The sequence below is a fragment of the Arvicola amphibius genome, chromosome 2 (genome assembly GCF_903992535.2).
Source record: "Arvicola amphibius chromosome 2, mArvAmp1.2, whole genome shotgun sequence".
Taxonomy (NCBI): Eukaryota; Metazoa; Chordata; class Mammalia; order Rodentia; family Cricetidae; genus Arvicola; species Arvicola amphibius.
In genome coordinates this window covers 34356116-34478011 of record NC_052048.2, presented here as the reverse complement: position 1 = coordinate 34478011, position 121896 = coordinate 34356116, and the positions used below count along the sequence as shown (strand labels likewise).

Sequence of the window (121896 nt, the reverse complement as noted above, 5' to 3'; positions counted from 1 at the left end):
TTTTGAGTTCGAGACCACCTGGGTCTACATAGTGAGTTCCAGGGCTACCTTTAAGTAAAAGAAACAAACCCGAAGGAACAAATCCCAGAAGCAGGAGAGCCCGGCCTCCCCCCCAGCCCCGCCCCTCCTTCTGGCCCCGCCCACCATTCCGCCCCCCCCCCTCGCGTCTGTGGCCCCGCCCCTAACTCGGGAGCGCTAGGCCGCCATTTCCGCGTTTCAGGCCGGAGGGAGTGCGTCTACAGCCCGCAGGCCTGCCCCGGAGCGCGTACACCCACACGCACGCGCCGCCCACATCCAGCTTGCTAATCCGGAGGCGACCAGTTCCGATAATGCCCCGGAAGGCAGCCAGTGAAGAGGAGGAGTTGGCGGCCGGGGAGCCTGGCCCTGGGGAGATGGAGGCCGGGCGGCCGCGGCCGGTGTTGCGCTCGGTGAACTCGCGCGAGCCCTCTCAGGTCATCTTCTGCAACCGCAGCCCGCGCGTCGTGCTGCCCTTGTGGCTCAACTTCGACGGCGAGCCTCAGCCCTACCCGACGCTGCCACCGGGCACCGGCCGCCGAATCCACAGCTACCGAGGTACGAACGCGCGCTAGGCCTCAGGTGCCGTCCCAGGCCCGGCGCGTTCCTTCCAGCCCCGAGCACTTTGTTCCTACCCACTGCATCTACCCCGAGAAATGCCCGGTCCCAACTGTCCTTTCGGCCGAGATGTCCCCAGTTCCCGGTCTGGTTCTGTATCCGAAGCCTTGACTTCGTGGTGACAGCCCGGAGGGGCACAGACAAATGCACGAACAGACACGAGCCAGCCGGTGTCATAATCGCTGCGATAGGAACCGGGCTCAGAGGGTTGTGAAAGCGTGGGCAGAGTGCAGGTGCGTCCAGGTAAGGAGCTCGCCTCCCAGAAGAGTCAGCCAAGGGAGGGAGTCGGCGCTTGTAGTCGGAGGGTCGCCTGTGGCATCCGCTGGCGTCTTGGCCCAACACTAGTGAGTATAGAATATTGGGTTGAATTCCTGATCCTGCTGCCTCCGCCGCTAAGTACCGGGATTTCAGGTTTGTACCTAGTCTGACAGTGTGCGCTTATTAACCGTACCACCAGGGCTGAAGCGATGGCTCAGAGGTTAAGAGCACTGGCTGCTCTTCCAGAGGTCCTGAGTTCAAGTCCCAGCAGCCCCATGGTGGCTTACAACTATTTATAATGAGATCCGGTTCCCTCTTAACCAGTGTGCAGGCAAAACACTGTATACATAATAACTAATAATAATTTTTAAAAAACTACCAATAGTGGAGATAAGCTCTTTCAAGGCCCTGACTAAATGGTTATGAAGAACAAGCGAAGCTGCTCGTGTGTAAAATCCCAAGACTCAGGCAGCTGAGTCAGCTGCCTCAGGCCTTTCTGCTTGCTTGCTAAATAGGAGAAGAAAAAATTACAAAGGTTATATTAGCCCTAGAGAAATAGGGCTGTGTGACATTGCCATATTTATATATTGAAAAACATACCCAGGTCTGGGTGTGGTAGTCCAGGACTCTGGAGGCCTGGACAGGAGGGTTTCAGTGAGTTTGAGGCCTATGCAGCAAGATTGCATCTGAAACAAACCAAAGGACAACCATGTGATGTGGAATTTCTAGACCAGCTTGGCCTTTCACTCAGAGAGATCCTACTTCCTCTGCCACCTGAGTACCAGGAGTAAAGTAAGAACCTTTGTCACTAAGCCCCGCTCATACTGCTCTTGCGGAGCTTGGCTTCCAACCCCTGTGTCAGGCAACCTCCAGAGTCCTAGGATTGCACATGTGAACAGAATCATTTACTTTTCGTAGCCATCAGGGAGGCTCTGGAGAGAGCTTTTCTCCTGATGGTGGTATATCTGATGAGCTTGTGCAGTTAGGCACCGTGCTACAAACTTGAAGTAGCTTAGAGAACAGGGTGGAGGCAGGATGATCAGGAGTTGATGCCAATCTGCGCTACATGATATCCTGACTTAACAAAACAATAAGAAGAAATAAACTGCGGCAAGAGAGATAGCTCAGCCGTTAAGAGAACTGACTGTTCTTTTAGAGGACCTGAGTTCAGTTCCCAGCACCCACATGGCAGCTTACAACTGTCTGTAACTCCAAGATCTGACAGCCTCACACAGACATACATTCACACTAATGCACATAAAATAAAAATAAATTAAAAAATAATGAAGTAAACTAATGCTTCTCAATTTTATTTTTTGACATATAGAGGAGAAAAGAAAATTCTCTCTCTCTCTCTCTCTCTCTCTCTCTCTCTTCCTTCCTTCTTCCAAGATGGTTTCTCTGTAGCTTTGGATCCTGTTCTAGCTCTGTAGACCAGGCTGACCTTGAATTTACAGAGATCCATCTGTCTCTGCCTCCCAAGGGCTGATATTAAAGGCATGTGCCACCACCCAGCCAAAAAGAAATTTCTTACATGTTTGGAGACATATAGCACAATATTTTTTTAGTGCTAGTGATGGAACCCAGGGCTTGGACATGATAGGCAAGCATTCTGTCAAGTTCTGTCTGGGTGTTCCCTTGAGGGTGTGTCTGTACCATGTGTATGATATGCCTATAGAGGCCAGGCGAGGGACTCTGGTCCCCAGAAACTCCAGTTACAAAGGATGGATACTGTGGATTCTGGAAACCAAATCTGGGTCCTCTACAAGAACAAGTGCTCTTAACCACTGAGCCTTCATCTCTCCAACCCCCTACTTGTCTATTTGTTTGTTTGAACAGGGCCTCAGCATGTAGCAGTTTGTCTTTTATCCCAAACTTCTAATGTTTGATGAGGAAGAACACAACAGGAATCAAAATTTCTTTAGTCTCCTATTTTACATAGAAACTCGGGTTAATTTTGTATTCTCCAAGATTTCTCTGTGCCAGTTTTTAAAATCTTTGTAGTTTGGTTTGGTGACTGTTAGGAATTGAACCTAGGACCTCACTCATGCTGTGCAAGTACTGTACTATTGTGCAGTCCTGTGCCTAATTTTATATAAAAATAATTAAGAGTCATAATGCATGTCTGTAATGCCAATGTTAATGATACTAGGCAGTAGGATTACCATGAGTTTGGAACTAGTCTCAGCTACACAGTGAGACCCTGTCTCAAAAAAAAGCTTTTATAGGTTTGAACTGTGTTTCTAGTTAGTACTAAGGCACTTCCTGTTAGGTAGGAGGCCTGGAGTTCAATCTCCAGCAAAACAAAATGTCCACTAAGTCTTCAAGGATGTTTGTATCCCATGAAAGATCATTCTGATTTAGTCTTCCTCTGAAACATTCTACTTGGGTTTTTTTTTCTTTTAAAGATTTATTTATTGATTATGTATACAGCTGTACCTGCACACCAGAAGAGGGCGTCAGATCTCATTACAGACGGTTGTGAGCCACCATGTGGTTGCTGGGAATTGAACTCAGGACCTCTGGAAGAGCAGCCAGTGCTCTTAACCTCTGAGCCATCTTTCCAGCCCCACTCCTGCTCCAAACAGTCTTATCTCTGAGGTTTGCCTCTTGTATCCTCTTTCTAAAAATGAAGGTATAATTTACGCTGGGCTTTGAGAGTTTCTGGCAGTAGCAGCAACACCTAGGTAAATTTAGAGATGAGAACTTTTCTGTCACCACACGAGGGTCCTTCCTGCCTCTTGTCACTCAGCCCCTTCCCTCTCAGAGTCAAGCGCTTGTCCCCTTTTCACACTATACATTAGTTTGCCTGTTCTTAGTCATGAGTCCTATGGCCTTTTTTTTGTTGTTGCTGTTTTTTTTCGAGACAAGGTTTCCCTGTATAGCCTTGGCTGTCCTGGAATTCCCTCTATAGACCAGGCTGGGCTCAAACTCACAGAGATCTGCCTGCCTCTGCCTGCTCCTGAGTGCTAGAATTAAAGGTGTGTGCCACCCCCACCTGGCCCCTTCTATGTTCTCCTAATGTCAACATTCTGCTTTTACACCTCCCGGGCTGGAGACCCAGTGGCCTTTCACATCTTGCAGTGTGTGGTGAGATTGCCAGTGCTTCCTTGCCCTGCATGTACCTTCCCTCCATGTTTGCAGAGCCCAGGCCCTTCCTTTCTGCTTTCTGTCTTTTGCTTCCAGCATGTTTGCTCCCTTCAGCCCTGCTTTCTCATGCATAAGGGACGGTCCTGAGGAGCTCTGTTTTCAAGCTCCTCTTTCGAAAAGCTTTGTTGTAACCTTAAGCAGAGTGAAAGGCAAATGTTTTGTGTGGTTTGGGGCAATTAATAAACAGGTGTCTTACTCAGACCAGTGTGACTTCTTAACACCCTCTGCTTGTGTTGACAGGTCATCTTTGGCTCTTCAGGGATGCGGGGACGCATGATGGACTTCTGGTTAACCAAACAGAACTGTTTGTGCCATCTCTCAATGTGGATGGACAGCCTATTTTTGCCAACATCACACTGCCAGGTTGATAATCTTACGTCTTTTTTATAGCTTTCTACCCAGGTTGTCCTGGAACTATATAGCTCATACTGACTTAGAATTTAGAGAAATGTTCCTGCTTCAGCTTCTCAAGTGCTGGTATTATAGGCCTGAGTCACCACATGGGCTCAGTCTTTGAAAAAGATACGAGTGAGCATTGTAACAAGTAGATGATAGGTCACTGTAGGGTGCTGGAGATAGGCAGGGGGTCTAGTCTTTTTATGGGGACAGGGTTTCTCTGTGTAACAGTCCTGGCTGTCCTGGAACTCGCTTTGTAGACCAGGCTGGCCTCAAACTCAAGAGATTTGCCTGCCTTTGCCTCCCGACTGCTGGAATTAAAGGTGCATACTACCCCACCTGGCTGGGATCTAGCCTTTTTATGTTATCTTCTACCATAGATGAAATGGAAGTATTTCATTTCTCTGTCCTGTGTTGAGCAAAGATGTTGTGTCTCAGAAGCACTTTGGGCTCCTAAGAAGTTGGCTACACCAGGGTATCTCTTTGTAGGACTATGATACCCTTGGTTCCTTGGTCTTATAACAGACTTGTGCTCTGGAATCCCAGAACAAAGGGAGAGTAAGATAGAACCCTGTGATCCCAGGTACACAGGAGGTTAGGGCAAGAGGATCACAAGTTCAAGGCCAACCTACAGAACAAATTTAAGGCTAGTCTGAGCCACTTTCTGAGACCCTGTCTCTAAGTGGGAAGTAAAAAGAATGCTGGGACTGGGTCTGATAGTCATGCCCTTAATCCCAGCACTTGGGAGGCAGAGGCAGGTGAATCTCGGTTCCAGCAGCCTGGTCTACATAAGGTTCCAGGACAGCCAGAGCTACACGGTAAGAGCCATATTTGGGGCAGAAACCAAAACAAAAAAAAAAAAAAAAGAGTATAATCAGAAAAGAGACTTGAGCTGGGTGGTGGTTCGCACATGTCTTTAATCCCAGCTCTCAGGAGGCAGAGGCAGGTGGATCTCTGTGAGTTTGAGGCCAGCCTGGTCTACAAGAGCTAGTTCCAGGACAGGCTCCAAAGCTACAGCAAAACCCTGTCTTGAAAAGCCAGAAAGAAAGAAAGAAAGAAAGAGACTTGAGGAGTGTTAAATTTTGCTTTATATGGAAGTGAGTTCCCTGGTGACTTTTATTACTTTTACTATTACTATTGTGACCTTTTTTGAGAGGGGGGGGGAATCTCATGTTTCCCAGGCTGACCTCAAACTCATTATGTAGCTGAGGTTGACCTTGAACCCCTAATCTTCCTGCTGGAATTACAAGCATATACAACCATGCCTGGTTTTATGTGGCACTGGGGATCAGTTTGTTTACTCTTCGGCTGAGCTAGATCTCTTGGTCCATTGTGAATGTGCTTGCTTGTGCAGGTGTATCATACATTATGGGTGTAGAGGGCAGAAGCTAACCTCAGATGTTATTCCTCTAATTGTCTACCTTAAATTTTGAGGCAGGGACTTTCTTTGGCCTGGGACTCACTGATAAGACTAGAGCTGCTGGCCAGTGGGCCCCTGGGTGACTTCTTTCTGTTGCCCCAGCACTGGGATTATAAGCATGTGCCACCATTTCTGGCTTTTAACACGGGTTTTAGGAATCCGACTCAGGCCCTTGAGTTTGCACAGTGAGCACTTTACTGTGTCCCTAGCCTCCCCTCCCCCTTTCCTTCCACTTGAGGCAGTGTCTCACTGTAGCCACAGCTGTCCTGACACTTGCTTACAGAGATTTGCCTGTGTCTGCCTCCTGAGTGCTTGGGTTACAGGTGTATACTTGGTCTATTTCAACTTATTGAAAAAGGTTTTGTTCTGTAGCCCTGGCAGAACAGGAACTCTATATGTCAACCAAGCTTCCGTCATATTTTCTGTTTCCTGAGTACTAGGGTTATAGGCGTGTACCATCATGCCTGATTTATTATATTTTAATTTTTGTTTATTTAATTTATTTGAGACAAGGTCTTACTTACTGCCCTGGCTCCCCTGGAACTTACTTGAATTTAGAGAGGCCCCAAGCCTCCTGAGTGCTGTGGTTCCATGTATGAGTCACTCTGCCCAGCTCCCAGTGAGTTCAAACAGCAGGGGTTACCTTACATCCAGGTACACACTGTTTTGGTTATCTGTTGCCATGTGACACTCACTCCCAAACTAACAAGACCCATTATTTTTGTTAAATTTTCCAGTCTGACTGAGCTTGGCCAGGTTGTTATTTTGCTTCCTGTTAGGACCTGATGCAGCTGTCTTGTGTTGGTAGTTGCCTAAAGCTGGGTCTCTTAAATGACTTCTTAAGGCCTTGTCCCTCTTGGTGCAGTTTCTCCAGCAGGGTAGCCCAGACATTGCTGGACCTGGTTAAAGTTTAGGCCCTGAGTTACCAGGGTCACTTCACATTTGGTTAGTTGAAAAAAAAAGTTGGGCCACTCTGATGAGCCAGTGAGTGTGGTGAGACCTGCTGACGTGACACTATCACGTGTGCTCTGCTTTTTGTTTTACCCTACAGTGAGGTTCACAAGGTCAGTGTAGTTGGTGGTGGTGGTGGTGGTGGTGGTGGTGGTGGTGGTGGTGGTGTCTGGCTCACGTGTCTTCAGTCTGCCTCTGAGGACTTGGTTTCCTGTCCTTGCAGTGTATACCCTGAAAGAGCGGTGCCTTCAGGTTGTGCGAAGCCTGGTCAAGCCCGAGAACTACAGGAGACTGGACATCGTCAGGTCGCTCTATGAAGATTTGGAAGACCACCCAAATGTGCAGAAAGATATAGAGCGGCTGACACAAGAGCACTTTGAAAATCAGACCCTGGGAGAAAAGCCTGAGGGAGTCCATTGAGATTAGTGGTCCTGAATTCCAGCTTTGATGGTTCTGAGTCACAGCCCACACATAGGACAGGTCACTTGCTTTCCATTGTAAAATGTTTCATTCTCGGAGTAAAATACACTCCGTTACATAAAAAGAAAGTTAACTAACGTCACTGGGCTTTGTGGTGTTTAAGGATAAACATCACAAAATGCCACTGAATCAGCCCTTTCTAGAAGCACTCATCAGAAGGGTTCTCATTTTGCTTCCTGGTAAGTTGGGAAGTTCTGTGTAAGGATGTTTGCGGTTGCAGTGTGTCCTTGATTTGGAAAATGCAGTGGCATTTGAACAGAGGGCACCCGCCTTCTGCTTTGGGAAGGCTGAGAAGGCCCCAGGGCAGGGATGGAGTTCTTGGAGGCCCAGTCCCTGATGTGTCAGGAGCCTTCAGTCTGGAATGTTGGATGAACAACCCATTGTGTGCTTGGTGGAAGAGTCTGGAGGGTCGGTCTGTCTGAGGAAAGCCTTAAGTGTACAAGGAGAGGAACAACTTAGTGTCCTGTGTTTAGACAGAACTTTTTCTAATATTCCATGTCACAGCACTTTTTTGTTGTTATTTTTTTTACTTTCTTGAAACAGTGTTTCGTGTAATCCAGGGCAGTCTCAGTCACTCAGTAGGGAGTGCTAGCCCTGAACTTGTGTTCCTCCTGTGTCCCTTGCCGCAGTGTTGGGAGCACATGTGTACACTGTGGCCTGCTCTGCCCTTTTCTCATTTGGAAACGGGGTCTCACACTGCAGTCCAGCCTCCTGATCCACTCTGGCAGCACTCTTGTTTGTGAGCCAGGTAGGCGTCCCATGGTCACTGTCACGGGTGTTTTGTGACTTGACATCAACACAGTAGAAAAGAGCAGTCCTTGTGTTTAATTCTGGTTGTGAAGATCCTCTTTCTGTGAGGAAGCTGCTGCCAGGAATGGGAATTGACATTGCTGTCTGTCAACCTCTGGCATTCCAGCTCGGCTCTGCATTTTCTACTGGCAGGACCTGGGCACTCTTGGATTTGGGGGTGGGTGGTGGGCGGGGAGGAGAGAAGAGGGAGGCTATTTTTGAAGCTGCATTGAGCCACACCCTCCCAATAATGGGTCACAAAGTACAGTTTTATGGATGGTTACATCCTTTCTTATGTATTAAAATATTCATATTCATTAAGTCTGTGAGACATTTTTGAAAGACGTAATTTTTGTTTTTAATTTCTCTAGTAGAGAAAAATTAGAGAAGGCTGGGTATGGCTGCACACACCAGAAAAGACAGCTGAAAGGAAAAAGGCCCTGTGCACTCTCAGCTTCCTGTAACCACTTAACGGGGCTCTCTTTGAAGGGCATGGTTTGATTGCTTCAAGCAGTTTGTCATAGCTGAAATCATAGGGGATGTACAGTTTTATATCCTGAGTTTTCATTTAGCTTCATTTTTCCCTTTCTTGTTTTGTTTTTTGTTTGTTTTGCTTTTTTGAGACGGATTTCTCTTTGTAGTCCTAGCTGTCCTGGAACTCAATTTGTAGACCACGCTGCCCTCGAATTCAGAGACCACCTGCCTCTACCACCCAGTGCTGGGATTACAGGCGTGCACTAGCATGCCTGGCCTTCATTTAACTCCTAAGTTAACTTCCCCATGTTACTCTGAGCACTCTGTGAACCCCACTGTGCTGTGCTCCTCCTTTGTGGGTGACTGGAAGTATTGGTTGGCATCCTGGTCTCCTTGAGTACAGTCTGGTGCCCTTAAGATCAGCAAAGTGAGCGTTTGCCACCACCCTGTCACTCCTTAGTCCACAGCATTCCATGAGTGCCAAGTGTAGAGGGTGCCCATTCGGAAAGTCTGCAGGTATCGAAGCGTGACAACATTAGTTTTACGTTTTTAAACCTATCTTTGTCTCAAAAAGATCTTCTGTTTGTCTTATTAAACTGGAAATTTGAATACTGTTCTCTGTGCAGTCCAAAGCATGAGTCACGTGTGCTCTTCCTTTGGCGTCCTGTAAATGTTTTCTACCTTGAGTTTTCTGAAAAAGCTGACATTTAGTACAATAAACAGTGCTCAGTGAAGGAAGCGGGTGTGTTGTGTCATTTTTAATAGTGCCCTTCCTTGTGGGGCTGAGATGTCTGCTGCATTGGGGGGGGGGGCAAGAAGCAAGGCCTCTCTTTCGTTTGGTCTCCTTTTCCAGCCTTAGGTTCCTTTTTAATTTAGCATTGTTTCTTCTAGCCTCCCAGTATCTCTGTAAAGACATTTAAAGTCTGAGGAAGATGCTGGTGAGATGCTCAGGTAGGTGTGCTGGCCGACTCCGTGATCCTAGAACTCTGCAAATGGAGGCATTTGGATCAGGAGGCAGAGAGAGTTCCAGGCTGAGCTGAGCTTTTAGAACCTCAAAGGAACAGCTGGGCTGGAGAGAGCGCTCAGCAGTTATGAGCACTTGCTGTTCTTTCAGGGGACAGCACCTAAGTCGGGGGGCTCACAGCTTTAGTTTAAACAGCCAGCTTTAGTTCCGGGGATCTAATGTTTCTGGCCCCAAGGTCACCTGCAGGCTTGTGCACATACCCACATGCAGACACACACAACTAATCTTTAAAAATAATTCGTATTGAGAACAGAATTTTAACCTACGAAACAAGAAGTGAGTGAGTGATTTCACATTTTCACAGGTAGTCAACGCTGATAACTGAGCAGAGGGCACTGGACTTGTGAGTAGTGCACTAGAAAGACATGAAATACGAGTGTGTCTCAGTGGGTGAGCACTTGTCTATCATGTCTGACACACACACACCTTAGCACCTCAGTCCAGTTTTATGCTGGTCACTGCCCTGCCTGAAACTCCAGTATAGCCCCTGAGCTCCTGGCTTCAGCCACTTGCCTGCTTCAGCTGTCACTATACACAATCTTGATAGTTCAATGGCCGAGATGCTGGCTAGTTTTATTTATTGTTTTTATTTTTGAGACAGGGTTTCTCTGTGTAACAGTTCTGTCTGTCTTGTGACTTGCCTTGTAGACCAGGCTAGCCTTGATCTATTTAAAGATCCACCTGCCTCTGCCTCTCAAGTGCTGAGATTAAAAGTGTGCTATGACTGCCAGGCTGCAGCTAGTTTTTAACTTACACAAACATGGGAAGAAAGAACCTTCATCGAGAAAATGCCTCCGTAGGATTGGTCTTCAGGGCTTTTTTTTTTTTAATTGATTGATGTAAGGGGGCTAGACCCACTGTAGACAGTGTCAGCCCAGGGCTGCTGGTCCAGGGTACTGTGACAATGCAGGCTGAGCACACTGGTAAGCAGCACTCCTCCACAGCTTCTAGGTTCCTGACTGGACTTCCCTCAGAGGAGGATTGTGTTGTGGAACTGTAAGCTGAAATAAACCCTTCCTTTCCTAGGTTGCATTTGGTCATGGTGTTTATTATCAATAGAATTCTAAAACAGCAGAACAGAAAAAATTAGATGAGGTTTAAGATGGTCATCAAAAAAGGTGAGCAATAGCACTGAATTATAAGAAAAAGCCTAAAACTAGTTTCTAAATTAGAAACCAATCCTTAGTAGGATATAGATGCCTGACCTTAAGTGGAAGGCAGGAAACTTGCAAGTAGGGAAAATTAAGATGGGCCTGGAAACTGACCTCATAGATACTACTAATCAGATCCCAGCACTCAGGAGGTAGAGGCAGGCAGATCTCTGGTCTACAGAGCAAGTTCCAGGACAACCAAGGCTACACAGAGAAACCCTGTCTCTCAAAAAACAAACAAGAGCTTAGATTCCTAAGGCCCAGGGAAGCCACGGTGGGGGGGGGGAGGGGACGGGGACAACTTTATGGTGTGGGAGAATTTTTTTTCTTTTTTTTTTTTTTTTTGATTTTCGAGACAGGGTTTCTCTGTGGCTTTGGAGCCTGTCCTGGAACTAGCTCTTGTAGACCAGGCTGGCCTCGAACTCAGAGATCCGCCTGCCTCTGCCTCCCGAGTGCTGGGATTAAAGGCGTGTGCCACCACCACCTGGCTGGTGTGGGAGAATTTTATCTGGGCAAGGAATACCCCTCAGCAACTCACCTGCAGGGAAGGGAAGTGGCATTCTTTAGTTGTAGCAGGGTCCTGGCTTTTAATATACTTCTGTTTTAAATTGTGTGTGTGTGTGTGTGTGTGTGTGCACATGAGTGCAGTGCCTGTGGATGCCAGCAGAGGGCATTAGACCCTCTGGAACTGGAGTTACAGCCACTTGTGATCTGCCTGCAGTCCTCTGTAAGAGTAGCTTATACTCTTAACTGAGCCTGTCCCCAGGCCCAAGAGTGTGCTCTGTAATTTCTAAACCCCAACTTCAGAACACTGAGAACTTAATGAAGTTACCCAGGGCTTAGAAGAGGTGAGGGTTGCAGCAGATCTGGATCACACAGCAGCAGCCCCAGCAAGCACATCTTTAATCCCAGCACTTGGGAGGTAGAGGCAGGCAAATCTCTGAAGTCAAGGCCAGCCTGGTCTACAGAACAAGATCCGGGATGATCAGGGCTATACAGAGAAACACTGTATCGAAAAGCCAAAAATAAAGTTTTTGTTACATTTACTTATTTGTGTCTGTGTGTGCATGTGAGAGAACATGTAGAGTCATACATGTGTGCGTGTGAGAGAACATGAGTCATACAACTTTCGGGAGTTAGCACTCTCCTGCCATGTGGGTCCCAAGGACTGAAGAGAAGTCAAACAATATTTTCATCTGTGTGTGTGTGTGTATGTTCCTGGGGTTTGAGCCCAAGGTCTTGGTCATGCTAGTTAAGTACTGACTTGGCAGATGAGCTACAGTTCTAGCCTTACTTCATTTTGAGACAGAATCTTGCTGAATTTCCCCGATGGTTTCAGACTTTTCCATTCTCCTACCTCCGCCTCCCAAGTACCTAGGACTTCAGGTGAGTTCCATCACGCCAGGCCTGGGGTGCATATTTTCAATCTCAATTCTTATTTTTCAGCTTTAAACAGACATTGTCCAGGTTTTTTTGTTTATTTTCAATTTTAGGTTAACATTCAAATATCAGTTTTGTTTGTTTGAATTTATATTTTTATTTTACATGAATTGGTGTTTTGCCTGCATGTACGTCTGTGTAAGGATGTTGGGTCCTCTGGAGCTGAGGTTACAGACAGTTGTGAGCTGCCTTGTGGGTGCTGGGAATTGACCTCTGAGCCTTCTCTCTATCTTCTTGTTTTATTTTTCTAAACTCTGGTGAACTATTAACCCTATGATCAAAAGCTACATGTATACTGGCCCATACATTTTTCCCTGAATTGGGGAGTTGAACAAGTTTTGTGCCTGAGCAAGCTGTCGACCCACGGCATCATGCCTCAAAGACTGGAGAGCACACAGTGAGATGGTCTCCCTGGAGGGCAGAGGGTAGGGTCCATCACAATGTGAGATGGGCTCTTTATTCCACAAAATCTAGTTAATTTAGGAAGATAAATTGAGCAATAAAATACTTGCCTAGTATGCCCAGGGTCTGGCTTTGATCCCCAGCAGGGCAGAGAAATAAGGTTCAAAACAATGAACTAAAGATTGCCATGGTGGCACATGCCTTTCATCCCGTCACTGGGAAGGCAGAGCCAGGTGGGTCTCTGAATTCTGGGACATCCTGATCTACAGAGTGAGTACAGGGCAAGGGCTTCACAGAGAAATAAATAAATAAAAGTAAATTTTGAAATGAACTTTAAGGTTTTTTTTTTTTTTTTTTTTTTTTTTTTTTTTTTTTTTTTTTTTTTTTGGTTTTTCGAGACAGGGTTTCCCTGTAGTTTCTAGAGCCTGTCCTGGAACTAGCTCTTGTAGACCAGGCTGGCCTCGAACTCAGAGATACGCCTGCCTCTGCCTCCCAAGTGCTGGGATTAAAGGTGTGCGCCACCACCGCCCGGCTTAAGTTTTTATATTTTATTTTGTGTGTACAAGTGGTTTTTGTTTGTTTGTTTTTGTGAGACAGGGTTTCTCTGTGTAACAGTTCTGGATGTCCTGGAATCCACCTTGTGGACCAAGTTGACCTCAGACACACTGAGATCCACCCGCCTCCTGAGTGCTGGGATTAAAGGTGTGCATCACCACTGCCCAGCTATGCACAAATGTTTTGACTGCATACACGTGTGAGCACCATGTGCATGCTTACAGAGGAGGGCATCAGATCCCTTGGAAATGGAGCTAGGCATGCGTGTGAGCTGCCATGTGGGTGCTAAGAACTGCTGCTGCAGTCGGGCCACTTCCTCAGCCCCACCTCCCCGTTATGAACTGTTTCTATTGACATGAAAACTATTCGTTATTGCTTTTTATCATTTTTGGGCTATTTTGTTTGTTTTTATTTTTGGTCCTTTTGAGACAGGTTTCTCTGTATAACCTCCCTGGCTCTGGAAGTTGCTTTGTAAACCAGGTTGGCCTCGGACTTGTGAATACTGGAATTAAAGGCGTGCACCACCTCTGCCCAGCTTTCTTTTCAATTACAGAAATATATTTTTGAGACATGGTCTCACTTTGGAGACCAGATTGGCCTGCCCTTGAACTCAGTGTGTGTCACCAGACTGGCTTTGAACTAGCCTCAGCCACCCAAGAATGGGACCAGTGTGTGACACCATGTCCTGTGCACTTTTAAATTGTTTAGCAGGTTGAGTACTTCATCCCTTCTCCCAACACTGAAGCCAAAATCTCTGGATTTTCTTCGCTTAAACCTTACTAACACCAGCTAAATTGAATGCATTCCAGGTGGCCATGGAGATAAAGTTGGCCAGCCTTAGGGACTGCCTTGTAACTTGGGACTCCGCTTAACGGCCTAGGGATGGGATAGGATGTATTTCAGAATGAAACCACTGAGGGGCGCCAGCTCGCCCGCTCTCGGCTATGGGCGGGATGGCGCGTACTGCCGCACTTGGTCACTTGGGAGCGCTCGCTCGCCTGCCCAGAGCGCCCGCGGACAGCGCCGCCCCTCACTAGGGAAGCCGTGACCCATCGCTGCCGGCTCAGTCGCCGCCGGCTGGGTCTCCTCGCAGTCACGCCATGACTTGTTACATCTACCAGCTGCCGTCCCGGGTGCTGGACGACCTGTGCCGCAATATCGACACGCTGAGCGAATGGGACTGGATGCAGTTCGGTGAGTGAGAAACCGCCTGCTTTCAACCCGCGATCAGATCCGCGCCCGAGGCCGGGGAATACCTGTTTAGAACGCTGCTGCCTTGTTTTAGTTTCCAGACCGACCTAAAACTGCCTATGAACTTGCCCAAAGCGTAGGCTGGCTAAGTGAAAGGGTGTATGGGATTCGAATCCAGGCTTCTGGGTGACTCCCACCGTAGCTGCGTGGCGTGTTTTTTGCCTGTTTGTTTATTGATCGTGGAGCTGTAGTCTCTAGGAATAGGTTACCCGCGTATATGCGTTGCTGCTCAGGCTGCGTTCAGTCTCATCAATTTGCAGCTTGTATCTGGGGCCACTCTCTTAACTTCCCTGAAACTTGTCTTAATCTGTAAATTGCAGGTGACAATTAGAGCTTCGTTGTGCAGTTGTGGGAATAAAACTAGTGTCAGGAAGGTTCCTTCCTACCTTAACGTTGCCATTCTATGGCTTATTTTCCATTCTTTATTAACTGTTTTGAGACGGTCACACTGTGTAGGTTTGGCTGCCCTAGAACTTGCTGTGTAGACTAGGCTGGTCTGGAACTCACAGAGATCCACCTGCCTCTGCCTTCCCAATGCTGAGATTAAAGGTGTGCGCTCCCGTGTCTGTCTTTTTGTCTGTCTGTGTGTCTATCTATCTAATGAGGGAACTGATCCTAGGGACTTGTCCCTGTTAGGCAAGCAAGATACCAATGAACCATATCCAAGGCAATTGTTTTTGTCTTTTTTGAGACAGGATGGTTTCCTTATGTAGCCCAGGGTGTCTCAGAGCTTGTCACCCTCCCTCTTTTCTCAGCCTCCTGAGTGTAGGATTACAGATTTTAACATTTGTGCCTTGGTGGTTTTTTTTTTTCTCTTCTGTCTTTCTTATTTTGGATAGGGACTCATGTAGCCCACAATGGCCTGGGGCTTGCTATGAGCCCAGGCTGCCTTTGAACTTCTGATCCTCCCACTTCCATTTTGGAATGCTGGGATTACAGGTTTGGTTTATGTGACACTGGACCAACTAAGCAACAGCCCCGTCCCCATTCTTATATGTCGGTCAAAAGGAAATAGTCAACAGTTGGCATTCTTAGTTTTACGGTTTAAGTCAGTGTAACTTGCCACTTAATTTCTTAAATGAAGTGTATGTGTGTGTGTGTCTCTCTGTGTGTGTGTATTCCATTGATATTATTTGCTTTTTAAATTTTTTTATTTATTTTTATTTTAGATATGGTCTCATGTAAACCAGGCTAGCCTAAACTCATTACATAGCTAAGAATGACCTTGAACGTCTGGTCTTCCCACTGACTCCTCTCAAGTGCTGGGATATGCACGCCTGACTTCAGTAATATACATGTTTTACATTACCGGAGTCTGGCAAGCTTGTTCAGTGAGTAAAGGCTCTCAATATCGAGCCTCTGGACCGGAGTTCAATCCCCGGAACCCATGCAAAGGTGGAAGGAGAGAACCAACTCCACAAGGTTGTCCTGTGACCTCCACATATGAGTCATGGCTTGTGTACCCACACAAATCATGCATCAATACACAATAAATTATTTTATACTTTCGAAGGGTGGTTTTCGTGCCCATTGGTGACACCCAGGAGTGATAGTTAGCATGCTTCCTTCAATACTTATTGTTGAATCAAAATTTTGTGAACCCTAAAATTTTTTAAAAATTGTTTTACATTTTGTCAGGTGTGGTATGGTACACACCTCTAATGCCACAGTAGAGATGCAGAGGCAAGAGGATCAGGAGTTCAAGGTGCAGGGAATTAGAAAGTAGCTGGGCGAAGTGAGACCTTATCTCAAAACAAAAGACAAGCAACAACAGAACAAAACTCTCACTCCCCAGCTTTTTACATTATAAAGGACTGCACTAATTAAAAATTGTTTATAATATATAGGTGTGCTTGACACAATAAAGTGAATCTGTGTGTTGTCCCTCGAGTTTGAACATGTAATATGTACATTAGGGTTAAGGTGTACCTCAGTTTAGAACTCTCAACTAGAATGTGGGAGGCCTTAGGATCTGCCCCTAGCCTGGCAAATGAAAAAGAAAATAAGAAAAAAATCGTAAGTATTTTAAGGTAAAGGTCCTTAACTTTGGGATTTTTTTTCCCCCATAAGAAACAGTTTCCAGTGTCTAGAGACATGTCTAGTTGTCACACCATGCAGTGGGTGAACGTCAAGGCTACTGTAAAACACCAGCAGAACACCAGCAGGGGTAGACTCTCAGCCCAAAGCACAGCTACCCCCAAGAGTCAGCAATTATGGGTTTCAGGGACCCTTTCACCCAGGAAGAAACGAAGTTGATATGCAAAGAAAAGAGAGTGAGGAAAGGGGGAAAGGGGGAGGGAGGGAGGGAAGAAAGGGAGAGAGAGAGAGAGAGAGAGAGAGAGAGAGAGAGAGAGAGAGAGAGAGAATACTGTAGGAATTGAGAGCAGAAAGATGAGTCCAGAGGCTGGAGAGATGGCTCAGTGGTTAAGAGCACTGCCTGCTCTTCTAAAGGTCCTGAGTTCAATTCCCAGCAACCACATGGTGGCTCACAATCATCTGTAATGAGATCTGGTGTCCTCTTCTGGCCTGCAGGCATGCATATAGGCAGAATACTGTATACACGGTTTTAAAAAAGAGAGAGATGAGCCCAGTTCTCCTCAGGGACGAGCATTCTTAGCCTCAGAGAGCCCTTTGTAAGACCCGGTGCTGCTCATGTTTGCTAGCTTCTTGACCTTGCAGCCCTGCAGTGCTCAGGATTGTGCCTTCTGCTCTTTTCTCAAGGGCATTTAAGTGTAGATATGCATTTAAGCATCCTGCCATTTCTGTCCACCGGTTATACATGATAGACAGCCTAGCCTACCTTTTTAAAGAATTATTTTTATTTCATGTGCATTGTGTGTGAACTGAACCTGGATCCTCTGAAAGAGGAACCAGTGCTCTTAACTGCTGGGCCATCTCCCTAGTGCCCCCCCGCCCCAAGCCTGCCTTTTTTTTTTTTTTATTAAAATACATCATAGGACCTTCACTTGGTTGGGCACCGCCTCCCAATGGTCTCTTGTGTAGCTGACACTGGCCTCAAACTGGTGATCCTCCCGCCCCAGCTTCTTTGAAGCTGGGATTTTACCACACCTGGCAAGGTAGTCTTTGGATTTTCTCTTGAGTGTGCATTTTCATGCTGTACCACTGCCGGAGAACTAGGAGGCTGGTGTTGGTAACACCTGGGATGAAGGACTCTTCTCGTGTGACCTCAGCCTTAGTCTCAGGGTCCTGTGAGGATGTCTGTTGCCACCTGATTGTCCAGGGGACTCTGTCCCAACACTTGGATGCCCTATGCTGACTTGGAATATTTCCTGGACAGTGACCAACTCTGTGTGTGTGTGTGTGTGTGTGTGTGTGTGTGTGTGTTGGGGGGAGAGGGATGGCCTTTAATTTTTTTTTCATTTCAGCCCAGTCTTGAACTGCTCAGAGCAGGATACCTTCTGTTCTTAGAACATTAGTGTAAGAGGCACACTTATTTATTTTATTTTTTTTTTTTGTTTTTGTTTTTCGAGACAGGGTTTCTCTGCAGCTTTAGAGCCTATCCTGGAGCTAACTCTTGTAGACCAGGCTGGTCTCGAACTCACAGAGATCCGCCTGCCTCTGCCTCCCGAGTGCTGGGATTAAAGGCGTGCGCCACCACCGCCTGGCTAAGAGGCACACTTATGACTTTTTGAAAAAAGCTTTATCAAGATATAATTTATGGGCTGGCTGGGGTGGCACACAATTTTAATCCCAACACTTGGGAAGCAGAGGCAGGTAGATCTCAGTGAGTTCAAGGCCAGCCTGGTCAACAGATTGAGTTCCAGGCTACACAGAGAAACCCTGTCTCAAAAACAACAAAAAGGGGCTGGAGAGATGGCTCAGAGGTTAAGAGCATTACCTGCTCTTCCAAAGGTCCTGAGTTCAATTCCCAGCAACCACATGGTGGCTCACAACCATCTGTAATGAGGTCTGGTGCCCTCTTCTGGCCTGCAGGCATACACACAGACAGAATACTGTATACATAATAAATAAATTTAAAAAGAAAAAAAAAACAACAAAAAATAAAATAAAAAATATAATCCATGATGCTGGTGTAGCTCGGTAGTAAAGTGTGTGCTTTCCTTGCCTACTACTGGAATAGTAAAGTGTGTGCTTACCATTCAACTACTGGAATGAAATAACAGAGGAGGAGGGGAAGGAAGAGGAAAAGGAGGAGGAAGGAGAAGGGGGGTATTGTGGTGGCACAGACCTGTGTGCTGAGTGTTTAAGAAGTCATTGTAGGAGGATTAGGAGTTCAAGGTCAGTCTCCACCATGCAGTGAATTCCAGACCAACCTGGGTTACCTGAGGGCCTGTCTCAAGCCAAAAAACAAGCAGACTAGCAGCAAGCAAGTGATCAAACAAAGAAAAATACAAGCAAAAAACCCATAATCAATGATCATATGATGTGCATATTTAAATCAATGATCTTATAATGAACGTATTTCAATGAGCAATCATATAATGCACATACTTGAAGAGCATCTCAGTAGCACTTAGCACATTCACAGAGCTGTGATTTTATTCTTATTATTCCAAAGTGGAACCCTGTTCTCCTTAAATGCGGCTCCTCACTCAACCGCCCTTGCTCCCTCAGCTCTAGGTATTTCCCCTTGGTTCCCCTGAACGCGCCCGCTCACCCTTGTTCCTGCTTTGGCCAGTCCATCTCTCTCTGTAGTGCATGACCGTGTGAGTGGGGCTGATCCTGCCTCTTTCACTGTGTCTCTGGAGTCAAGGACAGTGCTGGGCAAGCAGGCAGGTAGGTATTCAGCATCCATCCCAGAGAATGATGTTCTGAGCCCCATCAGGGTCGCTGGCCCTGGAGCTGGCTATGCAGCTGCCAGCTGGCCTCAGGACTCTGGTTTTCCATGACACAAAGGAGGAAGAACTTGGATGATAGTCCCTCTACTCTTAAGTTTTGGCAGCTGAGTTATTCTAGAAAAAGATGAACTTGAGCTGTGGTCCTAGGAGGGAGGGTGTGGGATGTGGGATGCGGGAAGATTTAGAGTGATCTAGAAAACCCATGGCTACAAATACGCACACTCGAAAGTTGTAGTAGCTGTCTGAACTTGTGTAGATCGGGTTCTTTTTTTTTTGGTTTTTCGAGACAGGGTTTCCCTGTAGTTTCTAGAGCCTGTCCTGGAACTAGCTCTTGTAGACCAGGCTGGCCTCGAACTCAGAGATCCGCTTGCCTCTGCCTCCCGAGTGCTGGAATTTAAGGCGTGCGCCATGTAGATCGGGTTCTTACGGTGTCATCTACGCGGGAGTGTGTAGAGGAGCCCCTGCAGGAGCCGCCTTGCTGGACCACTTTCTTCCTTGCTCCAGTGCATAGCAGCATTTGTGCATCACATAGCTGTGTGCCTGCAGGCAAGTGACTATACATCTCTGAGCCTTTCATCTGTAAGACGCTGAGGGAACACAGTGGAGTTTGGCTAGTCAAGAGAGGGGCGTTTGATCTTGAGGCTGGGTCATTTTAGGAGGCTGGGCTGCCCTTGCTCTGGAAGATTGCCAGAATGCAGCCAATGGTTTCCTTGGGTCTCGCAGGTAGTAGGAAGATGAGGAGGACTTCGATTTTTCCTCTCTTCCATAGTGATCAAATTAATAAGAGCCATAGCCTAGCGGGGCTGTTGGCAGTGACTGAGTCCCCCTGCCTGCCTCTTGGCCTGTCCTGCTCCTGGGTGCAGTACTGATGGATCACTACCATAAGAGACATCAGTTTCACAGAACTAACCTCTCCCTTTCAGGAGGCACCCTGGGGTTCACTTCCTGTCTCTCCTGGGAGGAAATTGAAATTCACGGAGAGTCAAAGAACCTCCTTTCACAAGCATCCTTACTGGGCTTTGACAGGAGGTCACTCCTTCCTCTTTGTCCCTTAAGAACAGTGGGAAGGGGACTCTGGGCTGTTACATCACTTCCCGTTGGCTGGGAATCTGGTTTGGAGTTTCCAGTGACTAAAACTGCAACTCTGGAACTTTCCGTTCCTGCAGGGCGCTTCTCCTGGAGGCTTCTCTGTGGGAAAGTGGCATGGCCCTTCTTCATTTCTCTAGAGAGGGGGACTGACAGTGTAAGGGCCCCTGTGCTTTTCCTGGTTCTAATGTCTTTCTTCTGCGGTCCTAGGAAGTTCTGAGCTTTATCTCCCGCCTCCCTGTGCCCTGCTCAGCACCCTTCCGAGCTCATATTCTAAACAGAAAAGCTCTATGGAGTTTTGGTTTCGCCTGCCCTCTCTAGAGCTCATCTAGGTCTCCAGAACAGTGTTTAATAACATTTTTCTTTGGGGGTGCTAGGGCTGAACCTAGAGCCTCATGCATGGGAGGCAAGCACTGTATCAACCAAGTACACCACACTCACCCCAAAACTTGACTTTGTGTTCACATTAATCCCCGCTGTGATTTTTGAACTCTTTGAACCAAGGCTTGATTTTGTTGTTGGTTTGTTTGTTTGTTTATTTTTCCAAGACAGGGTTTCTCTGTGTAGCCCTGACTGTCCTGAAACTTGCTTGTAATCTAGGCTGGCCTCGAACTAAAAAGATCCACCTGCCTCTGCCTCCCGATTAAAGGCTTGCACCACCACTACCTGACTAAGATTTGATTTTTTTTTTTTAATTCCTCATTTTTGTTCTGTTTTGTTTTGTAGTACCGGGGATTGGGGCTGGGGTCACTGCACATGCTAACAAGTGTTCTTCCATCATGCTATATCATGGTACCACCCCAGGCTAGACTGTTCCCAAATTTTGTTTTTCTTTGTTTTAAATGCTTCCCTTATGTCAATAAACTCAGTGGCAGGACTGATGTAGTGGCTCATGCCTTTAATCCTAACACTTGGGAGGTAGAGGAAGGCAGATCTGTAAGTTCAAGGTCAGCCTGTTCTGCACAGTGAGATCCTCTCTTTAAAAATATCAGTGGGATACTTTGTCACAAATAAAAATGCCTTTTAAGGACTGGGAGTATGGCTTGGTGGTTTGGCATGCATGCTGCCCTGGTTTTGAACCCCAGTTCTGCAAAATATAAAAAAAAAAAACCCATCCAACCAAACTAACAAACTCTTTATGAGCTGGAGAAAAAAACTCGGAGTGGAGTCCCGTGAGATGAGGCTCTGGGCTCAGTATCCAGCACCATGACAATTAAAACAATAATAGCAAAAATAAAATTAATATTTTTGAAAAAAATGAAGACAGGTTCTCACTATGTCATCCTAGCTGGCCTGGAACTCACTCTGTAGACCAGGCTGGCCGCAAACTCACAGAAGTCCTCCTGCATCTGCCTCCAGAGTGCTAGGATTAAAGGCATGCACCATCAAGGTTAGTAAACAGTAATAAAGCTGAAAAGTAGCCATTTATGATGAGCCAAGGTCCACTGGGAGGAGGCTTGAACTACGGCATTAACAAATAAGGTCAGGGTCTAACCTGTCTGTCCAAATCCATCTGAAGCCAGCTCCCTGTGAAGGACGAGAGAGAGCAGCCTAGTGGACTTGGCCAGGGAGGTTGGGATTTTCCATGGGAACCCCCATCTATTTTATACCAAACAAATCCAAAGGGAAGCCAGGTGTGCTGGCTCATGCCATTAATGCCAGCATATGGGAGACAGGGGCAGGAGGATTGCTGCACTGTAGGCTAGGCTACTCCACACAGCCAGATCTTGTTTCAAAAAATAAAAGAGGGAATGCATAATTTTGTATTATTGCCAACACAGCTCCTTACAGTTCAGCCCAGTGCATCACGGTTAGCTGAGTGCCGACCCCACGGGCTGCATTGGTCCCTGTGACAGTTGCATAAGGACGGTGACCATGGGTTCATTCGTTCATTCATTAATCACAGACCTATTATTTTTTTTTGTTTGTTTGTTTTTTCGAGACAGGGTTTCCCTGTAGTTTCTAGAGCCTGTCCCGGAACTAGCTCTTGTAGACCAGGCTGGCCTCGAACTCAGAGATCCGCCTGCCTCTGCCTCCCGAGTGCTGGGATTAAAGGCGTGCACCACCACCGCCCGGCCAGACCTATTATTTTTTTCCCACCGGGGTGAGACTTACTGTGCCAGGTGCTCAGGGAATGGCATTGGAGGACATTTTTGGGGGTCCTCCAAGAATGGGGTACCCTGAGTCTGAGGGCCTCCCTACCTTGTGGCCGTCCACTCATCTGCATCAGAGCCTGCTGCCCCGAGCCGGGCAGTCTCTCTGTTTGTGGATGTGGCAGTCGTGGAGAGAGATGAAACTCCCTGCCTGCAGGGGCTACTGTTTTAGATGGAGCGGGCACAGTTCTGCTCCCCGTTGAGGCTCTTGGTGAGGAAGAGATCATCCCGAGCCAAGAAACTGCTGGTACCCAAGGTTCCCCGGGCTCCTGTCCTGTGATCTTCCTCCTGTTGGGTGCAGCAGCCATGTTGAGACCTGGGAGGAGCAGTGGGGCAGGAAGGGCCTCTCCCTCGGAGGCGGCATCTCCAGCGCTAAGCAGAATCCTCTCTTGCCTTCCAGCCTCCTATGTGATCACGGACCTGACACAGCTGCGGAAGATCAAATCCATGGAGAGGGTACAGGGTGTGAGCATCACTCGGGAGCTGCTGTGGTGGTGGGCCATGCGACAGGCCACGGTCCAGCAGCTGGTGGACCTCCTGTGTCACCTGGAACTCTACCGAGCTGCCCAGATTGTCCTGAGCTGTGAGTAGCCGTCTGTCCCTGAGAGGGTCTCAGCAAGGGCTGTGTGTCTGTCTGAAGACCCTGTCTATCTTTTGTCAGTGCAGGGGCTGGAACCAACTTGGACGAGATGAACTCTCTAATCCTGAGATGCAGCCTAGCCCTAGGACCCTTCTTTATCCCATATTGAAATTCAACACCAAATCATTTATTGATCAGATATTATCTGCAGGGCCTGCTATGTACTCTTCTTGGCATTGGGTTTATCAGGAGAAATGCTGACTAGCCAGAGACCTAAAACCTTTTGTATTTGTAATTAAAAAATATTGGACTGGGTGGTGGTGGCACATGCCTTTAATCCCACCCAGCACTCAAGAGGCAGAGGCCGGTGGATCTCTGAGTTCGAAGCCAGCCTGGTCTACAGAGTTTCAAGACAGCCAGGGCAACAAGAAAAACCCTGTCTTGAAAAAAACAAAACTAACCGAGCAACCAACCACAGCCAATGGAGGCCAGGGAGATGACTCAGTGGGTAAGGGCATATGTTGCCAAGCTTTATGACCTGAGTTCTCTCTCTGGGACCCACATGGTAAACGGAGAGACTCCCAAAAGTTGGCATCTGACCTTCCCACACGTGGCGCCTCTCCCCACAAAAGTACACAAATAAACACATTTTAAACATTTAAATCCTGGGGAGCCAGGTAGACGGCAGTAGCAGGAAAGGAGAATAAAGAGATCAAGGGGAAAGTGATGGGGTGGGGACGCTTCCTAGGACTGTGGTCAGGGATGGCCAGTCCAAAGAGAGAGCACCGCGAGAGCAGAAAGAAATAACAGGGGTCGGAGAGCCCAGGGAGGAGCCTGCAAGGAGAGATAGGGCTGGGGGAGTAGCTGAAGGGTAGGGCGCTTGCCTGAGGTGCAAGGCCCTGAACTCCAACCCCAGCACTACATAAGAGAAAAGAGATGGAGCCTCTGAGGCCTGGGAAGTCCCAACAGGCCTCAGAGTTGACCTGTGTTGGCACCGGAATGGCTGCTTGCTGTGCCAGAGACCCTGATGCAGAGCTTGCCTGGATGACTGGAAGTCTTCTTTAGAGAAGGATTGGGGTTAGAGCTCCCCAGTCTCAGAGCTGCAGCCCACATGGGCTTCCAGGGTCACCCTGGGACTGTGCCCACTCTTCAGCTGCTAGGAAACTCCCTGGGATTTAATGTATGTGGGTTTTCACACATGATGACTTTCCCTTTGGGGCTTAAATAGAAGGTGCCTGTTCCAGCAGGAGAGACTCCAGCCAGGCTTGCTTTTGCAGTCCCAGAAATTGTCCCATACACCAAGGCCCTGCCTGCCATGGCTTCCCCAAGGCTCTCTCTCTGTCCTATTTGTAATTATCTACCCTGTCTCCTTCCATGTCCACCTTCCTTCAGATTGGACAGGGTAGTCTGCTTGCCTCACAGCCCTTTAGAACCTTCTAGAACCCACCCTGTCCTGTCCTGAGCTGTGCCAGACCACTGGTCTCCATTCTCTGAGTACCAGCCAGAGAGGCCCGGCGCAAGATACAGCTGGCTGAGTCCATGTCTGGCCCGGACCTTCCTCCTTTCAGGGTCTCAGACCCCACCATTGGCCTGTGAAGGCACCAGCCTGGATGCCAAGCCGAACCCTCTCTGGGATTCTTGAAGTCTTAGTCCTCATGATGGCTGGAACCAAGAGGCATTTCATTTGATCATGTGATCAGATTCCTGATGATTGTGACCTCACTTTTGGTTTCTCTGTATTCTTAGAAAACTGCACTGTGACAGATGCTGAGAAATGATAAGGTGTAAACTGGTACGGTGGCAAACATTTGTAATCCATCACTTGGGAGGGAGAGGTAGGAGACTCAAGAATTCAAAGCCAGGGTGCCAGAGAGATGTCTCAGCTGCTTTTTCAGAGGGTCTGGGTTCAATTCCTAGCACCCACATGGCAGCTCTCAACTGTCTGTGACTCCAGGTCCTCGGAATCTGACACCTTCACACCAATGCACATAAAGTTAAAAAAAATTAATTAATTAAAAATAGAATTCAAAGCCGGCTTTGGTGACATAATGAGTTCAGGGCTAGCTTGGTGCTACATGAGACCTTGTTTCAAAAAAAAAATTCTTTTTGTATTTTGAAAGAATTAATTATAATCTCTCAATGACTCCAAAGGAGGTGAGGAAGGGTCCCCAGAGGTAGGGAGAGCTGCCAGCTCGTATGTGGTCACAGTGGACTTACTGCTGGTCCACTCTGGGGAGGCAGTTGGCCAGCCAGGACAAACCCTGAGATTGACAGTGGCGTCCCCTCGGGATGTCTGATAGCAGAGGAGGCGCCCCAGAGGTTGAGAAATGGCTCCTCCCACCACATCCCCTGGCCATTGACCAATCTAGGAAAAATCTTTACCAAGTGAGGTCAACAAAGACTGTGGCACCAGATTTAAAGAGATACCCTCGTGCGGGGCACAGTGGTGCACACTCTTAATTCCAGCACTTGGGAAGCTGAGACAGGCTGATCTCTATGAGTCTTGGGTAAGCCAGGGCTGCATAGAGAGACCCTTTCTCAAAATCAAACAAACAAACAGCAAAAGAATGGCTGTTTGGCCTGAGGTCCCAAGTTCCAAGGTCCACCGGGTCTCATCTGAATCCAGGGCCCACTGCTCCACTCTTCCATAGAAGCTGAGCTAACAGGGAGGGGTTGGGGGATGGAGGGATGGTGGGGGCCCAACTGTGGGCTCTCTGGTCTTGCTGGAAGCACCACCTCCCAGCCTTTGTGATTAGAGCCCTTCTCTGACCAGACCCTCCTGTTCTGCCTTTTACTCCCCCATCCCCCGCAACACAACTTTTCCTCAGTCCTGATGGCTGAAGCCACCTGAGGTGTGTCCCCACTCCCCTGTCCCCTAGCTGTCTTTGTGAGGTTTTGGCTCTGTGCTCACCACTGATCAAGTCCCCAGGCAACAACTTCCCCTTTCTGACTCTGGCTGGTTTCCATTAGAGAAAAAAAGTTGCCTGCCCCTTCTGAAGGTGAACACCCAGGGAGTGTGTGTGTGTGTGTGTGTGTGTGTGGGTACTCAAGTTCCTGTGTTAAGAAGGCGCAGAGTCCCTTTTTCTAGCCGCAATATTTAATCTTATTTTTGCACTTACCTGCTTAATTATTAACTTGCCCAACTGTAGTTAACTTGAAAAATTGACTTCTACCCAAATGAATTTATACATACATGCTAGACAACTGTTCTTCCAGTAAACTATAGCCCTAGGTATCCAAATGTGTGTGTGTGTGTGTGTGTGTGTGTGTGTGTGTAGTGTGACACAGGTTCTTTCAGTGTCACCTGGATGGCTTGGAACTCACTGTGTAGACAAAGCTGACCTTGAATTCAAGAGATCTGCCTGCCTCTGTGTGTAAATACTTCTTAAAGATAGATTTGAAGGTAGCTAAACTGGGCAGTGGTGGCGCATGCCTTTAATCCAGCACTCACTAGGCAGAGGCAGGTGGATCTCTGTGAGTTTGAGGCTAGCCTGGTCTACACAACGAGTTCCAGGACAAGCTCCAAGAGCTATAGCAAAACCATGTCTCGAAAAACAAAAAAAACAAAACAAAACAAAGATTTGAAGGTAGCTGTATTCAGTGGGACACTTGTCCAGGCAAAGACCTGGGCTCCCAGCACCACAAACAAAAAGCCCCAGCCAGCAGCTTCCATAGAGCTGAGGAGTGTCTCAGCAAACACACTCTGCAGTCAACAGTGTCTTTGTGACCATTATGTGAGCCAAAGGCTCACAGGTGCCGGACTTGCCTGTCTTGAAACCAAAGTCTTTGAGGGGATTGGTTTGTGGGTTTCTGTACCTTCACTTTTTCTCAGCTTTGATTGCCAAGGTCATTATTTAACCTGATAGCCATGAAATATGACAAGAATTGGAATAAATAATTACAGAGGGCACATAATAGGAAGCAGGTCCCAGAAGTACCACCTTCTCCTCCCCCTGCATCCATTCTTGGTCGTCTCCAAGGCAGACTCCAGGCTCTGGTTCACATGGTGTGGGCTACACAGACATAAAGAGCCGAGCTGGGCCTGGCATGGTGGCACGTGTCTGTTTACCCTAGCCCTGGACAAAGGGAAGCAGGAGGGTAGTGAGCTCCAGGCTAGCCTGGGTTACATAGTGAGATCTTGTCTGAATAACAGTCAGTCAGACTAAACTGGGAGGCGGCTCAGTGGGTGAGCTCTCTGTGAAGACCTAAACCACAGGTGCCTCTAAGCTCAGACCTGGCTGGGTGGAGATAAGATGATCCCGGGGCTTGTTGACCTAGCCCCCAAAACCGGAGCTTCAGGTTCTGAGAGAGTTTAAGGCAGTGGTTCTCACCCTGTAGGTCGTGTCTAATGACCCAATCACAGGAGTTGCTCAAGACTACGGGAAAACACAGATATTTACATTACAATTCATAACAGTAACAAAATTAGTTATGCGGTAGTAACAAAAATAATTTATGGTTGAGGGTCAGCACAGCATGAGGAACTGAATTGAAGGGTCGCAGTGGCAGGGAGGTTGAGAGCCACTGGCTTAAGAGAGTAAGCTAGAAAGTGGCATCTGAGGGAAGGCTGTCCTTGTGTCCTGGTGTCAGGAGACCCCTGGGACGTATAGCTTTGGTTTTTATGTAAGGTGACAAGAAGGGAAGGGGGGTGTTTGTGTCCTTTCTTATAAGGGCATGACCAGGAAGCTGCCTGTCCAACAGCCCCTCAAACACATTGGCCAGAACTGCGACCTGGGATCCACTTGGTTGCAAAGGAGACTGGGAAATGCGGGAGGAGGTTACACATAGCAAAAGCATCTTGTTCCTTTGGAGGAGAAGCACCTATTCCAAGGACAGTTAAATCTTTGCCACACACACACCTTCCCATTTGGCCACCTTGAAGCCTTTATACAACTGTCTGCCCACATGTGCCCTGTCCCCAAGGGAGACAGGCCTGGTATCTACCAGTCTCTAGATCGGTCCACCATCTGATGCAATCTGTGGCTCTCCCCTATCAGCTTCTAATGACCCAGTGGGCCTCAAACAGAAAGACGTTATCTACACACACACACACCCCTTCCTGCCAGTACACCCACAATTCACTGCTGGGATGGAGCCGGAAGCCACAGGCCATGTATCTGCTTGCCTATTGCAGTCAGTGATTCCAGTAGGCCCTCTCCTAGCCGGCTGGTGTGGCTCTCCTGGCCAGCCTATCTGGCAGCCCCTGGTTCTTAGTATGTCTCTGGTCGTCATGCGTCCCGACGTCTGTTTCGCTGGAGCCTTGGTTGAGCGGCTTGGATGTGGTTTACTGGTAGAGGGTTTGATTGCATTGCATAAGCCTGGGTCTCAGGATGCTTCTGTGTAATGGGGTGGATGGATAGTAACGATCTCAACACAGGTACACACATCCAGGAGTAGCACATGCACCCGGAGAAGATGCTGTGGGTGGGGAGGACGGTCAGGAGGAGAAGATGGGAGGAATCAGTCTCATCCAGGCAGCTTCCCTGGAGGAATGAACTTGACTTTCCAACTGAAGGCCTGCTCAGTCATTTCTAGACAGAGGGTATAGCGTGTTCACAGATCCTGTGCTGGGCAGGAGGCATGTTTGAGGACCTCTCGAGAGGCCTTTGAATTCCTGATCCTACTGCTTCAGCCTCTTAGATTACAGGTGTGCATCACCATGCCCAGATGGTGAAACTCTGGGGATTAACCTCAGGGCCTCATGCATGCTGGGCAACCATGGTCCTTCTTTCTGACTTGAAAAGAGAAACCTGACATTTGGTGTTACATGTGCTCCTGGTTTCTACAAGACTTTCTCTGTTGATAGAACAAACCAATGTTGTTCAGGCCTCGGAATACATCCTGTTTGTTTTTTTTTTTTTTTTTGAATAAATCTCCAATGAGATTTTATTTTAAGGATTGATTTTGTTTTTAATACAGTGTGAGTACGTGCACACGCACATGGGTGTCTGTGTGTTATGTGGGTAGTTGCCCACGAAGGCCAGAGGCATCCAATCTTTTGGAGCTGGAGTTACAGGGGGTTGTGAGCTGCCTAACAGCGGTGCTGGCAATAGAAGTTGGACAGGTCCTCTGGGAGACTGATACACACTCTTAACTGTTTTGACCTTCCAACCATAGTCTGTAACATGCAATGGAATATTGCTTGATTCTAATGGAAAATAAAGACAATTAAGGTTTGTGGTTTTTTTTTTTTTTTTTTTTTTTTTTTTTTTTTTTTTTTTTTTTTTTTTTGGCCAGATATGGTGGCATGTGCCTGTAATTCCAGCTCCTGAGAGGATGGAGACAGGTTTGCTTGAGAGGTCAAGGCCAGCCAGGGTCCCTTTGGAAGACTATCTTTTTTTTTTTTTTTTTTTTTTTTTTTTTTTTCGAGACAGGGTTTCCCTGTAGTTTCTAGAGCCTGTCCTGGAACTAGCTCTTGTAGACCAGGCTGGCCTCGAACTCAGAGATCTGCCTGCCTCTGCCTCCCGAGTGCTGGGATTAAAGGCGTGCGCCACCACCGCCCGGCAAACAAACAACAATAAAATGAGTTTGAGGCCAACCTGGTCTACAGAGTGAGTTCTGGGACAGCCAAGGCTATACAGAGAAACTCTATCTCAAAAAACAAAACAAAAAGTTTTTTTTCTTTTATAAACAATTTGCCTTTTTGTTTTTTTCTAGGAAGCAATGGAGAACTTTTATTTTGGGGAACACTCCAGTGTTCTGTGGAATGGGGACATTGAGGTTTTACCATTGTACTAGCTGTTTTTCTCAGTGCTGTCACAAGATCCTCAAACAAGCAGCTGGAGGAAGGAAGGAAGGAAGGACTTATTTGGCCCTGAGTTTGAGGGCACAGTTCATCATGGAGGGAAGGTGTGGCACCAGGACCTGGTACTGCACGGACAGCCAGGAAGTATGAGAGAGAGCTGGCGCTCAGCTCCTCTGTGCGCTGTCCAGGACCCCCATGCATGGGACAGTGCTGCCGGAATTCTCAATGGGTCTTTGCATCTCTGTCAATCTAAGCCAGAAAACCCCTCACAGATGCACCCAGGGGAGGGTTTGCCTCCATGGTGACTCTAAATCCCACCAAGTTGATGAGAGCAGGTAGCTTATAAAAAAAAAAAAAAAAAGTATTGATCCCACATAGTCATGAGGTTCTGGGTGTCAACTGAAGGGGTGTGGGAGGTGACTAAATCTTCCTCTCCTTTGGGCCACTGCCGTCTTGTGCCTTTTTGTGGGCGCTGGGGACGAGCCCCTCACGCACTAGGGAAGAGCAGGATAGCCAACTTCTAACCCCAGCTAGAATTTTCTTGCTATGTTTTACAGGGTTTGGGGAGCTGTGTTTGTGCAACTCCAACCACACAGGCTTTGGCTTTGGTTGGTGGGTCAGAGTCACTTCCTTTCTGGATGGGGCTCTTTGAACAGGGGACTTTGGGCAGTTGTTGAGCAAAACAGAAGCGTGTTCCCTTCCTCTTCACGGAGGCCAGGCTGAGCACACACTGGCGACAGGGCTCCCAATTAACTCTAAGGTTTTCACAGCTTTAGGGAGCAACAGAATGTGGGTCAGGTTCATTCTCTGGACCATTGGGGGTCTGACCCTGGAGCTGGCCCTGTGTCGGGTTGAGACATCAGCCCCAGAGTCATGGCCTGTGGACCCAGAATCAACTTATCTGTCATCTGCTATGTCCCACGAGACCCTGACACAAACCATCAGACAAGTGTGTAAACTCACCCCTGTTTACTTTGCTTTCAAAGCAGGAAGCTTCAAGACGTGGTCACATTTTTTTTTAAGGTGCTGATGCCTACCTAGTGTGGGGCAGGTCACCTGATCTCCTTCCCCGAACTGATTCTCCGGTCACTGTGGGGTTTGAGAGTGCTGGAAGGATGAGCACAGGCCACATGCAGTGCCATTGAACTGGGGCACAGTGAGCTTCACTCGTCACACTCTGACTGTGAACTGCGCCGTGGTCTTCAGGCTCCTCCAAGTGTGAGGTTAAACCATCCTCAGAGGCTGCGTGAGTCAGTGTCAGCTGCGTCACACTGCACAACAAACCCTGAGCTGAGCTGTAACCGTTGGCAAGACAGCTCCCGTGTTGCTGAAGCTTCCACTGGAATCTAGGGGTGGAGCAGTTAGGAAGTGAGTCGGGTGTGGTGCGGCACAAACCTCTAATACCAGCAGTTGGGAGTCAGAGGGAGGCAGATCTCTAAGTTCAAGGCCAGCCTGGTCTACAGAGTTAGTTCCAAGACAGCCAGGGCTATATAGATAAACTCTGTCTCAAAAAGTTTCAAGAAAAATATTTATTTTTATATGTATGAGTGTTTGGTTTGCACATATATATGTAACATGTATGTACAGAGTGCCCACAGAGGCCAGAAGAGGGTGTCAGACTCATTGGAGCTGGAGTCACAGAGAGCTGTGAGCCTCCATGTGGGTGCTGGGTGTTAAACTCAGGTCCTCTGGAAGAGCAGCCAGTGTTCTTAACAGCTCACCCATCTCTCCAACCCCTGTGCACACACACACACGTGCACACCTGCGCATACTCATGCATGAGCACACACACATGCACGCACACGTGTACTGTTAAACCACAGATCACAGAGGCAGAGACCAGGTCTGGGGGTTAGTAGGAAAAATCAAAGCAAGGGCCTAGTGAGCTGTTTGTTTTTGAGGTGGCTGCCTGCTCCAGGGTCCTTTAGTTTGTGCCCAATCACTTAGATTGTTTAGCAGGGATCCATCCCAGCTACAGGTCAACTTAGAATTAAAGCAAATACTTAAGTGTGGTATTATTGTTTGCCTTGATACGGTAAAGGGAAGGACTTCCGGAATGTGCTCATAGAATGAGGGCCCTCTGCCCAGTGAGCCGTGCTGAGATTCACCTCCAGGCGGCCAGTAGGGGAAGCCTAGGCCTCCCAGGGTCAGCCAAGGCTTCAGCACAGAAAACTGCCTTTTTTATTTCCACTTAGGGAAGTGGAGCTGAAATAAAGATTCTAGAGGAAACAAGAGTTTCAGGTTTCGTTTTCTTCAGGATGACAGAGAACACAGTTGGGCCTGTATGTGAATGTGTGTGTGTGGGTGTGGGTGTTCAGGGATGCTCATGTGTGTGAGCATCCTTAGAGGATGGAGACTTTGTCCTGGGTACCAGCTAACTGGGAGGCTGTGCCTGCTCCATCTCAGCTCTACCCTCAAACCAAACCGCACTCTGACTCAGTGCGAGTACCTGATACCCTTGAGAATTTAATCCCCAAGGGGAAAAAGATCACTATCCTGAGCACTGGGAGGCCGTCCAGGGGAATTCTGCCCCCAGCCTGCTCTGGGGTGAGGTCATACACTCGCCCCTTCCTTACTCTTGACCTCTGAGCCTGCGGTGGTTGGTGTTCTATTTTCATCTCCCCAGCATCTCTGTCTTTTGGGTGGCTGAAAGAGTGGGTGGGGCTGGGTGGTGGCGGTTTGCCGGCTGAACCAGCTTCCTGGCCACATTCTCTCCCGTTTGGTTTTCACAGTGGGAGAAAGCAAGCAACAATGAAAGACAAATTAGGATGGTTAAAGTCTGTCTGTCTTTCTTTTTTCCTTCTTTCTGTCTGTCTACTTCTTTTTTAAAAAAATATTTTATTCATTTACTTCTTTTGGTATTGGGGATGTGGGACCCAGGGACTCATGCTTGCTTGGCAAGCACTGATCCTCTGAGATGTATCCCTAATCCAGACATTTGAACCTTACACATCTTAGTTATCATTTGCATGTGGAAAGCTTGAGCTAACCCAACGCTCACCCTGCCCGGGGATTTTTCAGGAAGCTGATGGGGCCTGACGTAGTAGAGCCTGACCTGGACTGTCAGCTGACATCTGTGGCTGGGCAAGGCCCTCCAAGTGTCACTAGGTACCCTTGTGTAGTGTTAACCCCAAATGTGCTGACAGGTTCTCCCCAGGCCTTCTCATGATGCCCTGCCAGTGTGTATCCTCCTCCTCCCCCAATCCTGAATGCTGCCATTCAGTGACACATTGCCAGGTGCAGGTTATGGCGAGAAAAGAGGGGTTCTCCCTGTAATGAAAACAGTAAATGAAGCTTTTGTGTGCTTCTGGGTGGAGCTTGCAAAAGTCAGCCATGAACTCCAGGGCCCTTGATGTCCACACCAGATGTGCTTGCACAGAAAGACACAGGTTTGTGCTAAACAAAAAAGTTACAGGGGCTGGGCTATAACTCAGTGGCTTAGTGCCAGGCCCTGGTTTCATTCCCAGCAACAGAGGAAAGAACAAAGTCACCAGGAATAGGAGCCAGAGGTTAAGTATGGATAGAATGACCTTTGATTTCCGTGCTATTTTTGTTGTTTTTTTGAGACAGGGTTTCCCTGTGGTTTGTTTGTTTGTTGTTTTGTTTTTTGAGACAGAGCTTCTCTGTAGCTTTGGAGCCTGTCCCTGGAACTAGCTCTTGCAGACCAGGCTGGCCTCGAAGGAACTCACAGAGATCCGTGTGCCTCTGACTCCCAAGTGCTGGGATTAAAGGCATGTGCCACCACCACCTGGTGACCTCCATGCTATTGATGAAGCTCAGCCAGGTTGCTGTCACAAAAATACCTCTAGCTGGGGAGATGGTTCAGTGTATGAAAGCATTTCTTTGCAAGCCTGAGGACCTGAGTTTAAACCCCCAGAACCTATGTAAAAGCCAGACACCGGCACCAGTGTCTATATTTCCAGTGACCCTAAGGGAGATGGGAGATGGAGAAGGAGAATTCTTAGAGGCCCTCAGGTTAGCTAGTCTGGTGTACATGGCACTCTATACAAGTTCTGGAGTACATGTTTGTCCATATTCACACACACATACCTCACACACACATACACACACACACTCACCTGCTGGTATATGCACATTGTGTATATACACGTTGATAAATACATTGATAAATACAAAATGGAAAAGAAAAGATGCATTATATACTGGTCCCAAGTGCAACGTGAGCACGGATGGTCCTTTGGGTATCATTTCCCACTATTGTGGGCATGGCTTCAGCCCAGAGGCATGGTTGAGGGTTCTTTACCATGGAGACACCAGGCACCTCTGTCCCTTCTGCTTCACATACCCATCGTGAGGTGCTGCCTGTATGCCCTCTAAGACCATGGTGCTCTAGGCTGTCTGGGGGAGGAAGGAACAACACAAGAAAGACAGTAGCAAAGAGTAAAGGCTGGGTAAGCCGTGTGTGGACCAGCCTGCCTCCTGGGGACATCTGCTTTTGGTCACCCCCTGGTTGGGCAGCTTTGTGACAGGTGTGCTCATGAATTGGCAGTCACCTCAGCAAATGGCTTTTGTTGACATTTTGTTACAAAGACTGTGTGCTCCCCTCCTGGGCTTCAAAGCTAGCCTGGGCTACAAGGCACAGACTTTATGGATAGGCAACTGTAGGGAGGTGGCTCATTTAGAGCCCACATATCGGGTGGCACAACCCAACAAAAGTCGTTCTTCAATCCCAGCACTTAGGAGCAGAGGCATAACGATTGGGAGTTCACTCTTAATTGTTGGTTTGAAGCCAACCTGGGCTACAAGAGACCCTTTCTCAACAATCAAACAAACAAAAGGAAACACAAAAAACTTTAGCCCAAATAACAATATAGTAACCAAACCAAAACACATTTCCTAATGACCAGGAAGGAACAATGCCAGGTTCTGGACAGTGTGTCAAAAGAAACCAGTCAGACTGGACTGTGGCAATGGGCAAAGTTTTTAGTATAATGGGACCGTTCTCCTCTGTGCTGTGCTTAACCCAGGGTCCCAAGGTACCACTTATCAAAGGTCAGCCTGAGACGGTGGCTTGAGATTAACATGAAAGACAATGATGTTCTTGTTTTAAGCTGCCCACCCTGCTGGAGGCGGTCGAAACTTCACTCCTGTCCATCTCTGACTCTTGACTTTGTTAGTGTGTGTGTGTGTGTGTGTGTGTGTGTGTGTGTGTGTGTGTGTGTGTTTGAGACAGGTTTTTCTATGCCATCTTATCTGTCCTGGAACTAGCTCTTGTAGACCAGGCTGACCTTGAACTCACAGAGATCCGCCTGCCTCTGCCTCCGCCTCCCAAGTGCTAGGATTAAAGGCGTGCGCCACCACTGCGTGGCTTGAGACAGGTTCTTTCTTGCTATGCCATCTTATCTGTCCTGGAACTGGCTATGGAGACCAGGCTGGCCTGTCTCAAACTCATAGAGATCTACTTGCCTCTGCTCCCAGAATGCTGGGATTAAAGATGTGTGCCAGGCAGTTATTTGAGTGAAGTAATTTACACTTTTCTCCTCTTATTCATATTTCTCTCTGTCTCTCTGTCTCTCTCTCTGTCTGTCTCTCTCTCTCTCTCTCTTTCTCTCTCTCTCTCTTGCTCTCTCTCTCTCGCGCTCTCTGGTCAGTCTCACTACCACCCTGTGCATGGGACTGAACCAGGGCATCACACATGATGGGCAGATACTGTTGCACTGTATCTCCAGCCTCCCCACGCTTTCTTCTTTTTTTTTTTTTTTTTTGTTGTTGTTGTTTTTATTTTTAGGCAGGATCTAACTGTATAGAACAGACTCCTGGTTATCTTACACGTCTTGATTCTAGGATTGCAGGCCTGCTGCATCACTATACCCAACTTCCTCCATCCTCTGGGAAGTGGCCCAGTGTGATCTCAACTGGGGCAGGATGGAGCTGGTGCTTGCTTCTGCTTTCATAAGATGGGCTTTGTATTTGTATTTATATTATTTTATTTTTTGCTTTTTGAGGCAGGGTTTCTCTGTTTAGTCCTGGAAATTGCTATTTAGGTCAGGCTGGCCTCACAGAGATCCTCCTGCCTTGGGGTCCTGAGTGCTGGAATTAAAGGTTTGTGCCATCATGCCGGGCCTAAGACAAGCTTATTTAAAGGAGAATGTGAGCCAGTGAACTGAGGGTAATGTGGGTAAGGGTGCTGGCTGCCACTTTATGACTTAAGTTTGGCCTCTGGAACTCATATAGTGTAAGAAAAGAAACAATTCCCAAAAGTTGTCCTCTGACCTCTGTACATGTACACACATGGCTAAAGAAGTAAATATAATTAAAAATATTAATAGAGGGATGTGTCATGTATGATACAGGAAACTCAGGGAAAAGTCACTCTGATTCCCATTTTGCCTTTGTTGGCCCAAATTCCTGGAACTTCCCAGTGACCTCATTGTGCTTTTGCTCCTAATTGTTCAGGGCCCTAGCCTTCTCTGTTGGAACTCAGACTGGAGTGGGGTCACAGACAGTGGTGGTTTTGCTATTGGGGATCCAGTCCAGGGCCTCTCACTTTCCAAACGAGCACTCGCCCGAGGAGTTAGCCTCCTAGATTACTCCCCCTCTTTTATTATGAAACAAGCTCACTAAATTGCTCTGGTTGGATTTGAACTCTGAATCTCCAAATTCAGCCTCCCAAGTGCTGGGAGTACAAAGAGGATGCAACATGCTTGGCTTATAGAGATGATTAAAGTTTGTGGGGTCGTGCTGGGGTACAGCTCAGTGACAGAGGGCTTGCCTAGCATATTTGAGGCCTTGGCTTCCATCCTCAGCTTCACCAATAGATATTTTTTAAAAATGCTGCATGCACGCAGGTAATTCTATTGACTGCCAGAGATGACTGTGGAGGTTAAGTATGTTTGTCAGCGTCCAGGAAAGCACAGTGCCAGGTGAATTTAGATGTTATCCGTGGTGATCCCAAAGCTTGGGTTTGCAAAACGACTTCCACAGAAATGCTTTGTTTTGAGAGACTCCATTTATTACTTGGAACAAATGATGCTGGGGTCCTTTGACTCTAGCTTGGCCTGATGCTGTTGAGAGACCAAGTAAGTAGGCAGCTGTCACTGGGCCTTCGTGTGTGTGTGTGTGTGTGTGTGTGTGTGTATGCACGCGCACATGTGCTTGTGAGCACACACACGCATATGAGTGCAGGTGCCTTCAGAGGCCAGAGATATCAGATCTCTGTAGCTCGAGTTAGTGTGCTGGTAACCTAATTCTGGTCCTCACACTCTCTTACACTAAGCCATCTTTCCAGTTCCCAAGATTTGTTGCTTGTTTTGCAACAAGGTATTGCTGTGTAGCCCTGGCTGGCCTAGAACTCATAGAGATCCTCTGCTTCCCCAGTGCTGGCGTTAAAAGCAAATGTAGCCATGCCAGGCTTGTTTTAGTGTTTTGCCTATGGCTGTGTATGTGCACCCCCTGCATGCAGTGCCAGAGGAAGATAGAAGGGGGTGTCATTTTCATTGTTTCACACACATATTACCACAAACCAATGGCGAGCCAAGGACCCTGGGCACAGGACTGTGGCCTTGTTTCTTTGCCCTCACACACACTACTCAAGTGCTTTACCACCTCTGAGTTAAGTCCACATCTCTTATAATTTGGATTTTCTCTGAAGCGGTAATATTGGAGAATTCAGACTAAGGAATTTAAACGTTAATCCCAGTGCTGAGGAGCCATAGTGCTCCCCTTTAAGTAACGGGATGTGATGGGGCCAGAGTGGATCCATATTTCGGTCTCTTGCTACCTGGTGATAAAGGAAGGGCAGCTGAGCTGGCAGCAGTGTGGGCAGGAAGGGTAAGCCTGGTCACTAGTGGAAGAGGGGAGAACGCTGTTTGACAGACCTGCGTTGAGAATCTGAACGTGAGCTGGCACGTGCGTGAGCTCCTAACATCTTCTGAGTTTCCCAAACTCATGCTAAGTAGAAGTGAGACTCATAGGAGAGCAGGTGACTTCTGCAGCCAGCCCTATAAGCCGGGGCTGTGTGAACCTCAGCAAATCCCCAAGCTGTTTAGAGATGAACTGTTTAGAGATGAACTGTTCAGTTGTGTGAGTGTGTGTGTGTGTGGGGGGGGTGAGGGGCTGGCCCAGTGGCTGTCTCTAAATATAGCTGTTCTGTAGGATTCACACGTAGGAAGTGGGGAAGTGAAACGGCTGGGCTGTCAGGACTTTGGTACCTGTGGCTCCTGGGACTCAGGGTCTCCTGCATACTAGGCAAGTACTCTCCCGCTGAGCCACACCAAGCTCCCAGGCTGCCTTCGACTTGTTTACATGTTCAGTAAACTGTGCAGCCCTCTCCAAAGCCCAACACCTGGACTCTCACCCTGCTCACAGCGGCCCCGGGAAGGAGGCAAGCAGGCGTTATATTCATGGTCTCCGTTTGGTTTTAATTTATTTATTTGCATTTAGTGTATGTGAGGGTTTTGCCTGCATATATGTATGTGTACAACCCACATACATGGTGACTGCCAAGGCCAGAAGAGGGTGCTGTATCCCCTGGAACTACAGTTACAGATGTTTCTGAATTATCATGTGGGTGCTGGGAATCAAACTTGAGTCTTCTGAAGATTGCCCGTGCTCTTAACCACTGAGCCATCTCGCCAATCCCGATTTATTTTATGAGTGTTTACTTGCATGAATGTGTGCCATGTGCCTGTCTGGTGCTCATAGGAATCAGAAGATGCTGGATGCCCTGGAACTGGAGTTACAGAGAGTTGTGAGCTGCCATGGGGGCTGCTGGGAACAGAATCCAAGTCCTCTGTAAGAGCAGTGAGTGTTCTTACTGCCGAGCCATCTCTTAGCCCCAGTGGTATCCAGGTCTCCTTCTACCTAACTAATCGTGTCAGAAGCTGTGTGTGTGTGTGTGTGTGTGTGTGTGTGTGTGAGAGAGAGAGAGAGAGAGAGAGAGAGAGAGAGAGAGAGAGAGAGAGAGAGAGAGGGAGGGAGGGAGGGAGGGAGGGAGAGAGAGAGAGAGAGATTCAGAATATCAGAGCCAAAGCCCCTGACTTCCAGACCCGCCTCTCCAAGCTCCCCTGGTTGTGGAACTTAACAGTGTCTACCTTGTTCCAGGGAAGCCGGTTCCTGAGAGCACGACTCCTCCAGCCTTCCCAGAGGCTGTGAAGCCAGGCCCTGTGGCTACTCCGCAAAGAAACCTCAAGGACGAACAGGAAAAGGACCAGCCTGTGAAGCCGGGCTCCGCTCTGGGCACAGGTACTCTCCTTTCTCTTCCTCCTCCTCTTCTGGGTTTTAGGTTTATTTTTATTTTATGTGTATGGGTGTTTCACTTGCGTGTATGTATATGGACTGCTTGCGTATAGTGCCCATGGAGGGGAGAAGAGGGTGTCAGATCCCCTGGAACTGGTGTTAGGGATCGTGTGCGCTACTGTGTGGGTTCTGGGAATCAAACCCGGGTGCTATGCAAGAACAGCCCGTGCTCTTAATTGTTGAGTCATTCTTTGCAGCCCCACAGGTATTCATAGGTTATTTTTTTTCTTTTGGTGTGCGTGCGTGTGTGTGTGTGTGTGTGTGTGTGTGTGTGTGCATGCATGCATCAAAACACACTGTGCAAATGAATTAGAAAAGGAGAAACATCCAGGCGTGCCTGTTACCGAGCTATTTGAGAGTCTGAGGCAGGAGGATCATGTGAGTTCAACCCTATTCTGAGCTAGATAACTGGATGGGAAGTGCATACCCGTGATCCAGCTTTCCTCAGTAAGTGAGGGTAGGAGCCCTGTGGCCCAAGGCCTGCTTGGCATGCACAAGGCCTGCCTTCAATCCACAGCACCAAAACCCCCCATCTCTAAATGTGTTAAGTAAATAAATAAGCACATTTCTGGGAGGGGAGGGGAGCTGAGGATGGAACCCTGGGCGTTAGGCATGCAAGCTTTACCACTGAGCTGCACCCCAGCCCCTGACCCTTACCATTTTCATCAGAAGAAAATAATAAGGATTTGTTCAAGGTGGCTTAAGTCCTGGGATTTGAGAACTCCTGTCTCTCGTACTGTATACACGCACTGCAGTCCCAGAGCCTTGCAGAGCACGTTACACGTGTGTCCAGCCTCTTGTACCCAGGCTAGAGCTGAGGAACAATCTGTCAGATGCCAGGAGGATAGCAAGTGGTGACTTCTCTAGGCTCGCTTCTCCACTCCTATAGCCCGTGACCTATAGCTTAAGATCCCAGACCTATGAAACGCAGCTCACTGAGGGACCTGAAGACAGCCAACCATTCTGGGAGAAGTCACTCTTAGGGGCCTTGGGCCTGAGGCCAACCCCCCTGTGCTTGAATTCCCACTCAGCCGCTTCATTCCTCAGTTCCTCCATCTGTAAAATGGGTACAAACAGAGCCTATTATATTCTATTGCAGAGAATCAGCTGGATGTGGCTGTGTCTGCCTGTCATCCCAGCCTGGGATGAACTGGGGAAGCAGAGGCTGGAGGATGAATGCAAATTCCAGACCCACCGGGTTTCTTGTGTGTGGTGTGTGTGTGTGTGTGTGTGTGTGTGTGTGTGTGTGTGTGTGTGTGTGTGTTGGTGGGCAGGGTCTACAAACACCAGAGCTGGCCAAGTAACATCTGCGTCTGCACTAGGCATGAATGAGTAGCCAGTGTTGGTTCAAGCTTCCAGAGTCTGACCTTGGACAGTTTATTTTAGGCATATTTAAATACAGTACAACTTTGGTAGAAAGTTTCCTGGTGATAATTACCACAATAAAGCCTAAAGCATGACTCTATTGAAACTCTTTTGCAAAGTACTGTGACCTCTTCCTTAAGAGTGGATTTGTTTTGTTCAAATCCACTGGGAGAAACCAGAGACTTAAGACTCAATTCAAATTCAGGTTAAGTGCGTTTATTCTTACCGCTAGCAGTTCATTTCTTTCCCTGTATATAGTAATAAAAGGACCGTTTCCTCCCTTTCCCATAGCCAGAGGGAATTTTACAGAGGCGAAGCTGCTGTTAATTCCTCACAGCCCATTATCCTATTCTTCTTTTTAAAAAACAATTTACTTAATTTTACGTGCACTGTTATGAGAGTGTTAGATTCCCCAGAACTCAGTTACGGACAGGTGTGAGCTGGGATGTAGATGCTGGGAACTGAACCCAGGTTGTCTGGCAGAGCAGTCGGTACTCCTAACCACTGAGCTATCTCTCCAGTCCCACCCTTCCCCCTCCCATTATTCTATTCTTATCTCACCTACAGACTACTGGGATGTCCCAGGCATCTCAGAGAAAAGGCCAATGGTCCTCAAGGGATGCCTGACTCAGAACTAAATTTCTTTAGTCATCACAGGGGCCTGTGTCAGTTATTACTCGGTCTGTGCATTCTAATGACTGGGATAGAACAGTTCATCTCTGGGCAGGCAAAAAGACACAGATCACAGTGCCATGCACAGATTCTAGCTGGGTGGGGTTGGCATATGCCTTTAATCCCAGCCCTTGGGAGGCAGAGGCAGGCGGATCTCCTAGTTCAAGGCCAGCCTGGTCTACAGAGTGAGCTCCGGGGCAGCCAGGACTATACAGAGAAACCCTGTTTCAAACACCAAAACAAAGAAAGAAAGAAACAAAAAAAGAATGGATTCTATAGTTTAGGGGCTTAGGGGAAGATCTAGTGTGATCCAGGTCACGGGGCGGTAGGTGAGAGGCAGAGTGAGCACAAGGATCTAGTGCCCTCTACAGTCTTTTTTTTTCTAGTGGGAGTCCTTTTTATTTATTTAATGAATTATTTCTTTAAAATTTTATACATTTTAATAAAATATAATCACATCATTTCTCTCTTCCCTGTCCTTCCCCAAGTCCCTAAGTCCCCTCCCTCCAAATCCTGTCTCACCCAACTCTCACATTGATAGCCTCTTCTACCATTATTGTCACACACAGACAGACACACACACACACACACACACACACACATACATATAAATATATAAATGCAACCTGCTGTCCACTTTTGCTGTTTGTGTGTATGTGGTTATCAGGGCTGACCAATTTTCATAATGCAATCAATCTGGGGGCTTAGAGGCTAATTCTCCCTCTCTTAGTCAGAAGCCTGTAGTTAGTCATCCCAGGGTGTGACTCTGTGTCTTCCTTTCTGCATTAGAATATCTATTCATGTTGCCATTATTCAAATCTTATTTATACAGTCATTTATACGAGAGGCCATTTCACAGCGGACTCTCTGGCATTTTAGTTCATACTGTCTTTCTGTTCCCTCTTCACAAAGATCCTGGGCCGTAGATGGAGCTGTGATGTGGATGCATCTGTTGAGGCTGGGCACCTCACAGTCTGTTGATCTGTGTGCTGTGTCCAGTGCCCTCTACAGTTTTTATATCTAGTTCCAGACCAGGGCTGCGTAGTGAGACCCTGTCTCAAAAAGGAGGAGAGAGAGAACAGACATGGGGGATGGAGGTACAAATGGGGACATGGACCACCCGGGACGGGACAGGACAGTTTACCTTAGGTCGTGGAGTCTGGACTTTACCCTGTGACTGAAGATACTAAAGGAAGGGAAGAAGACATGCGGCCTGTGAATTCCAATTAATGGGATTCAGGCCCGTGCCAGCCTGCTGTTCCTTTGCCAAAGTGAGAAAGACCATGAGCGGGGAGGTGGGGAAGAATGGAGAGGTCACAGGTGCCCCTCTGTCCCTTTACCTTTGTATGGCTCACTTTCCTGAGTGCCCTGGGGAGCAGGTTTATCCCTGCAGTCCCTCCCACGGAGAAGGAAGTTACTCTTGTGTATTTGTAGTTGGAAACACGAGTCATTCTTTCCACGTATCACAGATGCCTGTCAGCCCTGGGAAAGCCCCGGATTCCAGGACTGTGTGCTACCGAGGGAAGCCAGTGTTGGAGGAAGTTTTTATTGTAAAGGAAATGTTCAGGCACTCAGGGCTGTGTTTCGGAGGCTTTTCTGTAGAGATGAATGGGCCCTCAGTGTGTCCCTGTCCTTCCATGAACCTGTGCAGCGTTCAGCAGACTGAAGTCACACACTTAGGCTCTCTGTGAGTCAGCTGTGGCGGCTATGTGTGGTGCTTGTGGTGCAGTGTGTGTGTGTGTGGGGGGGGTGGGGTATGGTTTGTGTGTGTGGTAACAATGTGTGTGTGTCGTGTGTGTGTTGTATGTGTCGTGTGCGTGTTGTATGTGTTGTGGGGTGTGTCCATGGCTGCTTCATCTGCTTTGTTGCTGTGCCTTGCCCCTCCATCTTTGAAAACTTTGAAGACTGGGAAATCCCTGCGGGTAGTGGTGACACACAACTTTGATTTTGGCACTGGGGTGTAGATGGACGCTGTAAAGTAGGCCACAGTAGTTTAGAATTGAGGATAATAAAGGTTCTTTCTTTAGGGGTAGACTCACAAATCACAGCCCTCTGCACGAGTGGGGAACAGGAACTGAATCCAGCAGCAGAAAGAGAGAAAGAGAGAGAGAGAGGCCATGCCCAAGTGGGATAGTATCTTAAAGGCTATTGACTGAAGCACCTTCCCCTTTTGTCTAATTCTAAGCCTAATACAAAGCTATTCACAATAAGAACCAATATCAAGTATAAAAATTAGAATTACAACCAGCATAAGCAATATCAAGCAAGAAATATATGCTAAATGTTTCAATAATTATTCTATCCTAAGGAGTTTAAGTCTTGTATTAGAAATGGGTTGGCTAAGTCATGAGAGGAAAGTAACTACGACTATCTAGTCTTCAACCCCATTGTAGATCTGAGAAAGGAAATAATATTACTTGAGTAGATAGGAAGTGCAATCAAGAAACTTCCAAAATGTGCAATAAATGACTGAGATAACTGGCTATCTGGGTAATCACCCAAAGTCTCATTTGCAACGTTAGAGCAACCAACTTTGACTAAGGCCTAGGGTAACTGATAGACCATTTTCAGAGGCAGGAAAATCTTCAAAACTGTCTTACCCTGTCTTGGCAATGTTTGGCAGTCTTTTTTCTTATATCCTGCTTGTTCAGTCCAGACACTGTGCATTTTGTCAGTGGTTTAGGCAGGGGCAGTTCTTTGCCCAAAGGCCAGTTTTGCCAAGAAGAAAACGAGCTCCAAGTGGAGTGTCCTCGGTGTTCACATCTGCTCCTGGCAGCACCAATCAACTTCTAGAGGAAGATGGGCACTGAAGAGCCTCCTTATGGAGTTTGTTAGTCATTTGGGCAAGAAACTGCTCTTTCCTGGACTGTTTGACGTTATGCTGTATAAACTGAACATGCAGAACCCACAGAAAAATGACTGTTGAAGTTGCCTAAAGAAGGCATTTCTTTCAAGATTTCTGCTTCATGAAAGAGTCTGCCAGACATTCTGCAGGACACAGAAAAAAGGTGACTGCCAGGCAGTGGTAGCTCACGCCTTTAATCCCAGCACTCAGGAGGCAGAGGCAGGCAGATCTCTGTGAGTTTGAGGCCAGCCTGGTCTACAAGAGCTAGTTTTAGGACAGGATCCAAAGCTACAGAGAAATCCTGTCTTGAAAGAAAAAAAAAAAAAAGAAGCTGCTTTGGGCCTGTGGCAGGGCAGAATAGAGCTAGGTGGGAAAACTAAACTCAATGCTGGGAGAAAGAAGGCAGAGTCAGAGAGAAGCCATGTAGCCACCGAAGGATACAGACACCAGCCGAACCTTACCAAACCACGAGCCTCATGGTAAAATACAAAATAATAGGAATGGGATAATTTAAGATGTAAGAGTTAGTTAATAAGAAACCTAAGCTATTGGCCAAGCAGTGTTGTAATTAATATAGTTCCTATGTAATTCTTTCAGATCTGGGTGGCCAGGAATGAACAAATAGTCTCCATCTACACTGGGGGACAAAGCCAGCCTGATCCACAGAGCAAGTTCCAGGCCAGCCAGGGCTACACAGAGAAGCCTTGTCTTGAAAAAAAAAAAAAAGAGTGGGGGTGAGGGGGGGTAGGGTGAGATGGGAAATACCAAATGCTGCCACCAGCCAGCTTCAGTGATGATCAGACTTCTGATTACCCAGTGGCCCCTGAGGGGCTGGTTCAGAACCCCTGTGGGGCACTAGAGTCTATGGGCACTCATTCCATCCTGTAAAGTAGCATGACATTTTCACGAGTCGCCCTTGGTTACTAGTGCCCACGGGATGGAGGTATTTGCTGAGTGAGTGCTGGGCCTCCCCCTTGCCACCCCAATACCCTAAGCTCCCCAGTCTTTCAGGCCATCCCAGGTGGAACCACCCTTGTCACCCAGCCTGTGTAGCCCCTTCTGCTCCGGACCTCCCTGGGGACGCTTGGAGAATAGCATCTGCTGTGAATCACAGTGGAGGTTTCTCTGTGTCCTCGGCTGTTCTTTGCCAGGCAGTGGGACAGCACAGGCGCGTCCCGCATCCTATGACCTGGGTCTCTTCCTGTCATTAGAGATGACAAATTGCTCATGTTGTAAGATGTCACCAGGCTTCAAAGCATTGACAGCCAAGGAGCTTGTCGGTTGGCACATGGTGTCGGGGGGTGACAGCACTGATTGAGAGAGGTTGCTTCCGGGTGAATCCCAGGCAGAGTGCTGACCCTGTCATCCTTTCCAGGGACCACCTTGGCTGGAGTCCAGCAGCAGGCCTCACACCAGCTTCCATCCAAGGAGGATGCCCCTTGTTCCTTGAAAACTGACCAAGCTGACTCTTCCCAGTCTAAGGTAAACCCACCCTTGACTTCTATCCCAGTTGTGTCCTGGCTTGTGCTTCTCTCAGAAACGTAGTTTCATTATTCCCGGAGGCAAGTGTGGGGGCAGGGAGGACAAGGGAGACCCATTCTCTGTAAGCTTCTGAGACTAAGTATAGTCATCGGTGAGATGAGGGGCCTCTGCTGCTCTGAGCATGGGGGGCTTGGTGGGGTTTGTTTCTTTGGGGTGTAATTAGGGCTTAATGAAGTGCCCTAACACTGAGTCCCAGCATAGGCCAGGATTCATGTTTGCCACAGAGGGGATTTGAACCCAGGGCCCTTCGCATTCAACCACTGAACTATAAGCACCATCCGTTTTTGTTTATGTTTTGAGACAGGCTCTTACTAAGGTTCACAGACAGGCCTTGAACTTGTGATCTCCCTGTCTCAGCCTCTGGAGGGGCAGCCTGGAGGACAGGCCTGCACTACCAAGTCTAACAGGACCTCTCTTTGCAGTGGCTCCTTGTAAGCAGGAGCTGGCGTGTGCAGTTACAGGAACTGGTTTACAACCACCAGCCTTTCCCACTTTGTTGTTGAGCAACAGTCAGAGTGGTCCTGCACTTTGACTTGGTTCCAGAATGTGCTATGGCTTTATTCCCGTGGGCCCTTTCACCCTCATCTGCTAATACTCCCAAGTAGTCTTGTGACTATATTGGTAGTAAGATGACTGTCATTCACACTGGGTTAGAAATGAAAGCCTTGGCTTGGGGTGCTGCTCGGTGTTATAGCCCTGGGTTCCACCTCAGCCAAGGGAAAAAAAGAAAAAGGAAACAGGTTGTTACTCTTTGGGGCAGGGTTCCATGTAGCTCAGGCTGACTTCAGACTCACTGTGTAGCTGAGGATACCCTTGAACTTTGGATCCTACTGCTGTCCCCTCCCAAGTTATTGGACAGCCGTCTTGTGCCCCCACACCCAGTTTCTGTGTGCCAAGGATGGAAGTCAGGGCCTGTGCATGTCCGGCAAGCACTCTGCCAATGAGCTGTATCCCCAGCCCGTATTTATTTTTGAGACAAGGTCTCACCATGAACCTCAGTCTGGATTTGAATTTGTGATCCCCCCACCTTAGAGTTCCAAACGCCATGATCATAGGCAGGAACTACCATGCCCACATTTTCCTTCTGATCTGAAAATATCATTAAAGCCAGGAGTGGTGACTCTTGCCTTTAAGCCCAGCACTCGGGAGGCAGAAGCAGGCAGACCTCTGTGAGTTCAAGGCCAGCCTGGTCTGTATAGTGAGTTCCATGCCAACTAGAGTTACATAGTGAAACCCTGTTAAAAAGAAAAAAGTATTTTAAAAATCCATATTCTTGAGAAATTATGGGTTTGGTACCTGGGCAAGAAAGTGGCAGTTCCTGGGACTGGTTAATGAACATCTCCTGTGATTTAGTTAATCATTTTCAGAGATGGTTGGATCATTGAGGACCTTTAATCCCAGCACTTGGAGGAAAGGCATGCAGGTCTCTGAATATTTGAGGCCAGCCTGGTCTACATAGTGTGTTCCAGGCCAGTCAGGGCTACATAGTGAAACTTTGTCTCAGAAAAAAAGAAAAGTTTCTATTTGGTTTTTTTTTCTTCTTTTTATTTTTGCACATCATCTTTAAAATTTTATTCTTTATTTATGTATGTTGTATGTAGGTATGTGTATGCATGTGTGAGGACATATACATGTCATGGCACACATATGGAGTTAGAGGACAACTTTCAGGAGTTAATCATTTATGTCCTGGGGATTGAACTTAGCTCACCAGGCTTTTCCAGACCCTTTCCCTAATGAGCTCTCTTTCCAGCCCCATTCTCATTTTTTGAAATCCTCCTGTATCTAACCAGCAGGAGACCCATTCATCTTTAATAGCCTCCATTTCCCAAGAACTACTGATAAAGGCAAATGTAACTTCAAAAATATAAGTTTCTGTGCATCTGTGTGTGAAAAGGGGAGCCACAGAAGCCTGACTTCTGTTTCTGGTCTTCCATATGTGCCAGGCTTAGAATCTCTAGCTCCGCTTAGAGAATTGTGTGGTTATTTGAACATTAGCACTGGCAGGTGTAAGGGCAGGCCTATGGAGTCTTTGTTACCACTGGTAACAAGATGAAAGCCTCTAGGTAGTCCAGAGTCCCCCTGCCCTGGGGAGCATGGAAAGCCAGTTCCCAGGGTCATCATTGCAGCTTTTTTTTTTTTTTACTCTTTGGGGGTCCACCACCCAGCTCCCAAATAAATACATGGAGACTTATTCTACTTATGAATGCCTGGCCTTAGCTTGACTTGTTTCTAGCCAGCTTTTCTAACCTAACTTGAAGTATCATGTTTCTCTTCTTCTACATTTTGCCTCTGAACTTTTTACCTTTCTTTAGTTTCTATATCCTTTTTTTCCTTCTTACTCCATGGCTGGCTGTGTGGATGGGTGGCTGGCTCCCAGCATCCTCCTTTCCTTGTTCCTCCTTCTCTTTATGAGCTTGGATTTCTCCTATTTATTCTCTACCTGGCATCCCCGCTGTTTCTCTCTTCTGCCTAGCTATTGGCCGCTCAGCTCTTTATTAGACCAATCAGGTGTTTTAGGCAGGCACAGTAACACAGCTTCACAGAGTTAAACAAATGCAACATAAAAGAATGCAACACTGGGGCTGGAGAGATGGCTCAGAGGTTAAGAGCATTGCCTGCTCTTCCCAAGGTCCTGAGTTCAATTTCCAGCAACCACATGGTGGCTCACAACCATCTGTAATGAGGTCTGGTGCCCTCTTCTGGCCTGCAGGCAGACACACAGACAGAATATTGTATACATAATAAATAAATAAATTAAAAAAAGAAAAAAAAGAATGCAACACATCTTTGCGTCATTAAACAAATATTTCACAACACGTCACCCACTCTTCTCTCTCAATCCCCAGGACTACAGCACTTCCACGTCTGTCCCCAAGCAGGAAAAACTTTTGAGTTTGCCTGGAGACAGGTTTTTCTGGAGTGAGGCAGATGTCATCCAAGCAACGGAGGACTTTGACCAAAGCCACCAAATCAGTGAGGGGACCTTTGCTGATATCTACCAGGGGCAAAGGCATGGTGTGGCCTTTGCTTTCAAGAAGCTCAGGGAGGTGAGCTGAGTGTGACTGTAGGGAGGGTGGAGCCCTGGGACTAAAGCTGGATGGATCTTCAGGGGTTGTGTCTTTTCCCATAGGTGGAGGGCTCGAGTCCAGGGTCCATGGACAGGTTCCTGCAGGCAGAGATGCAGCTTTGCCTCAGGTAGGTTTTCCGTGCAGAACCCCTGGCCTGATGATAATAGAGGGAAAACAGTGCCTCCTATGTGCCAGGCAAGTGGTTAGCACTGCCATTATTGTTTTGGGTCATTTTCTGTTGCTGTCACCTATTGTCAAAGACAGGGTGGTGTCTAAAGTACAAGTTTGTTTATTCATGGTTCTAGGAACTGGGAAGTTGGAGGACATTCAGTGAGGTTTCACGCGGTGTGTGGCAATAGTGGGCATCACACTGTGCGACTGAGGGTCACTCCTCTTCTTGTGTAGCCCTAACCCATGACCTCACCTAACCCTAGTTACTCCTAAGTATCCTGCCTCCAGATACCTTTGACCATAAATCTGGGGATAAGTTCCCAACATACAAACTCTGGGGCCCATGCTCAGGGCACAGCATAGACAAGCTCGTTCCATCTCCATCAGAACTCTACAACACAGATACCAGGGCCACATCTGATAGGTGCAGAAGCTGGGGCCCAGTGAGGTTCAGTGTTTGGTTCAAGATACACAACCAGTAATTAACAGAGCTAGAGTGTGAGCCTTCAAGACTGTGCCCAGAGACCACGCTCTTCTTAAACAGCACATATATACTTGGGTTAGAATTCTCAAGAAACCTTGGCTTGTTCCAGCTCTTTCCACATATGAAGAAAGAGATCCTTCCTGTCCCATTTTGAAACTGGCAGATGGACGGAGAGTCTGATGGCAAACTGATCTTAGAACCATGGCTCTCTAGACGTGTGGGGACCCATGGAACTAAGTCTGCCTCTGTGTGTTATACAACCTGAGAGCAAAGAATGGTTTTTATATTTTATTTTTTGAGACTAGGTTTTGTTATGTAGCCTGGTTGATCTGGAACTCATTATATAGACCAGACAGGCCTCAAACTCACAGAGATCCATCTGCCTCTGCCGCCCAAGTGCTGGGATTAAAGGCGTGTGCCACTACCACCCGGCAAGTTTAGTGATTTCTATTTGTTGTTACATTTGTTTCTAGGACTTTCCATATGTTCTGTAGCTTGCCCTTGAACTGTATTCTCAGCCCTCTCTTTATACTGGTACAGGCCTTCACTAATTACTTCATCAGGTTTAGAATTTAGAATCCCCTCTGGGTCCTCCAGACCCTTCTTCCGTCTGTCTGTCCATCCGTCTGTCCTTCTCTTCCTTCCTTCCTTCTTCCCTCCCTCCCTCCCTTCTTTCTTTATTGCTTGCTTGCTTTTATTATTATGTAGCTCTGGCTGCCCTGGAACTCATAATGTAGATCAGTCTAGCCTCAAACTCACAGAGATCCATCTGCCTCTGCCGCCCGAGTGCCGGGATTAAAGTCTTACACCATCACACCCAGCTAGATATTTCTCTTGTCATGCATATGAAAGACCACACACACGTGTAACATGCATGCACTCATTTTGTAGAAACCAGATATGTAGTTATGCCCTTTCTTCAACTCTGTGCTTTCCTGGGTTGGTGCTTACTCCTTCGTTGTTGGTTTAGTAGCCCAGGCTCTCCCAGGTTACAGGGAGTGCTCAGCTCCCTTGAAGCCGGGTGACCCTAGTTAATGAGACAGGGAGGCAGCAAGATCTGGCACAAGGCCCTTTGCCGTTGTCCTGCAAGGTGGGCCGGCCTGTGACCGCGAGAAGGACATAGAAAACTGTGTGTAAGAGTGCATGGCGATTCATGAGGCGAGAGGTTTCTGGGAGGCAGGAAAGAAGCGTCCCTTGCCCAGATAGACATGTGGACGGTTCACATGTGGAGCATGAGGTGTGGTTGGAGTCCTTAGAAAAGCCAGGAGGAGAAAGATGACTCAGACACGGGGAGTCCCCAAATTAAACTAACCTTAGGCGGTTGTGGTGGCCTCTAGCAAGTTCTTCATCCTTAAACTTATTTCCAGAAGTGGGGTGGGGATGGGACCAGACTGCATAGCAGGGAAATAGGGGAAGGCTATCTGGGATCAGAGCCTGTGGCACCTGGGAGGTGGCTGGTGGCCTGGGGTGGGAAGGGAGGGTCTGCCTTTGACTCTTGCTCTTTGATGCCTGACTGTACATGCCTGGGTGCTGGGTTCAGATGCTGCCACCCCAATGTCTTACCTCTGCTGGGCTTCTGCACTGGAAGACGGTTCCACAGCCTCATCTACCCCTACATGGCAAATGGCTCTCTGCAGGACAGACTCCAGGCTAAGGTAAACAACTGGGTCATGGGTTGTAATCAGATAATGGAGCAGATGGCTCCTGCCTAGGGGCCGGAAGGACTTAGAAGAGTGTTACCTTTCTTGAAAGCTTATACAATTCTCAATATAGACATCAATGTATCCTTTATTTTATTTTTATTTATGGTAAGTTTTTGAGACAGGGTCACCAGTAGACAGGCTAGCCTCAAACTTGCTATGACCTTGAACTTCTGATCCTCCTGTCTTTATATCCTGAGTGCTAGGATTGCAGGCATATGCTACCATGTCTGTTTTATGCAATGCTGGGGAATCGAACCCAGGGCTTTATGGATGGTAGCCGACAGTCTATAACTGAGCTACAGCCCCAACTGCTTCTTCCTCCTCTTCCTCCTCCTTTTGGTGCCAAGATCAAATCTAGGACATTGTACATTCAAGGCAGGTGCTCCACCCTTGAGCTTACTTCCAACCCTTCCTGCCCATTTCATTCCCGAGGCAGCTGAGGCTCAGAAGCCTTGTCTATCTTTCCCAAAGTCACATAATTCACATGCGTCTGAACTTGGATTTGCAAGTCAATCTATTCAACACAAGAACTGAAATTTCAAACCAGTACCTCACACTGACTGAGCCCTGTGACCAAGGACAGCTTCTAAGGTGTCCAGGAACAGGCTATAGGGACTTTAGAATGGTGTAGGAGTGACCCTTTCTGTTCCTTCCCTTTCTCTTAGGGTGACTCAGACCTGCTGACCTGGCCCCAGCGGGCCAGCATCTGCTCAGGGCTGCTGCTAGCTGTTGAATACCTGCATAGCCTGGACATCATCCATAGCAATGTCAAGAGGTAAGCTAGGCCTGCCCCCGAGCCCTGCCTTCGAGAACGAGGCCAGCCTCTGTTCTGGCTTCCTATCTCTCTCTCTCCTCTCCTCTGTACTCCCTCCAATGGGGACCTTAGTTCTCTCCTTAGGCCCTCAAAAGCCAGTACTTCTGAGGGGTGCTCTCTGTTCTCACCCAGCATGTGAAGCTGCCGCTATGTCTGCGGTCTTTCTGAGCCAGTGTCCCTGCAGGCCACAGCACCCTAAACGTTTGACCATCCACTCAGGAGCCAGTTCACACTCCAGCTGGGAGCTTTGCCAGCCTCAGGATCTGAGCTCCCCTTTTAAGCTTTTCTCAGTACCCGCCTTGCCTGTGTCTGTTGGTGATGGGTCTTGTCAGGGAGGCTTCTTGTCCCCAGCACCTTGGTGTTGGATGTCCAAGAGGAAGTGGTGTGGGAGAGATTCCAGAAGCGCCCAAAACATTTAGCAGAACCAGCCACCCCATGACCGTAGATAGGCCTTGCAGCTGGTTCGCTGAGGTTCCTCCCACATGGCACATGCCAACTTGAAGATACTTTCCTTTCCTGAATTTCATTTGGTGGCACTAGCACCTGTGCTGAGATGGGCACGAGAGCTGGCCATAGACCCACTGCCCAGCTTGGCAGGTCTGCTGATTCTGGCTTGTGTGTGTGTGGGGGGGGGTTGGGAGATTGCACTCTGTATTGAACATGCCCGGTGTGCTCTGCTCCCCATCCGCATCCTGACTCATCTTCAACTTCTTGCTTTCCTCTCACATAACTCCTCATGCCTAGGAGGTTCCCTGACTCCCAGATCCTCCTCTCCTTTCTCCCTTTATTTGATCATGGGAGGTGTCTCCCCATGTTGCAAGGCATCTGTGGTTTGTCATGATTTTTTATTCTTGTCCATGTTTACCGAAGTGCTTCTAATAGTAGATATTGGAGTTGCTGGCTACTATAAAAAGAAGTATTTTTAAACATTTTGTAGGCGGTGCTTATTGAGACAAAGTCTTGCTGAAGAGCAGAGCTGGCCTGTAACTCCTGTGTAGCCTAGGCTGGCCTTGAACTTGTAGCTGTCTCAGTTTCCTGAGCATTGGGTTTAGAGGTAAACTACCACTGTGCCTGGTCTGCTATCTTCTTTTTCAAATACTGTTCGGTGGGCCAGTGAGATGGCTCAGTGGGTAAAATTGCTTGCTGCCAAGCCCAAAGGCCTGAATTTGATCCCTTGACCCTATATGGTGGAAGGAGAGCCAGCTCCAGCAAGTTGTCCATCTGAGCTCCGCTTGAAAGATGGAGTGTGTGCTCCCTCCTGCCAAATAAATGCAATAAAGCACTGCTAAGGTTAGTTTTGGTCCCCACTCCCAGGGGAGCTCTTTCTCTGAATTAGCACCCTCCAATTAGAACTAGGTGGAAGGAGATTTTCACTTCTCTTTGAAATGTAAAAGTGGGTACTTTCCCTACCACCTGAGCAGAGTGAGTGGAAAGGAGGCCAGGGTTTGGATTCGCACTGGGGAGGCCAGAGCTTATCCTGGGAACAGCTTCGGAAGAGTCTAAACCAGCATGAGTGATGGAGGAGAGTTATCTGTCTGTTTTTTTTATTGGTTAATTAATAAAGAAAACTGCCTTGGCCCTTTAAGAGACAGAAAATTAGGTAGGTGGAGTAGACAGAACAGAATTGTGGGAACAAGGAAGTAGAGTGGGGGAGACGCTTCAGACAGTCGCCATAGTGAGTCTCCATGCTGCTCCTCTCCGAGATGGACACAGGTTAAGATCTCTCCTGGTAAGCCACACCTCGTGGTGCTACCCAGATTACTAAATATGGGTTAAAAAAAGATATAAAAATTAACCAATAAGAGGCTAAAACTATGGGCCAGACAGTGTTTAAATAAATACAGTTTCCGTGTAATTATTTCGGGTATAAAGTTAGCCGTTGGCCGGGTGGCCCTGCCGCTTCACACTACACATGAGCAGTGGGCTGGCCTGCTGTGCTGGCCAGGGCTGACCTCTGTGGAGGGGTGGGAGTCTGCATCTCTCTGGCCACATTCCTGGGCCAACTAGGCTACTGTTCAAGTCTATTCCCACTTAGTGGAGTGAGTGGGTTTCCAAGGTCCTACCCATTTATTGCTGGCGGTTTTATGCTGAGGGTCTTCTGTGACTCCCTCCCCCCACCTTGCAGGACTGACACTGCTACATTGTTTGGCCAGAGGGTCTCCATGGCAACCTCTTCTTCCCCAAATTCAAAGGTTTTCTTCACTTGCTTTCTCACAGTGCCAACGTTTTGCTGGACCAACATCTTATCCCCAAGCTGGCTCATCCAGTGGCTCATCCATGTCCTGCCGATAAAAAGACCAAATACACCATCATGAAGACCCACCTGTTCCAGGCCTCAGCTGCTTATCTGCCTGAAAACTTCATCAGGGTGGGGCAGCTGACCAAGCAAGTGGACATCTTCAGCTGTGGAATTGTAAGGGTCTTCTTCTCTGCATGGGGCTTGCATGGAGGTGCAGTCGAGGCAGATCTGAGACAAAGCCTACTGTGGCATCTTTTTAAATCTTTTGTTTTAGTTGTTTTTAGTTTATGGGTGCGCAGGTGAGATGTGGGGAGGTGGGGTGAGATGTGGGGGGTGGGCCTGTAGGTCAGGTGTCCTTCTCAGGTACTATCAACCTCCTTTGGTTCTGGGTCTTTCATTGGCTTGTCGCTTACCAGTTAGGCTAGACAGTGGCCAGTGAACTCCGGGAACCCTCCTGTCTTTGTCGTCCTCAGTGCTGGGATTATAAGTGCATGCCTCAACACCTGGCATTTTTATGTGGTTTCTCGGGATTCGAACTCAGGTCCTTATATTTGCAAGATGACCATTTCATTGACTGAGCTATGCCCCTAGTTTGCCCAAATTTTTCACTCTCCTTTTTTTTTTTTTTTTTTGCTGGAGATAACTCCCAGGCCCTCAGTCATGCTAGACATGTGCTCTACCACTAAGCCATATTTCTTGTAAGTTATTTTTGGGGTTTTTTTGGTTTTTTTTTTTTTGTTGTTGTTGCAATGAGGTCTCACTCTATAGCCCAGGCTAGCTACTAATTTATAATCCTCCTGCCTCAAGCTGGAACTGTAGGTGTGTGCCACCGGTCCTGACTTTCATGGCCTATTTTGTATGGCTTCTGAATTATGTGTGACTTTCATGTTTATAAAGGGTTTTCATAGGTAGGTGAGGAGTACACACCCTTAATCCCAGCATTTAGGGGATTGAGGCTGGAAGATAGCTTCTAGTTTCAGGCCAGCCTAGGCTACATAGTTAAGTTCTTGGTCAATTTGACCTTGTCTGAAAAACTCTTAAGTAAACAAAGATATAGACAGAAGCTGTATATGGTTGGTGAGTCTAGTGGCTACAGATATTATCTCTCAACTTTTTGATTCCCATCTACACTGCTGGCTTAGCCAACATTTCTTGTGTCAGAGATCGACCTACCTTGGCCTCCCAAGTGCGGAGATTAAAGGCTTGTGCCTCCCCGCCCAGCTCAACCCATCTTTCCAACACCCATTTATCATTCCTGTCATAGTCACATCTGTAGTCAGTGTCCAGCCGCCTCTCCTGTGTACTTCCTGCTTCATGACCAGGTCCCAGGTGCTCAGGGCTCACCCAACCTGATGGTCTGCTCAGTTTATCTTGAGGACGCTGACTCCTCTCGACGTCTGCGGGATGGGAGCGTTAAAGGGGCTTAGTGGACACATAGGTTTGGAAGATACTGTCAAGCAAAGCCAAGCAGGTTTTTCATTATAGTTAAGAGGAGCTTTTAACAGGATGGTGACCCTATGACCTGGGTGACCCCGTGACCTGGGTTGTGAACTCAGCAGAGAATGCTACACAAACTTCACTTTGTGGAACCTCGATTTCTTGGTGTGTCTGTCTGCAGTGGTGTTCCACAGAATCCGCTTGGGAAATGCTGCCTGGAAAACCCAGTCTATTTGCCTGCGGCCACATTCAGGCCTCTGCACGCAGGCCTTTGCCTCTGTCCTCCGTCCTGTCTTGAACTTTGTACTTCCTCTTCTTGACCACAGTCTCCTCTCTGTCCACATCTGCCTCTGAAGCCCACACTCTCAGCTGGACCTCTGTGTATCAGATTTAGCTTCTTTCTGGCCCTGGCTGGCATCTCGGCTGCCTCCCATCATCTCCATAACCCCCTGCTATTCCCTGTGAGCGCTTCAATGAGGCAAGTGGCCCGACTTGAAGAACCAGTGGCTCTCTGGGAGGAGAGACAAGGGAAGTTCCGAGAGAACCTAGGCAATTTAGGAAGACTATCTCAAAACAAACGAAACAGAATCAAACAAAAGGAAGAAGAAAAAAAACAAGTCAAAACAAACCAGTAGGGCAGAGCTTTTAGCCACCAGGCAGTATGGCCTAATTCAATAAAATTTCAGTCATGTAACTCCTGTCCACCCCATGTCTGGACTTCAGTTCTACCTTCTGTAAAATGGGGTTAGTGGTGTGTATAGAGAGTGATCTGATTCGGATCATTGTGTCGGCGGAGAGGCTTATCGGGGTGCAGAAACTTTTCATTGAATCAAACCGAATTAGGAAAAGCCCAGGTTTAATGGATACCAACGCTTCTGGATGGCTTTCTAGCCCCCCAGAGAGGAGAGGGGGAAGGAAGACTGGAAAACTATGTGTTTTTTTTCTCTGGGGGGGGGTGGCAGTTTAAATACCCTTTGGGAGGAGCTTGAGCATCTCTGGAGAGGGGTCATCATTTGGTGGGTTTTCTCAGGGTTGGATTCTGTACTGAGGTAGCTCCCAGGGAAGGGTGCTTGGGGTAGAATTTCTGCCTGAACAGAGAGACTGTCTCAGATAAATAAGTAAATAATTAAGTGAAACTTAAAAAGAGAGTAATGGGTAATGAGATGCTGTGTATAAATGGGTATTGTAGTAGTAGTGCGTGTGTGTGTGCACGCATGTGCGTGCGTGTGCAAACATGCGCAGGTGTGCACATGCCACAGTTCATGATGGATCAGAAAACAACTCTCCGGAGTTGCTGCTTCTCTTATGCCTCCTTTTGGGATCAAAATCAATGATCTGGCCTGCCTGCCACTGCCTCATCTTGCCCGCTCTATCTTAGTGGCTTTTGGTTTTATTTTTATTTATTTATTTTTTTTAGGGGAGGGTAGCCCTGGCTGTACTGGAACTCACTCTGCAGATCAGGCTGGCCTCAATGTCTCAGTGTTTTTATGCCCACTAAGTGACCCTTGTCTGGGACTTGTTCCTTCCAGAACCACAGGGCTAAGACAGAGAAGGCATTGTCCAGTCTATTGGATTGTTTCCCGTTTCTCCCTGCCTTCAGGGACCTGGTTGGCCCTCCCTTCTCAGCTGATCCACTCCCCCTTCTGTTGTGGCACGCTGTGCTGCCCTCTGCTGGCCACTGCCAGTATGCTCCTCATTGCCCTAGGAGCAGGGTCGCCTCAGTGGCCAGCGTCTGCTCTAACTGCTGCAGGAGGGTGTGGGAGAAGCTTGACACAGGCCAGCTGTTCATTCTGTAGCACAGCTGCTCTGCCACATGTGGCAGATGCAGAGTCAGGGCCCAGGTTTCAGTTCCCAGCCCTGAGCTCACTGCTTGTGCAGGGCAGGACTGCGAACCCTCCGCGCCTGTGTGTCTTGACGTTGCTGAGAATCCTGTGAAAGGCAGGCTTGCTCTTCACACGGACACGGATCCCAGTTTTCCACTTGGGTGTTGCCTTGCACCTGCTCAGGGCTGCACTCCTTTGTGAGTGAATTAAGTAGAAAATGAATCATGTTGGTGAGGCAGGAGGATCAGGAACTCGAGGTCATCCTCAGCTACAGAGTAAGTTCATAGCTGCCTGGGCTACAGAAGACCCTGTCTCATAAACAAAAGATGGGTCAGGATGGCTGAGTGGATAAAGGTACTGACAGCCAGGTCCCAGTGGGACCCACGCAGTGGAAGAAGAGAACCATCACCCACAGTTGCTCTTTAATCTTTATACAAGTGCCATGGCGTACAAAAACCAACACACCCATACCTGTTAAATAAACGTCATGATAATAATAAGACAGAAGCCTCTGCCATTGCCTAAATCTTTGGCTGTCTACGGGCATAGCAAGCTCACACTGACTCTGTGTTCTGGCCTATCCAGGTATTAGCTGAGGTCCTCACCGGTATCCCTGCGATGGACAAGGACCGCAGTCCAGTTTACCTGGTAAGACATCCAATCACTTCTGGTCGGTTGGCTGGTGTCGTTGGGCACACGTCCTCCATGTGGGCAGCAGGGCCTTGCCCATTGCCCACAGAGTCCTCAGAGCTCAGTCCAGAGCTCTCTGTGTTTACCACACCTACCCACAGTGCCACTTTGGAAGGACAGCAGCTGACCCTGCCTATGTGTGCACAGCTGCTGAGCCACATTCTATTCCTAGCTTTGTTCTTTTTCTTTCTTTCTCTTTTCTTCTTTTTTTCCCCTCCCAGGGTTAGGGGAGATCTTACATTGGAGCCTAGGCTGTCTTTGAATCCTTGGAGATCTTCCTCCGGCATCTCTCAGCTGTGGGATTACAGGCACGTGCTACACGCTCAGCTGCAGCCCTGCTAGCGAGCTTCTTCCCGTCACAGCCTGCCTGCTTTTGCTTTGGCGAGTCCCTGCATGCGCTAGTAAAGCTGTCGTTCATCCCATGCAGACTGTGGGACGTGCTGTTTTGCTTGACTTCACTGTTTTTTCTAGTTTTCCTTTGAATTTCCTGGGAGTTGGCTCTTGAGACCTGCCTAGGTTCATGGTTGAGTCTTCTGTCGAGAATGCTTTGTCAGGGCTTCCCACACTGTGAAGTCACTACTGGCTCCAGATGAGACCTCTCTTCCCTGGAGGGTCAGGAGGTGGGGCTCTGTGAACAGCTTCTGGATCCCTTGCCTCTCTCTGTAAACCACTCACTGCTTCAGCTATGCTGATTCCCCCTCCTTGAATGGCGCCGCGTTTCCCCAAAGATAGTGAAGAGGTCATGCTTACACAGGAACCATGTGAGGGTCAGAAGTGCCATGCTGGCCTTAGTAGTCTTTCCTTCCAGGTATTGAATCTCTGATGGTGTCAGGCATGTTGTGTTCTCAGATCCTGAAACCACCTACTTGCTGGCTGGGGAAATGGCGGCACAATGGGGCTTATTTACTGTTTTATTTTACTTTTTTTCTCCCTCTGAGATAAAATCTTGTTCTATCGCCCAGGCTGGCTTTGAATTCCTGGGCTCAAGCAATCCTCCTGCCTTAGCCTTCTGCGTAGCTGGAACCACAAGCATGTGACACCATACCTTAGTTTTTTAAATCCGCGGTGCTGGGGAACAGATGCGGGCATCACAAACACTAGGCAAGGGCTTGACCCCTGAGCTACATTCCCAGCCCTTGCTTTGCCTTTGAAGCAAACATCACATCCCATGACTGGTCCTCTGTCAGGACTGCTTTCTGAGTTTGTTTGAAAGGTTGTATAAAGTGGCTAGTTAAATTTACATTGAATGGATGTATTTTATTGAAAAGGCTACAATCAGGCGGGCGAGATGACTCAGTGGTTAAGAACTCAAACTGTGGGGGTTGGAGAGATGGCTCAGTGGTTAAGAGCACTGGCTGCTCTTCCAGAGGTCCTGAGTTCAATTCCCAGCAACCATATGGTGGCTCACAACCATCTGTAATGAGGTCTGGTGCCCTCTGCTGGCGTGTGGGCATACATGCAGGCAAAATGTTATATACATACATAAATAAATAAATAAATAAATAAATAAAGCTTTTTAAAAAAAAAAAAAAAAAAAAAAGAACTCAAACTGTGGGTGGTGGTGCCTGCCTTTAATCCCAATACTTGGGAGGCAGAGGCAGGAGGATCTCTGTGAGTTCGAGGTCAGCCTGGTCTATAAGAGCCAGTTCCAGGACAGGCTCCAAAGCTACAAAGAAACCCTATCTCAAAAAACCAAAAAAAAAAAAAAAATCAGTTTAAGGGGCTGAAGCGATGGCTCAGGTGGTTAAGAGCACTGACTGCTCTTCCAGAGGTCCTGAGTTCAAGTCTCACAACCATCTATAATGAGATCTGGTGCCCTCTTCTGGACTGCAGGCAGACATATAGGCAGACCACTGTACACATAATAAATAAACCTTGGGCTGGAGAGATGGTTCAGAGGTTAAAAGCACTGACTGCTCTTCCAGAGGACCTGAGTTCAATTCCCAGCAACCATATGGTGTTCACAACCATTTGTAATGAGATCTGGTGCTCTTGTTTGGCCTGCAGATGTACATGTAGGCAGAACACTGTACACATAATAAACAAATCTTAAAAAAAAGAACTCAAATGCTCTTTCAAAGGACCCAGGTTCAATTCCCAGCACCCACATGGCAGCTCACAGCTGTCTGTAACTCCAGTTCCAGGGGACCTGACACCCTCACACAGAGTAACTGACTAGAATGGTCTGAGGGACAGAGACCTTGGTAAAGGGTGCATGTTAGGCAGCAAAATCAAGCCTCACTATGTAGCCCTAAATTTACAGACCTCTTCCTCAGTCTCTATAGAGTTCTGGGTTTACAGGTGTATGTAATCACACCCAGCTTTAGAATGCTGTGTGTCTTAAAATATGTAATTATAAATATGTGCATATGGAGCAGTGTTATATGCACTAATAATAATAAGCATACACTAATTTGATATGACAAATGTAGAGGTTGACTTTGAACTCCTGATTCTCCTGCCTCCACTTACTAAGTGTTAGAAAAGGCACACACCACCATTCCCTTTTCTTTTTGTTTGTTTGATTTTTCAAGACAGGGTTTCTTTGTAGCTTTGGATCCTTTCTTGGAACTCACTCTTTCAGAGTAGGCTGGCCTCGAACTCACAGAGATCCGCCTGCCTCTGCCTCCCGAGTGCTGGGATTAAAGGCGTGTGCCATCCCGCCCCATTCTATTCCCTCTTTATCTGGCTTTGTGCCTGCTGCATGAGCAGTGTACCAACTGAGCTGCAGCCCTGGCCTGGTAAATGAGCTTGCATCTCCCCCCCCCCCGTCACTATTTGCATATGTCATTCCTGGCACTCTTTGCCGTTAGTCCTGAGCAACAACCTCACATAGTTTTTATTTTAGTTTTTTTCTTTTCACATCTTTCTTGGCGAGATGTGTCAAATGCCTTTTGAAAAAGGCACCTCAGCTTCTTATGGTTCTGTTTTGCTCTTGTGAGTGCTTCCAGCCCCTCCACCTGGGCTCCCAGTTCTCACCTTCATTTTGGTTCTCTTGAAGAAGCTGCTTCCAATTGGCAGTGCCTGTGACTCCAATTTCCGCAGTCAAGGGTGACCTTCAGGGCCTGCAGCTTTCTGTCCCCTTTCACTGTGAGGTTTACAGGCACCTTGGTACCAGCAGAAGCAGAAAGGACCCGTGTACATGTTAATGCGATTAATTCACGAGACTGTAGAGATGGCAGCTAAGAGCACTGGTGGTGCTTCCAGAGGACCCTAGTTCAGAACCCAGCACCCGTGGCCGGTGGCTCACAGTGACCTGTGACTCCGGCTGCAGGGGGGGCTGATGCCCTCTTTTGGCCTCTGCAGGCACTCATACACATGGTAGGCACACAGTCTCAAACACACGCACACACGTAAATAAAAGCAATTCTTTAAAAAAATGGGATTAAATTGGGGCTGGAGAGATGGCTTTGTGCTTAGTAATGCATACCCCACTCTTTCATAAAACCTGAGTTTGGTGCCTAGAACCCTCAGCCAGGGGCTTTCAGCCTTTACCCTGTAACTCCAGCTCCAGAGGATCTGACACCCTCTTCTGGCCTCTGAGGGCATATGTACTCACACGTACACACCCACATACAGACACAGACACATATACCTACAAATAAATAAAAATAAAATCTTTTTGTTGTTGTTGTTGTTTTGTGCTTTTGAGACAGGATTTTTCTGTGTAGCGCTGGCTGTCGCGGAACTCACTTTGTAGACCAGGCTGACCTTGAAGTCAGAGATCCTGCTACCTCTGTCTCTTGAGTCCTGGGATCAAAGGAAGGTTCTACCACTGCCCAGCAAAATATTAAATCTTTCAAAAAATATTAAATTATAAGTGCTGGGCATGTGGTAAGCGCTATGCAAATGTTGGCTGTTAGTATTCACTGTGCATATATCAATCAAATGGAAGACATTTATTGGAAATGGGCTATTGAATATTTTTTTCCATCCGTCACACTTTGTACTTTAGGCCCATTATTGGATTTGTATTGTGTTACACCCAGGAGTAGGCGTTTCGTGGTCTCATTTTCTATGGAGTCATCTGGGCAGGCAAAGCCATTTCAGACGAGCTGTAAATGTCACAGGGAATGAATGCCCTGTGCACAGAGCAAGTCCTTGGGTGCTGAACTTGTTCGGGGACATCACATTTCTTTTTAAGACATCTTGCCACACCTGGCATCTCACCTGGGTTTCCTCATTTTCCTTCCAACAGAAGGATTTGCTTCTTAGTGAGATTCCCAACAGCACTGCCTCGCTCTGCTCCAGGAAGACGGGCCTGGGGAAGGAGGTGGCAAAAGAGATCTGCCGGAAGCACGTGGAGAAGAGGGCAGGGCTGCTGCCCGAGACCTGTGCCGAAGCCTGGGCCACTGCTGTGTGTCTCTGCTTGCGAAGGCGCAACGCCAGCTTGGAGGAGGTGAGCTCTCTTCTGCCTACTGCCTTACCGAGGGAGACTCACACACTGGTGATGTAATAAGTCACGTTTAGACTTGGTTGTTCTCAGCGGAACCTGCTGGGGCCAGGTCAGCAATCAGGATTGCTGTGTGGGTCATGGAGGACCCTAAGAGTGGGTGTCTGACTAGGCTGCAGGGGGTGCAGGACAGGGCCTCTCATGGGAGTCAGTCTCTTCCTGTCTCCCCTCAGCCTGCTATCTCTCCTGGTGTGTCACTGGCCCTGTGGCTTTTCCTCCATCCTCTTGGAGAGGATGACTTGGAGTGGCCCAGGGGTTCCTAAGCTGGGCTGTAATAAGTGCCCAAAGGCCTCTCACTAACCACAAAGGACATATCTGTCGGAGCAATGCATTGCTGTCCTGTTGTCCTGGGTTCCTGCTCTCTGGACGGGAGTGGTCCGTGTGGTGAGCACCAGGATGGTGTAGAGCCGGACTCACTTTGTTGAGCCTGACCAGGAACTGACACTTAAGCACTTACTGAACAGTCCAAGAGGAAGTCCCGGGCTGAGGGAGAGGCTGTCACGTCTTTAGGTCTGGGGAGAAGTACAAGTGCTCGAGGCATAAATTCTCCAGGCTGAGTGGCTTGTCCTGAGGTTGGTGAGGAAAAGAGGCCAGAGTTAGAGGGCCCTGAAGGCACAGGGGGATTTTTTTTTAGGTCATTGGGACTCAGCAGGAGCAGCATATAATCAGACATTCTAATCAGGCCCCCCCTTCAACCACACACTTTCAAACCTCCAGCTAGTTAGTCATTCCATCAGTGGTTCAGTGTGTCAATTAAGGCTTGGGTTGACCACAGCGAGGTAGTAAAATACATTGGTCTAAGTGAGATAGACATTTGCTGCCTTTAGGTGAGTGGTTTGGATGCAGGTAGCCAGCATTGCGGTGGCAGTAGCATAGTACTAGAGTTGTGTTCGCTACATAGCTTCCATTTCAGGGTTCAAGATGGTAACTGTCTCTAGCCTGTTGCTCAATCCATTCTATCATATGGATCTTGGGGCTCAAACTCAGATTGTCAGTCTTGGCAGCAAGCGCTATTGAGCTGTCTCACCAGCCTACACACTGACTTTTTTATTTTTTTATTTTTGTGTTTTGAGATAGGGTTTCTCTGGGTAACGGTCCTAGCTGCCCTGGAACTAGCTCTGTAGACCAGGCTGGCCTCGAACTCACAGAGATCTGCTTGCCTCTGCCTCTCAAGTGCTGGGATTAAAGACATGCGCCACCATCGCCTGGCAACGCACTGAATTCTTTTCAAGTCACCAAGGAAATGACATTTTCTTCCTAAGGGTGTGTATAGTGAGCTGTAGTGCATGTCAGTAATCCCAACTACTTGGGATTGCAGAAGAACCGCAAGTTTAAAACCGGTTTGGGCTACAGAGTGAGTTCAAGGTGTGGAGGCAGTTTAATGAGCTACTAGATTGTGTTTGTAAGAAGATAAACGAGAAGGCCTGGGATGGAGCTCCATGTTGTGTGTTTGCCTAGTGCGCACATCCAAGGCTCTGCATTCAACTCAAGGTCTTATAGATACACGCAGAAACCTGCCCACACCTAACCCAGTCATCGTGATCAGAAGAATGGGGTGCGGTGATTGGGCCACCTGAGTTCACACACTCACCTGTGGCTCTGGGTGCTGGGGTCAAGTTCAGATCTCTTTAAGGAAGGATGCGGTTCTTCCCACCACAGCAGACATTTGATTATAATGCCCAGGAGACCAGGCGCTGGCTCTGGTTTTAATTCGAGTTCCTGTCTTGTCTGTCTCCTCCCCCAAGGCACGAGTCTCCATGGCAGGGGTGGAGGAGCAGCTCCGAGGTCAGCCATCTCTCCCCTGGAGCCAGGTTTCTGAGGCCACAGGCCTGTCTTCCAATACACCAGAGGAAACAGATGACGTTGACAATTCCAGCCTGAGTGTCTCCTCTTCTGTGATGGGGACGTCGTGTGCAAGGGTTGCCTCCTCTTCACTCTCCAGGGAAGATGGATTAGCACAGCCATCGACCAGTGTGAGACCAGAGGCTGACTCCTCCTCAGAGGTCTGCACAGGCCCACAGCCACCTCAGGATGGTAAGCTTAGAAGGATGAGGTAGCCATGCACGATCATCCCTGTGACCCTCCCTTGGGCCATCCCTCCCCTCTTCTCATTCATGGCTCTGTTTAGTTATTCAGGCATTCACAGCTCAGCGGTTACACACAGAGGAAGCCCGGTTCACCAGTGACCAGTTATTTCTGTCTGCTCACTGACCTCTTAATTCTTTCACACCTTCATCTCTATACTGCGCCCTGGTCATAGCTCCTGCACGTCCGCTGGGACCACTGCGTGGCCTCCCTCATTCTTGATCCGCTGGGACCACTGCGTGGCCTCCCTCATTCTTGATCCGCTGGGACCACTGTGTGGCCTCCCTCATTCTTGATCCGCTGGGACCACTGTGTGGCCTCCTCCATTCTGGATCCACTTTGGCCTCTGGCTCACTAGTTCTTCCTCCAGGATCCAGAGAGCATGATATTTATTGATTTTTAAAATTTAAAATATTATGTGTATGGTATTCTGTCTCTCTGTGTGTCTGTGCAGTACATATGTACATCGCCTGAGGAGGTCAGACACCCTGGAAATGGAGTGCTGGGAATCAACCTGAGTCCTTTGGAAGAGCAAGCAGCATGGGCTCTTAACTGCTAAGCCATCTCCCCAGGTTTTAATTTTAATGTATTTATGTATACAGTTTTTGGTACTGGAGACTGGATATAAGGCCTCATGAGTAAAGGCAAATGAGTATCCTACCACTGAGCTATATCCCCAGTTTTAGAGGTTTTTTTAGTTTTTGTTTTTTAAATTTTGAGACAATGTTTCATGTAGCCAGGATAATGTGAACTTTCCTATATAGCGGAGGATGACCTTGAACTCCTGAGCCTCCTGCCCTCACATTCCAAATGCTGGAATCACAGCGCTGGTGAGATGGCCAGCAGGTAAAAGCACTTGCTTCAAAGCCTGACAACCTGAGTTTGATTCCAGTTCATCACATGGTAGAAGGAGAAAATTGATGCCGGTAAAATTGTCCTCTGACCGCCACAAACACACCCTGTTATACATGCACTTGCCCATGTGTTCAGCATGGTAAGAACTTGCTGCATAAGTCTGTCAGCTTGAGTTCTGTTTCTGGAACCAATAATGGGAGGAGAGGACAGACTCTCTCCAGAAAGCTGTTCTCTTACCTCCTCATGTATTCAGTGATACACACACACACACACACACACACACACACACACAGCTGTTCTCTGACCTTCATGTATTCAGTGATACACACACACACACACACACAGCTGTTCTCTGACCTCTTCATGTATTCAGTCACACACACACACACACACACACACACATACACACACACACACAGCTGTTCTCTGTCCTTCATGTATTCAGTGATACACACACACACACACACAGCTGTTCTCTGACCTCTTCATGTATTCAGTAGTGGTACACACACACACACACACACACACACACACTCAGCAAAATAAAAAATATTAAATAAGTTAAGACAGAGTTTCTCCTGCACTATCTGGTGAAACCCTGTCTCAATTTATTTATCTTGGGATTGCAGGTATGTGCCACCATGCCCTGCTAGAGTGGTTTACTGTAAAGCTCATACCCATGGTATTTAAAAACACTTCCTTGGGGCCAGCAGAGCCTTGTGTGGTCCCTCTTGCCTGCCTCTTCTTCCTGTCAATCACTTCTGAAGACTCCTTCTATCACTGCACTTTGGTCCCAATATGCCAGGCTTCCTAGTGAAATAAAAGTTGAACAGCCTTTTGGATGAAGAGTCGCCATGCCTTATACACATGCCTCACTGGTAGCTGGATTTTCACTACTTCTTTGGGGAAGAAGGAGATTTAGAAACAGCTGTGGTATTGTTGACTCTGTGCCTCTCCCCTATCTGTGGAGGGACACGGGAGCCTCTCTGTGGCAAGGGTGTATGTGTGTGGTGGGGGATGGGGAGGTTAGGGGCTTATGGTGTGTGTGCAGACTTCCTGCAAAGGCAGATGCCATGATATGCTGCTTGCATTTGGGACCTGATCACAAACTTGATAAAAATTTTAATAGCAACACTTGTTGAAGCTGCACTTTTTCTACTTTCTGTTGAACTTCAGCTACAGAAACTTCATGGAAAATTGAGATCAATGAGGCCAAAAGGAAACTGATGGAAAACATCCTACTCTACAAAGAGGAGAAGCTGGACAGCATGGAGCTTTTTGGACCCTGATGATCAGAGCAGAGCTGAGGACTCTTATCCTCAATTGGATAGACAGTTGTCCAGTCAAGGAAGAGGTCTTTGGCAGCCTAAGGTCTGTCGAGACCCATACAACCCAAATGCCAGCCTGGACAGAGGGAAACCTGTTTTCATCAGTGTTGAGTTGTAGGGAGAGAGGGCAGGGACCTCAGCTTACACCAAGCTCCAGGAAATGCTCTTCCTTTCTGAGACTTCTGAGAGGTCTATGAACGCCTGGTATGTGACCCAAGGATTTGGGTGGTTTTATAGTTCCAGGAAGTCCATGTTAAGTCCATCCCAGTAGCAGCTGTTGTCCCAGCACCTCTCACTCCTCCACAACCGACAAGAGCAATCCTGCAGCACCCATGGTGATTTCCAGAGTTAACATCTGTCCATCGTATCTGCCGACAGCTTTCTGCAAACCTCCATTTCCCAAAAGACCTTCAGCTGGCGTCTCAGTGAATTTCTTGACTCATCTCTCAAGTTCAAGATTACCAAAGCAAGGCACTTGGCAAAGGACTTAGCAGGTTTTCTGCGTCTTCTGTTGTGTAATCGCCTGGTATTTATGAACCGCTTGCTGTGCCCCTTCATCCTCCCATCACGCCAATGCCCAGTTTTGTTTTGTTTTTTAATGGAGGCTCCAGGATTGTGTGTTATTTATAGATGGGTGAAGACTCATGAGAACTAGTCTCATATTTAATTCTGCTGCTAGCTAAGTCAGTCAGTGTGTGGGAAGTCAGAGTCCTTGTAAGGTAACCCCTGCGCTATTCTCCCTGCCTCAGCTCTTGGGAGGAAAAGTGCAGAGGCTATGGACATATTTTGGAAAGTGCATCTGTCCTGTTTTATAAAATAAATAGAAGGTGTTAACTTCATGTTTTTGCCACGTAGGAAATGTTGATGCAATGGATATACTTTTGAAGAAAGTCACGTTGCAGGCCCTTTTGTGAAATAAAGCTCTTTCTGATTCACTATTTAAGATAATTCCACGATAGTGACCTTCTTGTAAAATAAAAATGTTTGCAATCTCACAGCTATCTTATAATTATTTTTGTGTCTGGGGTAATTTGTTTACAGAATGTGTTTGACTCAAGGACTCTTGCTTTTATGTACTTTTTTGTCTGTATAATGTGTGCGTGCATTTATGTGTGTGAATATGGCATGCACACCACCATGTGCTTGTGGAACTCAAGAGGATGACTTCAGCTGTCAATCCTTCTTCCTCAAGGTTTGCTGTTCTTCTCTTTCTTACACAAGGCTAGCTGGCCCATTTCCGTGTAGGTGTGCTTTGATTATATACACCCCTGCTACACACCCAGCTTCTGTGTGGGTCCTGGTATCTGAACTCCAGATCTCATGTGTTAACTGAGGTTTTCTGTCCCGCCTGGTCCTGCTGCCGTTAAGTCCCAAAGAATCACATAGAGGTCTCCATTATTTATAAACTGATTGGCCTAGTATCTCAGGTTTCTTATTAACTCTTATAATTTATATTAGCCCCTAATTCTTGTCTGTGTTAGCCATGTGGCTTGGTACCTTTTTTGGCAAGGCAGTCACATCTTGTGTTCTCTGCATCCGGGTCATGACTCCTGACCGAAACTTTCCTCTTCCCATAATTCTTTTTGCCCTGCCTCTACTTCCTGCATGGTTGACCCACCTATACATCCTGCCTGGCTACTGGCCAATCAGCGTTTATTAAACAAGTACAAGAAACAAATCTTTACATGTCAAACCATTGTCCCACAGCACTTATGGTGTGTGTGACAAGTGCTCTTATCCACATAGTAGACTTAGGATATTGTCACTTCAGGATGGGTTCCATTATCAGTGCCTCCATCATAGTGGGGATGAGGTGTTTGTATAATCTTCTGTGGATATTAAAGTTGCTTTCATTTTTACTGTTACAAATAGTGATGGCTTCTGGAATGGCTAACCTTCACTGTCAACGTGGTTTGCAATCACTTAGGAGATAGATGTGCTTCTGGTTGTGACTATAAGGGTGTGTACAGAGACAGTTGACTGAGAACAGAAGACTCATTCTGAGAATGGGAGGCACGATTCCACGGGCTTGGGGTCCTGCCAGTTGAGTGCCTAGAGCCTCATGTTCCTGCTACCAAAGCTGCGAGTTGTCCTGGAATGTTGGCCTGTACCTTAACTAGTAAGACAAACTCCTCCTCCCTTGTCTTTTCTTTCTTCTTATGGGGGGTGGGGGAAGAGTTTCGAGACAGAGTTTCTCTGTTGCTCTGGAGCCTGTCCTGGAACTCGCACTGTAGACCTGAACTCAGAGAGATCTGCCTGTCTCTGCCTCCAAAATGCTGGGATTAAAGCTATATGCCACCACCGCCTGGCAGCACTACTTTTTATTTCTAGAGATGGCCTCACTCTGTAGCCTAGGTTGATCCGGAACTCATTAGATATCCCAAACTGGCTTCCAACCCAAAGTAGTTCCCCAGCCTCAGCAATGCAAATGGAATTACAGATGTGAGTCACCATGACTGCTTCATGCTCTTCTCTACCCCTTGCTTAATTTTTAAAAATTTTAACTTGTAGGCAGGGTTCAGGTTGTCTAGGTTGGCCTTAAATTTGGAAATCCTGCCTCTTCTTGAGCAGCTGGGTTTACAGGTCTATCCAACAGGTCTGGCGTGTGTGTGTTTGTGTGTGTCTTGTCCCTTCTCAATTGTTTGTGTCTGTGTGTCTCGTGCCTTCTAACCCCAACCCCGTCACTTTCTGGATGTGTCGCTTGGTTTCACCGAACCACAGTTTCCTGCTTTGCAAAGGATGACAAGCCTCGTACGTAGAAATCCGGTGCTAAGGCGCCTGCTCACTTCCCCTGCTGTAGGTAGGCGTTGCTACGGGGCCACGTGAGAGGCTCCACCCTACGTCGCTCCCAACCAACCAGGAAGCTTCGTGAGACGTAGGGCCACGCCCCAGGACGCCTGCCCAACGGGAGAGCTCCGTCTTGAGCGGAGTAACGCCCCTCTCCGTTGGAGCAATGGGCGCTGTCCCTGCAGCAAGCCCCGCCCCTGCCGCACGCCGTACGCTGCACGCCGGCCGTCGGGCAGGTTCAGCGGGGCTGACGCCAAGGCTGCGGAGTAGGCGGCGGGGCGGACGCCTTGGGTGAGGGCGCGGAGCGGCGCTGGGCTGGGTCTGCTGGGCGGGCAGAGGTGACTTCCGGCGCGTGGCTCCGGAGGCCAGAGGCTTCCTCAGGCCCGGGGCGGGGCGGGGCGGTGGGAGCCGAGCGGCCACCCCGCCCGCGGCCCGCCCTTGGCGTCCGGGGCCTGCGGGCGCCAGAAGCCCGAAGGGCGGCTGCTTCGCACGCTCTCGGCTCCCCGCGAGGGGCTTCAGAAGGTTGATCGCTGCGCCGCGCCGCGCCGCGCCGGAAGCTCCCCGGCGTCTCGGGAGTGGCGCGGTGTTGAGATAGGAGCGCGCACAGACCACGGCAGCGCTGCGCGTCGTGGGGCTCGGCGCTCGGCCCGTGGGCGCGTCTCGGAGCGCTGTGGCGTCCCTGAAACCCGCAGCACTGGAATGGGCAGACGACAGGAACGGGAAAGGTCAGTGGGGCCGGACCCTGCCGCTGCCCCGGCGGCTTCCCGCTGGTGGAAGGTGAGCAGCCTCATCATCCTCACCCCTGTCTTTGGCAGGTGCCCATGGCGTCGGAGCGGCGCAAGGTCAAGTACCACTGGGGCAGTACGTCGGAAGGGTGTCCCAGCAAGCGCAGCCGCCCCCGGGAGCCCGGCCATGTGGCCCCCTCCAGTCGGTCCGTTCGTAGCTGTGCGTCGCGTCCTCGAGGGGCCAGCAGTCCCCAGCGTCTGAAAGCCCGGCGGGGGAACGATGTGGCCCGCACGTCCCGGAGCTCAGGCCGCCGCCGCACCTCCTCTTCCTCTTCGTCGTCCTCTCTCTCCTCGGGCTCAGGTGCAGGCGGAGCCACCTCCCCTGGTTTCCTGATTGCGACCACTCGCAGGTTCCTTACGTCCGGGAGGTCCCCTCTGCACCCCGCCCACTCCTCCCTAGACGAGATGGCTTCTCTCCGGAAGGAATCGTGTAACGTTAAGGTACGTGGCGGTGACATCTCGCAGACGCAGACGATGAAGTCTCTTTCACGTGGCTTGAAAGGTGGAGGGGACAGATTTGGTGGGAGGAGCTTAAAAATTAGATCTTTCTTTGTGGGGGGCGCTTGGGTGTGTGTGTCAGGGAGCGCCGGTTGGGGGGAATTGGGGGCGGAGCTCAGTGTAGAGGGAGTTTTCAAATTTGGTGGCATTTGGAACTACTGGGAAGCTTGACAGTGCTTGTTTGTGGCCTGCCATCCCAGAGAGAGCGATTAAAGAGGGCTTGGGGACTCTGCCAGCTTCTGGTGGTTGTAAACGAACAGCAGAACTGGAGAATCACCACGGTGGAAGGTGAAATGTTGCTCAGAAGAGAGGGTGTAGACTTTGGTCAGGATAAAGAATTTGCCCTTGGGTCTGGAGAGATGGCAAATACTGTCTTGCAGAAGACCCAGGTTCTGAGCCCAGGTCAGGTGGCTCTCACATCATCATCATCATCATCATCATCATCTATGCCCCTGCAATGTTTAAGTATGCATGGGCAGCCCGTTTATGGTGGTTCTCCAGTTGTTTCTATCCTCGGCAGACCTAGATGCTTGTATTATTGTCATACCCAAGGCTCCATGGTCTTCCTTTATGCTCTCTATCCAGTGGTTTTGGACCTTCCTCTTCACCTTATCCCATGCACTCCTCCAAGCAGTGCTATGTTCGGGTATCTGCCATCATTCATTCTCATAGCATGGCCTAAGTATCTCAAGCGCCATTGCTGTATCTTGTAGTTTACTTCCTTCTGTAGATGGAGATGTTTCTTACTGTCATCGTAGTGTAGCCTATTTCTTCATGTGACGCCAAGAATCCTCCTGAGACATGGCATCTCGAGCACATTCAGCCACTGTACTGAGGAGTGTTTCATAGTCCAGGTTTCAGAGTTGTAAAGAAGGCAGCTCAAGCCCTGTGGTGGTGGCGCAAGCCTTTAATCCCAGCACTCGGGAGGCAGAGGCAGGCGGATCTCCGTGAGTTTGAGGCCAGCCTGGTCTACAAGAGCTAGTTCCAGGACAGGATCCAAGCTACAGAGAAACCTTGTCTTGAAAAACCAAAAAAAAAAAAAGGCAGCTCAAGACAAGTGTCTTATATATATACTTGTAATTTTTTTGTTGTCGTTATGTCTCTTGCTGATCAAACCTTTCCTAGTGCCCTGAATGCAGCCCTCACTATCCAGATCTATCCACCTCTTGACGCCTGAACTAGTTCCCGCCTTTGAACTGAGGTTTCCTCCCAGATAGACAAAGTTGACTATTTGTTTGAGGTTCTGATTCTTTATTAAAATGTTAAAGTCCTTGTGGGCCCCATGTGTTGTATCTCAGTCTTCTCGATGTTTACTTTTATACCAAGGTTTTCACTGACTTCCACCACTCTATTTACCATGGCCTGCAGCTCATTTGGACTTTTCAGCAAGTGGTGCTGTATCGTCAGCGAAGTGCAAGTTATTGATTCGCACACCACCTGATGCACGCCTCCCTCATCCTCCAGGGCTGTTGCTATTATTAATTAGTTCCTTTTCCTTTCAGGTGACTCACAAACGCCTCTAATTCCAGTTCCCAGGAATTGCATTCCTCTGGCCTCCATGGGCATTTGCTTGTGCACATACTACTGACATAAACTCAATTAAAAGTAAAATTTTAAAAATGTCTTCATACTTAGAACAGTTATGAATCTCAGCTAAGGAACTGTACTCTTAGTGTGGCTTTTCACCAAAGGTGTGGGTTCGGGCATGTTGACAGTCTCTGGTGGTTTTGTTACAAAGTTTCATTTTTTGAGACAGGGTCCCCCTATGTAGACCAAGCTGTCCTGGAACCCATAGATATCAGCTGGCTTGCTCTGTTTAAAGGAATATGCCACTATGCCAGGCTTGGGTGGTTTTTTCGTTTGTTAGTAGTTACCTTTGGAGATTAACTCAAGTCTAGTTCTTAGTGGAAGCATACAAGTGGGGTTTGTAAGTTTTTGGAGCAGACTGAGGAGTGCTTCGAAGAACAGATCCATTTCAGGTTTTGAGTAGATTTACTGGGGGGCCTGTTTTGTGCCAGGCAGTGATTTAGTGATTTAGGAGCATGTGATTTTTTTTTTTTTTTTTTTGAGACCAGGTTTCTCTGTGTAGCAGTCTATGAGTCCTGGACCTCATAGACCAGGCTGGCCTTGAACTCACAGAAATCCACCTGCCTCTGCCTTTGCCTCCAAGTGTTGGAATTAAAGGCATGTACCATCACTACCGGTTATGGGATTCTTATGTAACTGTAAAACAAAGATCTCTGCTCTTCTACAGATATTACATTGTAGGTTTTGGAGCTCTGGTAGTCTTAATAAGTGGACTGGCATTGTGTCTGTAGAGGAGTGTGTAGAGAAAGTCTCGTTTGTGGGGAGATGGGCTCCCCCTAGAGAAAGCAGTGAAGACAGTCTGTAAAGAAAAAGGAGTTTTAAAACCTTTCCTGATGGTTTTTTTTTTTTTTTTTTTTTTCATTTAGTCTAGGTTGAACTCTGTGTATAGCCAAGGATGACCTTGAACTCCCAATCCTCTTGTGCCCTTCTGTGTGTTGGAGATACAGGTACACACTTGGCTTTGTGTGCCCCACACTTTCAGCTCAGAGCTCTCAGCATCAGTACACAAAAGGTTCAAGAGTGAAGATATTTGAACATTTTATTTTACTTATTCCCTGCTGGAATTGGTTTAGGACCTCAGTATGCTAGGCATGTCCTCTGTCACTGAGATACATCCCCAGCTCGTGGTAGTAGACAGTCCTGATGTCCACCTTACTTTGTTCTTTTGTTGTTTCTCAAGTCTGAAGTTGAGGCTTAGTTTTGTTTTGTTTCCATCTTTTTTGTTTTGTTTTTTTTGAGACAAAGTTTCTCTTTAGTTCTCCCTGTCCTGGAACTTTCTCTGTAGACCAGGCTGGCCTTGGCCTTGAACTCACAGTACTAGAATTAAAGGCTTGTGCCACTACCACCCTGTTTTTTTTTTTTTTTTTTTTTTTTTGAGAGGGTCTTTTAGCTGAGTTTGGCTTTGAACTCATGATCCTCCTATCTATACTTCCTGAGTACTGGAATTAGAGGGGTGTGCCTGGCATCTTTTGTTTTTCCTTTTTTCACAGTTGTTTTTTTAAAAGAACAACATAATGTTTATTGGGCTTTGAAGAAATGGCTGAGATGGCCCCAGAGCTCTTAACCACTCAGCCATCTCTTCAAAGCCCAATAAACATTATGTTGTTATTTTTAAAAAGGAACAACTCTGAAAAAAGGAAAAAAGATGGTTCTTCCAGAGTACAAAGGTTGAATCCCCACCACCTACATGGCAGCTAACATGTTTCAGGGGATCTAATTCCCTCTTCTGTCCTCCATGAAAGTGGTGTACAGACATACATGCAGGCAAAACACCATGCACATTAAATCTTAAAAAGCCATTAAAATGTTAATGTTAATTAGTGTGTATGGGGGTGTTCATGTGGTGATCAAAGGATAACTTTTAGAAGTTGGTTCTCTCTACCAAGTGAGTCCTCTGCAATAGAACTCAAGTTGTCAGGCTTGGCAGCTCAGAATCCAACTTGCTGGTTCCATGCTAGGCTAGCTAGCCAACAAACTAGGAATCCACTTGTCTCCACCCTCCTTTTAACATGAGACCATCTCTCCTGCTTCAGGAAGATTATTTTAATATTTATGAGGGTTCTTTTTTTTTTGGTTTTTTTTTTTTTTTTTTTTTAACTTTGTCAGGGATGGAACATGGGACTTCATACAAGTGCTCTTCCACTAAGCTAACCCCTGAATCCCCTTAGAGTCTCAGAACTATAGAGAAATGCTCTTTGGGGAGGGGGTTCAAGATAGGGTTTCTTGTGTAATAGCCTTGCTGTCCTGGAACTCACTCTGTAGACCAGGCTGGCCTTGAACTCACAGAGAACTGCTTGCTTCTGCCTCTGCTTGGATTAAACACATGCACCACCACTACCACCACCACCCAGCTGAAAAATACTCATTACTGCCCAGCTTGCTGCCCTTTGCAGTGCGCTTAATGAACCCGTTTTTAGTTTTAGTTTTAGTTTTATTTGTGTGTGTTTGTCCATCCCACAGTATTTGAATGGGGGGTCAGAAGACAACTTTTGGTAGTGGTTCTCCTACCCTGTGGATTGTGGGGATTCAACTTGGCAGCAAGTGTTTCTGAATGTTGAGTTCTCTTCTGGCTCAGTAAACTTATTCTCCCCCCTCCAAAAAAAAAATCATTTAGCAAAATAGCAGTAGTGGCTTCCACATTAGGGCCTATGACTTTGATAGCCACTGGCTTTTGACCAGTTTTACAGTACTAGATGTGAATTATCTTCATTTGGTCTGGTCTTAACTCCAATCAGAGATCAGTTAGCTATTCTTTTATAGTAATACCTCAGTTAATCTAGTAGGCATGCCTTGTTTGACAGATCAAGAGTGTGCAGCATTCAGGGTCTACAGCATACTAAGACCACTGATGATTATTCTCTCCGCAGTATGAGTATCCTCTTCTGGTATGAAAACTACCCAGCTGGGAGAAGACCTCTAGCTTCATTTCTGTGTGTCATGCAACCTTAGAGCATGTGATGATTACACAACACGGACTTTATTTTTCTGAGCTTATTTAAATTGCAGTTGTTTTATGTGTATATGTGTGTATGGCACGTGAGGAAGTCAAAGGACAACTTAGAGGAATTGGAATAGTCTAGCTTATCCCGTGAACTCTTGGTTTTTCGAGACAGGGTTTCTCTGTAACTTTGAGGCCTGTCTTGGAACTAGCTCTTGTAGACCAGACTGGCCTCGAACTCAGAGATCCACCTGCCTCTGCCTCCTGAGTGCTGGGATTAAAGCTGTGCACCACCACCGCCTGCTCCCTGTGGACTCTTGCAGCGAGTGGATACAGAAGAAGAGAATGGGGCTGAGGTATTACCTATGTTTCAGGAGGCTGGGAATGACTTGGTGCATCCTTATGTCATCTTTGGGAACGTATCCTCCTAACAGCCGGGTTACAGTTTGGGAAAAGCGTTCATGTAACGTTTGAAGAAAGATTAGGCCATAGGGGCAGAATTTACTTAGGACTGGGGGACTTGGGGACCTTGGGCCAGCCCTCTCCCTTGTTGGGGTGTTAGGTTTCCTGGATTTTTGTAGTGGACTTGGCTACTTCCAGTGGGAAAACATTGAACTGTTATCTATCATGAAGTGTGTCATTGCTTCCCATCTCTCATTGTAGTGCCACTCTAGTGTTGTTTCCTGTCCACTGTAGTAAGAAGATGCCATGATGTACTTTAGAAGTGAATTTTAAATAAATGACTAAAACATTACTATATTAACTTTCCACAGTGGAATAGGGAGAAATTACTGTCTGGGCGAATCTTCTTTCCCTTGGGCTGATAAAGCCATTAGCAACTTGTCATTGGCAAATGCTATAGATAAGAAATTTTTCTTAGAATAAACCTCTGAAAGTTTCTTTTTAAATTCCAGGATGATTCTAAAGACAGTTCTTGTCGCTCTGTGAACTCTGAATTTGCAACCGAAGCTGAGGGTCAGAGTGATGCTGTGGAGGAACCTAACAAGTTCCAGAAAAGGAGGAAGGACAGGCTTCGAGACCAGGGCTCAACAGTGATCTATCTGAAGGCCATCCAGGGCATCCTGGGGAAGTCAATGCCCAAGAGGAAGGGAGAGGCTGCCACTGCTCGGGGGAAGGCAAGCTTGGGAGAATATCCAAGCCGGGAAGGACCAATCAGGAATGTGGAAGGACCAGCCAGGAATGTGGAAGGACCAGCCAGGAGCAGGGAAGGACCTTTGGTCAGGAGTGGGGAAGGACTGGCCAGGAGCAATGAAGGACCCGCCAGGAGCAATGAAGGACCCGCCAGGAGCAATGAAGGACCCGCCAGGAGTGTGGAAGGACCAGTCAAGAGCCGGAAAGAACTGGTTAAGAGTGTTGAAAGACCAGGAGGAAAGGTTACAGTCATAGTACCTCAGAAGGAAGAGTCACCTACAAAGGTCACGGTGGAGAAGGAAGAGCCTGTGCAGGACAGGAGTAGCTTCTCTAACAGAAGAGTGATTATAGACTCTGTGAAGAAAATTAGTGAGGAGCCGCTTGGTGACCGCAGGACAGTCATTGACAAACCCTCTCCACCCCTAGAATTTTTTGATAACTCTGATTCTCATGCAGATACTCAAAAGGTAAATGAGCACACACCAGACATCTGGGTTTTGAATTCTCTTGATTGTGTATATCTGGCATTTAGTCTTTCTAGTTTGATCCTAAGTGATACAGATACTATCTTGGTGTCATCCACCTCCTGACCTGTGTCCACCACCATGCTAAGAATCAAACTCAGGACCCTAGAGGCATACTAGGCAAGAATTTTACCTCTAACCGTAACTCGTAGTTCACAGAGGACAGTAGTTAAAATCAGTACTTGATTTAACATGGACTCCAGGGAACTAGTGCTTCTCTTCCATCACTCCTTTCATCAAACTTTGATTGGCTTTTAAAAAATACATAAAAATTCTATTAAATGTGGTAGGGTGTAGGTTTGTTTGCATTGAAAAAGACCAGCATGATAGTGGCTTAAACAAAACAGAATTTTGATTTAATGAGGATGGGATCTTGGTGCCTTCTTTCTTGATGGTCTGACTGCTAAATATAGTATCCATTTTATAGCCTGAAGTGGGGATGCTGATAGAATTGAGTTTGTTACATAGACATTGGCCAGTGGTAAACATATGAGAGAAAAGGGAATGTTCCTTTTCTCTCTTGAGAACTTGGTTCAAAAATTGTACATGTTGAATCATTTCACGCCTATTTAGAAGCGTCTGGGAACCCAGTTAATATCTTTTTCCCCCAATTTCATACTACTTTTATTCTTTTTTTGTTTTTGTTTTTTTTCTCATTTTTTTTTATTAAAAATTTCCATCTCCTCCCCTCCTCCTCCCTCTTCCCTCCCCTCCCTTCCACCCATACCCCCACTCCGCCCCTCTCCAAGCCAAAGAGCCATTAGGGTTCCCTTCACTATGTTGAGTCCAAGGTCCTCCCAGCTCCCCCTAAGTCCAGGAAGGTGAGCAACCAAACTGACAAGGCTCCCCAGTTAATATCTTAGCTTCAAAAGAGTCTGAGAAATTCTGCCTTGAGCCCCCAGTATTCAAACATCAGGTTCCACAGATGTTTTTATCTGAATGTAATTGCATTGCAAAAGCCTTCTTTCTAAACCACATAGTTAAGTTTACATCTGGTATAACCTCAGAGTGGGATTAAGGTCAGTGTGAATTCTGGAAGGGAGAGACCTTTCTGGAACCACAGCACTGGATGAGAGAGGGGTCTCCCATAGATGGTCTAACTTGTTGCTTTTCTTCTCTGCAGCACACAGACAGAGAGGTGGTGATTGAGCATCCCTCTTCAGGGAGTGACTGGTCAGATGTGGATGAGCTGGCCACTGTGAGGTTCTCCCAAGAGGAACCTGTCTTGCTGAAATACTCAGCAGTTCCAGAATCTTCTTCCTTCCCCACTGACTATGTTATGTATCCTCCTCATCTGTATAGTAGCCCGTGGTGTGACTATGCCAGCTACTGGACTAGCAGCCATAAAATTCCTGGTTATCCATTGGTGGGATCCAGCAGCCATGACTCAGCACAGGCTGGGAAGAGCAGCCAGGACCACCTGAGTGTTCATTCCTCCAAGTCCACAGTGAGCACCCAGAGCATCTCCAAAGACCTGGACCTTGCCCAGGAAGGCAGGTCCCAGAATTCCCATTCACTTCAATTCTCCAGAAGCACAGAGCGGGAGAAGGAGGAGGTGAAGGGGAAAAGGACATTCCGAGAGGAGACACCACCTCGCCACACCAGAGAACATACATCCAGCTCCTTGCCAAGGAGCCACCGGGAGATGAGCCTGGAAGAGGGCTTCATCGATACCCACTGTCACCTGGACATGCTTTACTCCAAGCTGTCTTTCAAGGGGACCTTTACGAAGTTCAGAAAGATTTATAGCAGCTCCTTCCCTAAGGAGTTTCAAGGCTGCATCTCTGACTTCTGTGATCCAAGGACACTGACTGATGGCCTGTGGGAGGAACTCCTGAAAGAAGATCTGGTTTGGGGGGCCTTTGGCTGTCACCCTCATTTTGCACGCTACTATAATGAGAATCAAGAAAGAAAGCTTTTGCATGCTTTACGGCACCCCAAGGCTGTAGCATTTGGAGAGATGGGCCTAGACTACTCTCACAAGTGCACCACACCAGTTCCTGAGCAGCACCAGGTACTGCCTCTCTAGTTTGCTTTCTCTCGGACATTTCCTTTAGTGAGTGGTTGAACCTCCCAGTAAGGGCTGTTCTGCATTTAGAACTTCTTGAATGCCATTCTTCAACTGTTTTTCAAAACTCCCCCTCCCCCGACAAAATTTCTTTGTATAGCTCTGGCTGTCTTTGCTCTGTAGATCAGGCTGACCTGGAACTCAGAGATCTGCTTGCCTGTTCCCAAGTGCTAGGATTAAAGGTGTGTGTCACCACTGCCTGGCCTGGCTTTTCTTTTTAAAGGTGAGATTTTGCCACTATGTCAAATGCTCCAGCCTCTCCAGTGCTGGGATTATAAACCTTGCCACCAGGCCCAGTTTACCAGCCACTACTGGAACTCTTCATCTCTTGCCTCCACTTGCCGAGTGATAGTGATTAAAGGCATGTGCTACCATATCTGACTTTTTTGTTGTTTTTTTTGGAGACAGGGTTTCTCTATGTAGCCATGGCTGTCCTGTAACTCTTTTTTTTTTTTTTTTGGATTTTTGAGACAGGGTTTCTCTGTGTGGCTTTGGTGCTTGTCCTGGAACTAGGTCTTGTAGACCAGGCTGACCTCAAACTCACAGAGATCCGCCTGCTTCTGATTCCCAAGGCATGTGCTACCACTGCCCGGTTTGTAACTCATTTTTATAGACCAGGCTGGCCTTGAACTCAACAGAGATCGACCTGCCTCTGCTTTTGGAGTGCTAGGATGAAGAAAAGCATGTGCCACCACATATGGCTACATCTGACTTTAGCACTTTTATAACAGATGGAGGTGAGGCATTTTGAGACTTTTTAAAATTACATTTATCTTCATATGTGTGTGTTCTTGTGCATGTACATTGTCTTCGTTAGCGGAGGTCAGAGGAGTTGGTTTTCTCCTTCCCTGGGAGGGTCCTGGGGATTGAACTCAGCTGTCAGGTTTGGTGGCAAGTACCTTTATCCACAGGTCTGTCTTTCTGGCCTTTATTGAAACAGCTGTTTTTAAAAATCCATTTAAATTTTAGTGATATGTACATATCCATATGTGGGTCTATGTACATGAGTGCAGTGCATGTGAAAGTGGAGTTCCAGGTCTTTCTTTGTGAGCTGCTTGACATAGTTTCTGGGAAATGAGCTCAGGTGTTCAGGAAGAACAGGACACACACCTAACTGCTGAGTCATCTATCCAGCTGCCTATTTTTGAAGCTCCTACGAATACTATTACTACTTCCATTTGGTTTTTCCAATCAGGGTTTCTCTGTGTAGCCCTGGCTGTCTTGGAACTCGCTCTATAGAACAGGCTGGCCTTGGACTAAGAAACCCACTTGCCTCTGCTTCCTGAGTGCTGGGAATAAGTTGTGTGCCATCACCTTGCAGCACTTTAGAAACTTCTTATGGCTAATGTCAGTGGTAAGACATTTGCTTTCTATTTGAAAGCAGCCCACTTTTTATTTGTTTTTGTTTGAGATGAGGTCTAATATAGCCCAGGCTGGCCTTGAACTAGTTTGCTAGCTGAGAATGACCTTTTGCTCTTGATTTTGTGTTTACCTCTCCAGTATTGAGATTATATAAGCCATATTGGCTTGTTTTGGTTTTATAAGATGAAATATGTCTGTTACAGAATAGTTTTAAAGGTACGAAAATATACAAAGAAGGTATTTCTCATTCATTCTGAAATAATGACTGTTAATTATCAATTTTTTTCTTCAGTATATTTGAACTTGGTGTTTAGGCAGGGCAAGAGCCTTTGTAGCTGTTCAGTGAACATCTCTGATGGAGAATAGGAAGGAGTCAGTGGCCCTCCCACCCATCTTTTCCTGGTTCCCAGGTGGTATTTGTGGTGGAGCATGTGTGCTGAGCTCCTAAAGCAGCTAGGAAGCCTGTGAGGTCATAGGCTGTGTGACCTACAGGCTACAGGCCTTGGGGCTAATGTGTTGGGGTCCTGACTGCAGAATTTGGCTTGTTGGATTTCCTCTGGCTTGAGGTAGTAATGTGTTAGCCATGTGACACATATATAAAGTGACTACATCTGAACACATGGAGGAAAATAGAGAAATAATGCTTTCCACTTGGTCCCTGTCTTACTGAGGGTTTCTATGATGTGATTAACACAGTAGCCAAAAAGAAGCCAAGAATAGAGGCCATGGAAGAATGCTGCAGACTGGCTGCTCATCCGCCTTTCTTACACTCCCTAGGACTTCCAGCCTAGGGGTAGTGTTACCCACAGTGATCTGGGCCTCCTCAAATCAGCCATCAGTCAAGGAAGTAACCCACAGGCCAGTGTGACGGTGGCATTTTCTCTAGGTTTACTCCTTCTAAGTGACTCTAACTTGTGTCAAATTGACAAAACTAAAGCAAGACAGTCCCTGTGGCACACGTTAGGTGTGCCGGGAAGGGGAGCAGTGAAGGGAGTTCCTCCTTGCAGTGTCACACAGTTGTACAGCTGCTGTTTACGTGCTAAAAGGACTTTGTCGATTATGAGGGGCTCCTATCACAGCTACAGACCGAGAGCCACTCTGCTCAAGCTAAACTTGGCTAATGTTCTTCTAGCTGTCACTTGCTTTGAGACGAGACGCAGATGAGAAGAATTGAGTCAGGACGTAGATTGCTGACTGGGGAAGGACAGAGCACACACATGAACCTGCATGTGAAGCACTTTCCACCTTAGGGGTTTCTGTCAAGACGGAGGGCGCAAAGCTGGAGAGGGGAAGTGGCTGCTGTGTTTTTTTGGTGTGTGTTTATTTGTTTTTTTACATAAATCTTAAATTAGACACCTGATAAAGTGAATAGTGACCAGCAAGCAACCTGTTTGCGCTGGCTGAAAGTCTTACTTTGAGGAAGAAGGATTGTGTCTGGCAGTATGGGGAGGCTCATACCTGACAGAGTTCAAGTACTTGAGCATTTAGCACAGGCCATGCTTGGGTTCTGGGTTTGATTCACAGTACACACAAGAGGAGGCGAGACGTAGGGAGGGGGAGTGAAACTAGGTTTTGTTACTTGTTACTTTTATGCTTCTGAAGGATTGAGAAAGTAGAGGGGGGAAATGAGTTGAGTAGTTCTCATTAAATCTTGCCTTATTTTTGTCTGTGTGGTCACAGATTTAACTACTTCCAAGATTAGGCCCTAGATATTTCCTGAGCACATTGCACACAGATCAATCATTAAGAGGACCGTAATCGGCTGGGCAGTGGTGGTGCGCTCCTTTAATCCCAGCATTCTGGAGGCAGAGGCAGGCGAACCTCTGAGTTCGAGGCCAGCCTGGTCTACAAGAGCTAGTTCCAGGACAGCTAGGACTGTTACATAGAGAAACCCTGTCTCAAAAAACAAAAACAAACAAAAAACAAAAGCAAAACAAAACAAAAAAAACAACAACATCAAAAAGAGGATTGTAATCTTTTGAATGAAAAGACAAGAAGAATGGAGTCTCTCCCCACTGACCTCGTTGAATCCTGGGTATCTGTGCTTCTATTTGTGTTTGCCTGGAATTAATTATTGAGTTCATGATGATGTAAGAAAGCCTTGGCTCTCCCCAGGAGAGCCATGTTAGGTTCGCAGTTCCTGGAATGACGAGTCAACCGAGGACCAGAGCGTAGGTAGTCGGGGAGAATGCTTGGGTAAATAACACAGGTGTACATCTTTTGTTGTTCTGTTCAGCCCTGCATGCTAAGAATTTTTTTTCTCTTAACTGTTTTTTGTTTTTATAATTTGGATGTGTGTGTGTCAAGCTATTGTATATTTAATGTTAGGCCTCTTGATAAGTTGCAAGGGACAGCTGGTGGCTTGTCTTAAAATTACCTGTCAAAGATTCAAGAAGAAAATACGTGTTGCGTGTAGGTAGGTGGTCCCATCCTCCTCGTGCATGAGATAGCATTCAGGGCCTGGGGCAGATAATGCTGCACCAATTTTAAAATTGTGCTTTGTAACAATTTTAAAAAAAAAATTTTTTTTTGAAGATTTATTATGTATACAGTATCTGTCTGCATGTATGTTTACAGGCCAGAAGAAGGCACCAGATCTCATTATAGATGGTTGTGAGCCACAGTATGGTTGCTGGGAATTGAACTCAGGACCTCTGAAAGAACAGTCAGTGTTCTTAACCTCTGAGCCATCTCTCCAGCCCCCACAACAATTTTAAGGAAAGAAAATAGAAGGGTCAGGAGATAGCTGAGTGAAAAAAAAAAAAAAAATAGATTTGCCGTGCAAGCATGAGGGCCTGAGTTCAGATTCCAGCACCTATATTAAAATCATTTATTTGTGTCTGGTCATTATCCTGAGCCAGTGAGATGGCTCAGTGGGTAGAGGTACATGTCTTTAAATAAAGCCTGATGACCTGAGTTTTATCTTCTGATCCCACTTGGTGGAAGGAGAGAATCAACTCCTGAGAGTTGTCTTCTGACCTCCCTTCACCCCAAATAAACAATAAAGGTGCAATAATTTTTAAGAAGTTAAAAGCTACATCAGATTTGATATTAGCATGTGCCAGTCATTCAAAATATCCTCTTAATGATTGATCTGTGCAATGTATTCAGGAACTATCTTGGGCCTAATCCTTGGAAGTTAAGTAGTTAACTTTTTTACTGAGGAAAAAATGTTATTTCTAAGTATATATTACCAAAAGAATATTGTTACTGATGCTGAAGATGCAAACATGAACTGTGTTGCACAGCTAAAAAACTGCTTATGGAAGTGTCATGTGTCAGGTGAGGTAACTTCTAATTCTGGTGCTATTCTAAACCTAGCCATGGTAGAGGAGAGATTTAACTCTGCTTGTTTGCTTATATTGTTAACTGTGGATTTTACTAGTTCTACAGAATGAAGTGTATCCACAGGTACTCACTTAGAAGGTCATTCAGGAATTGTGAACCCTAAGAGGTGGAGGTGTGTGTGTACAACTCTTACATAGGGAAAAGGTCTAGAAGTTGGTTACCTCTTGAAAGTAGAGGTGCGGTATTGAGCTGAAGAACAGCAAATTGGAATTATACATTCTAAATCTTGGCCTCTGCTGGCCTGTTGGATGTTCATTGCCAGCTCTCAGGAAAGTGAACTGTGGGGGTTTCTTTTGTTCTGGGTTACTGCTTTCTGGGCTGGTCATAGTACCCTTCATAGGACCCAGTAACCAGGAGGTGATTGCTATTACCAGTAGGGTGATAGAACTTTGTTTACAATTCTATTGTAAGTTTAGAAACAAAGAACTAGAGACAGCAGAAAGGCCACTAATCAGCTGCTATCACTTTGCTTTCTCTCAGGTGTTTTGAGAGGCATTGCAGCTGGCTGTGTCTCTGAAGAAGCCCTTGGTCATCCACTGCCGTGGAAGCCTGATGAGGATCTTTGGACATCATGAAGAAATTTGTGCCCTCTGACTACAAGATCCATAGGTTAGGAGCTGTAGCTTCAGTGGGCACATGGGCACACCTGCACTAACCAAGATGAAACTCAAGGAAAGCAATCTTGCTATTTGGGTGGTTTTTGAGGCCTTTTGTGATCTGGACCCTTGTTGCACTTTAAAAGTAGTTTAAATTTTGTTTTTCAGATTTTTATACGTGAATACTTTATATCACTTCTACCTCATCTCCCATATTACATTTAAGAAAAAATTGGGAGTTTTGAGAACAGAGTCTTGAAAGCCTAGGGTTAGGCTGGAACTCATGGATATCCCTTGCTTCAGCGTCTAGAGTTCTGGAATTACAAGGTGTGCCACCACACCTGACTTCCTGTGTGTTTTTAAGTTCTTTTTAAATGACTTAAACATTAAGTAGAATCACATGAAACTTCTGGTACTTGACCAGTTTGTGCTCATACAGCCATGACCTTTTAACAATTTAAATTAGTACCCTTTAATCACAAATGGGTTAGAAGGGGCTTCTTGGTCTTAGATATAGGAGAAGCTGCTTTAGGGTACAGTAGCTCAGCATACAAAGACCCTTTCAAGGTTTCTAAAAAGATACTTCATATATTTCTTTTTCTTACTTGAACTTAAAACTCTTTTTTTGTTTGTTTTGTGATTGGGTCTCACTTTAGATATATAATGGAGGATTACCTTGAATTCCTAATCCTCCTGCCTCTGTCCCTTCTCTGCTGGGACTGATTATAGGTATCCACCACTATACCTGACTGAAAACTCCATTTATCCAAGTTAGCATTAAAGGTTCAGGTTGTGTTTTACCTCAGTGGCAACCACAGTCTTAGTCTAGGAAACTCCCGTGCATTCCTAACATTGCTTATAACAGGCATGGCTCCCCTCTGGGGTATGCCATGGAGGAGCTGTTGAAGCTCAACAAAGGCCACCGTGGCACGAATATGCAAAGTGCAGGACAGAGGTGGACATGGATATAGGGGAACTCAGATAGGGGCCTTTAGTCCGACTAAAGATGGTCAGGAGTTGACACCTGCATGAGCTGCTTTGCTGGGCTGAAGGGATGAATAGAATTCAGGGTGGCTGGAAGCGAATCAAGTTTTGTCAGATGGTAGGAGGGAGTAGGCTTTCATCCACTGTGCTGCTACTCCCTAGGTGCTAAAGCAGTGGCTGAGGTGCAGTGAGAAATGGTTGGATTTTCAGGACTTTGAAAATGGCTGTGTTTAAAGAGACAGCTGGACCAAACCTAAGACACTTGGATGGGGAGTTGTGGCAGGAAGCTCAGAGTTCCAGATGAGTTGACAGGTATTTGTTGTCCAAGAAAATGAACTGATCTTACACTTAGGAAGAAAATTCTTAATTTTAGCTCTAGAAAAGCAGAGACAGATGAATCTCTGTGAGTTTGAGGCCAACCTGGTCTACAAAGTGAGTTCCAGGACAGCCAGGGCTATGTAGAGAAACCCCTGTCTCAAGAAATTGGAAAAAACAAACAGAACACAAAACCAACTTTTTTTCACCTGTGATTCATTCCCCATGATTTTTTGTTTTTTGTTTTTTGTTTTGTTTTGTTTTGGTTTGGTTTTTCGAGACAGAGTTTCTCTGTGGCTTTGGAGCCTGTCCTGGAACTAGCTCTTGTAGACCAGGCTGGCCTCAAACTCACAGAGATCCGCCTGCCTCTGCCTCACGAGTGCTGGGAGTAAAGGAGTGTGCCACCACCGCCCGGCTCCCCAAGATTTTCATTTGGCCATTTTCTTTTAGTGCATCTGACAGCACGGGCGTGATTTTTCCATGCTGAAGTTGTAGCCTCGGTGGGGCTGGTCTTCGTTTCTTCTGCCTTCTCTCCCGCACTTCTCCAGGCTGTGCCGTCACTCTAGTTGTGTCAGGTGGCTGCCCAGATGGTGGGGTGGAGATGGGACTAGTGCTGCTCAGAGTCCGAACCTCATGCCTGCGTGGTCCTGCTTTGTTTGTACTGGTTCCTTTCTCAGCTTGCTCTGACGTCTGCTTGGGTGCAAGCTTTACTTTTCTAGGATCCACTAATGGCTGCTGCAGGCCTGGAGGCAGCTAGGGACTGCTGCTGAGGCCTGGGAGCAAGCCCTGAACCATACTCTCCCACAGGCACTGCTTCACTGGCAGCTACTCAGTCATTGAGCCTTTGTTGAAGTACTTCCCTAACATGTCGGTGGGCTTCACAGCAGTTCACTGACCTACTCCTCCCGCCTGGGAGGCCCGGGATGCCTTAGACAGATCCCCATTGGAGAGGATCATTGTGGAAACAGACGCACCCTACTTCCTCCCTCGCCAGGTAGGACTGTCTTCAGACCGACTTGAGGCACTGAGGCGAGATGTTGGGAGGCTGGCTGGGCCCACGTCCCAGTGACCTCCTGGATGCACCTGTGGTTATAGGTATCTCCCCTGTTGTTACTCTGTAGAACCAAAAATCCTGGGGCTGAGAAGCTGAAGGGTAACCACTCTCCTTCACAGGCAGTGCAAAGCCCTACCCTGTAGAGGGTAGTCCATGGAAGCGTGGGACCCCGCTCACCCAGAGCCCCCCATGACTAGGACTCTCCCTGCACCTGCAGGTAAAGGGGTCTCTACAGGGCAGCCCCAAAGAGGTCCTTGCTGGGGATGGGATGGGGGATACTCTATGTGACATATGTTCAGAAGGCACAGCAATGATGTGAATGCTTGCTGTCTTCCAGGTGCCGAGAAGCCTTTGCCAGTATGCCCATCCAGGCCTGGCCTTGCACACAGTTCGAGAGATTGCCAGGGTCAAAGAGGAGTCACTTTCCCGTACTCTAATGGTCCTCCGAGAGAACACCAGTCGCCTCTACAGTCTTTGAGCAGGGAGCATGAGCAGGCATCTTCTGGCAAAGGTCATAAGAATAAGAGACACATGTTTCTTAGTAGTCAGCCATGGGAGTCTTTGACTTTTTTTTTTTTTTTTTTTTTGGCTGTTCTGGTGTAAACCACTAACTGGGTATGCTCAGCCTGTAACCTGCAGCCAAGAAAAGTTATGAATGAATACAGTTTTGTTTTTTAAGATTTATTTGTTTTTATATGCCTTAGTGTTTTGCCTGCATGTCTATCTGTGTGAGAATGCCAGATCCCCTGGAACTGGAGTTATAGACAGTTGTGAGATGTCATGTGGGCATTGGGAATTGAACCTGGGTCCTCTGGAAGGGCAGTCAGTGCTCTTAACTGTTGAGCCAGCCCAAATGAATACAGTTGAATGAAAGTCCATAAACCTACTTAAACTTTGAGATTTATGTATTTTGTAACTAGATTGCCTGCTTCTTACAGATGTGAACTTCTAGATGACTATGTTACATTACAATGTTATAGTTGGACACCAGTAGAGAAAACAAATCAAAGTTCAGTAAATGGCTCCTCAGTGGGTAAAGACACTGTGCAAGCCTGGTAGACTGAGTTTGATCCCTAGAACGTGCATAAAGGTGGAAAGAGAATCATTTCCGTGGAGTTGTTTTCTAACCTTTATGCCTGCTGTAGCATGCATGCCTCCCCAGTCATGCATATTCACAATAATAATACATTTTTTAAAAAGGATGTAAGTTTAGGGATAGTATTAAGCCTTGTTTGTTGAGCTTGAACTTGGAATCTTCTTTTCTTTTTCAAACCCTCTAGGATGACCAGTGGCCTGATAGTATAGGATGGGCTCCCTCTGCCTGTGTCCGAGGTGAAGGATGTGTTGGAGAGCCTGTCAAAACTCAGCAAACCAGGATGGAATATTGCCCTTGGAACCTCATCACAAGGCTTCACCTGCTGGTTGGTGGGTGGGTACTGTGAAATGGATTTGGGGAAAGGGGTAGTTTTGCCTGCTGGCCACATGACCCCAGGGTTATCAGTGAGCAAAAACATTTGTGGCACAAGAGTCCAGTGAGTTGGCCAGTCTGGATACCTGCCCAATAACCTGGGTTTCCCAGCAATCTGAATAAAGTCACTTCTTTGTCTTAGCACATGTGGCTATGTAATCTGGTCCCTGCTTCTCTGTCATGAAAGGAACTTCCTCAGGGAGGTCTTCTGGGCATTCTCTCCAGCCTTGGTTCAGGTGCAACCTTCCATGACTCTTCCATGGTTGCCACTGGTTCTGTGTCTCCAAGGTGCTGGTCTTTATGATCCTACTGCTGTGTGGTGATACGCCCTATGAGGACTAAAGAAAGAGGTCTTCCTGGGATAGATGACCCCAGAGATTTAAGAGGTCTTCCTTCAGCAGTGTAGCTGAGCATCTGGGCCCCTTTTTTGTATCTTTTTTCATAAACACTTAGACCAAGAATATTTTCCTCCCTTCCACACTTCTCAGTCACCCTATGCCCCCACCCATCTGCCATTCTCCAAAGCTCACAGGGAGCTTTCGTCATGTTGGATTGCTAGCATTGAGCAGCAGCCTAGATTCTAGGTGAGATTCTCTCTGGGGCTATTTCTGTGTCCTTTTTCGTATTTTAGGAGCCTTCAATTTTTTGAGCAGTGTGTGATTGAAATTGGTGGCTGTGTTCTGGTCTCTGTGGTTCCTTGTAAAGGTGTGGTCGAACCCAGGCTTTACTGTGAGGAGAACCCTGTTCTCGATCCAGAAGGATTAGGTTGTATAGTCCAGCACTTAACAGTGGGTTCTTCTATTGTGGCCTTGTTTTTGAAAGGTGCTTCTTGAACCTTGTGAGGTACAATAGGGTGAGCTGATTATCACCTTTCTGGATTTTCCTCCTAACCCTGGGACTCGGTGTCAGGTCTGGGAAATAGCTTTCCTTTCTGTCCCCCTTCCTTGGGTCAGCTACGTTTTGCCTGTACTTCACATTTGTCACTGGGAAGAGTAGGGGACTTGGCCCCCTGTTTGGAAGCCTTGGGGTCTGCTCAGTCTGCCACACAACTTCTTGTACTCAAACAAGATGTACTGTAGCCATTTCCTCTACAGCCGGCTCTTGGTATCTTTGGAGGGCATACTAGCCTCATCTTAGGGCATTACTGTTGACCACTACACCCAAATTAGAGGAGACTTGCCTTGCCCAGATGCCTCCTCATCTCTCCCTGACTTTGGTCTTCTCTCTAAGAGTAAAGGGACAGGTCCTTAATCCACTTCCCCAACCCATGCTCACCTTGTGTTTCTAGATTGACTAAGTGATGCTGGAGGCTAGTCCAGTCAGCTTGGTAATGTGATGTTCTGTGTGCTGCTTTCTGTTGCTGTGATGAAACACTGAATAAATACAACCTAGGGAGGAAAGGGTTTATTTCACTTGACAGATTACAATCCATCGCGTGGGGGAGGGGCAGAGGCCATGGAGCAACACTGCTAAGTGCCTTACCATAGCTTTCTTAGTTTGTCTCCTTGTACAACTTGGGACCACCTGCTCAGGTGTGGCACCACCCTTTGTGTGCTGGACACTCCCATATCAATCACAATTTAATGAAGTAACCCATAGGCTTGCCTACATGCCAATCTCCTGGGAGCATTTTCTCTGTTGAGGTTCCCTCTTCCGGGTAACTTAGCTTGTGTCAAGTTGACAAATCAACGTACTTGGGAATGTCTGGAGATGTTGTCAACTTACTGTAAGATTAAAATGACTGTGAGAACATGGTCCTGTCTGAAAAGCCTGCTGCTTTAGAATGAGATGTCCTTGTGACTTTCTTGCAGACTTAGGTATACTATAGCTGTTTAGCCTTTGGGGAGTATATAGTTCAGCAGAAAAGCAGTGTTATACATGGGGGTGTTGATGAGTCAGTTGTCGTGTGGGTTTTGGGCTCTGAACTCTGTTTCCAGGAAAACGGGGGAGAACTGTTTGACTATCTATAGTCAGTCATTTTATGGTATTTAAAATTTTTATTTTATCTGAATGGATGTTTTGCCTGCATGTATTCCTGTGTACCACATGTGTGCCTGGTGCCTGTAAAGGCCAGAAAAGGGCGTTGGATCTCCTGGGACTCGGCTACCATGTTGGTGCTGGAAATTGAGCCAGACCCTCTGAAAGTGTAGCCAGTGGACTTAACCTCTGAATTATATCTTCAGCCCCTATTAAGGTATTTTTTTGTGGGGCTTTCCTGGGTTCATGGTGTTGGGATTGACCTAGACCTTTCCTTGCTTGTGCTAATAAACAAGTTCTCTACCATAGAACTGCACCTTAGCCTGTGCTGAGCTGTCCTTGAAATTAAGCTGGAAATGAAGGCGATATATATGAGATAGGCAGGTTCCCTTCCCCTGTTTCTGCACACATAGTCAGGTGATTGTCATGGATTATAGATCACAAATTTGTATCAAGTTTCCTGGCTTTGTCTTCCTGTCTGGTTCTGGTTGTTCCTTTCTTCTACAGCTCTTCTGCATTTTTCATTTGTTTTTAGGGGCTTGATACTTAGCCATTTAATCTCAGCACTTTGATTTTGTTTTGTAAGGACAACCGGCTGTTGGCATGTATCAAGACAAACTGTCAGGGATGATAATTGGTCTTTGGCTATTTATCTCTGTTGTTTGAGTGTTCAGATTGAAGGAGGGAGGCTGTTGTGTGTGTGTTTGCCCTCTCCTTTGGTGCTTCTTAGACTTTTTGAGCAGGTAGTTTTAAGTATGTGGTAAGTGAGGTAGATACATGTGCTATTATGTTAATTATAAAGCAGTTTTCTCTTAAAGGAGAATTTTTTTTCCTCTTGAAATTACCATGTTCCTTCTAGAGATACAGGCTACCTACTTCAGGGATTCTTAAGTTAGTGGAATTGTTAAGTAATAGATGGAGTGGGCTAAAGAAAACTGACCTAGCCTAGTGGTGGTGATGCACACCTTTAATTCCAGCACTCAGGAGGCAGAGGCAGGTGGATCTCTGAGTTCAAGGCCAGCCTGGTCTACAGAATGAGTTCCAGGACAGCCAGGACTACACAGAGAAACTCTATCTTGAAACCTGTCCCCCCCCCAAAAGAAAAAAACTAAGCTAGGGACCTGGACACTGTGGTACGTGCTTGCAGTCCCAGCATTTGGAAGGCAGAGACAAGAGGGTTGACAGTTCAAAGCCATCAGCCATGAATGACTTAGCAAGGAAACAACCACCATGAACAGAGAAAAAGAAGAAAATGGATGTGGGAACATGTTTAGAAAGATTGTTTTCTTGTACTTTGTACCCTAACCATGTGCTTGAATACATTTTATTTCTGCCAGTTGTTGACTTGAAGTTGTCCTTTCCTAGCCAGGGTCTCTTGATGAGTTGTCAAGGAAAATGAAAAACAAAAGGAGGGGGCACACCTCCCCGGTACAGTGATTGTTCAGCATACACAGGCCCTGGGTTTACCCCAGCATGGAAAACTCTTATGAAACCCTGAATCCCTGGCAGTTGGGCCAATGGAGAAGAGTTAAGATGGAAAAGTAACATTCCTCAAGTCCAGACTCTGGCTATGGGTCTCTTCAGGTATTTGTTGTGTGACTTTGGGAGAGTTACTTTATTTAGCTGAGTTCTTTCATAAGTAGACTTGCTGTGAAAATGAACAGAAATTAAACTCGTGTTTGAATGTGCACAGTATGATCATGGAATGGTAGCTATTAGGCTAATTGTGTGTTTGTTCTTCAGGCCCCCTGTGCCTGATGCTGGGTTAAGTTTTGCAATGACCTTGGCAGGGAGGAGCCAGGAAAGTGCAGGGTCTTGGTGTGGATTGTACAGCTGGTATTCATATTCATCCCATGTCCACACTGAACCGCCTGGTAGGTAGTGTTTGGCCAGAGTGTGCTCAGCATCTGCTTTTTGAAGGAATGACTACAGGGCACAGGCAGGAGAAAGAGAAGTAGTTATTTTTAGTAAGAGAAGCATCTTGTGAAAAATTGTTGCATTCAAGTTCTTTTTCTCCATTTGCTAAGTCTCCTTTCCTTTATTTCTGCTCTCCAGTATGTTACATTGGTTACTTGTGACAAAAATCATTCGCCTGTTGTTGTCTGAGGTTTCTGTCCTGCCCGGTTCCCATAGTTGTTAAGTCCCAAAGAAATTACACAGAGAGTCTACATTAATCATAAACTGATTGGCTCATTAGCTCAGGTTTCTTATTAACTCTTATAACTTACATTAGCCCATTATTCTCATCTGTGTTAGCCACATGGCTCAGTACCTTTTTTAGCGGTGTAGTCACATCTTGCTTCTTCTGTGTCTGGACAGGACTGCAGACAGAGCTTCCCTTTTCCCAGAATTCTCCTGTTCTTCTTGACCCACCTCTACTTTCTGTCTGGCTACTGGCCAATCAGTGTTTATTTAAAACATAATTGTCAGACAGTTGTCCTGCACTAGGTGCTGTGGGTAGAAAGGGCGCAGGGTGTTGGTGGTGTTGCATATCTTATGGGTAGACCTAATTGATACTAGTGAGTGCTGCAAAGACAGGGGAGGGAAAATGAGAGAAGCTGAATGCATTAGTTTTGCTGTTGCTAGGATATAACATTTTGACCAAAGCAAAGGGTGGCGGGGAGGTGCTTATTTTAACTCACAGGGTATGGTCTACTGCTGAGAGAGCCAGGACAGGAACTCAGGTAGAGACCGTGGAGGAATACTGCTTACTAGCTTGTTTCTTCTTGCTTGTTCAGCCTGCTTTCTTATAACAGGACCACCTGCCTAGGGGTGGTACTTCTTAAAGTGGGATGAGCCTTCCCACATTAATCATTAACCAAAAAAATGCCCCACAAACTTGCTTAGCAAGAAATCTGATGGAGGCATTTTCTCAGTGAGGTCCTTCTTCCCAGATGATTAATAGCTTGTGTCAAGTTGGCAAAAACTGAGCAGCACAGTGGACATCTGTGTGTCTCGTTTCCAGGTTTGCCAAGGGCCCCACAGCCCTTGTGTGTTTTGTGTGCTGTGCTTTGAACAAGGTCCTGGGACTTCTAAGCACGTCATAGCTTGGGGGCTTTCTTATTGTTGTTTTTTGGTTTTTTGAAACAGGGTTTCTCTGTGCAGTCCTGACTGTCCTGGAACTCGCTTTGTAGACCAGCCTGGCTTTAAACTCACAGAGATCTGCCTGCCTCTGCCTCCTGAGTACTGGGATGAAAGGCGTGAGGACTTTAGTATTCTGTGAAGAAGGACTGGAGTGGGGTTGAACATTCATTTGTAAGGAGTTTCCAGATGGCAGTGGCGAGAAGCATCACAGCTCGTTGGCAGGGATGTGCATAGATGTCACAGTGCCTACCAAGTGTGCTCATCCCTGGTTGTCTCATGCCTTGGGTTCTGGGCAGCAAAGGCTTCCCTTGAGGAGAGGTCCACGGTTCCTGCTGCAGCAATGTTGCCTTGGCTGGGCAACACCGGATCTCCTCCCTATTTATCCTGAGTGCTCACTGGACTGCACAAGGAATTTGGAGCTTATCGCTGGGCTCTTGCTTTAGTACGGCTCTCATCTAATATCAGTGGACTTTGGGACATGGTCTAAAGATTTGCATTAGGTGTAATATTCTTAGTGTCTCAACTAGAATTACAGTGGTAGGATGTGGGGATCAAGGCTCATGAGCTGTGAGCTGGAGTTTGGGGACTATTTTGGACATCTACCTAGTATTAGGTGGTAGCCAGCCTTGAGCACATGGGACATGTGCTTTGCCAGCTTTCTCCAGGAGTTGAAGAGTAGAGAATGTGGTTATTTAGTCTGGTGTAGTATGGTCGAGAGCCATTGCCATGCACCCATTCTGATCACCCCAGACAGTTCTTGAGTGTGTTGATTCTGATACTGTCAACTGATATCTTTATGAATGCAGCCATTGGTGGCTCTTTTGAAGCCCCTAGTGTAGCTCTTAATTACTCAGGAAGCTCTGCTGTGTGGTAAACTGTGTTTGTGGCCTCCAAACCCCACCTTTAGAACCTTCTGTCTTACATTCTTCCTGTTTTACTGCTGGAATGAGCAAGGTTTCCTTTGGTTTTCAAGCATGCTCCTGCCTTGCTGTTTTGTTTTTTGTTTTTTTCCTTTTCTCATGGGTCATAAACTTTAAGCATTGTTTCAATAATTTTTAAGTAAATGTGAACATTGCCATGTGGATGAAAAAACAGTATTCTGAGCATTTAGTGCACAGCTTGAGCTTTTATTCTTAAGGCAGTAGGAGAGTGCCAGGAGATGCAGAGGAGCAGAAGGCTGGGTGTGAGTTCTTGCTCAGGAGGAAATCACAGGGGTGAGTCTTGTCAGCAATCACTTGTCAGCTGGTGCTTCTGAAAAGCAAGAGGTCAAGTCAGTCTTCAGGTTCACCATCTTGCTCGGGTCATCAAATTTGCTTTCCATGTATGCTGGGAGCAGGTGTGTGGTGATGGGGGTGGGGATTGTTGGACTTGGAAGAAGGCGTTTGTGGGCTATATGCTCTTGGGTAAGTGTCCTTTTATCCCCAGATCTCGCTTTCCTCATCTGTATGGTGAGATATGTGTTTGCCATATTTGTGAGAAAGTGCTTAGGGAGAGAATGTAGCTTGTTCTTGAAATTTTGTTTTTTTAGCCATGGAGAAGTTGGGTATTTTTTCACGAAGTAAGAGGTACTGAAAACAAAGGATGCAGCTCGGTGGTAGTGGTGTTTGTCTAGTGTGTACGAGGCCTTGGATCTCACCCCATCACCACACAAAAAACCTAAGATATAGCTGGGCGTGTTAGTGTACACCTTTAATCCCTGCACTTAAGAGGTTAAGGTGGGCAGATCTCTTGAGTTCCGGGACAGCCAGGGCTGTTACACAGAGAAACTCTGTCTCTAAAAAACTTAAAACAAACCAAAACCAAAACTTAAGATATGTGTCTCCTAGCATTTTCAGTGCCACTGTGGCAGATTCCATTCATGAAGTTACATTGTGAAATATTTCAAAGCCAGATAATGAGAAGTGCTGGAAATAGGAATCAGCACTACCTCACAGTTAAAAGAATAGAGGCTCAGGTGAGCCCAGCAGGTAGCTAATACACTAGTTTCTGGTACACGGGGCTGTTGCAGATGGACCTGGTACTCCAGCCCTCCTGGGCTGCCACACATACCAGCTCAGCACCCTTTCCCACAGGTAGTGAGGAAGATTAGAATATGCTCGAGAGTAGGGTTAGGAAAGAAAATGTGTGTCACTCATAAAATAGGTTAAGTTCCATTTCAGATTGACTCACCTTTGACCTCTTCCCAGAGGATGTCTTGAAGAAACTTCCCCAGGGCCCGGCCATGCTGTTGGTACTGAGCTCCCGACAGCTTGATGCCAACGTCGAAAGGAGCGTTGAACTAGGAGGTAGGGTTGGGAGCATCTGAGTCTCATCCTGCCTGCCATGCCCAAACACCCACCTCTCCCCAGGGAGGCCTGGCCGTGTTGGCCATCTGGGTATCTGAGTGGTCTGTGAACGTAATCTTAGAGCCAGAGAGGAGTGCTAACTGGTCTGGCACTCTCCCTGTCCTTAGGGCTCAGGGAGCCTGGATGACCTCCCTGTTTCACAGATGGAGGTGATATCCAAGGATTTAGAAAGCAGGACTCTGAACTCTGCCTAGCCCCACGTCCTTGCCTGAGGCCGCTAGGCACCAGATGGATGGTGCCTGACTCTCAGGTGGTTTGACCTGCAGGAACTAGGAGTCGGAAGCAGCATGGATGGGGAGTGCTGTGACTTACGGACCTGGGGCCCTTCTAGCTTTCTCCTTAGCAACTGCTAGTTTTTCTTCTCAAACTCCATTGTCTGTGCAAGCTGGTCAGATGATCTAACCATCACAGAAGAAAACCACACACCCTTTAGGGGCGCTGCCAGGGCTGACACCCTTAGGACTGATAGAAGCATGTGAGAGGTGGCAGCATTTGGTTCTCATGTAACATGGAAAAACCCCTTCTTCCTTGATTCAGGGTCCATCTATTTAGTGTGGTGGAGGTAGTTGGCATTCTGTTTACAGACTTGATTTGGGGGAAGAAAACCTTTGGGAGAGATGGAGCCTCAAATAGGAGGGTAGCAGTGGTCATATTCTGTGCCTAGCGTGCTACAGACCTCTCCATCTGTTTGTGCCTATGTTGCCATGTAGGCCAGATGTCTGGCTCCTGGTGAGGATCATAGGAACTAGGAAGTGTTAATCCTGGATCTGTGCTAAGATTTCTTCCCTATAAGAACTAAGTGTAGGGCTCTTATGACCTGGGTAGCCACCTGCCAAGTATGGACCTGGTTATCTCAAGACTGTCCATACCATTTTAGTGAAGGCCTTGAGGAGAAAGAGGAGTTAGTTTTAAAGGTCATGCTTCCTGTGGAGCAAGGGTTTGAGAGGATACTCAGGCTCCAGAGAGGATCAGAGACCAGGAGTTTGAGGATACTGGCATTTGCCCTTGACCAGAGAGGAGGACTCGGGAGGAAAACCCTGGCTTGATAGCCTTGGGTAAGTGAATTCACCTTTCAATTTGCGTTTGTTATCTACAGAGTTTAGCAAATGATGCCAGCCTTGCTTAGCTTACAAAGTTTTGTAGAGAGTAAGTGATTCAAGAAAACAGTAGAACAGCGCTGGAGATGTAGCCCCTGGCAAAGCACATGCCTAGCAATTGTGAAGCCCTAGGTTGTGCTCCCTGCTGCCCAGTTAATCATGGTTGCCGTGTTTGAAGACAAAATTGCACGTAGATCCACAGTATAGGGACTGACATTGCCAGGTGCTACTTAATGGTTCCCAGGGGAATCCGAGGTGAACTGCTGAGAGGTACCTATGGGTTCCTTTATTCCCTTTTCCCAATCGTTGGACTGTTTGTGGTTTTTCTTTATGCCGTGCAAAATTTTTCAGAGCAAAACTGACTCCATTAGGCTACAGGTTTGTGAGCTAGCCAGCCTGCACAAGCAGCCCACCCACCATAACCAGGGCAGGCCTGAGAGACCCCTGGATAGGCAGGCCTCCTTCTGTCTCTGTTTCTCCATCTGTGCTTCCTGGCTCTTTGTGATCCCCTGGAATCTGCTGATATCTTTACTGTTGGTGGCTGCTCCCTTGCTACCCTTGCAGCGTAGTTCCTGTGGACATTTTGCCCTTGGGCCAGAGACCCTGAACACCTTGTGGAGCTGTTGTTGCTGGGCTCTAATTCTTGAATAGCTTGGAAATCCATGTGTGTTTAGCTTATTCTTCCCTCTCCTCCCAACTCCCTTTACTGTTACAAGAACCTACTGGTGCCTGGGTACCAACCCTGATCTCCAGTTCCTCCTCTGTCCCGTCTGCCTGTCCTCTGCCCTCTGGCTGGAGCCAGCTTTCCAGAGATCGTGGCTGTAGTTTCGCCGGTGGCTTCTTTGATTCTTTTCTTTGCTAGAAAAGAAAAGGTCTCTTTATTTTCTTAAAATTTAAAATTAGTTTTAGTTTTTTTAAGATAAGAGTCTCCCTATAGCCATGTAGCCCAGGCTGGCCTTGAACCTGACACTCGTCTGCCTTCATCTCCCATTGTTCGAATTACAGTGTGCACTACCATGTTTGGATGAGTTTTTCTCTTTAGGGTCTTCAGTCTGTATGTCCTTCTGAAAGCAGAATTGGGTCACATCCAGAGGCCTCCTTTATGCTGTGAGAAGGTTTGAAGCCCAGAGAGATGGAGCCCTGCTGCTAGTCATAGGGCTGGAGCAGTTCCCAAGTCAGGAGGAGTATGGGGCTTGTTGAGACAGACTTACCTGGGCCTTCTGATGCTCTGGGCTAAGGAAGCTGGAGCCTGCCATGGCCACATCCATCCAGAGAACACTGAGGAGTAGCAGACTGCAGATGGTCCCTGAAGACGGCATAGCTTTGGTGGTGGGGACAGATGGCCCTGGGAAGAGAGGGTCTTCTGTTAGCATATCTGCATGATATGTTTTAGATTTTGTTCGGGTTGGAACCCAGCAAACTTCTAGAAGGAAGGGTGGTAGAACCTGGAGTGGGGACTACTGAGTGAAGCAAGGCTCTCTCGTCCCCGTCTTAAAAGGCTGGGAGAGCAGAAGACTGAGTTCTGCCTTTTCTAAACTGTTGATGCAGAGCATGGTGTGCTGGAAGGCTGCGGTGTCCATCCCAGTGCGCTTGTCCTAACCCCTCAGAAGCCTGATGGAGTTCATTAGTTCTTTATCCAGCTTTGTCTCAGCAGCCAGACAGGTTGGCCACTGTCCCCTTTGCTCGTTGAGCTCACTGACACTCAGAGAAAGTAAGTGAATGGCCAGTAGTGAGAAATTTAGACTTCTGTGAGCACACATACACAAACACAGCAGAGAGCCTACCTGGAATGCCTGGGGTTGTGTTGCCTGCTGCCTGACTGCTCCTTATATAGGAAGCTTTTGTTTGTTTGGATACGGCAGCCTCATCTCCGAGGCCGTCTACTTTGCGTGGGCAGTATTGCATTCCATGGGAACTAAATACACTCTTCTCTTCACTGTTGAAGAACAACAGTGGCAGTCAGGTGCCCTCAGAGGTACCCAGTTGACTTCTGGTGGGGCACCAGCTCCTGACGTCTCCATGGTATCCATGTGGGCTTGGCCCTGGTCGAGGGTTTTGGCAGATTAGGAACTCTGAGGTCTGGCTTAGTTGTAGTATGACCGTGGTGGCTTGCTTCCTTCCATATGAGTTGGTGTTGCTATCAGGAGAGCTTTAAGATTTTGTTGAGCTTTGCCCTGCCACTGAGCCGTTGCCTTCACAAGTTCACATAGATGCTTGCTTCTGGGGTGTCCCCCAGAAGGGCTGAACTGTCCTCCGGGAGCGAGTGTGGGGGACGCTCACCTGGTAGGCATGCTTTATTGGTCTTCTGTGTGGTCTTACTGATGGTTTTTGCTTCAGACTGTTAGGCATAGTTCCCGGAGCCTTGTACTTGGTAGGCATTTTTCACTGAGCCATACCCCAGTCCAGTCTGGTGTTTGCTGACCTGGCAGCTTGCCTCTCTGTCCTCTGGCAGGTGTCAAGGCCGTAGGACAAGGGATGCCTATGTGCAGGAGCAGATGAGATGGACCTAGGAGTCCTGCAGTTTAACTTTAATGGGACAGTTCTTAGAAACTTTCCCACAAGGATCCTCTCCCCTTGCCTGCTAGCTCTTTGAAGATTGAGTGACAGGGTAGGATTGGGACTACTTTATAACTGATGTGGCCTGCAGGAGGCAGCTTTGCTGAACCATGCCAATGGTTGTGATACACAGATGTCAGATTCTATTGGCTCTAGGACTTGCCACTTCTGGAGGACTTTATGTAGTTGGATACTCTTCTGTAATGTTCTTAAGATCCCAGCACTAGGGAAGGGGAGGCAAGTAGATATCTGAATTCAAGGCCAGCCTGATCTATGTAGTGAGTTCCTCCAGGATAACCAAGTCTACACAGAGAATCCTTGTCTCAGAAAACAACAACAACAACAACAAAAAAAAAAAAAAAAACAAGAAAAGAAAAAGAAAAATAGGATGGCCCGAGCACTGGGCCTGTCAATGCACCTGCAGTGCAGACTTTAACTCCTGAAGCACTGCTTTGCTGTCCCTGCTGCCCCAGTGATAGTGGCATTGCATCAATAGGGCTACTCTGGGTGGATGACCAGTTAGTGGGGCGTTGATGGCAGAACAAATGGGCCCATGACATCCTGACCTTTTAGGTAGTCTTGAGAAGATTGGGCCTTTGTAGAACTCTAGGGACAGGTGAGGCATGGGCTGGGTTGCACCTCTGAGAAAAAGACCATCTGGCAGGGGTAGCTGAAATTCTATGTTTAGTCCTAGCCCAACATAACTTTATTACCAGACACCTTCATAGCCCTGTCACCTACCTGAACTTAGAAACCATTTGGTGCTGGGGCCCAGAGGGGCTGAAGATGGAGGAAACACCTGCAGCCTTCTAATCCGTGAGGACAGACGCCTATGCATGGTGACCGGGCATTGGCTGAGATATGCGGCTTGTCCACTTGGCCCCTGGAAGCCTCTGGAGGCAGGAGGTGCTAGTGTTGATTTTAGATAAGGCCACAAGTGAGCAAACACGCAAGTTGCTGGCTATCTAGGGACAAAGCTGGCCCCCTCTAGTTACCTTGGCATCCAGAGTGTAGGTTGGCAGGGAGGGAGGTCTGGTGATAGAAGTAGTATGGAGGGAGAAGGCACAGCTGTGGAAGAGGGCAGGGGCCAGGAAATTCACCTCCATCCTAGCAACAGGAGCTTGGGGAAGACTGTATGATTTCAGGAAGAACAAGTGGCTTCCCTACAACATCCTTGCGCCCTGCCTTTTAAAGATTTATTTATGTATGTGGGTATTTTGTCTGCATGTATGTCTGTACACCGGAAAAGGTCATCGAATCTCTGGAACCAGTTATAAATTGTGAACCAAAATGTGGGTGCTGAGAATTGAACTCAAGACCTCTATAAAGAACAGCGAGTGCTCTTAACTGCTGAGCCCTTTTTCCATTGTTTGATTGCGACCAAAACCAATATGGCAGCTCCAAGAATGGGAATCAGACTTTTCTCTCCTGGAAGCAGGTGTCCCAGTATTCCCTCGACACCCACTACAGTGATGGCCTCCATATGAGGACACAGGCTGTGGGAAGGGAGGCTGTGAAAGGTAGAGGTATTAGATTCCCTTAGAACTGGAGTTAGAGGCAGTTGTGAACCATCTGATGTGGGTGCTGGGAACTGAACTCTTGTCCTTTGGAAGAGCTATATGCGCTTAACCAGTAAGCTGCCTTTCCAGCACTCTTTTTGTTAATTGTTTGTTTGTTTGTTTGTTTGTTTGTTTTTTGAGACAGGGTTTCTCTGTAGCTTTGGAGCCTGTCCTGGAACTGGCTCTTGTAGACCAAACTGACTTCGAACTCACAGAGATCTGCCTGCCTCTGCCTCCCGAGTGCTGGGATTAAAGGCATGCACCACCACTGTCCGGCCTTTTTTTTCCCCCCACTGCCCGTTGTGATGTTTTAAGAACAAGATTTACCTGTGGGCTCTGGCAGTGTCACTGAACATTGTTCAAGTTCCCTAAGACTTTGTACTGAATGGGTCTAACTACCACAGATAACTGCCTAGTCCAGACATAGTTACTGCCTTCTGAGTGCATTTGCAATTATTTTATTACCTGCATATGCAGTTTGCACAGAGAAGGCAAGATTATTACTTGGGTTTCTATTTCTTTTTTTTTTAATTATTTTTTATGGTTTATTTAGCTTTATTTTATGTGCATTGGTGTGAAGGTGTCAGATACCCTGCAACTGGATCTTCAGACAGTTGTGAGCTGCCATGTGGGTGCTAGGAATTGAACCCAGGTCCTCGGAAGAGCAGTCAGTGCTCTTAACCATTGAGCCATCTCTCCAGCCCCGGGTTTCTATTTCTTTACTCATTTTAGAAGTTAGGGTTGACTCATTTTTTAACATGAACTCACAAATTACATGGTGGCTTTTCAGTGAATTTATTCATCCTATCCAATGTTTTTTTTTTTTTTAGCTGACTAGCTAGGGTTAGGTTTTGAAATGTGCCCGGTTTTAAATAACTATTTCATTGAGATCCCTTAAGTAAGTATATTGTGTCCACTTCCTCCTCAAACCCAAAATCAAACATGTGCCTAAGAAACACTGGTCTCCATTAATGGGCCCTGTGTGTACATGCAGGCTCACACGCACCTTTATATGTACTGTGTACACATGCTGGTGGAGGTCAGAGGTTAACATTAGGTGACTTCCTCAATTGCTCTCTAGTTATTTACTGAGGCAGTCTCACTGAATTGAGAACTTGCCAGTTCAGTTTGTCTAGCTGGCCTTTCGGGGTCCAGTGCCAGCCTGGACCATAAATTATTTCTCAGACTAGCAGACAGGCGTGGGAATAAATACACAACTCACATCATTTTATTGGGAGGGAATTTTTTCAGTGATCCCTCATGAAATCCTGAATTGACATCCTGAAAATTTCTCACCTGTGTTTATTCTCCAAACAGCTTCTATACCAGAACATAAACTGAGGGGGAAGTTCATTAGCATTCATTTTGTTTCCTAGGTGACCAGGGGAATGTCTGAGGTCACGTCCACACCTATCTATGCCTGCTCTGTTACATCTTCCTATCTTCCTGCTCTGTGTACCAGCTCTGTCATGTAGGCTGAATTAACATCTCTATCCCAGGCGTCCTCCAAAGTGCAAAGAAGGAGCAGAACAACAATAGCACATCCTGACCCTTTGTTTGGACAGCGTCAGTGTGGAAGGCGAGGTGACCACCTCCTGTGTAACAGGTGCAAACTGGCCTGAAACTCTGACCGCCATACGCAGTAGAAATATGGGCCTTATAATATATGGCCCTACCCTGGCCCCACATCCTGGGCAGTAGGATTTCAGGTGGCCTGCCACACCTGCGCAACTTTTATGGAACCACTGGGGATCCACACTCAGGTCCTCAGGCTTTTTTTTTCTCCTCCTCTCTCCACTAAGTAATCTGCTGCTTGGGAACCAGTTGAGATTGTATCAGGTGTATTGTTCTGGGGCTTCTCTCAGTACTGAGATTAGATATTCAGAATTTAAAGGTTTGTGTGTGTGTTTACATGTGTGGCATACATATGCTGCACCATGTGGAGGTTAGAGGACCATTGCATTTGAGAATTGTTTTTATCCTTCCACTGATGAGACCCAGGTTAAAAAACTCATGTTGTAAGATTTGGCTGCAAATGCCTTAACCTGCTGATCCATCTTGCAAGCCCAGAAAAATACCTACTTTTAAAAGGAAAAATATTGCACTGGGTGGTGGTGGCGCACGCCTTTAATCCCAGCACTCGGGAGGCAGAAGCAGGCGGATCTCTGTGAGTTCAAGACCAGCCTGGTCTACAAGAGCTAGTTCCAGGACAGGCTCTAAAGCTCTAGAGAAACCCTGTCTTGAAAAACAAAACAAAATAAACAAAAATTAGGCTAGAGCATTTCTCATGGGTAACTCCAGCTCCAGGGGTTCCAGTGCTCGTTCTGGCCTCCATCAGCGCTTGCGTTCATGGACACATACCCAAACACAGACACATACTTATACATGTAATTTAAAAATAAAAAAAATCTTAGAAAATGAAAAATAAAACGTAAACTGTATCAATATTTATATTGTTAAGGAGTCTCCCTTTGCAGTTTCACTTTGTTGAGGTTGAATTAGGGTCAACTATGATCTGGAAATAGTACTTGGGAAAGTCTAGAAATAAGCTATTCATATGTATGGTTATCTGTAATTTACTTTTTTTCCCCTCTTGTTTAGAGATAAGGCTTAGCTATACTATATGTAGGCTGGCTTCAAATTCTTGGGTTAAAGTGATGTTCCTGCCTCATACTCCAGGAAGTGTGGGCCTAGATATATGGCAGAGACATGGCTCACATATTTCAAATAAGTTTTATTACAGTTCATTGTTAAAATTGTTCTTTTGTGTGTGGTATATATGAGTTTGTAGGCATAGCTCTATGTGTACATGTGGGTGTTGTAGGAGGCTGCTTGTTTGTTCCTGGCTGCTCAGCCCCGAAATAATCACACAGAAACCATATTATTTGCAATACTGTTTGGTCAATAGCTTAAGTGTATTACTGGCTAACTCGTATCTTAAGAACCCATCTCCATTAGTCAGTGTATCACCACCAGGCTGTGGCTTACTGGGTAAAGTTCCGGCATCTGTCTTTGGCGGGGCTACATGGCTTCTTCTGATTCCACCTTCTTTCTCCCAGCATTCAGTTTAGTTTTCCCCAACTAGTTCTACTCTGCTTAGACACAAAATAACCACACAGAAACTGTATTAATTAGATCACTGCTTGGCCCATTAGTTCTAGCTTCTTATTGGCTAACTCTTACATCTTAGTTTAACCCATATCTATTAATCTGTGCATCACCATAAGGTCGTGGTCTACCAGCAAAGTTTTTGTGTCTGTCTCAGCTGGGTTACATGGCTTCTCCTGACTCAGCAGTCTTTCTCCCAGCATTCAGTTTAGTTCCCCCACCCCCACCCCCCACCTTCCTCTATTCTGCCCTGTGCAGGCCCAAGACAGTCCTTTATTCACCACATACAGAGGGGAATCACAACATCATGTGGGGGCCATAGCAGGACCTTGGGTGTCTGCCTGCCTTACCACCTTCAGTCAGGGTCACAAGGGCTAAACTAGCTAGAGAGGAAGAGCTATGAAAAGCTGTTTTCTGATCTGGGTGGTGGTTGTGGTGCACACCTTTAATCTCAGCAGTTGGAAGGCAGAGGCAGGGGGGGTTCTTTGATTTTGAGGTTAACCTGGTCTACAGAGCAATTCCAGGACAGCCAGGGCTACACAGAGAAATGCTGTTTCAAAAACCAGGGGGGAAGGCTGTGTTTTCTTGTCAGTGTCAGCATACTACAGCTGTGGTTCACTGTATACGATCACAGAGATATGGCCTAGTAAGCTGGGGGTAAGGGATCCAGAACACATAAGCTTTGTTTGTTTGTTTGTTAAATTTGCCTGCCCCCCCCCACCCAGACAGGGTTTCTCTGTAGCTTTGGGGCCTGTCCTGGAACTCACTCTGTAGACCAGGCTGGCCTCAGACTCACAGAAATCTACCTGCCTCTTCCTCCTGAGTGCTAGGATTAAAGGCATTGTGCCACCACCGCCCGGCTAAGCAAGCATATTCTGTCAGACAGGGATATCCCCTTGAAGTATGGTTTTTGGTTATGTAGGAACTTGGCAAAACATCTTTTCAGGGTGGAGGTTAGGTTATAGGGTGTGGAACATGTCAAATTCCAAAAAGTGGGTTAAGACATAGCGAAACCCAAGTTTTACAAAAAACAGGAATGGACTTTGTAATAAGGTGGCTTCTAATCTTAATATGGAGTCAGACTGGCCCATCATCATCTCTGCATCCCTCTTCATTATTTTAATTTGAATAGTTCTTATTTAAAAGATTCTTCCCATAGATACACTGAGACACATTTCTGATTAAATAAACATCCTTTAACTTAGCTGGCCACATGCAGTGGGAAAAGCTGGGATGGGAGATCCAACACCAACCCTTTGAGTTTAATTTTCATATGTGTTGGGGTTTAGGGTCCATAAGTTGTTTTGTAGGAGTATTGTATTTTTTAGGAGTATTTTTTATTTATTTTTGTATTATTTTGTATGTATTTTTTGTAGGAGTATTTTTTAATATTGCCGGAGCAAATGAATGCACTGAAGCATTGCTGGGTAGAATGTTCTGTATGTCAGGTCAAGTACAAGAATGGTTCGTGTGTTCTGTAAATGTACTGATACTCTGAGAGCTCTTTGTTCTGTTCCTGAATGAGGACTGAAACGTCAGACTAAAATTGGAGCTGGTTCCTTTGTAGCTGTTTCTGCTCCACGTGTCTGGAAGCTCCTGTTAGTGCAGACAATTTTGGATGGCTCAGCCTTCCCAAATTGACCCTTTTATCATCTTCTGGTGTCTCCGTGGCATTTTTCCTTCTAAAGCCTGTTTTATTTGACAGAAACAGATACTTGATTCTTTTGATTGGTATCTAATATGTTTTCAACATTTTTATTATTTCCTCCCTTTGTGTTTAGAGTGGAGCTAATAAAATCTGGTCTTATTTAGAGATTGGTCTCATTATATTGCCTTGGTTGGGATTCTAGCATATGCCACTATTGGACTGTCTTGTCTTCTCTTCTTCCCTTCCTTCCTTCTTTCTCTACTTCCCTTTTTTCTTCTGTTCTCTTTTCTTTTTGTTTGGTTAGGGAGACAAGAACAACTTCTTGATCTTTTCTTCAGGCTGAACTCCTGGACTCATTTGATCCTCCTGAGGCCTGTCTCCTGAGTAGCTGTGATTATTGATATGTGTGACTATACCCCGCTGTGTGGTTTGATGTGTGTATGTGGGTAGTGTAGGTATGTACACAGACTAGAGACTAGCATCAGGTGCTTCCTGCCTTTGTTCTTCACCCCAAATTATCTTTTATCGTGTGTATGTCTGTCTGTCTATGTACCTCTACCGGTAGAGGCCAGAAGGTGTTGATCCCCTGGTGCTAGAATTACAGGAGTTATGAGCTGCCTGATGTCTGGTCTCTGCAAGAACACTGTGTGCTCTTAAAGCTGTCTCTCTCTCTCTATCCCTCCACCTTATTTTGTGACACAAGGTCCCTCACTGGACCTGTAGCTTGCCTGTTTGGCTAGACTGGCTACCTAACATGATCTTAGGATACTCCTGTCCCCATCTCTCCAGCTTTATTACGTGGGTTCGCTCTAGCCCCTGCTTATTATTAAGACAGTATCTCACTGGACTTGAACTTGCTATGTAGCTGGGACTGGCCTTGGACTTTTGATTTTCCTGCCTCTATACCCTGTTTCCTGAATACTGTGATTACAAGTATGTGCCATCACCAAGCTAGAACATTATCTTGTTCAGATTTTGAATGTTAGCAAAAGGCTGCTTTTGCCAACCTGTAGTGCTGGTGAGAGGTGTGGTATAATGGAAGAAGGTTAAGCTAGTGAGGTGATATGCCCCTGAAGAGGATATTGGGGTCCCAGTTGCTGTCTCTTCTTTTTCATTGCCATGAGGTTAACAGGCTTCTTCCTTTGCCATAAATGCCCACCGTGATGTGGTAAACCACAGGCCAAAGGAACAGACTCAACGAACCCTGAACCAAATATCCTGAAGTTGTGAGCTAAGACAAATCTTTTTATTTAAAGCATTTTGTTATACTAACAGAAAGCTAACATCTTTATTTTAAAGGTATTTTTATTTTAGCCAGAATGGAATTCTGAGTCTTCTTTCACCAGTTTTGTGTTGTATGATTTTTGATGAGAATTTGCCTGCTATTTTTACTTGTTCTTGTGACTATAGTATGTATGTCTCTAATTGCTGCTATAACACCATAAATGTGCCCAATTGTTGTGGAGGATTAGGGTTTTAATTTAATTTAGTTTTTATTGTTCTTTGTGTTTTTTTCTTTCTTTCTGGAACTCACTTTGTAGACCAGGCTGATCTGTAACTCACAGAGATCTACCTGATTCTGCCTCCCAAGTACTGGGATTATGAGCAATGTGCCACCATGCTCAGCTAGGGTTTTAATTTTAATTGTGGAAAAATACTTGGCTGTCTCTTCAAATTTCTTCCCCTTTACTTTTCCTTTCCTTGCCCTTCTTTATCAGAACTCCCAGCTGTACATGGGCTAGACCATATGGTATTGCCCCACAGGTCACGTATTAGTTCATTTTCTAAATCACCTTTTCCCATACTTACTTGGTTCCTTCCAATAAGTATTAAAATTTATGTATCTTTCTGTGTTGTTTAATCTGCATAGTTCCAACCAGGGTATATTCTAGAAATTCCACTTACTGAGTTTTTAGATATTTTCTCATTATGTTCATTTTCCTTTACATTCTTGAAAATGTAATAGCTGTTTTAAAAGTCCTTAGCTGTTAATTCCGTGGTCTATTTTTTTTTCCCAAATGGTATTGCTACGTAGTCTAAGCTAGCCTGCAACTCAAATCTCCTCTTATATACATTCCCCACCCCGCCTCTTTTCCTCCTGTATCTGAGTATGGAACCCAAGCCCTCACAAATTCTGGGCAAGCATTTTACCACTGAGCCAAGACCACATATCTTTTCTACTCTTGGTTGAGCCATATTGGCCTCCTTTTTTTGCATACCTATTAGTTTTGATCTGGAAGCAAGATATTCTGGTGTTGGAGTTGTCAGGTTCTGCATTTTGTTAAATTTCTTTAAAGCAGTGGTTCTCAACCTGCTGGTTATGACCCCTTTGGGGGGGGGTCTCATCAGATATTTACACTACAATTGATAATAGTAGCAAAATTAAAGATACTTAGTAGCAGTAACATAACTTTAGGGTTGGGGTCACCACAACAGGAACTCTATTAAAGGGTTGCAACATTAGGAAGATTGAGAGCCACTGCTTTAGAAAGAGCAGTTAGGCTTTCTCACACAGTGAAACTGCTATACATTACTTTGGGCTTTGTCAAGGCTGCTTGGCTTCAAGAACAAACTTTAATCTAGCCATTGGTGGTACAGGCCTTTAATCGCAGTACTCACCAAGTAGAGGCAGGAGGCTGCGTTCAAGGCCATCCTCAGCTATGTATCTACCCAGCTCCAGGATAGCCTGGACTAGAGAGACCCGATTCAAAATGAAAGAAAGCAAACCGTAATTGAAAAGCTACTGACAAAGTGTAATAGCTGGGTGTTTGAGGTAGGATTGTAAGATGTAGCTTTGCCTGCCCTGGAATTCACTATTGCAGACATGGTTGGCCTTGAATTTGTGGCAATTCTTCTGCCTCTGCCTATCAAGTGCTGTCCTTACAAGTGTGCCCACCATGCCCGCCCATCACCTTTCTTGGAAATTTCCCCAGTGTAATACTATGAATGTGTTCCATGGACTCCCTTCTTGTGTGGACACCAGGGATTGAACTATTGCTCTCGGTCACATAGAGCTATCCTTCCAATCCTAAGCTCTTACAGTCATAATTTCACCTATTGCAGCCCCTACTAAGTGATCCTCAGAGGCATAAGCTACAAAGATCCCCGGGCTGCTATGTGATGTGTCGTATTCTGTTTCTCTGAGAGCATCAAGCAGCATAGGAAGCCAGGCTTGTCCTAAGGCTGACAGACTTCCATGCTTCCAGCCTTTTTCTCATACATATCATAGAAGAAAAGAACTGCATTTTTCATGCAGTTTCCAAAGGGCTAGGGTTCTACAGAGTGACTTGGGAGGCTGTGTGGGCAGGTACTGGTATCTCTTCACTTCAGTTCCACTCCTTAACATGTTTTGGCAAAACAACAGGTTTGGCTTATAAGAAGTAAAAGGATAGATGGCAGGCGACTGGCTGAAGCAGCTGCCTTGTATCCATGTAAAGGTTTGCCACAAGCACACACTGTGGCTGGGGAATAACAACACCCCCTCTGGTTCTGCAGTGTAAGTTTGGGGTGAGGTGGGCTAAACTCTAATCCTGCTTTCTCCTTAGCCAAGTGGGTAGGTCTGTCTCCTCTGCCATACTGCTTACCTGAAATACAGTGTGAAGGCCTACCTAAAGCACCTGGTTCAGGTGAGGCTCAAGGTTAGCTAGGACCAGAACTATGGTTTCCCAACATAGCTTTATGTTGGACTGCTCTGGGTTAACATTCCTTGCCTGACAAATGGTTGATCACCTCTCTGCTTGTGTTAGCATCTCATACCCATTCTTCAGGGCAGACGTCATCAATCCCATCCCATGGAGTAAATGTACCTAGAGGGGCTGCCCCTGCAGGCCCGGCCTGGAGCCTGGATCATGACTTACACAGGAGCTCATAGTAGCCCAATTTGGGCAGATGCACTGTGTGGGGTGACACAGTAAAGTTTCTATGCAATATGATTTTATTAGCTTTGAAACAGCTTGAACCAAAAGATAGTTAAAAATGGCCAAAAATATTTAAAAATAATAGTCATTTGTTCCTGACACGAACACTTTCAGCTGGACATTAAGTTACCAAACATGGACTCCCAGTAAGGCAGGTGAGCGCCCAGTGTTCCATCCGTGGGCACTCCTGGGTGTGGAATCTTGGTAGCATTGGGACCCTTCTTCCCAGTTGCTCGAATGCTGTTCTAGAATAGGCAGTCCTGGAAACAAGAGGACCAGGCCGCCTGTGCTGTCACTGCTCATTCTGTTGGCCCTCTGTGATGGAGGCGGACACGGAACCCTGGCCTTTGTTGACATCGCTGATGCACACCCACTGTCCATCCACCGACTCTTTCCATAAGGTCACCTGCAAGTTAGCGCACAAAGTCACAGGTCTGCACCTGTTTCTGCTGCTCTCCAGCCTCACCCTAAATGTGCACAGAGAGGCTGTGGGAAAAGCATTCACCTCCCACCACACTTGCACAAAATGCAGGGAAGGACTAAGTCATACTAGAGAGCACAACAGGGACAGCCACATGGGATGCTGCTCTAACTAGAGTGACAGTGACAGGGAAGATGTGGCTGAGAGCAGGTCAGGGTCGGACTGCCTGTGTCTCCAATTTTAACAGCACAAGTTAGAAAGACACAACTGTTACATGAGGTGTTATTGCAGAGAGCTGGAAAGGTTTGTCCCTGGAGAAAAGCTGAGCTACTGCTCTCTGACACGTAAAATGCCTTAGGAATACCAATTTAAACACCAGGTCTTGACTTTGGTAGACAGACGTAAAGCTATCCTTTGAGATGGGGCCTACAAGCCTGTTCTGGAACTGCTGCAGAGCAGAAAAAGCTACAGCAGGTGTAAAACAATGTATGTTTCTTTATTCATACTCTTAGCAATGAACAATGTTGTTTATGTATTAGTTTTCAAAAGGGAAGCCATTATGCTAAATGAAATAAGTCAATCACAAAAGGACAGAAAGAGTGGGTAGTGAAGGGAGCTGATTCTTAGGAAAAAGGAACATTGACATCCCAGACATCTTAGTGCTCTCCTTGCAGAGCTCGGGCTACACTGTAGCTATGTAAAACCCCTACACAAGTCACCTCCTTTTCTGTGTAAAGGGACATAGTACCTCAGAGGTACTATGAGATGTAATTCAGATCCACCTCTGACTAGGTGGGACCTATTGTGCATATCAGCAAGTGAAAAACCATTACAACCTATATGTTTGCTGCCGAGGAAATAAGGTATACCTTATTGTCTCCACCTGACACGGCCAGGATGTTTGCTGTGATGGACCAGCTCACGTGCCACACAACGTCATTGAACTTGTGCAGGAGTTTGGGTGACCACATATTGCCTGAGGCATCATCGCAGGTCCAAATAAACACTCGACCGTCCTAGGGAAGGACACACATCAGGAGATGGAGAAATAAGCATTCTCCCCAGGGAGAGCCACCTGGATCTGCAGACAGGGAACTGAACAATCTGCTCCAGTGTCCTGCTTCTGATCTTTTCCCCGAACACATCTCACAGTGAATCAGGGGTTCTGGGTTCTGTGGCCTCATGGGTGAACAGACCACTGTTATGGATGTTGTCTCCCTGCCTGGCCAGTCTTTCTTATCTGAACAGGGACAGCCATCTTTTAAATCAGGCTTAGAGCCAGGTAACGGACGAATGAACAAACAAGAACAACCAACTTCCAATAAAACATGCTACTGGGCCTAAAGGCCTTGCCCCTTAGCTTTCATCTCAGTGGTGACAGGGAACAAGCAGTGGTGGTGTCCGGGAAGGGTGACTGGGTACATGAACACAAGGCACCGAGTTTGGGCAGAGTCAGGAGGGACCTGAACTTGGCTCTAAGCTTGGCACTACTTCTCAAGCTACTTTTGACCCATCTCACTATACACTTGCCTTACCTGGTCTCTGCCCCGGTCTGAAGATGCCTGCTGCCCTCCCTCCCCCTTCTGAAGTAGTTTCCCTCTGTTGACATCGGAAGGAATCAGGGCTGAGGACATGTGGGATGTAGCAGACCTGAGAGCAGCTGGCAATGGTGCTGGTAGGCAGGCCAATGGAGGGGGCCCAGGCAACGTCTCGAACCCAGTCGCTGTGTGCCTCTAGCTTCTGCTCCTCCTTCCACTGGCCGTCTTCCTCCTCCCTACAGGGGAAACCAGAGCAGGGAATGCAGTTGCAAGCAGGCATCTCCACCCTGGGTGGAGAGCTTACCTTTCATGTTCTCTTCAACGAGAACAACGAGTGGAATTCTACTTAGCTCACTAAACTGCCCATTAAGTCCCCAGGAAATGCCCTTTCCTCCATAGTTCCAAGTTTAGGGAATACTAAGAGTGCTCAGAAAAAGAAAAAGGTGTTTGCTTTAAAAAACATGTCCTAACATACTGAAAATAGTATACTGTTACTGATAGGAAGAAAGGTGACCTTGCCTGTAGAGTGGCTGAACAATGACAGCAGAGTAGAAGTGCCCCTCTGGGGAGACAGCCGTATAACTCACTGACCTCCAGAGCTTGATGAGGTTGTCACAGCCACCTGATGCAAACTTCTTGATGTAATTGGGCTTCTGCCCTGATGGCTGGTCTATGAGGCTTCCAGGCACGACAGCAGGGGCCCAACTGACAGCGTTACAGCCAATCTGCAGAGGGAACCCGTGGTGAGGCTGCACTCGCGCACATCAGGGAGAAAGGACCCCATGGACTCCTGGTGGGGGTTTCCCTCTAGTTTTCAGGACTTGGAATACGGCACACAATGTGATGAACAAGAATTAGGCTGACGTGTTCTTGTCATACCAACATGGGAGGCAGGATAAGGGGCCGTGAGACAAGCAGATTCCTTAAGGTCACTAGCCAACTAGCTTAGCCAAATCCATGCACTTGAGATTCAGTAAGAGATCCTGTCTCAAAAACTAAAATGTGGAGAGCAGCAAAGAGACTGATGCCAATCCTGGGCCTCTACGTAAACCTGCACATACCCGTATTACTAACAAGACACACACTGAAAGTAGGGTTATCCTTAAAGGCAAACTATTAGGCCAGCCGATTTCTCAGCAAGACTCCTAAGGGCCAGGAGGGCATAGAATGGTGTTTCAAGTCCTCCAGGAAAATATCAGACTATAGTGCAGACTCAAAGGAGAAATGAAGAGCTTCTGCTAAGAGCATAATCCAAGGGAACTTGGCCACAAGACTAGCCTTATGGATGAATGGTGGGGGAAAGTCCTGCACTAGAGGGAGAGGACAGATTACACTCAGCACACAGAAGAGTAAATCCCAGTAGAAAAGTATACATGCAAATGAGAAACAGAAAAACCAAAACAATATACAGATGAACTACAGAGGCACCATCAAAGAGGAGTCAAAACAACCAGATGCCCAAATAATGACTTTTCATGGTAACTTTGATCGTGGCTTACATAATTATTTCTTTTTTGTTGTTTGGTGGCAAGGTCCTAGCTATGTAGCTTAGGCTGGCCTTGAGCTTCTCTCCTTCTTACTCAGTTTCCCAGTGTAAATTATCTCAAGTCACAGACTAGGGCTGGGAAGATGGTTCAGTAGTAAAGTGCTTGCCACAAAAAATAAAAACCTGAATATGGGGGCTGGAGAGATGGCTCAGAGGTTAAGAGCATTGCCTGCTCTTCCAAAGGTCCTGAGTTCAATTCCCAGCAACCACATGGTGGCTCTCAACCATCTGTAAAGGGGTCTGGTGCCCTCTTCTGGCCTGCAGGCGTACAGACAGAATATTGTTTACATAATTAAATACATAAATATTTAAAAAAAAACCTGAATATGGACCCCTAGAATACACATTATTAAACAGGCATAAGCCAGCATGGTGGTGCACATCTTTAATCGCAACACTTGGGAGTCAGAGGCAGGTGGATCTTATTTTGAAGTCAGCCTGGTCTACAGCGTGAGTTCCAGGACAGCCAGAGCTACACAGAGAAACCCTGTCTTCAAAAACCAAAACCAAACAATAAAACAAGCATGATGATGTGCATCTGCACACTTAAAGCACTAGGCTAGGGGTCAGAGACAGGAGAATCCCTGACACTCACTGGCTAGATAGTCTACAGCTTTAGGTTCAATGAGAGACTATCTCAAAAAAAAAAAGTGGACGGTGGTAGAGGAAGACATCAGATACTGACCTCCTGCCTTCACACGTATATGAAATACATTCATGCATATACTACATTACACAAACACAAAGCAATGGACTTAGAACAAGAACCAACAATATGCTGGATGTAACTCACCTCAGCAGCAGAGACAAACACCTTAAAAATGAAAGGCTGAGAAACCAAAACAGAACCGAAACCAGGCAGTAACAGTACTTGTCAAAACAGACTTTACAAAGACTCACAAAACCATATGATACAATGAATGTCACATGATCAATTAATATAAAGATAATGATTGTCAATATACATGCACTGAATTTAAGAGAATACAGTTGTGAGACAAATATTAGAGAGAGCGCCTCAGATAATATAGTGCTGGCAAATTCAAAAGTCTGAAATAATAAATTGCATATTTCAAAATAGAAAATAGAAGTCAAAGCAAGAGAAACTGCAGAGATTATACAAACACATGAAGACTATAATGACTAATCTTCACTATCAATTTGAATGGATTGTCTAGGAAGCAAACAAGTGGGCGTGTCTGTGAGGAACATTTCCGGAACATTCAACTGAATGTAGGTAGCACCATCCCAAGGGCTTAGGATCCTGGACTGATCAAAAAGAGGAAGTGAGCAGGTGTCCTCTGCTTCCTGATTGTGGATACACTGTGTCTTCCCCTGTCATGACAGGCTACCACCAGACTGTAAGCCAAAATAACCTTTCCTTTCTTGAGTTGCTTTGGCCAGGGATTTTGCTACAGCATGGAGAAATGTTATTAATATAGAGACTATAAAGAGTTTTGAACAATAAGTCATTAAAGAAGTGGAAAATGAGAAAAAAAATTTTGGGAGAGAGTTTTCTGTGTAGCCCTAGCTGTCCTGGAATTCATTCTGTAGACCAGGCTGGCCTCAAATTTGGAGATCCACCTGCCACCTACTGAGTACTGGAATTAAAGCATGAGTTGCCACCGCCTGGCCTGAGAAAATTTCTTAAAGTTTAACTAGCACACATAGATGAAAGAAATAGTAAAAGCAGTACAGAAGAGGGAACTTTACAATACTGAGACCCTACATCCAGACAAAACAAAACTCTAGTTCCAGGGGAACCAATGACTTACGGCCTCCAAAGACAATGTACTCACTTATATGTGTATACACACACTAAAATCAATCTTTAAAAGAAAAATAGAGCTCAACCTAATGATGCTTCCCAAGGTGTTAGAAAAGTAAAATGAAACAAAAAAACAAGCAAACAAAAAACATGATAAATATAAGGAAAGAAAAAGACCAGCGCAAACTGGGTGGTGGTAGCTATACCTTGAATCCCAGCACTAGGAAGGCAGAGGCGGGAGAATGGAGTTCCAGGACAGCCGGGGCTCTGCAGAGAAACCTGATGAAAAGAATAAAGAGTGAGACCAGAGCAGAACAGAGAAATGAAACCGAGACTGCAAGGACAGAAAGGGTCAATAAGACACAACTGACAAATCTTTTTCTTTTCATTTCACTTATTTATTTAAAAAGTCTTAGTCCAGGAGTGGTGGTGCACACCTTTAATCCCAGAATTTAGGAAGCAGAGATAGGTGGATCTCTATGAATTTGAGGTCAGTCTGGTCTACAGAACAAGTTCCAGGACAGCCAGGATTACACAGAGAAACCCTGTCTTGAAAAACCAAAAGAAAAAAGGAAAAAAAAAAGTCTCGCTACAGAACTCAGAGCCTAGGCTGGCCTTGAACCTGTGGCCCTCCAACCTCAAGTCTCCTGAGTGCTACCATCACCAGATATTTGAGTCTTAGGAGTACTTTCTAGTGACAGCAAGGTCTACTGTATGGTCATACAAATGGGAGGCTTAAGAGTCACCTTGCTATAAACCAAATTATTAGATAGTTTTCCCTCAAGCACTGAGGTCACCTAGATTGATAGCAGAATTTAAAACAGGTCTATAAGCCAGGAGCCAGTCTTATATAAACGAGTACCACTGACTTGTAGAGTATCCCCAACAAGCAAATAGATGGCATGTTGCTCAAAGGAGTAAGAAACCTCTGCTTCCTTGACAGACAACTGACAAATCTTAAGAGTTTAAATGAATACTTGACCAGTCCAACTTCAGCACCAGTCTCAAAAGTAGAGGCTCCAAAATTTGACCCCTTCTTCCATGTGGCAGACTCCAGTCTTAGGGCTACAGAAAGAAGCTGCTGCAATACTTAGTATTTTATTCTTTGTCCATATTGTTGACTTTGACAATTTTTTATTCCTCTTTTTATATTTATCCAATTTTTATTTAAACATTTCTTGTAAATTTTTTGCAAATCTGTTGCTCTTCTCTCCCCCTTTCCCTATTATTCATTGCTATTTTTCATTGTTTTATTGCATGCATGTGCCATGGCACATATGTGGAGATCAAAGTACAAAGACCCCACTACTCAGTTACCAAACCAAAAGACACTAAAATGGTTGAAATGTCAGATAAAGAATTCAAGTCTACCTGTAAAAGTGATCAATGACTTCAAAGAGAAATCACTTTAGGACACGAATAAGAAAGTCAGCAACACTGAAAAGAGACTTTGCAATACAGATAAGAGATTCTGCAAGGAAACAGAGTTTTGAAAAAAAACAAATGATGGAAATAAAAAAGCAAAAAATAAAAAAAAAAAACAGTGGAAAGCATCATTAATAGACCAGCTAAAATAGACACCAATAAAGAAAAATTAAGTGTAACCACAACTTTCATAAATTCTGGGATATGAGCAAGAGATTAAATCTAAGAGTTCATGGAGTACGAGGAGTTAAGATCAAAACTAAAGGCAGTAAAACACTATCCAATGTAATCACAGCAAAGAAGTTTACTAATTTCAAAAAAAGCAATGGATTCAAGTGTAACATGCATTTAAACTACAAACAGGAATGACCACCGAAGAAACTTTCCGTGACTGGGAAAAGTGCCGAGTCCAAGTCTATTAAACATTTAAAGCCGTACAAGGACTGGGGTGGCGTAGCGGATAAGAGCGCTTGTGTGAAAGAGCCAAATAATCCAGTCAACAAAGGCGGATAGACGGAGCAGTTCTCAGAATAATCGGTGTAAATGCCAATAATATATGAAATAATGTTTCTCAAGAAATATAAATTAAAGCACAATGACTCCACCTCTCCTTAGGCAAAGCAGCCATCGAGAAAACAGCAGCAAACTCCAGGGTGGATGAGGTGGGAGAAAGAACCCTTACACAGTGCTGGCAGCAATGTGAGGGTAGGGGTATATGTAAATTAGTGCAGCCACTACAGAAAAGAACTCCAGCAGCAGCCTGCTCTACTACTTCTGGTTGTACACCCTAAGGACTCTGAGTCAGCACAGCACAGGAATAACTCAGTCATCCGCCTTTATTGCTGCACTACTCACAGCAGCTAAGAACTGGAGCCAGCCCTGTGTACACCACCAGAGAAAATGATCAAAGAAAACGGGGCCTAGATACACGATGGAGCTTCATTCCACCACGGAAGAATGAAATTATTTCATTTGCAGGAAAATGAGTTAAGTGAAATAAGCCTGACTCAGACAACTGTCACATCATTTCTTTCATATGTAGAATACAGACATTAAACAAACAAACAAGACAGCTCGGCAGTGGTGGTACCTTTAATCCCAGCACAAAGGCAGGCGGATCTCTAAGTTCTAAGGCAGTTGGTGTGCCCTCACACTTCCATCTCCATCCTGGGGCTTCCTAGGAAAAGCCAGTGCCACCTCTGCCTTGGACTGAGGTGCAGCTGCTGTTCCTCAGAGTAAAGAGTAAAGAGCAGTACCTAACCTACATCCCCTCCCAGCCACTGCTCAGCAGGGACACTCAGCCTCCTCCTGGGAGCACAGAAGACTTCAGCACAGCACTCAGCGCTCTCCTCCATGCAAAAGGCAGGGGCTGGACTCACCGTGTGAGCGTTGTTAATCTTCTTCACTTCCCACTGGCCTTCCCCTGTATAGGTCAGCAGGGAGATGGCCCCGTCGGAGCTCCCACAGGCCAAAATCAGGCCATAGTCGTGAGGGGCCCAGCACACGGAGTTCACTGTGAAAGGAGCATAGTGCAGGCTGACATCATACACTAGTATTCTGCTAAATTCTTAGAAAAGCCACAGCGGTTGCCAGTGGCCAGTTAACATTTGGCCAAATTAAGGAAAATTTAAGCACTTCCTAAGCCTGCCTTCACAAAACAAGGAGATTCAAGAATATGTTGGGAAGCTTCACTGGTTTTTTGGGTTTATTTCTTATTTCATGTGCATTGTCTGCATGTATGTGTTTATGAGGGTGTTGGATCCACTGGAATTGGAATTACAGACAGCTGTGAGCTGCCATGTGGGTGCTGGGTATTGAACCCGGGACCTCTGGAAGACCAGCCTGTGCTCTTAACCACTGAGCCATGGCCCCAGCCCCCACTGTTCTCAATAAACCTTTCTCTGGACTGACCTCAGCTGTGGACAGACTAGTGGAAAAGCCAACCAGTTTACAAAGGATGGGCAAGAGCAAGGGAAGGGAGCCTGGGACGAGACCAGAACAGAGGTCCTTCCCACCTACAGGCCCCCTACTCACTGCTGACTCTACATACCCGAGGAGTCATGTCCCGAGTGCTCATGAGTCTTCTCCCAAGTGCCATTTTCCTCCTTCCAGATAATGACTTTCCGGTCGTAGGAACAGGAAGCCAGGATGTTGCCATACATGGGGTGGGCCCAGGCTACCTGCCATACTGGCCCTTCATGTCTGCAAGGGAGGGAGTCAGGATGCTCAGGGTCAGGGTCAGGATGCTCAGGGTCAGGGGACTCACAGTGCTACCTCCCTCTGGAGGGACAACAGAATGTTCCCACGGTCTTAGTTTTTTGAATCAGGGTCTCACTCACATTATATACTCTGGTTAGCCATGACTTTGTGATCCTCCCAATGCTAGGAAAAAGGTATGTGCCACCATACCTAAATTTGTTCTGCATTCTATTAAGTTTAAAATAAAAATTTCATATCTTGGAATGAGTTACTAAAACACCAAACTGCCTCTTTGCCAAAACCCAAGTAACAAGTGGGCAAGTCTAACAATCTACAATTTCAAAGTGTCAGGCAGCTACATGTAAGATGGAAACACATCTGACTTTTCTTGGTGACAAACTGACAAGGACTATAACCATTTCTGGAGTTTCCAGCCTATATCCAAATAGAAATGGTAAATTCAGAGTCAAGCAAACAAATGGAATTGTTTTCCTTGTCCCAGTTCACCAAACCCTGGGATTCTACTTCCCGAGCCCTTACAGACCCAGGTTAGGAACCCACACTGTGTGAAAGGCTCTGATGGGAAACAGACAGCTGACCATGAAAATGAGCCAAGACCTCCAAGGCTAGGGAGAGAGAAGAGCAGACATCTGACAAATACTCCCTGGCCATCTGCCACAGACAACACAACACAACAGGATGTATAAAATTTGTCTTATGGGGGCTGGAGAGATGGCTCAGAGGTTAAGAGCACTGCCTGCTCTTCCAAAGGTCCTGAGTTCAATTCCCAGCAACCACATGGTGGCTCACAATCATCTGAAATGGGGTCTGGTGCCCTCTTCTGGCCTGCAGGCATACACACAGACAGAATATTGTATTCATAATAAATAAATAAATATTTAAAAAAAGAAAAAAATTTGTCTTATGGGCCCAGCAGGTAAAGCACTTGCTGTGTAAGCCTGAACACACCTGAGTTCAATCCCCAGAACCCATGGAAAGGTAGAGGAGAGAATTCCACAAAGTTGTTCTCTGCTACACGTGAGCCTGCACAGGTGCTCCAAGCATGTTTATCTTGTGATCATACTTACCAAATGACACTTCAGGTCAAATGGCTAAATATGTGCAGGATGGCAGTCATGTTCATTGCTTCTGAACATGGCAGTGTTGCCCACATCAAAGACCTACTGAGGACGGGCCCTGGTTGGAGGCAGGATTAGCCCATCTGGGATTAAGCAGAGGAGGGTTCCAAGATACAAAGTGCCTCATTTGCCCAGGTCTCCTGGTGGTGGAGCTAGGGCTCATACCTGCATCTCTGCTAAGGGCACAGGGGTCTGGGCTCTTAGCATCCTCATTGCTGAATGCACTCTGGAACTGCTCAATTTGTGTTTTCATCCTTCCTCCCAGGTCCAGTGATCCAGCTATCACCAAGACTGCCTCCAGGCTTGTTGACACTTACCCTCTGAGGTCTGCGATGAGGATCTGCCCTCCGTTTCGCACATCAAAGATTTTGACAGACCTGTCCGAGGAGCAGGTTGCTAGGCGGGTGCCATAATAGTCCATCTGGGCATCATGCTGCAAGGGAAGACAACTGGGGAAGCCTGCAGGATGCGTGGGGAAGCCCCAGCCAGGCCTAGTATAGACCAGAATCTACCCAAACTCCTATCTGTGCATCATGTTGCAAGGGGAGGGCAGCAGAGGAAGCCTGTGGGAACCAGTCAGCCTGAACCAGTCAGGGCCTGATAAACACCAGAGTCTACTCAAACAATCTCAAAGAATCATCACAAGAAGCTAGAATGTTGGTATTATAAATTCCCTGCCAGACAGCGTCCTACTGGAAGGGACCAAACAAGCCATACTGAGCTGGTTGTTCTGGACCCTTCATGCACTTCTTCCAATCCTGTTCTGTGAATGGGTACAGGAGGGAAAACTGACTTCACTGTCCTGATCACAGGCTCCATGGGCTATTGGGGAAGACACCTTGAGGCTCAGCCTAGCCCCAGACCCCAAGGCTACTGATTGAGAGCAGGCCTCAGAATACTTCAGGCTCTGTGCAGCACTCTCTGAAGTACTGTGGGCCTGGATACAGGGTTCCATACAGATATGTGTCCTCTCACTGCACCAAAGTCCTAGATACCTAGATACCTAGATACCTAGATATCTAGATATCTAGATATCTAGATACCTAGATACCTAGTCTGGAGACCTTTTTCCTAGCAGTGTGCCTAGTACTCCAGATTCCACACTCATGGGAAACAATGCCTGAAGTGTCATTGCTACTGCTGCTCAAAACCAACTTTGACACCGACTGGACACGGGCTGGCTGCTGTTGGAATGAGGCCACTTGTTGGTTCCGGACTGCTCAGCCCCAAAATAATCACACAGAAACTATATTAATTAAATCACTGCTTGGCCCATTAGCTCTAGCTTCTTATTGGCTAACTCCTACATCTTAATTTAAGCCATCTCCATTAATCTGTGCATCACCAAGAGGTGGTGGCCTACCAGCAAAGCTTCAGCACAACTCTCTCTGTTGGCGGCTCCATGGCTCTCTCTGACTCCGCCTCCTTTTTCCCAGCATTCAGTTTAGTTTCCCCCCCCCTTCCTAAGTTCTGCCCTATCAACAGGTCAAGGCAGTTCCTTTATTCACCAGTGGTATTCATAGCCTAGAGAGGGGAATTCCACATCAGGCTGTTGCCCCAGTTCTGGGCCTATTTCTGCAGCATGTATGGTCTCCTTCAACACCAGTCCCCTGTTGGTGGGCTCACCTATCCAAGTGGTTGCTGCTTTCCTATTTGTCCCACCCTGCAGATTTCAGCAACAGGCAGCAGTTATTACATTTCAAAAAGGTGCTATATAGAATTTAACATTCCTTTGTCACCTCTCTACCTAAGGACAACAGTTTCTCTGGAAGGTCATCTTTTACTGTGTTAGGCAGGCTAAAGGTCCATTTCAAAGCTCTTCTCAGCAGAGTTCTATCATACTGGGAAGGAGGGCACAGTACCTGGGTGGGAATTCTATTGCCTTAGCTTATCTGTTGTACAACCTTTGAAAATTCAGCTTATTCTTTAACCTTCAGTTTCCATAGCGTTCAAAGGGGCTAAAGAGTACACTGGCTTCAAGGGTCCTTACAGATTTATCAAGGGACTGAATGAAAAGCACTCAGGGTCTGATGACAGACTTCGTGAGCACACAAGTATTTCCAATGTCTATACTGCCTCACCTGGTCCCCGGGAGGAAACCAAGACACTGGCAAAGTTGTCTAGATCGGATCTTATTGCCCTTGGGCCCATGCCAGCTCCAGCCATGTGGTCTCACAGTTAGACTGCTCATGACCAGAACCAGCAACATGCACAATTTTGCATCAGAACCCCAAGACAAGTGCTAGTGGTCAGGCTGGGAGACTGAGACCACCTGGCCTGGGCCCTGCTCCAAGGCTGCCTGCGTCGTTTGGCTGCAGGAGAGACTTTCACCTCCGGACATTCCATACTATGTCCTGAGGAATGACTTCAGGCCCAAGGGCCTGCTGTGGCCTACTCTCTGGGCTAAGACAGATAAGCCCATCTGTCACTGTTCTAGGCTTTTGCTGTGACTGCCACTGACTTCCCACTCTCCATCATTTAACCCCCTTTCCATGAAGCTGAGAAGTGGC

The 121896-nt window shown here is 46.8% G+C and overlaps 5 protein-coding genes and 1 long non-coding RNA gene across 8 annotated transcripts in view; 4 read left to right on the top strand and 2 right to left on the bottom strand.

Annotated features, from left to right (window-relative positions):
* Positions 1–202: 202 nt before the first annotated feature.
* Vhl (von Hippel-Lindau tumor suppressor) lies at positions 203–9289 on the top strand. Its single transcript, XM_038320069.1, has 3 exons — positions 203–573; positions 4282–4404; positions 7032–9289. Exons 1-3 carry the CDS (start codon positions 330–332, stop codon positions 7226–7228), a joined length of 564 nt encoding a protein of 187 aa, XP_038175997.1. The 5' UTR covers positions 203–329; the 3' UTR covers positions 7229–9289.
* A 4861-nt stretch (positions 9290–14150) lies between these two features.
* On the top strand, positions 14151–67588 carry Irak2 (interleukin 1 receptor associated kinase 2). Its single transcript, XM_038319073.2, has 13 exons — positions 14151–14317; positions 22834–23016; positions 38822–38962; positions 45274–45380; positions 48290–48490; positions 48574–48638; positions 50707–50821; positions 51535–51644; positions 53901–54096; positions 57768–57830; positions 62071–62271; positions 64071–64359; positions 66442–67588. The coding sequence occupies exons 1-13, from the start codon at positions 14224–14226 to the stop codon at positions 66552–66554; spliced, it is 1878 nt and encodes a 625-aa protein (XP_038175001.1). The 5' UTR covers positions 14151–14223; the 3' UTR covers positions 66555–67588.
* A 2121-nt stretch (positions 67589–69709) lies between these two features.
* Positions 69710–78908, top strand: Tatdn2 (TatD DNase domain containing 2). Its single transcript, XM_038318847.1, has 4 exons — positions 69710–70105; positions 70196–70606; positions 76103–76807; positions 77988–78908. Exons 2-4 carry the CDS (start codon positions 70202–70204, stop codon positions 78891–78893), a joined length of 2016 nt encoding a protein of 671 aa, XP_038174775.1. The 5' UTR covers positions 69710–70105; positions 70196–70201; the 3' UTR covers positions 78894–78908.
* A 6942-nt stretch (positions 78909–85850) lies between these two features.
* On the top strand, positions 85851–88203 carry LOC119806813. Of its 2 annotated transcripts, XR_005284276.1 has the most exons (4): positions 85851–86531; positions 86711–86808; positions 86929–87102; positions 87872–88203. It is a non-coding gene; the product is annotated as an uncharacterized LOC119806813 (long non-coding RNA). The 2 variants fall into 2 exon arrangements; XR_005284275.1 differs by lacking the exon at positions 86711–86808 and having other exon boundaries at positions 85887–86531.
* A 6068-nt stretch (positions 88204–94271) lies between these two features.
* Positions 94272–99951, bottom strand: Ghrl (ghrelin and obestatin prepropeptide). 2 transcript variants are annotated; one of them, XM_038320238.1, is made up of 5 exons: positions 99860–99951; positions 97774–97907; positions 97304–97420; positions 95290–95398; positions 94272–94371 (listed from the first exon to the last, which is right to left on the bottom strand). In XM_038320238.1, exons 2-5 carry the CDS (start codon positions 97879–97881, stop codon positions 94352–94354), a joined length of 354 nt encoding a protein of 117 aa, XP_038176166.1. In that variant the 5' UTR covers positions 97882–97907; positions 99860–99951; the 3' UTR covers positions 94272–94351. The 2 variants fall into 2 exon arrangements, with proteins under 2 accessions (XP_038176166.1, XP_038176165.1); XM_038320237.1 differs by lacking the exon at positions 99860–99951 and having other exon boundaries at positions 97774–97960.
* Positions 99952–109349: 9398 nt separating this feature from the next.
* Positions 109350–121896, bottom strand: part of Sec13 (SEC13 homolog, nuclear pore and COPII coat complex component) — a 15741-nt gene continuing 3194 nt past the window's right edge. Inside the window, exons 3-9 of the mRNA XM_038319965.2 lie at positions 119704–119819; positions 118099–118250; positions 117428–117561; positions 111901–112034; positions 111422–111545; positions 110641–110787; positions 109350–109756 (exon numbers count right to left, since the gene is read on the bottom strand). Of these exons, the coding sequence (XP_038175893.1) occupies positions 109643–109756; positions 110641–110787; positions 111422–111545; positions 111901–112034; positions 117428–117561; positions 118099–118250; positions 119704–119819 (921 nt within the window). The 3' untranslated portion in view covers positions 109350–109642. The remainder of the gene's footprint in view (positions 109757–110640; positions 110788–111421; positions 111546–111900; positions 112035–117427; positions 117562–118098; positions 118251–119703; positions 119820–121896) is intronic.

Coding starts and splice junctions, on each gene's coding strand:
- Vhl (XM_038320069.1), top strand. CDS start 330: ATGCCCCGGAAGGCAGCCAGTGAAGAGGAGGAGTTGGCGGCCGGGGAG. Junction 574..4,281: donor CCGAATCCACAGCTACCGAG/GTACGAACGCGC, acceptor TTGTGTTGACAG/GTCATCTTTGGCTCTTCAGG. Junction 4,405..7,031: donor TGCCAACATCACACTGCCAG/GTTGATAATCTT, acceptor CTGTCCTTGCAG/TGTATACCCTGAAAGAGCGG.
- Irak2 (XM_038319073.2), top strand. CDS start 14,224: ATGACTTGTTACATCTACCAGCTGCCGTCCCGGGTGCTGGACGACCTG. Junction 45,381..48,289: donor CTGACTCTTCCCAGTCTAAG/GTAAACCCACCC, acceptor CTCAATCCCCAG/GACTACAGCACTTCCACGTC. Junction 62,272..64,070: donor GCAACGCCAGCTTGGAGGAG/GTGAGCTCTCTT, acceptor TCCTCCCCCAAG/GCACGAGTCTCCATGGCAGG.
- Tatdn2 (XM_038318847.1), top strand. CDS start 70,202: ATGGCGTCGGAGCGGCGCAAGGTCAAGTACCACTGGGGCAGTACGTCG. Junction 70,607..76,102: donor AGGAATCGTGTAACGTTAAG/GTACGTGGCGGT, acceptor TTTAAATTCCAG/GATGATTCTAAAGACAGTTC. Junction 76,808..77,987: donor CTCATGCAGATACTCAAAAG/GTAAATGAGCAC, acceptor TCTTCTCTGCAG/CACACAGACAGAGAGGTGGT.
- Ghrl (XM_038320237.1), bottom strand. CDS start 97,935: ATGCTAACAGAAGACCCTCTCTTCCCAGGGCCATCTGTCCCCACCACC. Junction 97,421..97,773: donor CAGAGCATCAGAAGGCCCAG/GTAAGTCTGTCT, acceptor TTTCTTTTCTAG/CAAAGAAAAGAATCAAAGAA. Junction 95,399..97,303: donor AGGAGGAACTGGAGATCAGG/GTTGGTACCCAG, acceptor CCTACCTCCTAG/TTCAACGCTCCTTTCGACGT.